The sequence below is a fragment of the Polyodon spathula genome, chromosome 4, assembly GCF_017654505.1.
Source record: "Polyodon spathula isolate WHYD16114869_AA chromosome 4, ASM1765450v1, whole genome shotgun sequence".
Lineage (NCBI taxonomy): Eukaryota > Metazoa > Chordata > Actinopteri > Acipenseriformes > Polyodontidae > Polyodon > Polyodon spathula.
In genome coordinates, this window is record NC_054537.1 from 84,190,344 (window position 1) to 84,334,522 (window position 144,179).

Below are 144,179 nucleotides of genomic sequence, written 5' to 3' on the forward strand. Positions count from 1 at the left end.
ATTATAAAAAAATTTCACAACTCAATTATTAAAACTTCATGTGTGTTTCTTTATTGATGATTTTTATTTAGCACTAATTATTTGATCACGTTTTTTTTAAAAGATCCCCATGTAGAATGCGCTGGAGTTTGACTTGCTTGTTAACTACAAACCGGGACTGAATGAGAAATTAAGAATATCTTGGGTTATAAAAAGGTAGTTTAAGCAAATGGAAAGGAGAGCTTGAATGAAATGCTGTGAGTGTGGAATGTAATGCAGTAAGCTGTTGGGTGATTGGGATATGCTTTGCACACAAGTAGTGTATACCTATTTTTGGTTTTAATTCCAGTAAAATTGGTTACCACTGTTTTTTTACATTATATATATATATATATATATATATATATATATATATATATATATATATATATATATATATAGTAGTACCAGTCAAAAGTTTGAGTACACCTGCTCGAAACCAGGTTTTTCATGATCAGCTATGCTTTTAACTGTATAAACTTGTCCAAAAACACTTAATATTTCATTATATGATACGTGTACTTGTATAAGCTGATAATCATAAGTGAATTGCATTCAAAAATTGTATTTAAATCTTGTCAATTTCAATGAAATGGTCACCCAAAGCAAGGGGATTTCAGTCTGAAGCACAAGTCAGTTAAAAGTCTGAAAAGTGTATAACACGGTGTTAGAACACTGGCCTAAGTATAAAAGTGTATTTGTTAGATCTTCTCTGAGTTAACTAGCATGTTACCTAATTAACCTTTTGTCACCAGTTTATGTTAACAGGTGAGAGTCCATGATTACTATAAATATAGGTAGCATAGGCACAAGTTTGTCATTCCTGAATGTAAGGGAGCAGAAAATGGCAAAATACACTCAGTTTGAAATGAAGGTCAATCTTTAAGACAAATCGAAAGAACTTTGCAAGTGTCTGTAACTGCTGTGGCCACGGCTATCAAACAATTTGAAGAAACCGGCACTCATGAGGACCGAACAAGGTCAGGCAGGCCAAGGGTGACCTCAGAATCAGAGAACAAGTTTATTCGAGTCACAAGTCTGCGAAACTGGCAATTAACTGCCCCTGAAATACAAGCTCAGCTAAATCCTACTAGAAGTACAGATGTTTCAACATCAACTGTTCAGAGGAGATTGCATGAAGCTGGTCTAACTGGAAGAATTGCTGCAAAGAAACTATTGTTAAGATTGCAGAATAAGAGGAAGAGACTTGCCTGGGCCAAAAAACACAGAAAGTGGACGTTTGAGGAGTGGAAGTCGGTCTTATGGACAGATGAGTCAAAATTTGAAATATTTGGGTCCAACCGTCGAGTATTTGTAAGATGCAGAGAGGGTGAACACATGAGTTCTGCATGTGTGGTTCCCACTGTCAAGCATGGAGGAGGCAGTGTCATGGTCTGGGGTTGCTTTGCTGGTGACAGAGTTGGTGATCTTTACCAAGTCCATGGCACGCTCAGCCAGCATGGCTATCATAGCATACTTCAGAGGCATGCCAATCCATCAGGATTACAGCTAGTTGGGCAGTCCTTCATTCCTCAGCAAGATAATAACCCGAAACACACCTCAAAGTTGTGCAAGAACTATCTGGCGAAGAAGGAACGTGAAGGACAACTCAATCTAATGACCTGGCCTGCCCAGTCTCCAGACCTCAATCCCATAGAACTTGTATGGGACGAACTGGACAGAAGAGTCAAAGCAAAGCTACCCACAAGTGCCCTACATCTCTGGAAATTGCTGCAGAAGAGCTGGGAAGAGCTGTCGGGTGATTTCCTGCTGAAACTTGTTAACTGAATGCCTCGTGTTTGTGAGGTTGTTATTAAGGCAAAGGGTGGATATTTTCAGGAATCCAAGATTTAGAGACAATTCTCAATTGTCTTGAACATTGCTTTGATACTCCTTATGTTTTGTTTTGTACATTGTAACGTGTTTTTATTTTCAAGTATTTACAGAGACATATACGACGTAAAACATTGTCAATTATGAAAAAAACCTAGTTTCCAGCAAGTGTACTCAAACTTTTGACTGGTAACACACTGTATGTTTATAAGGGAAGTTTCATTGATTTTTAAACCCTGTGCGGCGACGCAACTTCTTGTGCGACCAAACAGTTGTTGTCCTGCATCAGAAGGTCAATAACATGCCTCAGTTCTGCTATTCTCGTTTGGGATCCCAAGATCTCACAGCACAGGAGGCACATCTGTTGGTGACGTGTGGCTGCTGTCTCTGCAGTTCTGCACCAGCAACCCTTCCAATCCTGCCTGTACTAGCCCTGGCCCGCTCCTAGATAGGGAATACAAGTACTGGATACAGGTAAAGAAAAAGACAGACAGCAACATACAGTAGTATTTTATAGAGTTTAGCATTGAAGAATATTGAGAATGTTAATAGATTTTATTGAGAACAGTATGAGATTATAAATTCAGAGCCCTTGCTAAAACTAGATGAAGTTCTTCAATAAAAACTCCTGATTATCTACTACAACTAATCATACAATATTTAAAAACAGATCTATCAAAAGGCATATTTGTACTGAAGACATGTTTTGCTGTTTTTAAACACAAAATAATGCACTTCATCCGTTTTATCAGAAACAACTTGCTGAGGTTATGTTGTAATATGTGAACTGTTTTTGTAATTTTAATTTTTAGCTAGTGTTCTGTTTTCTTTGACGTATAAATGATATTTTAAGTTAACAGTCTTGTTTTCTCCATGACATTTTTATGTCTGTCAATTGCGGGCGATGTTCTTCGGAGCTAAGATCCTTCAAGGATGGCTGTGAATCCAAATCTCAACCCGTGACAGAGAGCAAATGAATCCTGGTCAACAATTTCCCTCCCAACCTGTGAGGGCACGGTATAACAGGAACAGTGTGCCCCGGACTGGATGGTTTGACAGTTCATTCCAGTGTCAGTTGGAAGTCGGTCATCTAGAAAGGGGGCGGAGCCACAATACCAGAGGTCATCGCCTTGATGCGGTAGGCGATGTGTCAGGTGTGGCTAAGGGTATTTCAGGGGATGTGGCCAAGCAATCTGTTCCTTTTGTTATGGTTACTGACGGACCTGTAAAAGGAGTACATAGATAAGAGTGCTGTATTTTGTTTGTGTTTATAACTGTTTATTTGTAATTATTAGCTGGCTAAATACCCGCAAGCTGTTGCTGTCAAGCCAGCATTAAACCTGGTTTACAACTACTGCACCAAGTCACTAATCACTGTGTATTCACCACTAGCACGGGAGCACCATGAAAGGACGCAGAGCCATGCCTGGACATTGCCTTTGTTTATTACTGTTTCGGGGCTGAAACCCAGTATTATTTTGCTGTGCAAACTACACATTGTTGTGTAGTTGCCACAGCTATTATTGAATGGTGCAAAACCGGGAAAATAATAGAACTGTTTGCACCATGAACTCTGTCTGTGTGTTATTGTTGGAGCACTGCATCATCTTTACACCTGCACATTACAAACCACTTTGCCACACAACCCTATTTAGACACATTTTAAAATGCCTGTGTTTGCCTAGTAATAATGTCCAAACAAACAAAATTCTTCCAAACTAAATGTATCAGCCTCTGTCAGACTCTGTCAGAGAAGTTTAAAAGAAGACAATGCTTAGAGGTTGAAATACTTTTTTCACATTACGGGTCAATACGTTAGTGTCAACTACAAGTTTGTAATTGCAAATATAAAACATGAGTCAATACTGTTCTTAGCTATTTCTTAAGCATCACTTCCTGCTTTACTGCACTCACTATATACAAAGGTAAACTGTAGGCTACTTTCATAAATGTACCTATAGGTACATAGCATCATTAACTTCATGATAAAACACTTCTGTGCAGCTGCCTGCAAAGAAAGTGGTATGAATCATGTTATCTTTACCCTTTGCAAGCAGGTGTACAGCTGTCTTCTATTAGCACAGATTCAGTCTTTAATCATGATGTCTGTTTGAGATTTTACAGGCAGCCGATTTGATTGAGTGGCCTACTGAATGGAACATTTTCAAAAACTGTCATCCATTACATGGGCCAGTCACCTACTAACCAACTCTCAAGTGCTGTAGGTCATTATCAAATATTCATACTGATGATCAGTACCACAGTAACAGAGTAACGTAATAAACATACTTGTAGTGACAGAAAAGGTATTTTTAGTAATAGAAAAAACATCCCAAAACTGCTGTAATCCACATCCATCATTATTAAACTTGACTTTGCTCATGTTAATCATTCTGTTGAACAGATAATGCCTGGCTTGTACCATTTAAAACCATAGTAACGCACTGCTGTTCATTTGCCTGTGAAGCGCAATATGAATATTCTCGAGAGAAAAAAAAAATCATTTAGTGCTGGTTTTTTTCTGCAGCAAATTGAGAGTGAATGAAAACTGAAAGCAAAATGAAACTACATCAACATGTCTGTCAAGGTCACTGTGTTGTTGAGTTGGCCATGTAATTAGCTTGCAATGCCAAAAGATTTGTAGTTTTTATATATCTGCATGTGGTTATGGATATGTTCCTGAATGGTTATTGTAAATGGAGAGCACAGTGCCCAAGGCCTGTTGCCATCAGGAAGGAGACTCAGAAACGGGATTGCTGAAGTTTAAGAGCCATAGCGCACCTTTATTAAACACAAATAAAGTGTTTAAACAAACAAAACAACAATACAAACAAAAAGCAACCTGCGCCCGGGCAAGGCTACCTCTGTGTGATAGTTGCGAGCACAGCCTGCTACTCTCAGCCTTTTCTCTTAAACTACCTCCTCCTAAATGGAGCGTTTGGCTCCCCTTTTATATCTGTGGCCATTCTCCAATTAGCACTAATTATCTAATCCTTTACCGGGGTAAATACACGTTTTTGAAGGGGGGGGGGGGGGGGGGGGGGGGGGGTTTAACCCCATCCCTGCCAACCTTAAATCACACACTATTTACATATAGGGCTTAAATCACCCACTATTTACAGTTATGCTCATGTTAATGAGCATAATGTAAGTCTGTTAATGGCACTAGTAAAACTGGTACTTTTATTTTTTAAAGTTTAACAAACAATATAAATGAATCCCACATTTCCAGATTAACACAGCAATTAAACTGTTGTTCATGCCTTTCTGCTTTGACAAACATTTTCCTATTTTGGAGAGACCTGCCTCCAGCTATTTCTTTGTGTATTTTCAAAGTGATATTTAAAATTACACTACCTTTTTTTTCTAAAATGAGTAGCAATGAACTATAAGTTGTATAAGTAGTACTAAAATAAGTATAAGTTCTTAGAATCATATTTTGTATAAATATTTGCAAATTATTGATTAAGAGGCAAAATCAAATATAAAAGACAATGCAGAGTTTGCACTATGCTAATAAAGCAACACTTATTACAACATTGCAGACTGGATAAAGGTGTCTGCCAAATAAACTAATAATAATAATAATAATAATAATAATAATAATAATAATAATAATAATAATAATAATATCAAAGAAATACATATTTATAAAAAATAGGAAAGTGAAATGCTGTTTTGCTCTTATTGCATATTACATAATTTACAAAAATATACTTTTAGGGTGAGAATAATAGGTGCATCTATTGACTTTTATCATTGTGCACTGGGCTAATTCCGGGACAGCAGCCAAAAATGTAAACATATCACCAATCTTCAAGATAGACTGGAGTTGCCCAAAGTACATTATAATGCTGAAAAAATACTGAAAGTCATTTCAATCCAGGAAGATAGGAAACAGCAAGCAAGGTCCAATACATCTTACAGACATTGTTATACCTTATATGGATATGATACTGGCTCTTAAAGTGAATACTAGGACGGGCCTTAATTCTGAATATGTCTGTAACTTAGATTTAAAGGATTCAGTATAATAAAAGATGGCACAATGGCTATGTTTACAATGACTTCTGGCAACCACACTGGAACGTTCTTTTTCAAGAATTTTAATGTCATACCATCATCATATTAGTTTTTTGGTTTTTGGAAATGCACATTCTAAGTGTGGAAGGCCTGGAGGAAATTAATTGATTTGAACTTAAGAATTGTACATCTCTTACCAGTTATATTTTTTATGAAGTTCATGTAAAATCTGTAAGCACCATTTTAAATGCAGTTATTGGTATGTTCTTATGATGCGTGCTGTATGAAATATTAGCAAAGCCCCTCCATAATTACTACAAAATGACACTCTGGCATGACATTTAGAAGTTTGTTGTAAACCCTTGTCAAAATAAAAACAGAGACATCTGCATAGCATGCGACCTCTATTTTTGTTGTAAGTGCTACCATTGTGTAAATCTAAGATTTTTATGTTGTCAATGTATCTTTGTTGAAAATGCTTGTTTTTTTTTTTTGTTTTTTTACATATTTATTCATCTAAGTTATTTGACCAGTTACACCGCTTGAGATCGTGTCACAGCTGGTTTTCAAGTGACCTGGAAGAAGGAAGGTTGTACATTCATAGAACACGTTTCAGTAAAAGACAACAAACAATACATGCATAGACAAATGCCATAGATAATCCAGGTAGTGTGCAAACACAAATCACAAATACATGACTGCTCACATTTCATGAGTGCTCAATCCATCCAATCAGCACATAACAATCCAAAACTCTATCCAAATAAATGGTTAACTTACTTTCAGAATGTGAAAGCTGTCTGAAAACCATAGAATTATTGTTCCATTGGGAGGGATTAATTATAGGTGACAAATTAAAATAATAAAATGTCCTAGACATTATACATTTGAACATAAATTGGACTGAGATAAATGGTTGAGCTAACGCCATCATCATCATCTGACACCTTACCCAAACAATATGGAAATCTTGATGCTTTTTAACCAGACTTCCAAAAGTTGGAAGTCTAGTTAAATTTCATTTTTATCAGATTTATAGATCTTAGAGGACACAAGTGACTTGTATAACATAATAATTACCAGTACTTACTATTCATGTTGATATGCTCATGCAACATTCTGATGCAAATCACAATTTGTAGGATATTCTATCCACTTCCTGGGTCATCAAACAGTATTATTTCAGGTCCTGAAGTCAGGTTCCAGCCCATCACTCCACCACTGCACTTTATTCTCTTGTGCTTCTATGCAGATTTTTTGTGTTATAATGTTGTAGCCCTAATAATAATAATCATAGAAATACATATTTATAAAAATAGGAAAGTGAAATTCCATTCGGCTCTTTTTACCCTTTTTTTTTTGCTGCCACAATATACAAAAATATACTTTTAGGGTGAGAATAATAGTGCATCAACTGACTTTTATCGTGGTGCACTGGGCTACTACCTGACCGGAATGAATGAAGATGCCAATTCCGGGATAGCAACCTAAAATGTAAACCAATCAATATGACCAATCTCCAGGATAGATTGGAGTTGTCAAAGCACTTTATAATGCCAAAAAGTAGTGAAAGCTATTTCAAGTGATCTTGGAAGATAGGAAATAGCACAGCAAGGTCCAATACATCTTACAGATATTGTTATAATTTATATGGACATGATACTGTCTCTTAAAGTGAATACTAAGACAGGCCTTAGTTCTGAATATGTCTAACTTAGATTTAAAGGATTCAGTAAAATAAAAGAAGACAATGGTTAAGTTTACAACAACTTCTGCCAACCACAGTGGAACGTTCTTTTTCAAGAATGTTGAGGTGATCATGCCATTATCATATTATAGTTTTCTAGATTTTGGAAATGAGCGTTCCAAGTGTAGAACATCTGTACGAGGCAGGCCAGTGCCAGTTTGGTACGATTAGTATCGTTCTATGGGTCAAAATTCATCAAATCCAAGGGACATATTGAAGAATGGTCATCTTATTGAGATAGAAATACCCCCTTGCCTCCTGTAATCCCATTGCAAATCTCATGTTAAGAAATGCATATCGCATTACATCAAAACTAATAATGCAAGGGCCAAACAAATAAATAAATAAAATAGATAAATGTCAGCCATTGACAGGGCACAGAGCTACCGTACATCAGTACTTCCCTATAATTATTAAACATACTCTACATTTTCAGAATAATGTCAAAATATGGTAATCTGTTTATACTGTACATGTTGTATAGATCTAAATTGTAAATGCAATATACAAGCTGATATACATACTTCCAGACTGTGGCTGCCAAATACCTGAAATCTCAGCACCAAGGTGAGCTCTGTGTTTAGATCACTCAATAAAGCCTTTAGCTTCCAGTCTTTAAAACCATACTATCGAATCCTGCTGTTAAACAAATAATATAACATACTTCTATTATAATAATTACAGCCTTTCTTTGAAAATTAATTGATTTGAATGTAAGAATTGTACATCTTTTACCAGCCACATTTTTTTAATGAAGTTTATGTTACAGTGTTGCAATTTTGTGTTATGAGGGACTCTTAAACACATTTAACAAATAATCACATGTAACCATCCTTGGATATATAAAGAAACAGAGATGGACTATTAGAATGCTCCAGTTATATCTAGCATGCTACCTCTATTTTCTGTTGTAAGTGCTACCATTGTGTAAATCTAAGATTTTTATGTTGTCAATGTATCTTTGTTGAAAATGCTTGTTTTTTGTTTTGTTTTTTTACATATTTATTCATCTAAGTTATTTGACCAGTTACACCTCTTGAGATCGTGTCACAGCTGGTTTTCAAGTGACCTGGAAGAAGGAAGGTTGTACATTCATAGAACACGTTTCAGTAAAAGACAACAAACAATACATGCATAGACAAATGCCATAGATAATACAGGTAGTGTGCAAACACAAATCACAAATACATGACTGTTCACATTTCATGAGTGCTCAATCCATCCAATCAACACATAACAATCCAAAACTATATCCAAATAAATGGTTAACTTACTTTCAGAATGTGAAAGCTGTCTGAAAACCATAGAAGTATCATTCCATTGGAAGGGATTGAGGAATTAAAATAATACAATGTCCTAGACATGCATGATGCTTTTTAACCAGATTATCCCAAAAACTTGAAAACTCTGATAAATTATTTTGTATTTGTTATCAGATTTGTAAATCTTAAAGGACACAAGTGACTTGTATAACATTGTCATTACCAGTACTTACTATTTTTGTTGATGTGCTTATGCAATTTTTTTTATGCAAATCCCAATTTGTAGTATATTTGTATCCACTTCCTGGGTCACTAAACATTAGTTCAGCTCCTGGAGTCAGTTTCCTGCCCAGCACTCCACCACTCCAGTTTCTTGTGCTTTTATGCAATTAAAATACTCTCTCAATCCCAACTATTGTTGAGACAGAGAAAACAGCAATGTTAGTAAAAAAAAATGTAAAAAAAGAAAGAAAAAAAACACAGAAACCCCCCAGTACCTGGTAATGAATAATGTCTCTGTATGAAATATGAACTTAATTTGTTCCTGTTAGTTAAATTGCTAAGGGAAATTAGACGTTCCTAGTTCTTTAACTCTCGTGACAAGTATCACAGCCCCTGATTAGCACTAATCTTGGACTATTTTAACTAAACTTGTTAAAAGTAACTCTTCCAGCATTGGTTGTTATCATAATTCTACCAAATTAAAGGTGTGTTGAGCAACCTTCATAAAACTGAGAAGTATTTATTTGTCCTGCGTCCACGTAATTGCAACTTTCGTGTCCATTTTAACTATTGTTTTCACTGTAGCAGACAGAATCACGTGACACACACCAGCGCTCTGATTGGATATTGCTGAAACCTGTTGCCTGTAGTAGGATTGCAGTCCACTTAAGCAATCGAGTTGCCAGGCAGTTGCCAGAACGTTGATAGTACATTGACAGGGCTGTTAAACGGGGCAATCCTCACAGGATTTGGTCGCAGGCGATAAAAGTTGTCATTAGATTAGCCAAACCATTGTCAGAGTGTTAGGAAGGGTTTCCCTTTTATTATTATTATTATTATTATTATTATTATTATTATTATTATTATTATTATTATTATATGATCACAACCTCTCAAGTTTTGCCATTTACAATACATCTCATGATGGATCACAGCTGCATTAGAGAACAACTGCTAACGGGGATATTGATGTTTTAATAGTTTTTGGACATATAATCAATTAAAAGAATTATCAATAATTACCCTATTGTTTTATTAGATTATTTTGCGACATAATGCGTATGCAATACTGCACATGACTGTCAATGACAGCTAGGTCACTCCCACATCCACAACCCTGCTTACAAACAGCGGTATTAAATATGTGTGCATTTTAAAGAGAAATTGATGCAACGTTTCTTTTGTATCTACTGTTCACAATTTGAACTGGATTGGGTTGGTATTTAATGATTATGGCAGCACTTACTGGCAAAAATTAGTCCATTAGCGAATCTGGAATTTAATTCAGTAGTTCAACTGTACATATACATATGTCAGCCTTGTGCCACACAATTACTATCAGAAAATATTGTCAAAAACGTTGTCACTTGTGGAACAAAAATATAAATGTCTCGCTTTATTGTTACTCCGACAAGATTTCCATGATGTCGACTATTTCCCTATATTAAAGGGATAATATATATATATATATATATATATATATATATATATATATATATATATATAGATATAGATATAGATATAAAGCAATTTTCACTGAGATTTAGATTCTGTACTGGTGGCACTACCTATTGAATGCATCGAAGCTAGTGGGCTGTGGCTGTGCAATCCTCGCTTTGGGAGGCGGGACTCTGAGCAGTGCTCGACAGTGTTAAATACTGCGCCCCACCACTGATCAAAGCACAGCAGTCTGAAAGAATCATCTCGAGCTCTGTCCGGCAACATCATCAAACTATAACATCATGGCTAACGCTTACCTGCAAGGTGTTGAGATCTCCGCAACACAGTTCCTGGATATCTGGCGCCATTATGACAATGATGGTAACTATTAGCTATTTTCACCAGTACTGGATTCAAATAATTCGGTTTATTAGAACTTTGTGGATGGGGTGTTTATGGAAAGGCTGACCTTCCATACGTTATTCACAACTTTGTATCTGGTCAGTGAGATGCTTAGCTCGTTGTTTATGTGTTTTGTTATTTATTTTGTGTGGTCATGTTTGTTTAAGACTGAAGTATAACAACAGTTACATTTGTGGTTTAATTTTCTATGGGGACTTACTAAAGCTGTTTTAAAGAATCGAGATGTTCTGTTGAGAACATTTTTAAAATCAAGCAACTATTTCAATGACGCATTTTGATGAACCTCACATGAAAAACTGTATTACATATTCACAGAAATACCTAATTTGCTATTGTTGGTTGTGTTTTTCTTACCCTACTAACTATGTATGTTTTCAATGTCGTAACAACGTAAAATATTTTATTTTGGTTCAACGTTTGAAATCTTAATGCATGAACTACATTATTGTTATTTTTAAATTGATGACTATTGGTGTGGTTGCTGCGCTACATCTCGAATTTGTTTTATTGGTTGATTATTTATGTATTTATTTATGTATTTGTTTTATTTTCTTGTATTGTTTCTGTTCAGGTAATGGATATATTGAAGGGAAGGAGCTGCAAAATTTTATCAAGGAACTTCAAGAAGCTCGAAAAGAAGCTGGATTAGTAAGTACAGAACTACCTTTTCCTACAACATTTTCTGAAGTTTAAAAATGTTCTCCACATAAACAGTCAGATGGAATAGTGTAATTGAATTATTGGAACCTATCGTCGTGTATGTTACGTTGTAAGAAAAAAATAGCTTTATCTTAACCTTACGATCAGTGTTTAATTATAGTTTTGTTTGAAAGGGGTAATATAGTATGAGTTGTAGATATAGGCTTAATCTACAAAGTCTTGCAAATGACTATTTGAAAATGCAGTTTATCACATTTTTACTTCTTTACATTTTTTTTAATACAATAGACTGTCGATCTGCTGCTTGGGATTTTACCTTGGCTTGAGTTTTAATGCGCAGTGCATGCCATTACTATGGCACAACGGTAGTAAGTACTCAGGTTGAATTTTTTGGCCCATACTCGGCAGGTGGCTTCCTTACAGTTTGTGTTTTCCAATAATGCATGCATGGGGCCAGCCAGTAATCAACAGATTTGCAGAAACACAGCAAATGGGCCGAAGCCTTAATTGCATACATTCCGTGTGGGGTGATAAAGAATCATCTTCTGGTTGCGCGTCTTACTAAACAAAGTTGATAAAATGTCTTAAAGAAAAACCCCAAAACACACGAAAATGTACATATTACATGTTTTTTAACGTCTGGGCTGAAGGGGAAAAGCTAATTATTATTATTATTATTATTATTATTATTATTATTATTATTATTATTATTATTGTTGTTGTTGTTGTTGTTGTTGTTGTTAATAATAATAATAATAATAATAATAATAATACATATTATTATCGATTAGCCTGTTATAAAATCCCACGCTGTAAAAAATCATGCTTAAAAATAAAACACTAGGTAAAGCATGTTTTAAACATCTAGTGTTGGAGAATGCATTTTAAACGCACAAAAACAAAACTATGAAAATGAACTTAACAGCATACACTTAAAAAACGAGTTGCTTTACATGTATGTTGAACATTTGGATGGTCCCTATATATCAGTGTAACCTACAGTGTCCTCTAATGAAGTTCACTTGGCAGAGAGTTGTATGTTTAATTGTTTTGCACAACCTTTAATGATTTTTTAAAAATTAAAATTTCAAATGAAAATAGGTGAGGTATTAGCACCAGTGATGATGGAGTTAGCTCAACCATTTAACTCCAAAACTTAACAGTAGACAGACAGTTAATTTATAGATCTGTAGCAATTATACACCAGTGAAGTTTCATATTCGCTCAGGAAACACTTTGGTTATATTACTAATTTATTGTGTTATGCAGATGATACATGCAAATTCAGGGGATTCAACTACACTGCTTGAACAATAAACAAATAAACAAAAATATGCAAATGATCATGCACATTGATTGCAATTAATGTAGAATACATTGATGCCTGTGAAACATGTGGGTTTATGTGTCTGGTATCCTTTTTGAGTACAAAATACAGTATACTGTGAAGTGCTTTAGTAAATGTACAACAATGAAAGTAAAAATGCAGAAGAAAGCCGATATGTCAGAGTTTGAGGGGTGTTATAATGGTGGCCATGTTGGCGGAAACCTCCATTATGATAATATCTGTTGACTAGGAACTGAAATAATTGTTGAAAATGTTACACACCTTCCATCTGAGGAAGGTCCGGTTGTCAGAACATTGTCAGCTGTGGCGAGAAGAAATCTGCAGTACATCTAATAGAATGGGTCCAGCACCAGTTGTCACAGAAGAGGTGAACTCTGCACTGTTAGCTATCTGGCTGTTCAATTCAATGGGATCATTTAATGGGATTTTATACCAACTGCTGCTCTCTAGAGTCCAGGTGCCAGCAGGATTTTTTCACGCTCAGGTGTAACTGGCAGGAGATCTGCCCCATCTTTGGCTGACTAAGAGGCCAGTGCATTCATAACTGATGAAGCCTGGAGTGTGGGCTCTGGTATGGTGGGGGGAGCATTCTGCTCACAGACTGATTACTGTGACTGGTCAAGGGATTTTTTATCTTGGCTTTCTTGATATTGCTTTTTTAAGATTAGTCACGGACGTGGAAGGCATGTGAAGAGCATGATAAATATTTTCTTTTGGCCACTCCTGTCTATTAATTTGAGCCAACTGTAGGTGTTACCAACTTTCCTCATGGGGTTCAAACAGCAGTAGTGTAACAGAAGAATATGTTATAGATTGTAAACACAAGGAGAACCAACGACCCCACATGCATAGTTATCAAAATGTTTATATTCTGTTCTTTGGAAGAGAGATGCATGAAGAGCTGCAATATGCTTAAGTAGCAAATGCCTATATGGATATATCATGATGATTTCCATTACATGAGAGTAGATGTTGAACTTCATGCTGATTTGAACTCGGCTCTCGCCAAGATAAGCACCAACTAAGATGTAGCTTTGCAGTAAACTAGTGTGATCCATCTGCATCTCCATCCATTTGCATTGTTTTCCATCTGATGATGTAGATATCCTTCTGTCTGTTGTTGATTGCTGAAGTGTAATGCTGGCTCCAGGGATAAGCTCATTTTGCCTCCCCAGCGCATCAGCACACACAACGGCTGAGATGCTGGCTCCGGGGATCAACCCAGTGCTGTCTCCCCAGCGCATCAGCATGACAACCATCTGGATTGAGCTAAGTAGGGTACATCTCTGGGGTCTTCAAGTGGGCACCTTCCATCCTCGGTGTTTCATTGACTAGCCCACGTCACCTCAAGAGGGCTCAACAGTGATTCTGGCGTCCCAGCATCACCCCCCTCCATCACCCACTCAGCTCAGCCCAGCTTACTTAACTGTACATCAGCATTGTTTTCTTTCTATTGTGCTTGAGATCCCCATCCAGAATCTTTCTGTCTCAACCACAGCCAGTTGCTGCTCCTTTCTGCTGCTTCTAATAAGTTCTTGACTCTGCGACGTAACTCTTGGCCACTGAACCCAACGTCTCTGAGAAACCGGGTTGTAGAGTGTGCCACAAATCCTCGACAACCCACCTCCACTGAGTAAACTCAGACTCTCCATTCTCGCTGTTCCGCTTCAACAGCTAGTTGAGCATACCGAAGTTTCTTCCTGTCATACGCCTCATCCACAGCATCTTCCCATGGCACTGTTAACCCTACCAGATGAACAAGGCATGCTGATCCAGACCACAAGACAATGTCTGGTCAAAGGTTAGTGGTGGCAATCTCAGGTGGAAAAATAAGCCGTTGACCAACATCTGCCAGCATCTTCCAGTCTCTAGCAGCTTCCAATTGTCCTGAGCGAGGCTTGATTTTAACACCTTTTCTTGGTGGTTGCTCTCCTGGACGGAGGAGTATTGTCTTTTATGTTTAATGCTTTGATGGAACTGGTGGCAACTTATTGATCAGGTTACGCTTGTCTTCCTGCTAAGGCCAAACATTGCAGCACCTGGTCATGGCGCCAAGTAAACCGTCCTTGGCTAAGACCCACCTTACATCCTGTCAAAATGTGCCTTAATGTTGCAGGTAATGAACAGAAAGGACATGAGGGATCCTCAACCACCCAGAGGTTTAGGTTCTGTGGTGATGGGAGAACATCATATGCTCATCTGATGAGTAAACTGATCCTGCTTTGTTCCATTGTCCCAAACTCTCCCATCTCATCCATTCTCCCTGCTTGGCCTGGGAAATGGCCTTTACACACCTGATCCTCTCCTCCTGCTTTTGCACCTCATTGACTACCAGCTTTCTCCATTGAGCCGGGGTTGCCTTGTGCCATGTAGGAGGAGCTGAACTGAGACCAAAACCTCCTTTTCTATGCTGAACTTGCCCCAAGATATCTCTGATTCGAAGGGCAGCCTTAGCATCTTCCACAGCTTTCTTTGTCGTCCATTTTCTTCCAGTTTTCAACACAGGTGCTGCCTACTTTACGCATTTCCAGTCAGACGTTGGCACACTTAAACACCTCAGTTAGAGCAGAGATTGGTAGCTGCAGTATTCTTTTACCATAAAGTCCCACTCTGCTGAGGCAGCGTGGAACCCAACCATTTCTTGATGTATGAACTGATTAAAGCTTCCAGCTTTTCAACTGTTGTCAATGAAACCTTGTACACAGTCAGTGGCCACAGCAGAATTGGCAGTAGACCAAACTAAAAGCACCAGAGTTTCAGTTTTCCTGGTAAAGCACTGCTGTCTATGCTCTTCAACCCTTTCACTGCTTGCTGTCTAACTTCTCCCACACAAGCTGTGTCCTTTAGATCCCCGTCGTACTATCTCCCTAGACTTTTCACTGGCTTCTCAGACACTGTTGGTATTGCTTCACCATTAATGTAGAACCTTTTATCTACTACTTTACCTTTAATTATAGAGATGCTCCTTGATTTAGTGGGCTTGATTTGCATTCGTGCCCATTCAATGTTATTGGCTAATTTGTCCAATAACTGATTAGTGCAGGCTACTGTTGTAGTCGTGGTTGTCATGTCATCCATGTATGCTCGAATTGGTGATAGTCGCATTCTAGAAGCCAAGCGCTCTCCTCCCACTACCCATTTTGATGCCCTTATAATTACTTCCATTGCCATGGTAAAAGCCAGTGGAGAAATGGTACATCCTGCCATTATTCCAACTTCTAGGCATTGCCATGTAGTGCTGAATTCTGAAGTTGAAAAACTAAATTGCAAATCTCCAAAGTAGACTTTCACTAAATTTGTTATTGTCATCGGTACGCTGAAAAAATCAAATGCTGCCCAAAGAAGTTCATGTGGCACTGAACCATATGCATTAGCCAAATCCATGAATGTCACATGGAGATCCTTCCTCTCCTTTTTTGCTGGTTGAATTTGTTGCCAGATTACACTGATGTGTTCTAAGCATCCTGAGAAACCTGGAATGCCTGGTTTTTGTACTGAAGTGTCAATGAAGCAGTTCTTTAATAGGTAGGTTGACAATCTCTGAGCAACAATGCTGAAGAAAATCTTGCCTTCTACGTTTAATAGGGAAATAGCACAAAACTGACGATGCTTGTAGAATCCTTTTCTTTTGGTATAAAGACTCCACCTGCTCGACGCCATGCTCTTGGTACAGTCTGTTTTTCCCATGCCACTTTCATCAGTTTCCACAGGATTCGAAGAACTCCAGAAGCACTCTTGTACACTCTGTACGGAACTCCATTAGGCCCTGGAGATAATGAAGCCCTTGCTTTTTTCACAGCTTGCTCTACTTCTTTCCACTTAGGTGCACAGTCCTCCATTTGATATTCGGGTGGATTGATAGGTGGGATATCTGAAGGAATTGACATAGGCTCCTGCCTTTTTGAATCTGTATGTGTTTCCTCCAAATATCTTTCCAGCTCAAACTTAGATGATTTTAGTGTGCCATTTTTCTTGCTGGTGAATATCTTCTTTACAAATTTGAGTGGATCTTTATAAAATTTATTTCTTGCATGCTCTTTCTTTTTGTAGCGTTTCCGTAGGCGCTCAGCCTGCGCAATGTTGCAAGCTTATCTTTTATGACCCTATGATCATAGTTAAATTTGTATTTATATCAGTAGAACTGTTTGACCAATTGAGATTATTCTTAGTAAAACAATTCCATTGCAATATTCTCGCAGGTGTCAGAATCTAGGTCATAGTGACCTTCTTAGAATGTGTTTGACCTTTGATTGCTTGTGCTAATGTAGGTGTCATAGTGACTTTTTTATAGTATGGACACCTGATTGACTGAGCTATTAAGAGCTATCTATTGAGAATGCTTCTCCAAATCTTATTAAACTTTGCAAGCAACATTTTAAGTTAATCCCCATCTGGGATTCTGGAGAAGCACTAAACCTGGTTTTGATGGCAGGGGGCATTTGTTATGAGATGCTCGTCTATGTTCTGTGTCCAGGTCATGTTATAGTTAGCAGTGTTATATATTCTTGGTGGGGGTTATGTACAGTGTGTTACTTACTGTTTAACAGGATATTGTACATATTTTCTAATACATTTTAGTACCCAAAATATGTATAACAGAAAAAAATACAATAGAAGTTGTAATTATGTTAATAGTTTATACATTGCATATTGAGGCACTTTTATAGCAGTTATCAAAGAGCAGCAACCCAGACAGCAACCACACAAAAACAACACAGTAAAAGCACTGTTGATAATTATACACAAGTATAGTTCAAGGATGCAATTCATCTTTTAATTGTGGGCCAGAATTACAATCAAAACAGGATACGTCAAAATGATTCCCCATGATGTTATTATATACTGTTAGATAGTGTCAGGATCCACTATGTTCAGCAACATATGAGCAACTGCATGAGGAATTATCTTAACCAAAAGAGAGATCTACTTTAAATACAGTTGTAATGGAACTAATATGTTAAATGTCTTCTATTGTTAAACTGCTTCACGTACCATCAGCTTTTTATCTTGGAGACTTCCGATTGAAAAACTAAAAAGGTATATAAGCATAAAAAAAAGGAAACAGCGGTTTTGAAAGCATGGATATAGAAAGGAAGTCATTATGTTATTTTGTGTGGCTGTAGCGGTTTAAGATTTAACTGTAGCCTGAAAATGACTGTTGAGCTAATTATGGAATTTCTATTTGAATCTCTCTATTATTAAAATGTACTATAAATCACATTTTATAGACTTCAGTATACCTTGCACTTCCCAAATTAAAACTGCAGCATTGGCCCATTCAGACGGAAATGTTCTGGTTGGTTCTCATCATGTCCTGAGAATGGAAATGATTCACTTTTGGGAGCTGTTAGGTTCAGAGGGCTACTTCACTAGTACTTCATGCCTTTTACCTCTGGAGGCCTGGGTTCAAATCTGTCTCAGGTCACAATAAAAATGGATATGTTGGTTTGTACAGCCTAATGTAAACAAACCAGTCTTGTTTCTTTAGTTTTAAGATGGAGTACTTACTTGCTAGAATAAATTAGACGGGATAAAGGTTTATTGTGATATAAAAAACTTTTTTTTTTTAAGTACATAATTTAGGTACAAAAATTACCCATTTAATTTTAGAAACAATCACTAACAAACAATCTACTTATTCAATTGACAATCCGCTTACAGTATTCAATTGACTTATTCAGTTCAGTTAAACGTACACAGTAATATATATGCTCTGAGCTATACTTTCTTTAAATTTACTTATACATCATTTTTAAAAAATGGAATCCAAATCAATACAAAGCAAGTACTGGTATTTGTAACCCACTGAAGCAAGTACTGGTATTTGTAACTCATTGAAGCAAATACTAGTTTCTGCCTAATGAAGAACACAGTGCTTTTTGTCCAAGTATTGATATTTGTCCTAATCCGTGTCTTGTCATTGATTCCATTTGTTGTGATCTGCTAAAGGTTCTGCCAGGATTTTTTATTGAAGGAGTGTCTTGGTGATATGACATTTTAAATGGGAATCATTCACTTGTTCAGAAAATTATGGTTCTTCATTTGAACACTTTGCATTGAAGGAAAATAGCTACACTGGTCCCACCAACAAACTTGAGGTCAAATTCTATATACCTCGAAGTTCCCGCTAAAGCTACATCCACACTCGATGCGAGTGAATAATTTAGAAGTCACTGCAATCAAATTGGAGTATCCACACCAGCAGCGAGCGACGCGAGTGATGTCGCTTTGAGAACATTTTGCATCACTAAAATAGAACCTGTTTCTATTTTTTTTTTCCGTCGTGCAACTAGAATGAAACTGACCAATCAGGAGCAAGGTTCCACCCTTGACACACGTCAAACACACGCCTCAAAGCACATCATGCCTCAAAACAATTTAGTCACGACAAAAAGTTCATTTATGAGTTGCAGCAGTATCCATTATTATATGATTGCAAATTGTATGACTACAAAGACATCAAGAAGCAAGACAATGCCTGGGTGGCTTGCAGGTGGTGAATTTAGCAGCCCCGAGACAATTTCTTTCAGGTCATGCAAGTTGTATAAAATAGATTTATTAATAAGCAAAAGTAAACCGGAGCATACATGCAGTCTACATATCCAGCATTTAAATGATAAAACATTCTCTTTTGCTGGCTTTTAAAAGTGACACAAAAAAGATCCTGCATTCACACAACTTGAACACATGACCTCATTTTAAGCTGGCTTTAAAAAAAAAAAAATTGGGTTTGTTTGCTTGTTTTTATTCTAATGTTTGTCACTAAATTGCTCTGTGGCACAAATCTGTGACAAGAAGGTCTTTACATAGGCCTAAAGCAAAGTTTTGTGGAGATTCACCAAACAAACTCAAATATTATTGAGGTCAGCAATACTTTAAATTCTGTGTGGCACATCCCAACATTATCAAGCTCATACATAGTTTTGAAGGTTATGATCCATATTTATAAAGCATTTATCTGTCAAGTTCACTGGACTGTTTTAAAAAGAAAAACTAAATACATGTAAATAATAATACAAGGTAAGTGGTGACCTGTGCATAATAACAAATATGTTTATAATAATAATAATAATAATAATAAAGATGGTCGCCACGAGAAGCGGAATGATAATGGATGGATGGATGAAGATGGTGATTATGTAGTGCTTAACAACATAATAATATAATAATAATAATAATAATAATAATAATAATAATAATAATAATAATAATAATAATGCACTTTAAAATACTTAAAACAGTTAATAAACAAAAAAAAGATCAAAGAAATAATTTGTAAGAGATTCATTAAATTGTATAAATGTCTAACAATAAAATAATTTTGTTGAAAATATCAGTTCAACTGTGCTACTGTTGTCCAGCAGTCTTCTCACATGAAAATATGTCATTACAGATTTCCTAAATTCTGAATAGGTTTACAGAGATATTCATGCACTGCATAATCTTTTACATTATTTTGATGTATGTATGTATGTTAATATTAATGCCTACCTGACCAACTGCAGCTCAACTAATCTGATTAATAATATTAGTAGGCTTGTACAGCCACTACTGTGTTTAAAAAACCTTAGTTTTTTTTACTGTGTTCTTTCATCTGGGACTACTGACATTAATATTGCACTAATTCTGACATTAAAACTCGATATGTCATAGTGAGACGAATCCTTCTTTTTAAAATAATATATGTGTTTATTTTTTATATTAAATTGTTCCTCTTTTGAATCCACTCTGTTACAATTTCCAAAATATATTTCAACACATTTTAAAGAGCAAAACAACAAAACAAACAAAAAAATAAAACCTTAGCTGTGATCTTTTAAAGCTGTGTGTTTCTGGCTTGAAAATGCTGTTTCGGGACCAGAGGGGGTGTTTGAAACCATGACTGCTTCACCTCCCTGTGACGATCACGGTCATATTTTAGTTGTGTGTACATGGTTGGTATTCCTTGGGCTACATCTTTTTCGGAACACGATTCTGATAATTTGTCTGTAGAATTTTTGTTTAAAATATGTCAAGAGTTTTTCCATTTGGATGTTTTAAAAAAAAAAAAAGTTTTACAAGCAGCGCCATACGCTGACTGTTTCAAGCTAAAGGGGTTTCATTGAGCGAAATCAAATCAAACAAAATAGTCTGTATTGATTCATCTACCAGCACACGTTGAAAGGAATCGGGCTGGCAGTCGTACACAGGTACATTTTTCAAAGCCTTTGCCACCGTGTGAACTTGGTGAAAAATAGTTGAGCCACAAGGGAAAACGTTACCTAATTAACTGGCTGTCTTTCTTCTTATCAGTATTTCCCCATGATGAGTAGTATGGGATCCTGTGTATATGCAATTTTAAGATTTAATTTAACTGTTTCAAGTAAGAAACTTGTGTTTGTTGGATTTGGTTCAGAGGGCATAGGGGATTTAAAGTAGATGACAGGTGTTATAGAATAGACTTATAAAATGATTACAGTATCGGTGATCGTCTGTCTGTTTAACTTTATGAATTCGTAGTTGCTACATGAATATAGAAATCTCTCCTAACCGAATCATTTTCAGCACAGCAATTTCCTTAAAGTCTGTCTACTTGGCAAAAAATACAAGGATAGTGTTTATGCCCTCTATTAAAAGCAGTATTGAATAGATGTTGCTAAATGAATACACCATTGAAAAGCTGCAGAAGGCTTTTCAAGACGATTCATTTTAAAATATTTAAGAAGTAACGCTGTTGTTTTCAATAACTGTTGCCAGGAATTAACAGAGGCAATGAAGGGTTTTGTGGAGACGTATGGACAGAATGCAGATGCCAAGATAGGTATAGTTGAGGTAAGAAACTGAATTCAAGTATTACTTTAACGTATTGCTTGCCACTTTTAGTAAGTAGTAAATAGCTTCAAATGTCTTTTTCATTGTTTTTTATTTATTTTTAACCACCTGGTACATGGTGATTGCAGTGATTCTCAATGGTTCTGGGTTCTGTTGCCCTACACAATTCAGTTCTCATTTTCTCTAAATATGCCTTTACGTGGATTGGAGCTTGCTTTGAGCTTGTCTGTAGAATCCTAAGTGGCAGGACTCAACATTCTTTCCCATTCCAATCAAATTATTTGACAATATGACCTTTCAACTCTTTCAACCCATGGTCATAGTGCTACATTTTCTTAATTGACAGAAGGCGGCTCAAAATCTGGTAAGTTAGATTTAGGGAAAAATATTTGGAGCAACAGACCCCAGAACCATTCACATTGATTTCAAACACCATAAAATACTAAGAGAATTGTAAATAACTAAAAATAAAAATAAAAAAGCAATTCAAATTTGAACCTACTTACTCTTTATAATAATAGCCTATTTGAGAGGATTGCTGTACCCTTCTTACCTGACATTCAAATATTATGTAACATCTAGATACCCAAAACTTTCCAAGCATATATCACATTATTTCATCAAGTGAATTTTGTTTTTCATGTTTTTACTGTTTACTGTACGATATCTGATTCATAAATAAAGAGAACTCACACCATTTTGAGCATTATACCAAAAATGTCTTCTTAACATAAAGGTAAAAATGTGGCACAGGTGAATCTACATGTATCATGGAAAACAAAGCATGAAAATAAAGCTGTTCAATAAAGCTGTTCAGGAACGGAATTGACAGGTCATGCTAACCCTGCTATGGACAGAGTTGAGTTATTATAGCTGTATGTTATTTGTGCGGATCAGTCTTCATACTTAACTAGAATGGCTATATTAACATCCCTGCTGCTGTAGCTCTAGTATGCTGTCTATAAATGTTGCCAGTGTAGCTACACTTCCAGCCACATCATTTTACAACAGTGTTGCTAGTTTGGGACTTGTGGGGTACTTGGAATAAGGCCAGATACAAAGGCTTTATTTCACTGCTATATTTTTAAAGGAGAACACACACATTTAATTGTATAACCCCATCCTGAGTTCCAGGGCAGAGATCTGTTAACGCTGTCCAAACGTTCTAATTTGCACAACAAATGTCCTAATTTACACCATAAATGATACAGTACAATTGTCAGGTATAAAGAAGAGCTGAGAAAATGAAAAATACAAATAAGGAATGGAAGATTTCTAACAGTGTATGACATTTTTGTGTTTTTCACATAGCATGTAGTCTGTTGAGTTAAAGTTTGAACTTCATCCAAATACAATATAGAAAGTGATATACAATAAACTTCTTACTTGAAAATACTACTACTAATAATAATAATAATAATAGTAATAATAATAATAATAATTTCCTTTCTTGTTGTACAATCATTTACTGCAACTCAACCAATGCTGTAAATAAGGAAAGGGTGCATTCGTCTACATATTAAGGGTCACAATAAACAACAATTGAGCCTTATTTTGTAAATACTATGACATTTTAAATATTTATCTAAATTAGTTTGGTACACTGCTTCTTTCTCTATTTTGAAAAGCACAGCCAGTTGAAAGCCTAAATCTCCATCATTTTTAGGTTATTTAATTGATCACAAGAAACCTTTCACCTGTTTAAATCTTTAGAAGCTTACTGTGCTCTCTATTATGGAGACAATTATTGAAACAAAAGTGAGAGACAGGACATCATGGGAGAGTGTATTTACATTGGGCTAAAGTAATTGTCCTCTGCGTAACTGATTGATTAGACAGATTGTTCACCATTGCTCAAAGTTGTGTCTATCCATAAATGCTTTTTAAAGTGCTATCGAAATCAAAATTTTATTTAAGTTCATTGTAAAGCAAGCATATGGGGATATAGTAGAGCTATAAGACAAGGATGTTTTATTTTCTTTTTTTCTCTGCAGCTTGTACAGATCTTACCCACAGATGAGAACTTCTTGTTGGTCTTTCGGCAACAGCTAAAGTCGTGTGCAGAATTCATGCAGGTGTGTGAAAAAAGAACATTGGACCTTACACTGTTACACTGGTAGGGTGTTAATAAGTGGGGAAGAGTCTACAGCAATTTCACAGCACAGAACCTGTCAAATAATACTTCAGATCTGTACATTTGAACCATACAACGGTCAGTCCCAGAATTATAAATTGTGTCTCATACTTTTAGGGAAAATGTAGTTAGATTAAATCCTTTTATAGTTTTACCAGCAAAAAGAAAACAACTTTTTTCTTGTAGCAATTCATGCAATCTTGAATATGAAAGCAGTGACCTGCTGTTTTGCCCATTGTCACCTAAGTGAAATACAACAGGGAGACTCTGCTTTTATATACAGTATTACAGAAAATGAATACAGGTCAGGGATGCAATTTGTATAAAAATGAGAAATTCGAGGCACAGTTCATTTACATGGAAGTGCTACACATTGCAGGTCTTTCTATGTTGTTGTCCAATCACTGGATTTCGGATACTTTATGGATTTTTTTAAAAAAATCAAGATTTCAGCTTGTAACACAACAAACTGTGAAAAAGTCCAAGGGGGGTGAATACTTACTATAGGCACTGTATATAGTAACACTACAGTACTTAATCATATCAGTTGTACCTTATTTCCTTTACTGTCTTCCACAATGAAATCCTTATGGTCACAGGCATGTTCTTTGTTTTTTTTTGTGTGTGTTTAGGCTTTTTTTCTTTACATTTCGACACAATTTGCAATTCTGTTTTAAATTCCAAGAACGTTTAAATACTCCCTATGGAACTGTAATATATCTTTAAATCTGGCGAGCAAGAACTCGTTCCTAATTGTAATCTTGTTTTAAATCTCGCAAGTGTGTTACAATCCTCCAATGGATATGCAGGATTCTTTTTACATCGAAAGCGGACATGTGCTTTTCCACTGTTTATTGGATGTATTTTATTTTGTATCAGGGGTGTTTTATCGGTTTTTATCGGTTAAAGCCGAAAATCAGAAGCCCTATTTATACTTTGTGCTTCTGTGACTGCTGTCAAAATATATGCTGTGCCCCTGTGATGATGGAGTCTCAAGAACAGCTGAAATGTATTTAGCAAAGTAACAGATACATGCAGTAATTCCCATGTATCCCATCTGCAGGCCTGGCGAAGATATGATGCTGATCATAGTGGCTACATCGAGGCAGATGAACTGAAGGTGATTGTCTATTAAGAGAGTGGACATATGGGAAGATTGCTAGTGCAATTAACAACTAGTGGTGGGAATACATTCTATAAAATGGCTTGAAAATGTCCTCCATCCTGATATTCCAATGAAATGTGGTTTAAGGAATACAGCAACCAATGATTCAGATATAATTTCATTCTAGCCATGCCAATCACAGTTTCAAAATAACAGTGGGCCATTTTATAAGCGCAGTAACACACTTGAAAGCATCTTGTGTGTTATTGCTTATGTGTAGGGCATTGTCTAAGTCTTAGTTTCTAAGAGTTGTCAGCTTAGTGGTTCTAGCTGCTCATATTGTGCAATTATGACAATTATGACACTCAATATGACATTTCCTATAACAAGAGGCCCCCGTCACACACAGTATTAACTCATCATGAACGTCAAAAGATTGTATTTAGAAACTGATATTGACATCAAAGTTTTTTTTTTTTCATGTTATTTAAAGTTTTACTATAAAGTTGTTCTTTAAATCTGTAACTGTGATTGATTATACATAACATATTAGCCAGTATGTATTAATTACACAATACATATGATTTTTATGGCTCTCGCTCAATACATAATCATGGTGTTCCTTGATCCCTTTCCAACATGTTAATACAGGAGGCGGACAATTTATTAGGACGCCTTCTATCTAAATAAAACTCTATTTACACACTGTTCAAATCAATACTGTTCTCTACCTGCATTCAGTGTTAAAACTACTGTGCATTCTGATTGACTTAGTAGAAACAATTGGGGCAACCTTGGACCCCATTGGTTTTACAGTTGTGCCTATTTGCTTTGTGCTGGGCAAGGTTGCTCTAATGGTTTCTTGAAACTTGACTTCACTAATATACAATTGAACAAGAACGGTTCAGCATTTATTTTCATTTCATACAGTATTAAATGACAGTGTTTATATCTGATAGTGAAAAGTAAGTAAATAAATAAATATCAAGATAGATAAAGAAATAAATAAGTGTCTATGTATTGATTCATTTATTCATATATCAAGGTTTTTATTCCTCTTAGGAGTATGTCCTTACATAAACCACTCGACCCTAACAGGGCTTGTGATTTACTGGGACACCCTCCTGCAGTGAATAAAAGCCATATAGCATATATATATATTGTTTCCAAAACAGAATTTTCTGAGAGATCTACTACAGAAGGCCAAAAAATCGTATGATGAGAAGAAATTAGAAGAGTATACACAAACAACGGTAAGTCTGTAAGTCTGTCTTGATTTAGGTTCCTATTTTTAGTCAGGGTTGGGCAAAATACTCTAGAAATGTATTTTCAATACAGAATACTCAGAAAACAATGTATCACAATACAAAATACAAATTACTTTGGAATCACAGTGCTTTTGGATGGTTGTTAGGTTGTTATAAGTGTAACCCTTCAAAGTTGCTCTTTAGGAAATATGTGGGGTTTTTAGCATTTTGATAAAGGACTGTTCAGAGACAATTACTGTTCCAAGCACCTTTTTTTTTTTTTTTTTTTTTTTTTTTTTTTGCTGTCAAGGTGCAGTTTTAAAATAAATAACAATTTTCAACACCAGAAAGTTTTAGAACATTTTTTGGGGGGTGTTTGAGTAATTATGTAGCAAGCAAAAACCTTTGCATATTCAAACAGTATTTATTTAATGTCTAATATTAGTGTAGTTTTCAGTACACATTGATGTACTAGACTGATGTGTGGCACTGTATAGTTCTCAATCAGTTTTCCTTCAGCAAAACAAGTTTCTGGAAGAGGTCACCCGACAACCGATTTCTTTTGGGGCTGAAAATCAAGCCAGCAAAAGAGAACAGACGCTCAACAGGAGCAGAGGAAGGAAGAAGAGTATTAACGTATATAAACAGCTTCTTTGAAAGGGTGTTGCTCTAAAGATGCCACATCCTTCCTTAAGGGTCTTCAAAAAAATGAAGGATCTCCGGCTCAGCTTAGTTGCTTGTTGTCAAGAGAGTACTTATCTGGGAAACATCTTTGCTATCCATAAAAACAAAGAAGTCATCTTCTTCCTCTTCAAGGGGTCTCCCACTATAATATTCTGATACAAGACCCAGCTCTTTAGCAGCCTGAAGCACTAGTTTATGGAATCTTCTGGTGTCTCCAGAAAGACAGTGTGGCAGCCAGCGCATTATTGTTGATTTAAAGTTACCCCCAAGATGAACTGGCGCATGCGTGTGCATTTTTTTATTTATTTATGTATTTATTTTATCGATTATGTGATCACTATAATTAAATTTTATACAATGTATTTTGGAGTACTTTGAAATTACAAAATACTCAGGAAATGTATTTTCGATACAAAATACTTCTAAATTGGCATTTGCATTACAAATTACAAAATACAAAAGTAATGAAAATACGTATTTTAATTACATGTATTTTCGATACTGCCCAATTATGTTTTCAGTCAGCATTCATATTTAGAAGAAGCATGAACTTCCATCCATAGTGGCTTATATATAAAAGGCTCCCTGTGAGTTTTCAGTCTTGGCTGGGGACCCATAGGGAGTGCTGCATAGCCTTTGGTATCCTGTTGGCGAGGGAGGAAAACACCTGATTGGTTCACCTCACTGCACCACAGAACCCCCTACTGATCAGGAGGAACTCTGCCTCATTATGTATGAACTGAACATTACAGAAGTTTATCCTTTAAATAGTACCACTAACATAATTAGAAATGGCCTTTACACCCCTGTGAAACAGAGAACTGACCCCCATATAGTATTTCATTCCATAAGCCTCCTTGCCCAGATAGTCCATATTTAATGTTTAAGAATATGGATCATATTTTATGTTGATTTTATACTGAAAAGTTTCTCTGTTTCAGCTGAAAATGTTTGATTCCAACAACGACGGGAAGCTTTGCTTGGCAGAAATGGCAAGGTTTGTTGTTCAAAAATTTTATTGAATAAAGGTGTCTGCCGAATAAATAAATAATAACAACAGCTGTTTTTTTCTTTTAGTATAGTTTTCTGTACAAGTTAAATGGTTGCTATAATGAACTTAAACAAAATGTCCTTCTAACAGATTACTACCTGACCAGGAAAACTTTTTACTCAAATTTCAGGTAAGTGCAAAATTACATAATAATACTAAAACTAAATAATACTATTTTGGTCATTTATGTTTTATTCTCTGTCCTCTGATGAGTGTCAGTTAAATTAAAGCTCTTATATTTTTCTTCATAGAATGTGAAAATGCCAGCCAAAGAATTCAATACAATTTTTGAATTATATGACCAGGTAAGCCTTTAATTTTAATTGAACCAGGCATTCTGTGTATTAGTTGGACCACCCTGACCCCAGGTTTGAAATGATGGTGACAGTGGATCTGCCATATGGACTACATGTCAAAACATTAGTTAATACAGACATTCATTATACAGTCATAACATTTAAAGACATTCTTGTTAAAAAGTTTGTCTAATTTTTACTGAAATGTTTGTTGTATTTTTTCACAAGTTCTGTCTCTGATGGGTTTGACAAATGGAGACAATGTGACATGAACCGCACACCGAAATGTAAACACAAATATGGTCAATTGATACAAAAAGTTATTCCACATACTGTGACCATACTGAACTACTGGCTGTCACTTGATTGATTCTGTTGAACCTGTGCATGGACAATCTACTCCACCTGTTGTGGATGTAGGGAAAGGGGACAGTTTTCCATGATACTGATACCTGTCATGTCTTCTTTATGTTCTTGGCAGAGGATATGTCACTTGCCTCCCTTGCATCTGTGAAGTAAGGTTGTGGCAGATAGTACAGTATGTGATTTATACCTCTTTGTTTTATGGAAATAAGCATAGCTAAGATAATTCATTCAGTAGATATACATTCCATTACCTCAGGGATCTCCCCAGGCCTTTTCAGCCAAATGGGCCACCCGGCAAAGTGTCTGTCGCCGCCCGTTTGAAAAAACCTGATCTGTCCGTCTTGCAGATGCTACTGTGTCTTTAACAATAAGGATTGATTGAGCTTCTATCAGACGAGATCAGTTGCGCGTTGCTGGGTGGAAAAAAAAATCTTGGAACCACATGACAGCTGTGTTACATCTTGACACAACATTTAACCAATCAGAGAGTTGAAGGGGCGAGTATTCTGTGTTAAGCACTTCGAGAGGCTAAAACTTACTGACTGATTTGTGTTATTAGTTAATATTTCAAAGCAGAGTGACACTGTGAATGCAGACGTCCTCCAGTTTTATTCGCGATTGGCGCAATCCGCTGCCTAATACTATATTTGCGCCGGCCGATATATATATATATATATATATAATATATATATAGCTAATATATATATATATATATATATATACATATAATGTCATAATAGCTATACATAGGCACCCAAAAAAAAAAAAAATTGTGATATCATAACAATATGTACCCAGGTGCTTGTGAGAGATATTGGGGGTTGATATATAGAGGTTGTTCGATTTACGAAGAAAGGCATGATGCGATATCGGCTGAACACTTGTCAGCTGACATACAAATTCTTAAGAGCAGAGAGGTGCTGAATTATTACACTGCGGTTTCATGCAACAGTTATGTGTGTGAGTACTGTTGTGTTAAAAAAAAAAATTGGTTAAAATGAACAGTTGCATTCAAAAAATGTAGAACAGTGAAAAACAAAAATAGACGTGCATTAACAAAATGCCCTGAAAACAATTTAGATGAAGCAATAAGCTCAATAATTAAGCTAAAAAGGAAGTACAAGTTTACCTTTTTTTGTGAACTCCAATAACCCTACGTTATCTTTCCCCAGTCAAATCACAGACTGTCTAAATAAGCACAGTAATTTTTCAAGTTCTTTGTCATATTATATATTTAAGGTAAGACAAGTTTATTTTTCCGTTAAAGTGCTCCCGGCTGTAATGTTCTGTCGCCCGGCTGTACAGAATTCCTGGAGAGAACCCTGTACCTGCTGAGAATATCTAGAAAATAAATATGAATTTAGTGTAAAATTGTGGTAAAAAAAAAAATCAAGAATGAGTAACACAGAATAAAACATGTTTTCTTCTGTCAAGGTGCTTGTTACAAAAAGCACAACTCAGTTGAACATTGGATGACCTTTATTGAATGTGTGTCTCTTTGTCATACAACACCAGTCAAGTTCTTGGCCTCAACTCTATTGCTATGTCCCTGCCCAGGATGGATTCTGTGGCACAGCCTCGCTGATGCATATTGATTAGCAGGTTCAGGTTGCACACAAAGTCAGACAGTTGGGGCCGTGTTGATAAGCAAATACTTAAAAAAATCATTGACAGAGGAAATTGCATTTGCTCACATTTATGAAGCTGTATGATGTGTATAACACTGCAACCAACAGCAGGATGAGATCTCACAGCTTTTAATATGTTCTATAATTATATTCCACCACCACCCCACACACACTTTTTCAAAAAACAACTGAGACCCCACATGTTCTGCAGTTGGGGAAGTGCCATGACGTAGGAAATTGCATATTACTGAAAATGTAGACCCGTTTTTGAATTTGCTACACTAGCAGTCAGAGAATCAATCTTCGGAAAACAAGAACACAATAAAGAAAGCTGCCTTTACTATAAACGTTGTTCAGAAAGGTGACATCCACCAAAAGATTTGAAATGAATGATTCTTTATTGCATTTCACAGGTGGCCATGCCCATGATGACATAATATACTTTGGCCCACGGCCTTGTCCATTAGAACTCGATAGCCGCCCCATGAGCTGGCTGAACTGTGATGTAATGATGCTGCCAGGAGAAGGCAGGCAGGAGGAGGACCAAACAAAGAAATGACAAGGAGGCATAGGCGATAGGGCTAGTTATGGAACTGTTTGATCATGTATGTGATTAAAGGGAGGATCCTCATTTCAGAAAAACAACATAGTTTCCAATGAACGTGTAGGAGAAACTAGAGACTTGCATGACATTGACAATGGGGAGTTCAGGCTTCATTAGCAAACTTTGTATATTGTATAAAAAGTCATGGAATCCATACGTTAAAAAAATGAATAAATGGGGCTGGAGTGGATTACTTTATGTTAAAATTGCATTTCAGTGTTTTAGAGAATTCGAAATGAACAACTTGACATTATTTTACTGTTCATGTAGGACAAGGGGGAATCTTTACCTGCATATACGTTAAGATGAAAAGTAGGACCAAATAACCAAATAATATAAGTGATTTGTAATTGTTGTGAAAAGAGTCCTTGAGATAAATTCTGGAGTGTAGTGGTGAATCAGATTTGTACAGGCTTCAGTGCAGTATTTCACCGATGGGCTTCAATGAAGAGTGCAACAATGATATGGACTAACATAGTATTTTTTTTAGATTTGTTTTGCTTTGTTCCTGTAATAGTTAGTAAACATGGCAAATAATGATCAAAGCAGAAACTGCAATACAGAACATAATAGTATGTTACATTTAAAAATTATGAAAAGGTAGATCAGCAGATGTGTCAGCTGGCTGCAGAGCACAGCGTGTGGTTTTCACTAACTCTACTGTGTAGAATAAACAATTTGGATACTTTCTTCCTATGCATCGGGACGCGGGACATTTGCTAGGAAATCGGAACTGTCCCGACTCGACCATATAGGGACTGTGGGCATATATATATATATATATATATATATATATATATATATATATATATATATATTATATATATTGCTGTATTTATTTAAAACGATTTTAAAACATTTCTAAAAGCAATAATTAAATAAGCAAATCTAATTCTGTTACATTTGCGTGTACATGAATTGTGTTTTGTTTTTTTTCCTGAATGCAATCTTTGCATTTCAATGTTTTCAGGATGGTAATGGATACATGGATGAGAATGAACTGGATGCCTTACTTAAAGACCTTTGTGAAAAGAACCAAAAGGTAACTGTTTTTCATCATCATATCTGTAACATTACACTGTAATTCACATAGGCTTGTGGCCATTATGTTTAAGCTTGACCCATTTGGGAAACTGCATTACACTATGCAATATCCAAGTGTTGGCAAAAACCTCTTAACATTTATTTTTGCTGCTGCATCCTGTGTTCAACCTGTTTTGGAAACATTTTGTTAACACAGATATGATTATTCCACAATTCCTGTAGGTTATTTTTTCCTCCAAAGCAATTCCACTGCCCACTGCTGACTCTGTCTTTATAGAGCTTGTCCAGTATGTGTTGCTTGGGCTTGTCTGAAAATGAAATCCTCCCTTTGGCAATGTTGTCTGTTTTAACAATAGCCACTACTTTAACGGATTTGGATTGTTAATAATATTTGGATTATCTCTCAACCCTAAAATTCTAGGTGATGCAAACATTTGGTCATAGCTGTATTTATACTTATTAGAGGGTAAGACAAGCACTGGTAAGAGGCTAGCGTTTGACACAAGGTGGCTCTCAAGTGGGTTAGGCACACTATAATAGTTTTTTAAAATAGCTCATTTAATGTTGGAAATTGAAATTTTAGGCAGCATTCCCAAATAAAGACACACATGCACGTTTAACTGACTGAAATAATGATTTGTAAGTTTCTTGTTACTAACAGGTGTTAGACATCAACAACACTGCAACATACAAGAACACCATCATGGCTTTATCTGATGGAGGGAAGCTCTACAGAACGGAGCTGGCGCTTGTCCTTTGCGCTGATGAAAACTGAGAAACAGTCCTCTGAAATCTCCGCTCACTAGTGATCTCTGTAAAGATAGCTGTGTAAGGGTGTAGGGTATGTGCTATTTATTCATTTATTTATTTATGGTCTGTAAATTTAACTGACAGCTTATAGATACTGGGATCTGTGGCATATACTTTTCAATCTGTTGTTTCTATAATGTTTGTAATGTACAGCTTTTGTAATTATGAGATGAATACAATAATAAAGGATATATGCCTATATTCTGTGATACAGTAAAATATTTTTGCTTCTCTACTGCTTTAAGAAGGGGTATTGGAAAAGCTATGTGTATTGCTGAATACTATATAATCTATAATATCTGCTGTATTTAGAAGTTGTAGCTTGTTGACACCAGTAAAAATTTTCTGCCTGGGAATCTTTTAGCCAAAGCAATAATATCTTAAAAATAAAATGTAATTAACAGGGGCATCTGTGCTTAAAAAAATTATATTAAACAAGTAGCCGGGAGGTTATGTAAACTGACAATATTATGTATTTTGTAATGCACAGCCTTGACAAAGGTTAGGTTTAATCAGCAATTATTAATTAGTCACACATTCTCATAGATATCTGAAGAATTGGCTATGACATGTCACCTATGAATAGCCCAAGTATTGTCAAATCATTTACACTGTAACGAGTTACTAGCTGCACTATGTTTTACACCAGACTCACTGTAACCTGTAATTAAATATTGATCAGCATAACCTTACAAAGTCCATTGTGTTTTGTGGTGTGACTTCACTATATTATTTAAAAAAAAACAAAAAAACATGAGAGCATTGATTGCTTTAAACTTGATTCTTGTACCAGTGTGGAATGTGGTTTTTGTCTCCTCTAACAGAGATTTAAAAAGTGAAACTTCAAAGGACATCTGAGTTCTGTATTTACTTTATCTGCTGTAGCTGTGGCTCATTCATTAGCAGTTCCACTTAATGGAATTATTGAATTAGGTTATATACTAAGAACTTGGTATGACTACAGAAAACAAAATGCTTACACTTCTATTGAATTAAACATTAGTAGCCATTTGTACAGAACACAGAGCCAGCCAGTAATCACATAACTATGGTATGGTTTTGTTTTCTATAGCTGCTATCAGCATGCATTTCATAACCAAAGCATGGTTCGGATAATACAGAAATTCAATTTGGTTTACTGTGCTTCAGATTAGCGCAAGTCTAATAATCCTCATTCTGTAGCATGAATATGCCTGTTCATATGCATTGATCCCCCTTATCATTATTCAACACTAATAAACAATTACTTAAAGAATGTCAGATCTATTTATGATTACTGCGTTTGAACCAGGGTTTGTGTGAATGAGTTCTTACACAGGACCCCTAGACACACACGTAACAGGATGTAATGGGCTTATTAACAGACACAGAAAGACTTTTTTTTTTCATGGAAAGAAAAAATAAACTGTTTCAGTACAATGCAAAGAAAGAAATTAGGCACACTACTGAAAACTTAAGATTTTGAGTTGCTTTTTACTATTTCTGTTTTATTTTTCGTTCCAAAAAATAGTGAAATATCTCTTTGTAGATAATACCTTGATGATACCTCAATGTGCAACCCAGCTTGTGTTGAACTTCAGAACAATGACCCTTGATAAGCAAAAGAACCCTAGCCAAAAGCAGTATAATTGTGAGCTCTGCCAAATGCCATGATTATATAACCCAACTAATAGTATTGCAGCTTTTTATGGGGGGCACAAGTGCTAAAACTACAATTATGGGTTACAAAAGAGCAAGATGATGAAATATACACCGACCCTGCATTTCACTGGTCCAGCTTCTCTTTGTTGTGAACATGTAATAAAGTACTAATAAAAGGACTGAGAATAGCACACATTTTTGTTTGTGTTGCCTGTTTTTATAGTTACTATATGCCTAATAAATGTAACCATAAAACAAGCAAGTAACACCAAACAATTATTTTTTTAATTTATTTAGGACCTCCACCACGTTTCTCCAGCATGATTTGTAAAAGAGAAGTATTGTGTGTATGACTTGCTAAATCCTTATGGTGCTTACTCTCTCAAACATGAACTTTAATACAATGAGAAATAACTATGTCAGTCAGAACTCCTGTGATTTTAAAAACATTTTATTTTAAAAATCCATGGTACGAAGATATTTTAGTATGTAATATTTCAGTATGCAATTGATAAGACCAGAACGATCAAAAACCTTGAACAGCTGTTTAATATCGCCAACTTTTATCACATGATATATCACTATTTAATAGATTTAATCCCATGGCTGTTCTTCTTTCAAAGCTAATTTAATATCATGTCACAAACATCTAGACAGTAGAGCAGAGGCAGTTCCTTCTGTTTCAATAGGTAGAGCTACAGTGCCTATAGAAAGTCTACACCCCCTTTCAAAATTTTCACATTGTGTTGCCTTATAGCCTGGAATTAAAATGCATTATTTTCATTTATCTACACATCCTACCCCAAAGTTGTTGAAAGTCACAGATTGGGATGGGTATAAAAAAATATTAAAGGCCTTGAATATCCCTTGGAGCACAGTCAAGACGATTATTAAGAAGTGGAAGGTGTATGGCACCACCAAGACCCTGCCTAGATCAGTGCCGTTCCTCCAAACTGGATGACCAAGCAAGAAGGAGATTGATCAGAGGCTACCAAAAGGCCAATGGCAACTTTGCAAGAGCTACAGGCTTTTGTGGCCAAGACTGGTCAAAGTGTGCATGTGACAACAATATCCCAAGCACTCCGCAAATCTGGCCTGTATGGTAGGGTGGGAAAAAGGAAGCCATTACTGAAGAAAGCCCACCTGGAATCCTGTTTGAAGTATGCAAAAAAAAACAACTCGGGAGATTCTGTAGTCACGTGGCAAAAAGTTTTGTGGTCTGACGAAACTAAAATTGAACTTTTTCTAAATGCACAGCGCATCACCCAAAAAACACCATCCCTACTGTGAAGCATGGTGGTGGCAGCATCATGTTATGGGGATGTTTCTCATCGGCAGGGACTGGGACACTTGTCAGGATAGAAGGGAAAATGAATGGAGCAAAGTACAGAGATGTCCTTGAGGAAAACCTGCTGCCCTCTGCAAGAAAGCTGAAACTGGAACGGAAGTTCAACTTTCAGCATGACAACGATCCAAAGCACACAGCCAAAGCTACACTGGAGTGGCTAAAGAACAACAAGGTAAATGTCCTTGTGTGGCCCAGTCAGAGCCCCAACCTAAATCCAATCGAAAATTTGTGGCATGACTTGAAGATTGCTGTCCATCAACGCTCCCCAAGGAACTTGACAGCTTGGAACAGTTTTGTAAAGAAGAATTTAGTCAAACATTGCCAAATCTAGGTGTGCAAAGTTGGACGAGACCTCACAGCTGTAATTGCTGCCAAAGGTGCTTCCACCAAGTATTAACAGGGGGGTGGAGCCTTACCCAATTATGATCTTTCAGTTTTGTATTTTTAATATATAACTTTTTCCCCTTAACAGTGTGGAGTACGGTGCATAGATAAGTGGAAAAAATCCTTATTTAAATGCATGAAACTCTGAGGAACTGACAACAAAATGTGAAAAAAAAGTTCAAGGGGGAGTAGACTTTCTACAGGCACTGTATATAGTAGGCCAACCAGCGCTTTAAGCTTAACGGCTCAAGTACTGATCTTCAAGTAGAATAAACATGATAGTATGAAACCCAAAATCACAAATTGTGAATGCAGCGTGATGAATGAAGTGAAATACAACCCAATTTATTACTTGTTTACATTTGTTTGGAGCCCCCAAAGCATGATTGCTGATAGTGAAATAAGGGGGGGTCAAGTAAGTTCTGAGAATTTTCTGGTGAGTGGTTTGTTGATTATTGTGAGACTCAGTGTTGACACTGCGAGTAGTACACCACAGTTTAGGCCATTAGGCAGGCCTGATAAAAACAGCTTCAAGCTCAGCCCACATTATATAACTTAATGAGGCCTGATGACACTCATGGCAATTGAGCTGTGCCAGAGATACTGCATCTTAGTTGATCTAACCCACATGAACATCTTTTAATGATCACTTCATAAACCATGGCTCTGCCAAATAGGTACGAAATGGTAAAATTCTACAAGCAATTTTTTTTCATGTTATATTTTATACACAGCAACCAATTGTTCACTGGTTAGTTTAAAAAAACAAAACAAAAAACAAAAACATGTGAAATGATAAAGGCTTCAAGAAATGTTAGAAAGTAATTAACAGATTACAAAGTGTTTCCCAGTTAGGGTTATGCATTATATTCTTAAAATAATAACAATGAGTAGTTTAAGACAACTTCCAGATAAAAGTTAGTGGTTGACATGTTAAATGTAATTCAATGCTTACTTTCACACAAAAAATAAAAGGAGCAATTCTCAAGTATTTAACAAATATGAATAAGAATTAAATAACAATGAGGTTGTTATTTTAAAAAAAAATGTTTTAAAGCTTTGGGCTTGATTAGAATACATAAACAAAACTAAATCATCAAAAAGTGATGATTTAGATTAAAAAGACATTGTTCTTATGAGCCCTTGGTTTTTCTGATCGTTTGCTCCAACACAGCCCACTGTTCAGGCGTTAAAAAAAAAAAAAAAAAAATATATTATATTATATATATATATACATATATATATATATATATATATATATATATATACACACACACACACACACACACACACACACACACACACACACACACACACACACACACAATATGGTTAAAGTCTCATTACGTCTGAATTGAAATTTAAGTCATTTGTGTCTATAGCACAAACAGAAACTCCATTACCTTTCTAAGTTCATTGAATTCACCAGCCATGGAAACATATTCTCCACCATCCATTCTAATCACCTATAAAACACATTAGAAGTCAATGGTAAGCCATTTCCTAGAAGCATATAGAACAGCTGTCACTAAAAAAAAATGCTTAAGACGAGTGTCAAGCAATGCTGTCAAGTCATATAAATATCTGAACTGGAAAGAACTATTTTAGAATACACCTTATTCGATTTATTTTTAATAGCTAACCAAAATGATCAAATATTTCACAAGGAAAAACAATGGGAACTTACTGCTCCAGACACCCAGCTGGCATAGTCACTGCAGAGGTATGTAGCCAGGTTTGCCATTTCTCCAGGAGTACCCAAGCGCCCTGTTGGTATCCTGTCTATCATTGTCTTCTCAAACATTCCAGTTGGGTCAAGACGACTAAAGGCACCCTTCCAAACAAACAGACAATCTGTAATAAGTATTATTATTATTATTATTATTATTATTATTAAACTTTTAGAATACAATTCTTTCTTTTGTTCTCAATGACACTGAGAAAGACTTCATGTCAAAATATCTTTTGAACAATTGTATAAGTTTCTTTTAGTATTGCTTTATACACAAAAACAAAACATCATTGCGTTTTGTTTGTTTTTTATAGTTCTGGATAATTTTTTAAGTTTAAACACTAAAATGTAATGAACTGAAATTTGACCAAAATAACCTAAAGAAATACTATATTAATGTAATAATTAATTAGTATATAGTATAGAGTAATATATACTGTTTTTGTGCCATAAAAATATATATCTGTATCCGTATATTTCATTTGTAAAATATTTTAAAAATATAATAACAATAAATTGTTCACTATGGCTGTCACTAGGCCAGCAGTATGTTACAGTCTTTGTAACTGAACGAGTTGGTACTGGACCCTGTTGTCTTACTGATCTGTTCAAACTATCTAGCAAAATTACTTAATTCCATAGAGTGATGCAAAACTTTGGGCCACAGCTGTACCTACTAACAATATGATCAGCTTAAAATGTGCATAAGAACTCTTAAACATACCTTGGTTCGGATTGGTCCAGGCTGTATCACATTAAACCTCATACCATACCGCCCCCATTCTGCAGCAAGTGATCTGCAACAAAAATACAAAAACATTCCGTTTTCAAACTTTTTCCCACAAAGTACTTATTATTGCACTTGCCAGCAGAGGCAAATAAAGACTGATAAAAGGGTCACCTTTTCAAAGAGTAAACCTCATGTCTTTAATGAACTTTTTCTTTTTTAAAAAAAATATGACCCACACTGTCTAAAGATTTTAACTTTAAAATGTACATAATATATTGGCTGCAGCCCAGGATGGAAATCCAAAACTTCAGTTTTAAAAAAAGTACTGTTAAATCCACTTGTAATGTGGATTTGTGATGAATGACTGGATTATTGATCATTGGGATTTCTCAGCGCAGCCTTAGTCCCTCTCAACTAACCTACCAATTGACCTATGTCAGAATGCTATATATTGCTATAGCAAGGTGATCAATAAGTCTGTCAACTTAGAAAGAGAGAGCACAAGAGACTAAGAAAGGAAGATTATAGGAGGCTGTGTGGTCCAGTGGTTAAAGAAACAGGCTTTTAACTAGCAGTACTAGTGGGAGGAGATTCGGTGAACACAAGCAAACATTGAGAGTAGAAACTTCCCAGACTAACATTAAGGCAGGTCTAAACTGCTACGAAAAAGATTTTATTATAAGACCACGTTTTTGTACAGCAGTTTAAAGTAACATGACAGTTAATGTAAGGTTGTAGTTAATGCATACCCCATAAGTTAGAATTAAAGTATGTACAGTATTTATTGAAAGTACTCATGACTTCAAGGTTGTATTTTTACTCTCCCAAAATACATTTTACTCGCACTGTGTCTAAATTGTAGAGTAAATTACCCAATGACCCAAAACCTTATCTGGAGCTCTGGTTGTGATACAATGTTATATGAACTTTTTCAAACTCAACATGTTTAAGATTTATAGAAAAATAGCTGTATCCTAGGTTTTTTTTTTTTTTTTTTGAGGCGCAGGCAAATTCCCAATTTATGGGGACAAATTTACCTTAGAACCCCAAAACGCCTAAATGTAACCTTTTCCACCTTTATGCAGCAGAAATCTGTTACCATCTGATCAGGTGTGGTAGATATGAGAAAAGTTGAAAGTGTGTTTTATGCTCTGATATTTTTTTTCCCTCTCAAAATGTAAAGTAAATATCAAGCACGTCTACAAAGAACCAAAACATCAAAGATTACCTATTTCTTTCAGAACCGAGGATGAAAAGGAAAGAATCTGTTAACTTAAAAGAACCCAGTCCTTACTTCTGTCAGGCTAAATTTATCTCACTCACTGATTGCCCCTATCCAAATTTAGCATACAAGGTAAACTAATTACCAAATGAAAGTTTAAAACCTTAGCTAGCTAATGACTGTAAATGTAACATGAAGTGGACTTCAAATCTTTGGTTCTATGAATAATCAGTACCTATTTTATGAAGCAGATTTACTCAAATTTTAGACATGAAGGACAAAGAGAAGCAATGGTATACATGTTATTAATAAGGCTCTTATTGTATGAAAAGTTAACACACCCCTCCTAGAATTTACTCACATCATAAGTTGTATGTCTTTCTTCTTATTTAAATAACACAGAACATATGGTGTCAAAGTAAGAATGAAAAAGAGATTAAAGTAAAGCTATTAAAATATTAGTGCTTATTTGTTCAATACATACTTGCACAGACTTTCAATTCCTGCTTTTGCTGAAGCACTTGGTACCACAAAACCGGAGCCACTCTCTGCATAGATCGTTGTTATTGCCAAGAAAGCTGCACCTACAAATCATTAAAAAAAAAAGAAAAATCAACAGATGTACACTTTTCCCAATGAAAAAAAAAACCTCAATACATTTGGAACAATTTATTATAACCTTGCGCTGTAGCTCGAGTACATTGATTGATATGTTTATTTTAAATAATTCATACAACAAACAGCAAATAGCTGGCTTACTTTAATTCCCCCCCCCCCCCCCCCCCCCCCCAGCAAAATACAGTAGCTTTGAATTGCAACCCCCTGGACAGTAATTGTACCTAATAAATAAAACAAAGATTATCTCATACAGCATGAAATGAGTGCTGAAGAAACTTGTAGAGTGTGATGTTGTTCCAGAGGGCAGAAGCCAAAATCCATGGCATATGAATACCTCTTTTTTTCATCTGTAATCAAATTAATTCCATCTTAACCCCATATTAAATCTGTGTTCAAATAAAATCGAACTGCTTAAATGGAACTGGCGTGCGTGTGATGCATATGTCAGAGCACCATAGCAGTTTTTATTACTTGCATGTTGATGCATATAATAAGCTTTATTGCCTATTGTCACAATCATGCTGAAAAGTTAAATTCAGGGCAAAGGCTGAAATTCACGTTTGGAAAAAATCCAGCAGATGGAAATATAACCCCAAGTTCAATTCAGGATCATGAATGGCTTGTGGAAAAAGGCTTAAAAGGGTCAGCAGATGATCCAATCTCAGGAAAGACAACAGAATACAGCAAAGAAATAAAATCATGCAGAGCTAGACTCTCAGCTATTATTTATCTGGGCTCTCCTGTAGGAGCCCAGGCCAATACCTTTGAGACACTAGTGTTTAATCATGGTTTAAAAAAAAATATTAAAATCCCTGAAATTGAAGATCGGGTACTGCTAAACAAAGGTAGCCAGGTATTCTTATATGGCCATACTGAAACATTAGTTACTGCTGTTATATCAATAAATATTTTACTGTCCCAACTCTATGAACCTTTTCATATGCAAAGAGAGAAAATGCCATTCAACTTAGTCTACAGATGGCAATGTGATCATCCTAAAAGTTTAGGTATCACTATACACACAGACACTGGACTGAAATCCAACAGTCGCTGCTACAGTACAAGCTTTCACCTTTAAAATAATACTAAAAATTCAAACTCTACTGACCTCTGGTTGTATAAGAAATTACCAGAGTATTACTGTACAGCAATTTAATCCACCACATAGATAAAGGAATGCAATGAATGACACACGAGCATTCCATTTATTTATTTATTTCATTTAAATTATCAGGACCAAAGAGTTTAAGCAAACATTCCGCTTTTAAATAAATAGTGCTTCCCTATAGCTGCATTTAAAACCCCTAAAAGTAACCCTGTAGACTCAAGTAATACGTACTTATTCACATACCCAAAAATAGGGAGTTCTAGAGCCCAGTTGTCGGTGCATGACTGGTGTGAGTTTCTAACCCCAGTACAGTATATGCTATGATGTATGTTACAAATAAATCAGTGAAAAATATAACAAAATATTTTTTTGGCTTTGTATCCATGGGCTTTATATCCATCTGACCAATTATACATTTATTCCATTTCAGCTTTATTCCATGCATAAATCTGGAAAGAAAAGTGTCCATCCCCTTCCCACTACCAAAAACTTTGAAAAAAAAAAAAAAGTATTATACGCCTTGAAGAACAGGTTTTGAGTCCTGCCAAACATTTTGTTTGATGTTGATAGCCTACAACCTTTTAAGGCTGTTCGGAAGGTCATCATAAACTTTCAAAGCAACCTATTTTTCAAAGCTATTTATGATCACTGAATTGTTGTTGCGTTTTATAAATGAAAACCATGAAAGCTAAACAGTTCTAATTTATTAATTAATCTGCTGTATTCGGAAATGTACAGTATGCACACCACTGGTCAACAAGCATTGGGGAGGGTGACTGCATTGGGTTGAGCATGTGTTGCCCATTTCTCCCCCCATTTAGACCGATTTTATACTCCACGTGTTGGTATGAAGACAGCAGTCTGAAACATGCAAATTATTTTAATAAGCAAGCTGTCTTCCAAGTGCAGTGGTACCTCCAAAAATGTGCTGAAGGTATGCAAAACACCTGGGGGTGGGGGAATGTATCAATCTTGCCATTTCTACCCACTCTGACCCAGAACTTAAAATGTGGTTCTAGTTTTGGAAGTCATTTCAGAAGCACATTTGTCACTGTCTGCAGTCTCAGGCTCTATTTCTCGCAAATGCAGATGAATAAATCAAACCAAAAAAGTCCACTTTCAAAAAGTTAACACAGCATACATAAATCTAGACAAAGTGATGATACACCTCTATAATACTGATGAATGGAAACTGGAAATTTGTATTCCTCTCTCCAATGCAAGAGGTTGTCAATGTCATGATGCTTTCTCAGACTTTTTGTAATTTTTTTTAAAATAGAAACTGGCAAATGACACTGTTAAAAATGCATTTTCATACAAAGCTGATGAAGAGTATAATCACTATTCTAATGGTCCCTAGAGAGAGCAAGACGTTCATAACTTCTAACACTTAATCACAATCTGAAATTCACATTTGGCTTATTGTCTTTTTGAATTTGCAGACATTCTTTTAACATGCAGTACACTCTGAAGAGGTCTACGAAAAATAACTTGGTTATGGTAGGGCAGTATTTTTGGTCAACAATGAATGCACACAAGCGTAAATTAAATTATGCAGAAATGTTTAATACATCATTTAGAAATTGGTTTGTTACAATTACTGGAGATAACCCTTATAAGGACATGTCGGAAAACTGACTTTCCTGGTAACCTGGGGTCCAACCAGACTCCAGCAATAAAACAACAGATAATTAACAACTGGAGTAAATGAATGAATGAAAATGTATATATGAACACTATTTTGCCTTTCCTTTACTTCTAGCCATTGTTTGGTATAATCTGTTATTTATGCTATGCAAAATGAATAACGCCCAATGTGCACAGGTGTCTCTTAGCAAGTGAAGGCACCACTGTATTCTGGACGCTGTAGTTTATTCTAGGAACATGTCCTCCGGGCACGTGAGATATCATTGGAAATTACTGGGTTCCCAACTCAATTTTTGAGTTACAGGCATGTGAACACACCTACTGATTTGCTGTGCGTCACAGCACTGGAGCACTGAATGAAGGACCCAAGTTATCTTATTATTTGGAAAATGTGTCAAATTTGGAGATTTATGCAAAGTTCATTTTTACTGGTCACGCTTTAAACAAATAACATTATGGGTTGCATGGCTGCAGGGTATTACAAAAATGTAGTTTAGCAATAATTAACTAAAATATTTTCTAAAAATCTGTTTTTAATGAATTTAACAAAGCTTGTCAACCAAAGTCTAGACTTTCATGAATTTCTAACTTCATTTAATCCATCAAAACAGACATACATGCTGTAAATCTATAAACTACATCAATGTAATCCTTGTGAAATACAACTAAACGAACAGCCACATTTTTACAACAAATTGGGAGTTATGTGTCAGGAACTCATGTACAACCAAACTGTTACAAAAGATTGCCAGGTCCCTACTGCATGATACTGGTTTATAATGTAATCCAGCTACAGTATCATTCTACTGCAAAACAAAATACAGATTTAGTGACTAATGATCTGCACACATGAAACACATTATAAATCTATCACTGTCTTCCCCAGTAAAAATGTTTAAAACTATTACTGCTTTCATTCTTACAGAATTTAAGCTAGCACTATAGCCCACAATCCTGTGGAATTGAATATTGGTTTAGAACATTTTTCACAGGATATTTGCTTTCATATCACTGATCAAATCCCTTGAATTTACCTTTTTTAGCTTTAATCAACTCCTTTCCTATCCCAAGTGTTACGTAAGCAGTGCCATTAAGAACAATATCTGTGATGGTTCTCCAGGCATTTGGGGAGAGTCCTTCGGATGGGGAGATGAAATTGCCAGCAGCATTATTTATCACCACCTAATAAAACGAGGTATAAGAATTTAAAAACTCAAATTGAATGCATACAATCCTTATAAGAAACACATCATAATCTAATGACCAACAAAAAGTCTAGTTTATAATCTGATGGAAGCAGAACAATACAGTATACTGGGATGTACTGCATCAGTCTAAATTGGGATATGGGATCAATACTTTGGATGTGAAAAATAAAACACCACAAACACCAGTATTTTTGGACACGTTGATTAAGTTGATTAAAGCTAATGAAAACTGACACACACAATGCAAACCCTGACAATTTCAATCTACTTCAGGCTGAGAAACTGTTGCCAGTACTAAAATGCATGACTTAATCTAACAGAGTTGTAAACAACAAGCATATTCTCACTTGAAACAACTACTGCTAACTAAGGATTGCTAACTAATACTTTTAAATTAATTCTCTTATGTACCCCCTTGTATGGTAATTAGGGTTTCCAGTTTTCGCGTTTGTTTTTTTTAACATTTTAGTGTTTGGGTTTGCCCAATTTCAGTCATAGCAAAATTCGGGCTTTATTGGTTATATATAGTATTTTTATTTTTTAGCAAAACGAGTAGTTTTTACAGAAAAAAAAAATTGAAATGTATTTTCCGTGTTAATTTGAATAGTTATATCCTGTACAGCATCTCTTTTTACAGCTTAGATATGTTTTGTGAGGGGGGAGTAATCATATTTTTAAGTGAGTATTTTAGTTGTATGTTCCATGATGCAGCGGCTGTCGGGGAATTCACGGGTTAATCTTCTGCCGTTTTAGTTTTCAGAGGCATTTTACAATATTTAATTCAGTTTTCACTACATGTTAACTGTACAGTTGGCTGCAATCTGCATTACAGTGGTGGGAGAAACTCTGCAAACCAATGAGCAAGACAAGGTCACAACCATTTAGAGCCTGGGGGGGATATAATCAACACCAAATATGAAGAAACAAACTATGTATGCAAATAATTAAAAAAAAAAAATGCAGATTATAACTAAATTAAATATTTAAATTGTAGGCACTCATAATATTGGTAAAAAAACACATCTTAAACATTATGGTTGGTTCTATCAGTGTAGTGACTACACAAATGTAAACGTCACACACTCCAATTTTTATACTGCTTAGAATTTCTTGTGTGAGTAATTCATTTGATGATGCACACCGATTTTTTATTTTTTTTAAATTGTCAACAAACTCTGGTTTTAAGATCAAACTAAGCCTTTGTGGTGTTTTACCAATGTTTACAACGTAAAGCCTGATTCATTATTTTTGGTGCCTGCGATGTTTTATCGAGTTTTACAGGTTAAAACTGAAAACCGGGAACCCTAATTGTAATTAGAAATGTTCCTGTGTAGTACAAAGCTATAGATAAACTACTGCAACATGGTCTGATTGCAGCTGATTAGGTACCTGGAAGTTTTGATCTACAGCCTTCTTTTATATACTGTATCTGCACATTTTAAATTAAAGTACACAAGGCTAGCAACATACCAGACGATCTTATGGTAGTTCAATAGCTAAGAAATTGATTTGAAATCTATTATCTTTCACATGGATAACAAACATGCAGAATAATTATTATTACTCTTATAAGATATAATTGCGGTTAAATCTACTCTAAACGGAAATCTGTTTTAATGGCAGTTAATGGGTTCCATTAGTTCAATTAGGCCTTTATATGTGGATCAACACCTTAACATAAAATGGCATGATCTGCATTCATTAATACAAGGGCAACAAAACAATTTAATGTATACATTTTAACAAACTCCATTAACTTTTAAATAAAGGGGGAATAAAATTAAAGTGAAAAGATGAGAGTGGGGGAGGAGGGGATCATAGATAGTGTGAGATCTTATGTGTTAAATATTTTCTGATACAACCTGTTTATAGACAAACAGTGATTTCAGCAGTCTTAGGTATTAAAAGCAAGACTGTGACATGCTAAAACACATCAATACATACATCAGGAAGTCCTGCAACCTTAGTGAGTTCAGCTATAGCAGCTTGTACAGAATCTGGTTCTCGCACATCACATTGAACTGCATGAACCTAAAATCAAATAAAATCCACAAATATATAAAACAGGTAAAAAAACAAAATACTATAATAAGCACTCTCCCTATACCAACCACAAAAATGCCAATGTGGTGGTTAAAATTATTACTATGTGCAGGGGTAGCATATACTATACATTTATTACATCATACATATTTTTGTTTGGATGTTTGTTTCTATTCATTTCATCTTACGTCAACAAGGTGTCCTGAACACAGATTTACCCTGGAATGAGAATTAAAAAATGAATAAATAAAAATACAGCAATGGGATTTTTACTTTGTGTTCAGAGCCACCTAGTGGCTGAATATTATAAATGTACTATTTTTAAAAGCTACATACATCTTTGGTTAACAATCTAGTTATTTATTAGCAAGTGAAGCCACATTTGTGTCTGGGGGAAGTTCAAAATTTTCTTAAGAAAGTTCCCTTTTTGAACTTTGTATATTAGTTTTTTATATGCATAATGTATATAAAAAGTTTGGTCTTTTATATTATTTGAATTACTTTGTTTCCCGTCTGCTTGGAAATTTCCTCAGCTGTCTGCTTCAAGACATCCAGTTTTCTAGAGGAGGAATAAAATGTTTTATGCTTTTGACATAACTATTACAATCATGTAGATATCCAAAATACATGAACTACAGCCTCAAATAAAACTGAAACTGTAACTATAAACTTGAAAGTCAAATCAAGCTACTGCCACTGATAAAGGTTTAATTTTTGCTGAATTTTCATGATAAATTTCATTTTCCTTTTTTAGATGTGAGAAAAAAAATCGATATTAATTCTCGAGTCTAGCCTATATATTTCTATGTGAAATTTAATAAGCAAATTATTAGAACTTAACATAAGGCTCTATCTCAATTTAAACGAACTATTTTTTTTTTTAGCCCCCCTCAAATGGTTCATTAACACTGAAAAACCCTTACAAGATGGTGAACTAGCAAGAAAGAAAGAAATACAGCGGGGTCCACAAGAGCTCTCGCCTCAGTGCAGTAAAAGCGACATTTTATTCACCTGCTGGCAATCACACACTCTGCACCCAGACTGGAGAACGCTGTTGTCATTGCCTTCCCCAGCCCTGTGCCTCCGCCTGTGATGAAGGCTACTTTGTTCTTGAAAGCCTGAGCCGGCAACATAACTCCATCCGCTGGTGGAAAGAAACTAGCTTGGGGTCGGTCATTACTTTGGCATACAACCTTTGTTCCACTGCTAAAATACTAAGGGAAAAAAATTAACAACAACTGAAAACGCTTGTAAAAAAAAAAAAAAAAAAAAAAAAAAAAAAAAGCTTTTGCTAGTCAAAATGTGTGATACAGTAGTACAAGTACATATCTGTGTTGGGCCGAAGCAAAATCAACATGAATGAGTGGAATCATCGGCAGGCATTTCCTTACGCAGACAAAGTAAAACAGTTTCGTACCTAACTACTGACTATAGTAGTATACAGAAAAGTTTGTCGATGTTAGATATAAATTCTACTTTGATCTGGAGGTTTCCCACAATCTTTATATGACCTAGACCTTAGCTTGTCATAGAGCATAAGGACACCAGGGAAGTACTTAATAAAATACAGGGGGGTAATATTATTATTATTATTATTATTATTATTATTATTATTATTATTATTATTAACAGACTTAAAAACTTAGTATAAAACAGTAGGGTGCAGGGAGACATTGGGCAGCACTGACTTGACTTTGAACTTAATCTTGGCACAGCCTACGACCCCACAGTAAAACGTTTAAAAAGTGTTAGAAACCTTTAGTTTTCTTTTTTTGTGGAGACGTAATACTTAAAACGTACCTTTTTGTTAAGGACGATTCTTAATCCTGCCGTTAAATTTAGATTTAATGAACAGCTCGAAATCCTTCCAAATAACATCGCTGCCATGTTTTGAAACTGTCGTTGGTGACTTTTCCCAGAACCCTTTAAATTTGTAAAGCTTTATTAGCAACACTGATGAAACAAGAAAACAGTTCAGAAATAGTATGCTTTGCACACCTGTAGCATTATTTGTTACGCGAAAAATAAATATGCATATCTAATGGAAATTAGGTTGCCATTTTCAGCTACGTTTAAGTTATGTTTCCTGTGGAAATGAACAAACTCAATTGTTGAGTTAATATCAGCAAGTGGTGGAAACCTTAGTGCAGTGGCATAGCCCCGTTTATTGAGCATTGTATTGGCATAACAATTTGCACAACAGTGTAGTACTATAACCACATGGAACCTTTATTGTTTAAAAAAAGTGTTTGCAAATTGTTTGTGAGCGAGTGCTTTTTGAAATACCGTATAATAAACTTACCTTGGGAACATTGCATTGTATTGCTCTTTCCTGGACATTTATAATTTTTCTTCCAGCAAGCGGCGCTGTCGAATTATTACGGTCAATAGAGTCCACAGGAAGGAGGAAGCCAGGCGCCTAGCGGATAGAATTAAAAAAAATAAAAATAAAAACTCGTGGCAAAATTACTGCCGCTCGCAACATATTACTAAATTTAGTATTATTAAATTAAAATATCGGTGAAGGAGCAATTAGTTTAGCAGAGCAAAATATAGACATATAAAACTATGTGGGTTATATGAGTATATTTAATTTGGCAAATCTGACTGACTTCCTGTGCAAGAAATGTGGAAATTGATTCCTTTGGCCGCTGATGGAGGTACTAGTATGAGAAAATATTAACCGGCTGATTAATCTTGGCCTCGTCTCTTATTGCAGGTGTACCTGTGTGTAACTTAAACAGCATGCATTAACCATTCAAAAAAGCATTGAGGTTATTTCATATCTGATAACACAGATTGTCAAGTCTGCAGTGTTATGTTGTTCTTTAGAGGTTTTGTAGATCTGTTTGTTTATTATCAGCCAAGAACAGGCACCTGCAGATACAACAGTGGCTATGATGTTTACAAGTGCAGAGGTGGTTTTCTTAGCAATTCCAGGAGCACTGATGCGATTTCGATTGACATGTTTAGCAATGCAACCACTGCAGTGAGGGAAAAGTAATTTGCAAAGACACATCATGCCCCTTATGAAGTTAATGAGATCCTTCTGTTATTAATATCATTGTTGTTGCTGAATAGTTGCACAGGCTGTCTTGTGTAAGCCAAGTGGATCACATGACATAAAGGGGGCTCATAAAGTCTACAAAAAGACTTCCACATGTTCTGGATATCCAATCACTATCATATGGGGAGAAAAAAAACTAGGGCTGTGTTCACTAAAATTTAAGGAGTGTTTTAAAAAACAAAAGGGGTAAGGTGTCCCCCCGTATTATATATATATATATATATATATATATATATATATATATATATACACACACACACACACACACATATATATATATATATGTGTGTATGTATATATGTGTGTGTGTATATATATATATATATATATATATATATATATATATTAAACACACCCCTAAATCCTTAAAACACTCCTTAAATTTTAGTGAACACAGCCCTAGTTTTTTTTCTCCCCATATGATAGTGTGTGATATATGTGTGTATGTATATATGTATATATATATATATATATATATATATATATATATATATAATATATATATATATTTATATATATATATATAATATATACAATCTCAATTGTTTTTTTGTAGTGTTTTATTAAAAAAGTAAATGCTTTGAAAAATTGGATCAAACTAATAAATTTTTTTTCAAAGCAGTAAACTTTCTTAAAACAGACTTTACAATGTTGTGAATCTATACTCGTCAATATCGCTTTCATCCAGATGCCTTGTCAAGTTATTCATTATGCATTTTATTCTTCTAAGCAAATATTTTTACTATAAGTTTAACTGCTCTTAGCCCAATTCGCTCTTAAGTGTAATTATTTACTGTATCCTTTGTTTTGCTGTTATTAGAAGTTGATCTTACTGTCGACTGATTTTTAGTACTTTAACTGCTCATGTCTGTCATGTGATATTGTGTAATGTGAGATTTTGCAATGTGATACATTGTATTGTGATATTTTGTAACAACTGTAAGTCATCCTGGAAAAGGGCATATACTAATAAAATAAATAATAATAATAATAATATATGAATACATCTAAAATCTGTTTTTCACTCTGTTTTGTTGTTTGTTTTCCTTACAGGCGAGCCCTATTATTTAAAAGTGGGGGTGGACTATGTGGTTGGCCGTAAAAATTGTCCAATCCTACTTCAGAGTGACCAGTCCATTAGTCGAGTGCATGCTCATCTGACAGTTAACACCCCTGCTGCTGTCCAGGTGAATACTGAATTGTGTACTCCTTAATAACAATATTCATTTCATAATTGGTGTGTTTCAGCACTTATCTGTCGGTGTAATAACTTGTATAATGCTGTGATAAGTACTAGGGTATATAATATTCTGTGTTTATACCACTCATGTAACTACATTTCCACGAGTTATTTTTATGTTATGTTATCTCATCTCATGAATAGTAAGTTGTTGATTAAAAAAATACTCATGCTTTGGTTAGATGCATATAATCACAGATTTATTTTGAAACCAAATCAGTTGTTACAGCTAATGTAAATCAAATCCATTAATACAATTCAGTGAATTCTTGAGCTATTGTATTGTTTCATTAATATGTCGAACATTTGGGCTACTCAGATCAGCCGTCTCAGGATTCTTAACATATTGCAATTTTGGTGTGTGGAGATTATTTTATATATGTATACACAATTGTTTCTAATACAGTTCATTATTTTGTGAATTAGATTTTTTTTTTCTTACCCAGTAAAATACCCTATTTCTGAATGCAATAATATAGTAATAATAATGACAATTAAACTACATCTACCCACATCAAAAATACCCTCTTTTTAAGTACATGTTTACGAATATTATTTATTTGTGAAAAAAATTAAATAATATTACAGGCTGCTGTGAGTCTTGCCATGGATGAGAGAGATTTTATTTTTGTTTGTTTTACAAAATATTAGAAATATGTGTGCGATTAGATATGGGGTACATTTTGTTAAAAATATTTACTGTAACACAGCACACTAAAAACTAATTGAAGGGGGCGGGATTTGATCAAAATGTGTTTGCGCTCAACGACGACTCAAAGTTTGTCAAATTTAGCCATACTGACAAATGACAGCAAAGTTGCCAATAATTTTAAATACTCAGATTTGACAAAGGACTTTGCTGCTGCTAAAGTTAGGAAAATATCTTTGTAATGTATGTTCTTTTGTAATTAAGAAAATATATATCAATATATGGCAGTGGCATGGTACACAGAAAGTCAAGTGTCAAAGAAGGATTTTGTTCTTGTTATTATTATTATTTGTTTGTTTAATTAATTATTTATTTCTGCCTGGTTATTCTCACTTCTGACCTGTCAGTCTGGGCATTAAAGTATTTTTCAATAAGCCCATTAGGACATGGTCATTTTAGAAAAAGTTAATACATAGTATGTTTGAAGTGGACTGGAAGTATTCATTAACATTTTAATATCATTAATATTATTTACTGTATCTTAAATAAACGGTGCATATGATTATGTGATATGCTAACTATATAACCTATATGCTAACTATATAACCTATATGCTAACTTTAAGGTACGGTTGCTACTGTAGCATTCACTTGATGTTCTGGACCTCACACTTGATCTTCACCGCTTAGGGCCCGCACAGCCTAAGGCTGGCGCTGCCAGTCCTGGATTACAAGTTGTAGATATATATGGAGGCAATACCAGGGAAATGCTGCTCAATGAAAAAGTAAAGTGGGTTCAACAGAGTCATTAATTTTAATATTTTATCTGCCAGTATTGTCATCAAATATTAGCTAGTCAATATTTTTTTCACACTGTTTTTTGGATGTAAAAATTTGTTTTAACGTTACTAGGATATATATATATATATATATATATATATATATATATATATATATATATATTTTATTTATTTTTTCGCTTAAGAGCGAAGTTGTCAACACGTACCTGTGATTAACACTAAAGGACACTTCGATACCTTGGAGCACTTTCTCCTCGAGGAGCGCTTATTGTAACACTCCAAGGTTATTGTCGGCCCTGGAGACAGGTAAACCTTTGGAGTCTTCCATAGCAAATTTCGGTGAGTCCATACATGCTGTCTGTCTGTCTGTCTGGTTGTGTGTGTGTGTGTGTGTGTGTGTGTGTGTGTATATATATATATATAATATATGATAGATATTATATCTATATGATATATTATATAATTAATGTTACAAGTTAGATCTGGTAGATTGTTGGATACTTTTGAGTTATTACGCAAATAATCCCCCCCTCCCCAAACCCCAAACACTAGTCATTTCTCATTCCTATTAAAGTATAAAAGTATAATATGTTTTCCTCCCTGCAGAGTAGAATACGAGTCTCTGATTGTCTGTTCGTCCTGCCTGGATGGTCAGGGGAAGATCACACTCAACCAATCAGTCCAGCAGCTTGGGGGTTGTGTTGTTAACAACTGGACACAGGACTGTACTCACTTAGTCATGCCATCAATGAAAGTTACAATTAAGGTAAGTGAAACTAAATCTGAATTTGTTTTTGGCACACTTTCTTTACTACTGCAAAAAATATGTTGCCATGAGTTTACTTATCTGCAACAAATTTGTTTGCTGTAGTTTAAGTGAAGTGTAAAATTCCAGGGAGTTGCAGTTGGAGCTGTGTACAAATTTGTGAATGTCCTAAAATATTTTGCTCTTGAAATGAAAACAAAAATTCACTCGTGTACAAAGTTTGGGACAAAGCTTCGGTTACAGGATTTATCCAAGATCATTTTTTACTTTTCATTTTGCAGGTATTTAGTTTTGTATTGTTTTTAATAGGTGCACAGCCTTGTGAAAGGGGAGCTCATATGTTTTAATATTTATAATTTCATTATGAAACTTCCTTGGGCAAAATATGTGTTCTGGCTGCCATATTGTGGTCATGTGACTTTTTGGTTTCCAGGTGCTAAAGAACTAACGGTTATCGACATAAGCTTCGTAATCGGTACTCAACTGTTTGTGACTGTAATTTTACAAAGCTGACACCACCACCTAATTTCTGTTCAAACTGTCAAATCTATGTTTTGAATAATCTGTAGTTTTCCAGCCCACAATTTATCATGGAGACCGTGTGCTCATGAACTTTTATGTGACGCCCTTCAATTAGGAAAGCTTTAAAAACTTCCAATAGAAATGCACAAAAAATTATAGCAATTCCTTGATGTACTCTCTTCCCATCTCTGATGCATGCTGCTTAACGTCTGGTAGACTATAGACTGAAACGGTAAGAAATACTGTCCCAGGGAGTTGCATTTAATTTCTAAAGCAAACAATCTTTAGCATAAATATACAGGCATCAGTGATAATTTGTAAGAAAATTAATTTTAGGGCTTAAAATAAGGAGAATAATGCAGGTAGTTGAACAGTTGTTTTTTTTTTGTATGTGGGTTAAAACAGTATTTTTCCTTGTTTCAGTCCATCTGTGCCTTGATTTGCTGCCGGCCAATTGTGAAGCCTGAATATTTTACTGAACTCCTAAAAGCTGTGCAGTTAAGACAGCGCTCACCAAAGACTGATGGGTACTATTTTATGTTCAGTTATTGTTATAGAAATTGAAATTCCATACTTTGCTTTAAAAGCGGCATGTAAACCCTTTAAATGTGAGTTACATACATTGTTGTGTGGATTTGTTTTTTTTTTTTTTAATATCCAAATCCTGATAAAATGTAATATGCCGTAATACAGAAATATCCTGAATGGGTCATTGTTTTCGTACTGTATTTTACTTGAGTTCAGTGGTACTCAACTCTGGCCCTCAAGATCCATTCCAGTCCTGGTCTTTATTCCAAGTAGAGATGACACAATAGTGCATTTCCACAACATGAACAGTTGTGAGCCCACTCTTTCATGATACAATGATTATTACTGTTATTTTTCAGTTACTTTTTTTAACTGAATAAAAAGAAAAAAAATAACAAGTTATGTCTTTTTTTCTCTGTGGGATATGGTCTGCAACACAAGGAAGCTCCAGACTTTAAAAAAGAGCAAGATTCTAGCAAGAATGAAACAAATTACCAGCACACAGGTGGCAGAAAAATAATTTTAATAAAATTGCACTTATATTACCATTATTAATACAGTAGATGCTGGTTACTAGTAACCCTGATAAAGACAACTTTCAGTTATTAACAACATTTTCACGGTAACCAGTGGCATCCCATAGACTTTAATGTTAATGGATTTCGGATATTAGCAACTCTGCCGCTTAATGACAACTTTTTTTTACAATTTCAGTGGCTACGGCACGCACATAAATACATCAGGCGCACACATTGCAGTGTCTATTACGTATATGTTTTCATACCGCAGCTGTACATTTATTGAGTCTGATTGTCATCTGTCATCATGGCTTCAAAACGTGTAGACCTTTCTGTAGCCGATAAAGTTCTGATTTTGGAGGCACTACGTGAACCCGGTGCTAAACATGTATGGATAGCAGAAAAGTTTGGCATTGCAAAATCTGTTGTATCCTGCATTTTGAAATCGGCTACGAAGCTGCATGTAAAACTGAAAGTGATTTACAGCTGGAGGTGGCGAATCATAAAAAAACAAACAACATTGGACAACTACTTCTTTTAAGGTGATACTTCTGTATTGCATATAAGTCCTGTATACCAAGAGTGCTTACTGTTTTTAAAGATATTGATAGTACATTGTTGTAGTACTATGTGTACAATACAGTACGTTGTATACTTTTTGTTTTACACATCCTTGTAGTATTAGTAAACGGTTTGTTCTGATATTTGGTGATTTTCGTGTTTATTTTTTAACACTGTAATGAACCAAGATGTGTATTTTAGTGCACTGTTTCTACAACTATAGTATACATCGTTTTTCCATATACATGCACTTGAAAATATGGCTTTTCACTTAATAACAGCATTCGGTTAATAACAACTTCTTGCTGGGAACCGAGAGGTTGCTAATAAGCGGCATCAGTCAAAATGGGACTGCAAGCTTTTTTCCTCCTTATGCTTTATTTACACCTTTTATTTATTTAAATCTACTTAGAAACAGTACATAATTACAAAATATATGAAGCATCTGTATTTCTTTCAATACATCTAAAGTACTTGCTTTCTGTAAGGCACACACATATACTGCTAAGTATTCTCAGTTCTTTTTCAAATAGTCTGCAAAATAAATACATAATTTTGTACTATACAACCTGTAAGTGTGGAATAGAGCAGTATGGGCATGATGGTCTTTATGCGTATTCCTTTTTTTTCTCAATCTTATTTCGTTTAAGAAATTTAAGAAAAAAAAAAATTAAGAAAACACATTTCAATACCATTATCAACTTTACCTGAGGTAGCCTGTTTTTCTGGTGGCATAATAGCCTATAACGTCTACATTTTAATGGACGTATTGAAATTATATACTGATAATTGAAGGTGGAACGGAGGACAGTATAGGGAGGGTGCCACACTGGGGCGGAAAAAAAGTATGTTATTAAAGTTACCTTGTTGACTGCTGACGTCGTTTTAACTCCATTGGGTGGTAAGTACGGAAGGGCGTGTTTTGAAGTTGTTCCTGTTTTTGTTGTGTTTTTGGTACATTCTGTGGATTGGATGTACATCATGTGGTATTTCCCAGCTATATATATTTTTGTAGTCAAAGTACACACTAATGATTTTACCCTTATTTGGAGAGAAAAGCATCTGTTCTGCTTTCAGCCACGTCTAGTGAGTATGTGACTATCGTTTGCTACGATTATTAATTAAAAAATGTTCATAAGACGATTATCACGAATATTCCTTATCACAATATATCATACTATCGAAAAATTGTTTAATCCCTAATTTCAAGCAGGTCATAAATTAGTTAATTGCCTCTTAGCAGCTTCAGTTAACTATATTAGAACCTGCTTGGAGTAAAAAAGCTGGACTGGACTGGATCTTGAGAACCACTGCTCTAGGGAATACTTTGAAAAACAAAGTATTATTATTATTATTATTATTATTATTATTATTATTATTATTATTATTATTATTATTATTATTATTATTATTGTTTCATAAATAACTATTGCAAATGACGATCAGTGTTATTATGTGTTGATTCTTGCCCTGCAATAAAATTAAGGCAAGAGCTATGACATACAGTAACAAGGCTTTGTCTGTCACAGTTTTCACCCTCCAGTTGATGAGCCCAGTATAAGTTCAGGAGACCTAGATCTAAATGCAAGGCCAGTCCGTAGAACTGTGTTTAGAGGGAAGACCTTCTTTTTCTTAAATGCCAAACAGGTACACATTTTTTTTGTTGTTGTTGTTGTTTTTTAAACCAATTAGGACATAATCTCACAAACCATTTATTGCCTTGTCTGCTCTTCCAAATAAAGCAAATTATATATCCAAATTATATATATATAATTTTTTTAAATTTTTTTTATTGTATTTATTTATTTTATTGTAGCATAAATAGTCCTGTCACCCTGAAGCGGTAGTGCATGTGGTGGCTTCTTACACTGTTTTATGATTTTATTCATATTTTATTTACCTGCCATCTGTCCAAGTTTGCAAAATGGGAACATTTGCTTCCCAACAGGTATCCATTTTGCCAAAGAGAGCATATTACTTATTAAAAACTATTTTCAGATGTGTCTGGATGTCCTGCAGTATTACTTTAGGAAAAACTAAACAATTAAACATACAGAAACACTCCCAAAGCAATTAGGTTGGTGGTAGTCCTGTTTTAGTTTTTACTGTAACTTTTTTTTTTACATTAAGAGAACATCATTGATTTCCATTACATGATAGTAAATGTTGAACTTCATGCTGATTTGAAGTCGGCTCTCGCCAAAACAAGCACCAACTAAGATGTAGCTTTACAGTAAACTAATGTGATCCATCTGCATCTCCGTCCATTTGTGTTGCTTTCCATCTGATGATGTAGATATTCTTCTGTCTGGTGTTGATGGCTGAAGTGTAATGCTGGATCCAGGGATCAGCTTAGTTTGCCTCCCCAGTGCATCAGCACACATAAAGGCTGTGATGCTGGCTCCAGGGATCAACCCAGTGTGGTCTCCCCAGCGCATCAGCATGACAACCGTCTGGATTGAGCTAAGTAGGGTACATCTCTGGGGTCTTCAAGTGGGCACCTTCCATCCTCGGTGTTTCATTGACTAGCCCACGACACCTCAAGAGGGCTCAACAGTGATTCTGGCATCCCAGCATCACCCCCCCCCCCCCACCCCCCACTCAGCCCAGCCGAGCCCAGCTTACTTACCTGTACATCAGCGTTGCTTTATTTCTGTTGTGCTTGAGATCCCCATCCAGAATCTTTCCGTCTCAACCACAGCCAGTTGCTGCTCCTTTCTGCTGCTTCAGATAAGTTCTTTACTGTGCGACGCAACTCTTGGCCACTGAACCCGGGTTGTAGAGTATGCTACAAATCCTCGACAACCCGTCTCCACTGAGTAAACTTGGACTCTCCATCCTCGCTGTTCCGCTTCAGCAGCTAGTTGAGCATACCAAAGTTTCTTTCTCTCATAAGCCTCATTTACAGCATCCTCCCATGGCACTGTTAACCAGACCACAAGACAATGTCTGGTTGAAGGTTAGTGGTGGCAATCTCAGGTGGAAAAATAAGCCGTTGACCAACATCTGCCAGCATCTTCCAGTCTCTAGCAGCTTCCAGTTGTCCTGGGCGAGGCTTGGTTTTAACACCTTTTCTTGGTGGTTGCTCTCCTGGATGGAGGAATATTGTCTTTTGTGTTTAATGCTTTGATAGAACTGGTGGCAACTTATTGGTTACGCTTGTCTTCCAATGCTAAGGCCAAACATCGCAGTATCTGGTCGTGGCGCCAAGTAAACTGTCCTTGGCTAAGACCCACCTTACTTCCTGTCAAAATGTGACTTAATGTTACAGGTGATGAACACAAAAGACATGAGGCATCCTCACCCACCCAGAGGTTTAGGTTCTGTGGTGATGGGAGAACGTGATATGTTGATCTGATAAGGAAACTAGTCCTGCTCTGTTCCATTGTCCACAGGTCTTGCCAGCCGATCTTGCGTTGTTCCACACTCTCCCATCTCATCCATTCTCCCTGCTCGGCCTGGGAAACAGCCTTTACACATCTGATCCTCTCCTCCTGCTTTTGTACCTCATTGACTACCAGCTTCCTCCTTTGAACTGGGGTTGCCTTGTGCCATGTAAGAGGAGCAGAACTGAGACCAAGACCTCCTTTTCCATGCTGAACTTGCCCCATAATATCTCTGATTCAAAGGGCAGCCTATATACTTCAATATGAAGATATTTCTAAGACAGTGCTGTAGATGAAGTTGCTGTATCTTCTTTGTACTTTGTGTGTTGTTCTTCAAACTCACTTCAGTTGTCTAGCTGCAATCTCTCTGTGTCACCTACAGCAAAGGCACAAGGATGCAGCAGTTTATCCATCGCATTGCATTTGAAGGATTTTCATAAACTAAACTATATAACTTTTTTTGTATAATGCCATTTGATGATGCAGTATTTCAGTATTAGAGAAGCTTCTGAAATGCACCACCCTGATCTGTCCAATTTGTTTCCAGCACAAAAGACTGAGTTCAGCAGTGGTTCTGGGGGGAGGAGAGGCCAAACTTCTTGATGAGGGCATTTTGAATACATCTTTACTGGAGTCAGCAGGAAGCTGTGTTATTGATGTGGGAATGGCAAACTCTCAGATGCTTGTCTCTACGTCATTAAAGAAGTGGATTGATTCTGTAACACAGATTGTACAGAGGTACAGTAGTATGCTTAGATAGCAACATTACAGTGCAATTCTATTTCAATGGTTTTCATAACTAATGTATACTTAAACTAGGAGTTTACTGTTTTCTTGGACTTGGATTTATTTCTCAGGGACAGTGATGAAATCACATCATTATTACAATCGCAGACAAACGTATTGTCACCCTACGCTTATTATACCATAATTCAAGGTAACAGATTGTGAGTGTAATGCTGATTGCTTATGTGATATGGCCTGCATTTGTCTCCCAACCTCCTTGTTGTAGTATACAGTTCAGCTATGTACCTTGAGTAAAGGTTGTTGACCTTATTAGGTATGTTCCTGGTCTGACGTAAACTGTGAGAAAGACTGGTAGATTGACCCAATATTCTCTTTAATTTAGAGTGACAGGTGACTCGTTACTGTGTTTTACAGCAGGAACAGTTGAATTGAGAATAACGGTGGGGAAAAAATGGGAATAAATTCATTGCATTTATTTCTTTATTTGTTTGTTTATTTATTTATTTAAGTGTTATACATTAGGACAGAAGCAACACACAATGTTGTCTCTGTTTGGCCCCTCAACTTTCAGTTAAACTGTAGAATGAGTTTGCCATCAAGTACTGCAGCTAATTTATTTACTTGTGTTTCAAACAGAAAAGGTCTAAGGCTCATATCGGAAGCAGAAATTGGGCTAGCGGTCATTTACATGTCAACAGATACATACTGCAATCCACTCTGTCAAACGGATACAGGTTGGAATATTTCTAAATTGGCTGTTCAAATGTGTTTGTGTTTAGAAGTATTGCATTTCTTTGCATACCATAAGCTAGTGATTGAGTAATAATATTGCAATAATTGTTCATTATTTTATTTTATAGAAACATCCAAAACAGCCATTCCTGGTGCAACACTTTCCCAGAGCATAGCAGTAGATGAAACTATAATGCCTGCAGCGATGTTAAACATCACAGCTTATGCACCATGTACAGAAGTGTTGCACATGGTCCAGTGGTCTCAGAGTCTTGACGTACATATATAGTTATAATATATATATATATAATATATATATATATATATATATAAATACATATTTCATGCATAAACAAAGGCCATCATGCACACTTTAAAAGGGAAAAATGTGATTTGTTAATTAAGATTAATAGAATTAGGGCAACACCTTGCAAATCTGAAATTCATGTTTTGCTGTGCATTCATTATTCATTTGTTTTCATAATTTAGGGGACTCAAAACCATTGAAAACATCTTGCAACAGCTCAAAACAGCAGCCATTGTTCCCATTTTATTATATTAATTGATGTATTTTAAGGAATTTATGTATATGTATTTTTTTATTATTTTTTTTATTTTATTTTTTTACCTTCTGCAAGTCACTATTTTAGCTGTGATGCCCATTGATTTATGGTAGTATAGGTATCTTTATGGACCACTAAAACATTTCAATACAATTTAAACACTGTTGATAATTGAGCATGGTGACGATGAGACTCCTGTTCAGACTTCATGCTTTTCTTTGTCTATAGAATGGAAACCATTGGTGTTAGGCAAGTAAATGAAACGCCAGAAAAAGACTTAAGAGGCCGCGGACAATCCCGGGTGAAGGAGACATTTACTGGCACGTGCATAGTGGCAGAGACAGCAGCAACATTGTTCAGCACTGTGGACGAGAGAGAGAAGACAAGACCTTCAACTAAACTGGGCAATAAGAATAAGTCATCTCCAAGCAACACCACTGTGACCAGCGGAAATAAAAAATCTCCTTCACAGCAACAGTCAAATTCCCTGGCAAATTACTTTCAGCCACTGAGTAAAAAAAGGTGAGCGAGAAAGAAGACAGTAGGCTCTCACCAATATGAACAAGTTGGGAACAGACCGGTGGGATCAGATCAGTGATTTGTTCGGAATACTGATCATAATTTGTATCAAACTAAAAATGCCTCCTCTAGCCTTTTTATGTAAAATAGGAACTGATTGTTATCTGAGTGTTATGCTACTTCTGTGTATTGCATTGGAACCCAGATTCATCAGTCCTGACGGTTTATAAATTATGCAGAAGTAAGTCCAAAAAAATGTGGCAATTTATCAAATTATGCATACACATATTACACTATTGTATATATTGGTATTGATTTCCATTTTGTTGCAGGGAAAGAGAAGAAAATGAAACAGTTGACTTGTGTCAGGCCAAACAAGCAAGAACAGACGAAAACCAAAACAAAGTACCAACATGCCCAATGCCTCAAAAAAGCCAGACCAGGCCAACAGCTGAGAAAAGACAGTCGCAGATCCAGTTTCCTGTGGAAACCTCTCTAACAAAAAGCATCACAGTGGGAGAACACTCTGGGATGGTCAGTACCAGAAAGACAGAGCTGACCCGTGGCTCTGGGGATTCCAGCCCGAGGGCAGCACCCAGGAAGAGAAAGGACTTGGATGAGTTGTTTGCCGAGACAGTAGCAGGGATTGAGGACCTTGAAGACATCATGTCTCAGCCCATGGAGCAGGACCAGGAAGAACCACAGAACGTCAGCAAGAAGAAACGGATAGAACCTGCTGCTGAAGCAGTGCAAGATGTAACTGTAAGTGAATATGAAAACAAGCCAGCAGTAAGCACATCTCGTGTCTGCTGATACATGAGAATTCTCTTATTAGTTTAATCATCTCCTCAATGTGAATAAAAACAATGGGACAGACTATAAAGTCTTGATTCTCAAATAAACTGAATAACACTGTGTCGTAATAAAAGTTGTATTTTATTGTACAACCAGACATTACCTTCTGTGAAATCAGCTGTTGTTGTGGCAGCCCATCATAGCAACAGGATTACACGTGATTATTTTGCAGTTGGTACTGCTTGAATATTGTACATAAAAGGCCAAGTTTCTGCACAACTTTATTTTTATGTTTTCTGTAGATCATTAAAATGATTTAACATCTTTCTTGCTTTTTACACTGTATGTATTTATTGACGATATTTGTATTCTGTTTCCACAAAGGATTTTATGAGAGAAACCGCTGTTCAAATACGACAAAAGGAATTTGAAGCCAAAGAGAAAATCCCATTGTCTCAAAAGAAAGAGAGTCATGTGTGTTATGTTTTTTATAAATTTTATTTTGGCTTTGTGTAACATTGTGCTGTGTGTGACTTTGTTGAAATATAACGATTCCAGTTTGGTCTGTTCCAGCCTTCAGGATTACTCCTTAAAAGTGATGACAAAGATGACATCCCACGCAACCTCATAGTGACAGAGTTCAAGTCCTTGGTTGTTAGCGTTCCTGCGCGGCCAGCTGCAAGGTCATACCAAGCAAATGTAAAGAACTTTAAAAAGTTCAGAAAGGTAAGACCTGGTTGTCTCACAGTAGGTAGGTGTCTATCATGTTGTATGATTGATTCACGATTTTACTCACAAATAGTTTCTAATAATATGATCATGCCCTGTACAATGACATTCTAAATGAACAACATTCAGACATTTCTCTGGTATTTTGAAGTATGTTAAGGGTTAACAATAGATAAATGCAATGTAATTATGTAACACAACTGAATCATATTACTTTTGCTATCTATAAATATCAGTAGAATTGCTGTATTACTACTGTAAGAATTAATAACTTTTGTATAAAAGCAACAGCAATATTGGTGTTGGTGCTGGTATTGTGGGCTTCATAAAATCAAAGTAGCAGGATTTATTATTCTGCTGTTCATAAATAAATACAAATAAAATAAAAAAGGTCCCATGGTAATAATTAATCAAACCAGTGTAAAAATTACAACATCATAATTCATATTTACAGTGATGCTTTTGCATTGCAGATCCCTTTTCCTGGAGCAGCGGGTCTCCCCAACATCATTGGAGGCTCAGACTTGGTGGCACACCAGGCAAAAAAGAACTCTGAACTGGAAGAGTGGCTGAGGCAGGAAGCTGAGGTGTGTGCTGTGCATGGCGTCAGGGAAAGAAAAATACAATTCAAGCTTTTTCCCAGTTGCCTATTATACCTTGCATGCAGCAGGGTTCCAGTGTTAAAAGAATTATGTAAAATCTCAATATTATTGCTCTGAAAATAGTCTATTCCAGTGATAAAGTAAAAAAAATAAAAAAAAAGAGTCTGGCACGTAAACATAAAACATACTGTAAATAAATGTATACTGTTTTCTTTGCAGGAGCAGAGCCAGTGTGCTAGAGAGGAGTCCATTGCAGATGATTTGTTCAGGTATGGTTTTCAGTAACCTATGTAAAAACTCAGACCTTCTGTTTCATGTCTTCTGTCATTTGTGTCACAAAACCCTTCAAGCCAGAAAGTTGTAAGATACATTTTAACCTGTTTTAGATTAATACATTCTGAAAACATGAGGAAAGCAAGTAGAGATGGTAACTCATCTGTATGTGTACTAAAATAGTAGAAACTTGATGATTTATTAACTGGTTCAAAACAGTTATTCCAGTTATTCAAATGACAGGTGCGTAGATAATTTTGCACCCCAAAATCACAAGGGAACAAGTGGTTCTCTGTGTCAGTGGTTTTCAACCTGTGGTACACGTACCTTTACTGGTACGCACCGACAGTTCTTTTATGACGATACGATTCCTTGCAGCAGTTGTGACCAAACACGTGTGAGTACTGTTGTGTATTAAAAGTAGCTTAAAATGAACAGTTGCATTTAAGAAACTTAGAACAGGAACAACAACAAATGCAAATACACTTAAGGTCTGTGTACTGCACATGTGACATTAACAGAATGCAGTGGAAACTTAAAATAAAGAAAATAATTAATGAAGGGCTGTAATGCAGCAAAAAGTGCAAGAATTAAACAAACAAGGAAGTGAAAAGGTTACCGTACCAAGCTGAAAAAGATAATCTTACGAACTCCAGTAAGCCTATTATCTTTCACCAGTCTAACTGTAGAATGCATAAATAAAGTTTTGAGTCAACACGTCTGTTGCGTCTTGCATTCCAGATATAAGACTTAGTTACATTGTTTCCGTCAGCAGTTTAAGTATGATTTAATTGCACAAGATTCCAGATGAGCTGATAATATCTCTTCAGCCAAAGAAACAAACACGGTAATTTATGAGCACCGTTACCATTATGTAAAACAGTATAAAAAAAATGTATATCGGAGATTTGTTAGATTGCATTTAATTACACCTGCTTGCCATGGGAAGGTGCATTAATAGGATTACAAAATGGAGCACCACTGCAATCCGCATCTCAACACTACAAACACAAGCCGGAAACTTTGTAAGCTACAGTGTACACACAGAGGTTTGTAGGGCTCAATTAGGACAGTATTTCCATTGTACAAAGTTATTTCCCAAGGTATTTTTTAAGCTGTCTTTCCCATTTTACGTGCTACTTGTCGCTAGACGCATATGGTGGAGCGACAGCGTGGACAAAAGAATTGGGGCAGACAGTCTGGTTTATCCATCCCTCACTTGATCACAGATCGCAGTTATCGGGGCATATAATCAAACCGGGTACTGGGACATGCAGCTATGGACTGCGTTTCAGTTCATCTTTAATCACTTGTGGCAGCTCTTGTAGGGAAGCTGACTGTCATGTAGCAGATATTTGAAGAGTTTTCAGTCACCTCTTCCTCCAGAGGGGAAGTATGTTAATTTTTTTTTTTTTTTACATTAAAAAAAAAATGTAAACCTCAACATGATTTTGTAGTAAAGCTTGTATGATTGACTAGGCAATTTGGCAGAATCAAAACCCCAGAATTCATATCCCTGAGTGTCTCTGAAGTGGTGTGCTGGGTGAGTGCAGATCTGTGTCAAGGCTGTGGCAAGTTTCTGATCTTGGCTGTGGATCCCATGGGACTCTCCACATATGCCTGACACTCACAGAGGTTGGGAGGGAAAAGCAGCAGGGATCCTCACGGTGATCCATCAACCCCATGCTAACCAGTTGTGCGGTGAACTTGAGCGGACACTTGCATAGCTGGCCTTTGTCCTTCAGGGTCCAGAAGCTCCCTACCATCTGCTGTTGAGCTCTTGGGGGTAAGGAGGTAATTGGCATGGCGGGGATTGGAGGACAGACACTAACTTTCAGTTTTCCTGTGCCCCTGTGAAGAGTAGGAGCAGTAAGGAATTATAACTGGGCATTCTAATTTGAAAAGATGCAGTTGGATGCAGAAAAACTTGCATGGCGTTTGGAAATACAGTATAAAACCGTTGATAAAGGTGCCATGTTATGCACACTGTTAAAATATATATATATATATATATATATATATATATATATATATATCAGAAATAACATCCTAGTCATTGTAGTATTCTGAAACTCATATACATTTGACCCGCATCAAATTATTTCACTTGTTCAAATTGAAGTACAACACAGGAGTTGTAACTAAAAATCAATTCAGTATATCAGTATACATATATAATGATAATATTTTTCCAAGGCAGTAAAAAATAGAGAGTACAAATTTGCTGCAACATTCAATTTCATTCATAAATAAAAGTGTAAGTAAGCGTCAGCCCTGAAATATTGCTAAAGAATATTTATTCTGTTTTAAGCAATCAAAACCTAGGTCATTTCAGAAAATGGCTAATGCAGTAATTGTTGCTTTTTATGTTGCAGACATGTACACTGCACTGATTTATTTGTACTCTTATCCTCTACTACTAATATATTTAAGCACATGCTGGGAAATTTCTAGCTGTGTACATGTGATCTGTTCTATAGGGGATAAGTGAGAGTTGCTTGGATACAGTGTTAGCTTACAATTGGAGTTCCAGTTAGACGGTGATGTAATTTGGCTCAAAGGCTGTGACGTTTTCCTGCCAAAAACGTCTGGTGAATGGCATCTGATTTTAGTGAAGCAAAAATGTTTGATTATCGAGTCATGGTTCCCAGCCATTCATGCATGAAGAAAGCATAACACTGGAGTTTCAAAGAAAAACAACATATTGTGTTTTTGTTTTTGCAAAGAGTAAAAACATTTGACACTACTGCATTTGGAGGGAAGACCTTTCCTCCTAAACCATCAGCTGTTTAAAAACAAAAGGTGTTTTAATCAATAATTTTGCCTCTAAAATAACAAAAACATTTTGACCAGTAAACCTTTTTTTAATAACTGGAATATTATGCATTTATTTTCATGTCAGATTTACAATAAACTAACTGAAATAGACCAGCAATTCAACTTGTGTTGCCTTCAGGATAATGATGCTTTTATTTTAAATTTAAATATCTTATTATAACCCCTTTTGTTATATACAGGTACAACCCCAAATCAACAAAACGAAGAACATAAAGACAAAATGGACCAGCACTTCCATAAAAGATATATATATATATATATTTTTTTTTTTTTTTTAATGGAAAATAATGAATGTACTGTCACAATTGTATACACACAAGGGCTGAAAAAAAGTGTTACACATTATTGTCTTCATTTTCCAGCTAGATAAGCCCCAGCATGTGTTAATATATCCCCATCAGACTTTATCCTAGCCTTGTATGTAGATGATAGTCATAATGGGCAAAACAGACACACTTGACTGACAGGAGGTGTTTGTTTTGGTAGATGCCTCTGTACCTCAGAGAGTAGACTTTTCTGCATAGTTCGATACCAGCTTCCTTGAGTAATTATTGAGTAATAGTTAGTATCACACCAGAAAAGTGTAAACCTTTTGACAAAAAAGTGCTCTCCTAGACAATGCTGGCAGGTGTTTCAAACACTAAAATCAAATATACACAAAGTTGTAATTGAAAAATGCGTTCATGTTGCATGTAGAGATTGCGATAAAAGGCTTTTAGCTAGACTGGTCCCGCGATGACCACAATGTGGGTCTAATTAATTGTGTACAAGAAGTATGTTAGAATTGACTTTTTTGTTTAAGATTTTATTTGTTCATCATAACAATTAAAAACATATATACAAAACAAATATTTGCTGCTTCTTTTAGCGTGTTGTAGTAACATTAAAAATGAAAAATGTATGACAGTTTCATTTTTGTCAAAAAGACTTTTTGCATTAAAAAAATAACTTGTTACAAAGCAATCTTGGTAAACTCTTAGCTTCTTAAATTATTTTACATGCTTCCTAAAATGAGAATTAAGCTTTTCACTAATAAACTGAATTTATGCAAACTTGCAGTTTTACTGTCTTTGCTAGATTTATGTATAATTTTTACCTTGGTAAGCATTAACTTCAGAGCTAATGTTTCCAAACATTCACATGGACAACGACACACTCCTACAAGTAAGACCTCTGTTTGTTTGTAGATTTTTTTTCCTTAAAATAATGTTGGAACAAACTACTTTTCACACTAAATCAACCAAAATGCTATGAATGTATGAAAATAGACATTGTACATGTATATTAAACTTAATTATGTTATTTTACAAATACAAATAAATAAGTCTACATAACAATAATAATAATAATAATAATAATAATAATAATAATAATAATAATAATAATAAGTTGAAGTCTCTATTGTGTATTGTACCTATTTCAGCTTACAATTAACTATTGCAGACAATAAACAGATATATTATTTTTCAAATTGCAGTATGTGTAGTTCAAATATAAATATGGGATGTATTCCCCATTTAAGAAATCCATGTTAATATGATATTTCTTGTTTATAAATATACATTTTTTTTCAATAGGTTTTGATTTAGTAATTATTTGAAGCACTACAACTGTCCATTTTGAATGAGTAAAGTGAAACATACAAAATACATTGGAGCACTTTTCAAGTGTTAAGATATCAAAACACCATCATGACATATTGGTTTTATGTTGTAATGACACTAGTCATGTTTGATAGACTTTTGTTAAGCATGCAAATCAGTCCCCCCCCCCAAATAGTTCATGTTTGGCACCCTATCTTTTCAGTTGTTTTTTGTTACAATTTAGATACTAAGCTGTTCAGTAACATGTTAAACAAATATACATTTTTAATTAATATACTGTAGAAATTACATTATGGTTTGGTTCCTATAACCCTTTGGTCTGATCAAATAAATGTATTTGAAAATGGAACTTTTTATGTAATTTTTTAAATAACAGCTGAAGATGAAGAACCTGTTTTAGTGCATATTTGTCCCCATTATTTTAAGTCGGTGAACAATTACTAAAAAATGTAAGTCTTGTAAAAAATACAGTATAGCTTGTGTAGCTGAGTGCAAGAACATTATGTTACTGCAGTTGACTACGATCAAGTATGCCTCTTGAATAGGCAAGAGTGCAATAGCCCTTAGGCTATTCCACCCCCACCTCTCCCATCTGCAGTCAACTTCCCCTTCTTCTTAAGCCTTTTTACCAAACAACTTGTGATGCCCAGTGCACCTCCTTTAAGAAAGCGTACAAAATTATCTCCAATCAGTGGGCCCATAGAGAAAAGATTTGCCTCTTTTGTGCATTCAAATGTGTAAGGATGAATGTCTAAGGGATTATGTTTACAAGAGATTGCCTTGTTGGGGTCGAGGCCCAGGTATTTCCCTTGATCTTTCATGAAAAACAGGTTGGGATGGGTGCCGATCAGCACCAAGGCCATGGAGATCTTGAAAACCTGAAAACTACTGGCACTTTGAAGGACACACTTCATGTCAGGTTGAAATGAGACCACACAGTGTTCAGGGAAACTGCTGTAGTCTGGATATAAGATGGAAGTGGCAGCAGGAGACTGCGTGCACATCATGTGGTAGACCTTGTGGTACTCTGGATAGAGCATCTTTGGAAGCTGCTTGAAGATCAAGCTGGGGTCATCCACCCGTTTTCTAAAGACATGAAGGACAGAGATGTTATTTTTGTAGGCACATAATACTGCATCTGCTGCACTGAGTCCTGCCCCAACAATCAACAGTGGATCAGAAGACTGGCTTAGGCTTCTTTTGCTAATGGCAGCTCCCAAGTCAGTGATGCAGTGGGTTACAAAAGGTAAGTCTTCCCCTTCGACATCCAGCCTGGCAGGAGAATCGGATGCCCCTGTTGCAAGGACCACATTCTCAGCACAAAAGCAGAAAGGCACGTGTGAACCATCTTGAACTCTCTGATAGCCTCTCACTTCCCAGACAGCCTGAGCGAACTCTGTTGGGCCATTCTCTTTCTCTGCCAGTTGCGGTTTGGACTCGACTGCTTCTCTCCCTTCGTTATCAATTTCTTCCTCCTGACCTCGATGAGGTTTCAGGATAGACGTGACATAGGTGTTGTTCACAAAGTTCTTCTGGAGACCCATCAGCTTGATGTAGTTCTTGTAGTAAGATGAGATTTCCTCAGGAGTTGCTCTGTCATTGTTTACATTTCTACAAAATGAAACAAACAAGGATTAGCCTTTAAATAAATACACGTATTTATCATGTTTCCTACCAAAATTCCACTGGTTTTACAAAGAGTGTTGATTTGCTAATAAACAAATAAGGCAATGATTTTTAAGTCTCCATGTCTGGCAAAATATATTACTTGCTATCTGCATTAATAGAGTGCAGCGATGATTTAGGCCCTGTCCATATTATGCCTTTAAACCGTATTAGTTGCCTTTAAACCTGCTTAAAAGTGCTAAATACGGTTACTGTCTAGACTACACAGCATTTAATACAGTACTTGAGAGCTGGCCTCAAGACCACCTCAGGGGAGCTTTTGTGTATCCTCCAATATCCCCAAATGCTTTCTGATATGTTTGACTAAATACTCAGAACATGAGCCTGAAGGACTTGCTGTCAGTGTACCCTCTGCAATATGTATTCATTTGTATACTTAAAAATAAAATTGTGACATCTCTGTTAAACTAGTGGGGAAAATAACAAAAGCACAACAATAAATTGGATGACTGCAAAAATTAAATGCGAGTTAAAAATGAATAATTCACGTCATTTGTCAGCGTTGTTTGAAATAAAATGAAGGGAAACAGAATTAAGCTCAGGTGAGATATGAAGGAAAAAATGATTGTTTTGCAATTAACCTCTTTTTTCTGAGTGTAATTGTGAAACAGAATCAGCTAAATTTGTTTAAGGGGCGTCATCTGATTAAAAATAAAACCTGAAAACCACAAGCCCTACTTTTGTGTGTGTGTTCACATTACTTTTTCCCCAAATACTTGTTTTATTTCTTTTTAGCAACATGGACCCCTGTTAATATGGGGCATAACACATTTAAAATAAAATACAGTGCATGATGGGATACTGTCGTATTAATTTCCAGTTCATTGCGCTGCTAGGAACAGTAACAAACTATTTTTATAGTGTGTGGACGCATTAAGCCTGACTAAACATGAAACGGTACTTCAGTGTGGACGCTTTGAGCTGGATTAATTAAAACAGTTTCGAGTACAGCTCTCGAGATCGGTTATGTAGTGTGGACAGGGCCTTAGATGCAGCCTACACGTGGTATTGAAAGACATGTGACATTAAATTAGTTATGAACATAATATAAAACTTGCTTACATCATGGATTGATATAAGACTTCTATTGCATAGCAGTTTCCCCCATTCCAGGTTTTAATGTGAGCTTGGTTAGCCCGTGTATGGGTAACAAGCTCAGGTGTGTCTTCTTAAACTCACAGTAAAACCATCCCTGTTACACTGTTTCTTTGTGGAGTATGCAACTAACATATTTGTTCCTACACATTGTGTGTGTTTGTGTGAAGTTTAATTATTGATATGCTTTTTTTTTTTTTTTTATCAATCGGATCTATTTTTTCTATTGCTCGAAGAGAATGGCTTCATGACAAAATATGTAATTTTGATTTTGGTTTTCGACCTGCAGGCAAAAAGGTTATACAGTTGGTATAGCCAACTTACATACATGTTTCATGTTTTTCTATTAGTTCAAGTCTCTGTTGAATGAATGTATATATATATATAGAGAGAGAGAGACATTGACATTCTTATATGTGGTATTCATAAAACCTACGGTGGTATAAAATGTGAGTGGGTAAGTAAAATCATCAACTTTTAACAGACCCGTAACCTACTTGACATTGCAATTCTGTTTCAAATAATAAACTGTGTATTGTATCTGTGAATTGCTGAAACAGTTACAACTAAGTCATTTGAATTTGCTCAACATATAATCTTTTTTAAGAACCTTGCTGCCTTTGACCTTTATAATGCCTTTGTTGAGAGGTCTCTTCATTTCACTCTGTTTTGTGACAGTGAGGGCTCGATTTAGAAAAAGCTAAAAAAAAAAAAAAATTCCATGTCTTTAAAAATACACTGCTGTTTTGTGGTCACATGGGCTCTCGTTTTGATGTCCAGTTTAAAGTTGAAATCTCACAACAGTTTGAGTTAAGGCAGGTTTAAAATGTAAATGCAGATGGAAACGCAATGCTACATCTGGGGATGTATTTTTAGCAGATCGCATCAGACTGATAACTGTGCAAATGTACGAAACTCACTGTTTCTGAAACTCAAGATCAGAACATGCACAGGTGCGGTGTGAAAAACTCTTCTTCAGCTACTGTTTCTGAAATCCAAAATGTGTATTTTATCACAGTAGTGTTTTCTCATAGATTTTAACAATTCTAGTTTGATATTATATGCATGTAACATACTTTAACAGTGATTTTAATAAAGACTAAAAAAGAAATGCAATTTGTACCGTGGCACAGCAGGCACCACCAACACTACAGTCCATTACAGTCAAAAAGTTAAAAGCTCATGAAGGGTTGTAACTGTGTAACAGCTGCTGTACCTTCGTTTTCCTTGTGTCAGGTCTCTGTAGTTGAAGCCAGGGAGCTCCATCCAGATACCCAGACTAATGGTCAACATGGAACCTTCCATTGCCTGCCAAAGGAGTTGTTACATTACAGCTGTAACAAATGCAATTCTGATGATTTTCACCAACTAATGGGGTTGGATTAAAATCAAAAGTCTTGTTTTATGATTTCCATTTCTCTGTTCGCAGTGAGAAATTGTGGACATTGCTTCAAAAGTTTCAGTTTTAGGGCTGGAACTACACTAGGGCCTACATGCTGGTTGCTTCAGTGCAGTTCTATGAAAAGGTTTTAGTTTTTCTGTCTACTTAAAACAAGGTTGTGTCTAGTTCTAATAAGGAAAAAATATTGATTGTTTACTGATACTATTTATTGAGAATAACATGGGCAGCATGTAACTTCACAATAATGCATTGCAAAGCAGCCAGCCCGAAAACTATAAAGACTTCATACCCCCAGTCTGGGACATTCTCTAATCACTATTCATTGAACACCAAGTCAGAGCACTCACGTGCCAGGCTCCTCCGGGAGTACGTTTCCCCAGCACCAGGTGAGGGATGTGCTGCTGTTTCTCCAGTCTCCACTGCAGGACTGACGGATACTCATATCCGAAGTCAGCGTTTGGGTGCAGGAGTGTGTCAAAGAGTACAGCCACGGGATTGGACGACCGGCCCTCCAAGCCTTCACTGAGGTATTCTAAATCCTGAATCAGCACTGCTTGTTAGGAGATCAACTTTATATATACATAGCAGAGATGTTAAAAGATTTGTTGATTGATTTAATCAAATTTGATTTTTTAAATACCACTGCCTAAAAACTGGGGGAGTGCTGGCTGACTCGCCAGATAATGGTTTTGATCATCCCTCTGGTCTGTATCACTCTATCTGTCCATCCCTTAAAGATATGTTTGTTGTAATAGTGAATTCATTAATAAATACTTGTACAGGTGAGTTGGTGTATAACGTTAAATTCAACAAAATGTTTTAACAAATGAAACATTACATACAGCTGTTTTCACAGGCCCTGATTGGCAGGCTTTCAACACTGGTGCTTTCTGGGGGTATTGAAACCAGCAGGTTGTATTCTAAATCTATTTCAAAAATTAAGAAACAGTCTGAGCGCTTGAAATTCTGTTGAACAGAGGTAATGGATAGGGTGGGTTGGAAATGGAAGTGTTGAATTGAGGATGGTCATCACAATAAACAGCATAAACAATATTGGCTGCATTGGTTAGTATTGATCCCTATTCTGGAATAATTTCACTCATTTGATTTTTCTATTTCAGGCTTGCCAGGAGCAGGTTGCCAGTTGAGCCCTCTGTCCTTTGTATCACTACAGGAGTTGTCACTGAAGACAGTGTATTTTGTATTTCGTGCTGTGATACTGTTTGAGTCATTATTCTCATATTGTCATGTTTCTTTGCAGTTTCTTTCTGAATATACCCTTTTGACCTTTACTGTGACAGGATTAGAGGCTGTTGTCAGTATACCAGCATAGTGATGTGTATTGTGTCATTTTATTTATATCTATTATTTTCGTTGGCTCTGGACATCCCAGTGAAGCAAGTACTTTCATGAGAGGGGGAGGCAGGGTACTACCCAGCCACATGAATAGCTTCCTTACATGTATGGTACATACTGTGCATGAGAAGAAAATCTTGTCGTAAACACCCAGCCAGTTAAGCAAACTTTCTTTTCCAGTATTGTTAAAATAGTATTTTTTTTTTTATTCAGTAAAAACTGAAAACTTTAATGTGTCCAATACAGACAACAACTCTAGGGGTAATTGATGGTAAAGGGAACCATGTTTACATTTATGATAACCTTACCACATAGTTATTAATTATTTGTTCTGAAATATATATATATATTGCCATTGCCATGCAGTCTACTTACCGGTAAGTGAAGCAGTTAGTTGTTGTTATTCATTATTATGTTATAGTGAAAGGTAGAACGTAAAGTTTTACTGTAATTTTATTTTTTGTTATAAATATATTTATATCTTACCTGATCAATGATAGAAAGATGTTTAGCTTCTTCAAGTTTACTCAAGAGAATAGGGTTTGGATGCACAGCTTCTGCAGCTAAATAGGGCCGGTACCCAGAGAGCAAGTAAGACAAGCCTATTCCTGATGGACCATTGCCTTGAGAAGAAGAAAATATGTATGTTAATTGTATGCATCAGCTTATGTTGTTTTACCTGACGCACCTTAAATAGACTTTAGAGGAGTTCCTAGAAACAATAAAATGAAAGAAATGGAGATGCTGTACTGTTTACAGGTTGCGAGTCTCGTCTGGCAAGCATGTTAGCAGCTGTTATTAATAACTACAGGCTCAGAGGCATGAGGTCACAGTGTGCAGGTAAAGTAATACTTGATGTTGTAAAACACAAATGCAAGCCCCAGGGAGCCTGTTTATATTTCAGATGAAACAACAACACCTCCACACTCACCAATAATGACAACGGGCAGAGTCAGGGGAAGGTCCCTGGGTAGAGAGTTTTCTTCCAGGAGAGGCATTGCGGCAGCCAGAGCTGGAACTGAACTACTGATCCAAGAAGCTCCTGTGCTTCTCTGTCTTTGGACTTAGACACTGTGTGCACAAGAATACAAGCTCAGTTAGCGATATATTGTTTATCTCTTTAATCCTTAACCGGTAAAATGACACAACCACTCTTCTGCAGTAGTTGAGATGGATTTATGTATTTCTGTAAAAAGTCAAAATCCTAAAATCCCACAAATCAGGCCCAGATAAAGGTAATGTTTGGAGCGCCTGGTGACATTCAGTCACCATTTCAAAAACACATTTTTTGGGATAAAAAATTAAGAACAAAAGTTCCACGCAATCATTCTGTATTGGTAGTAAATAGATAATATTTGGGTATCACTGCACTGTTGTATGTATCAAATGATGAGACCATTATATACTCAGGAACATTAAGGTATTTAGTAAGAAAGTGTAAGAAATGTACAGTATCATATTTCCCCAGTGTATGTATCTGTAAAATTGTGTGAGAGCAAAAATGTAACAAAGTGGTCCTTAGATATGTGGAGGTACTGCCCCTAACACAGTTGACAAATTGACAATTGACAAATGAAAATCGCTTTCTAATAAAGATGCCAGAGAAACTGTTACATGAAAGCATTTTTTTAAATTCCAGATCGAGGTAGTAGTGCTGATGCTGAGATACTGGTATGCTGAAATGTCTGAAAAGTGGGTCTTTATTTGTGGAGCAGACAGACTTGACTTTATATAACTTAACCCAGTCAGCTAGCGGAGAGAGTTCATTAAATACCCACCGGCCCCCACACACTTTAACAAACCTGTCCAGAAGCAAACTTCGCTTTTACCCATGTCCCATGTTACACGGTAGATTATGATCATACCATAGTGTGCCATGGGTCTGATTTGAGGGTAGCTGTGTACATGACCTCTACAGCTAAGATGACAAAATATAACATGTCTGCTTATAACGGCTCCTCAGGACAGCATAACACTTTTGTGCAGTGATTAAATCGCTCGCTTGGAAAGTTTAGGGTTACTGGTTCGCTGCCAGTTCCCTCTGATGCAACAGTTGTATTGTATACAAACCAACCCTCTGGTCTGAGCACTCCATTATACCGAAAGAGCCAGGCTCCATTTCTGGAACAGATAAACCTGACTTTATATTACTAAACTAGCTAAACACTCATTACACTAAAACACTTCCCTGGTCCCTGGTGTTGTTTTCAATAGTTGCTGACCTGTGGCAGTGATTGAATTACTTGGTCCACTGTCCATGACCACTAAAGCATTGTCCTTAACTGAGGCGTCACTCTTTAACAAAGGCGGATCTATCAAGGCTCAAATCTTTTAAACTCATGATTTGTCTCATTGTGCCATGACAGAAACAAATCCCTGTGCTCACAAACTGCTTTGCTGAATAATCCTTCCAGTGGTATTTGTTTATTTTTTTTATTTTTGCTGTACGGTGGAAGTTTGCACAAACCCAATGACAAGTGTTCTTCTTTGCCCAGTTTACCCTGTTCCATTCAAAGGGGGCGGCTACTATACGTGTAAAAATGCTTGGGACTGCATTATCGATAGTCATCTGTAAAATGATCATCCCCAGATTTAAATGAGAATAATGTGTTATTTAATAAAACTATGTGCATGTGATATATGCAGTACATCAGTTTCTAGAAACTGGACAAAAAAAATCATAACTGGAATAATCTAACTCCAACCAATAATACAGTCAAAAATTACAATGAACATTTAAACCCTTCAAGATCAGTTTCAATTTGTATAGTGTTTTTCACTATTTAACATGTAATTGATTTTAGAACCTCCTATTTTGGGACATTGTCTTAAATGTGCAATATTAGGAAAACACATGGTGGTGCCTTTACCTTTCTGTCGCTGTTCTGTAGTGTCTATGCTGTGAATGAAGTTTGTTGGGGGTAAGAAAAGTCTAGTTGTTAATCAGTAAGGTGGGTCTGCAAACTCGTCAAAACAATCCTTATATGGTAACTATAAGCAATGTCAACAAGAGTAAACAATAAATAAATAATAAATAAATAAATGCCAGATGAACCTAGTCATTTATTAATTGGGTTCATCTTAATTTCAACACCTCCCAGGCTCTTTTGCATGCAAGTTTTTAAAATTATTTTATGCAATAAAGTATTGAAATTATTTGGATTTGTTTTTTAGTACAGCAAACTAGTACGCACAAACTAATAATAATAATAATAATAATAATAATAATAATAATAATAATAATAATAATAATTCAAAAATACTCCAGTGCTAATTTGTCGTCCAACTGCATTTAAAAGAAACACAGAAACAGGCAAAACAAAATGTATCACTTAAATATTTTAAAATAAACGTGTGACTGTGATTCAATTATCATTTTAAAAAATCGATTGCCGACATTAGTCACCATTTCTACACGATTCAATTTAGGTCACGTTCACGGTCACCCTCTGCTATGATTTCCAGTCGAGTAACAAAATAAAATTGATGCTCTCAGTCTTATCCACTTACCTTGTTAGTATTTATTTCCTTGCAAAATCCAGGTATCCTCTCAAACTAAGCCTCTCATTACAAATTCTAAGCTGTATAAATAGGCATAGTCATTAGTGGGTGGACCTAGTATTAGAAGTCATGAGATGACAGCTCATCTTAGAAGAGATTGTTGTTACCGCGGTGTGCAGCACAGTGACTTACAAATTCTTCACCTACATACAATGTTGAACAGAGACAGGGGTTCAGCGATCCAAGCGCATCAAAGAAGGACTGGGCCCCGAATGTTCTTATTTACGAATATAGAACAATTAAAACTGGGATAGGGTACTTTAAATGCAGTTGGCGTTTCACCAGCAGGCAACAAGCATGAGCACAGATTCACAGAGCTCTGTTGCGGTACTGCAGACATCAGTGCATCAGTATTTGACAGCTAATTTGTTTTTTTTACCGATCTTGGAGACTTCGAATTCTCGCTATTAATTTGATTCTGCACATTTGTCTAAATCCTGTTGTAAAAAGCTGAACTATCACATCCCGGGGTTATGATTGAGTTTAACACACATAAGCGTTTAAACAAAAAATAACTGAAAGCCTTTTAAGTCGTTCAGGAAAACGTCAGCGTGATCTGTTGCAAATTCTGTTATCTAGAGAAATATCCACTAGTTATACCGTTCTTCCTTTAATAATAGAAGTCTGGGGCGTGGAAGCACCTGCCAAGCGAGTCCCTCCATCAAACCCCGCCAGTTCGCCTTGTTCTTGTCCATTGTTGCCGATATGTGTGTGTTCATGCCTTCAAGCACAATAAAATGGTTAAACTGTTTTTGACTAAATGGCAATGAATGAGAATAGGAACAATCTCACTAATGTCCATTAGATGGCAGCATTAAACTTCTTCAGACCCTCGGGTCTCCACATGGCCAAAAGTTTCATATCACATATTTAGGATTGAGACTTTTTTTTTTTTTTTTTAACTATAAGAATACATTTGTGGTCATTTTATAATCTGTGGTGAGTATTTTATTCCTGCCAAGGTTAAAAAGTTCTGTGTTGCTTGTAGTGGAATTGTGGAATCCTTTGTTTGACAGCTCAAGCAGGGGTCGCGCTCTGTTGCAGTTGTTAATGAGTGCACCAAGACCCGACAGGGCGGGTTGTATTGGAGCGCCCAAGTGTGTAATGAGGCCCGACGCCTAGAAGGTCCGATATTTACCAATACCGCTCACCCTGGAGTGTCTATTGTTTTGAGAAAAATGTGTAGCTGCTAAGAAAAAAGATAGAAACAAGTTTTGTGGTTTAAAACTTGAACATTAGTTCGCGCAAGGATAACTGTCCAGATGAAAATGCACTTATGCTGGTACTTTTTTATTTCCTGGTTTATTATCTACTGAAAGTTAATGTACCCCTGCCAAGGAAATTAATGTACCCCTGCCTGGAAATTAAAAGCCCATTTCGAACATTTTTGAATGAATGGAAATAAGGTTGTGATGTTGAGAACTTTAACGACCATGTTTTTGTATGAAATTGCTGTTATATAGTAAAGCATGCGTTTTATTTGTTTGTTTGTTTTTTAAACTTGCTCGGCAGTATGTTATTGTTAATTTAGGGGAAGAGGGAGTTTTTATTTTTACAAAACGTTTTCCCTATATAAGCCAAAGATAGTAAAAATCATAGGACAATCAATCCCATGGTTCAATCGTGCTATCCCATTAACCAATGCGTTACTCACTACGCGGGCCTTATAGGAACCCACTTAGTGGAGGGTCGAAGCCACAGTGTGCGTTCCCGGAGTTCATTCTGCGCAGATCCTGTGCAGAATGTGACCAGTTTAGCCAATGATCTTCTAAGAATGATCTCCGTAAACGCACCTATAGAGAAGGATTAGCTAGGACATGACGTCATTTTGACGTGCTTTTAGATCTTATCTAGGGTATCCGTAGTGTTTCAAAGTCACGACGCATCTTCAGGTATGGTCTCGTTTTTCAAGTGTGTTTTTCTAATAAAATCAGTTTGAAATACTGTACTTAATGTATTTACTAAATACTCAATTTTTGAGATTTATCGGGAAACTTACTTAAAATAACTATTAAACTTGTGTCCACAAGTTATGTAATTAAAATTGATTTTTAAAGCATTTTAACTAACTTTTAACACAATAATGATACAACTACATTGTAGCTATAGCTTGCCTTGGTAAGTTTTATGACCCCTTACAATCAGATAGCATTTTGGTAACAGTTTGTGTCCTGTGCTTTATCTACAACCTCTGTAGTATATCTGTACTATTCTGGAATCGGTGTTAACAACCCAACCCCCACAGTATCTTACACAGACAACATCTGTGAAATGCTTATATTAAAATGAATTTAACCATGAATTTCCTTGACATCAAAGTGTGCATGTGACAACAATATCCCAAGCACTCCACAAATCTGGCCTGAATGGTAGGGTGGCAAGAAGGAACCCATTACTCAAGAAAGCCCGCCTTGAATACTGATTGAAGTATGCCAAAAAACACTCAGGAGATTCTGTAGCCATGTGACAGAAAGTTTTGTGGTCTGACATAACTAAAATTTAACTTTTTGGCCTAAATGCAAAGCGTTATGTTTGGCTCAAACCCAACACAGCGCATCACAAAGAACACCATCCCTACTGTGAAGCATGGTGGTGGCAGCATCATGTTATTGGGATGTTTCTCATTGGCAGGGACTGGGGTACTTGTCAGGATAGATGGGAAAATGAATGGAGCAAAGTACACAGAAGTCCTTGAGGAAAACCTGCCCTCTGCAAGAAAGCTGAAACCGGGACGGAAGCTCACTATTCAGCATGGCAACGACCCAAAGTACACAGCCAAAGCTACACTGGAGTGGCTAAGGAACAAAAAGGTAAATGTCCTTGAGTGGCCCAGTCAGAGCCCTGACCTAAATCCAATCGAAAATTTGTGGTAGGACTTGAAGAGTGCTGTCCATCAATGCTCGCCGAGTAACTTGACAGAGCTTGAACAGTTTTGTAAAGAAGAATGGTCAAATATTGTCAAATCTAGGTGTGCAAAGTTGGTAGAGACCTATCCCAACAGACTCACAGCTGTAATTGCTGCCAAATGTGCTTCCACCAAGTATTAACTCAGGGGGGTGGAGACTTATCCAACTGTGAGTTTTGTATATTTAATATATAATTTTTTTTCTCAGTAAACACTGTTTGGAGTATGGTGTGTAGATAAGTGGAAAAAATCCTCATTTAAATGCATGAAACTCTGAGGGGGTGTAGACTTTTTATAGGCACTGTGTGTGTGTGTGATATATATATATATATATATATATATATATATATATATATATATATATATATATATACTTTGTACTTAATGCATCTACCAAATAGCTAAATAATAATATGTTCCATTTCCTATGTCTCTTACTATTACATTATTACATTTCTATTAAAATCTACTATAATTTAAAATGATACATGATTACATTTCTTTCTCTATTTCCTTACATAAAATCTCTATTTGTAACAGATGGGAACATTTAAAAGTTATGTCACTTATTATTAAGCTCAGCTGACAAGGTCGCCCAATGTGAAGTGGTAGGTAAAACACAGCCTAAGATGAGGATGATGATGATAATGAGGAGGAGAAGGAAGATTTTAATGAGGATTACCAATGGGACGGCTAATGTATTTCCTCCCTATAGCGTAAAGACACTTCTTATTAAAATTATAATGTATGTTTTATCAATGTTATGTTTAATGTTTGTCGGCTTTTGCTTTTTTTATTATTAATCTGCGCGATACCTCATTTAACCTGTATATGTTTGTTATAGTTTATGTAAAGTTCCTCCCTAACGTGAAATTTTACATCAGGACAAATACTCGACTTGTGGATTTTAATGTTATGTTCTTTCATCAGAAAACAAGTTGTGGGACTAAAGGTGTCAAGGTTAATCCCTAGTTAGCCGCTTTGGATAAAAGCGTCAGTCAAATTAATTTATTAGTATTATTATTATAAGGTAATATAACGTCTTTTTTTAAGAAAAAAACGCTGTATTAGTAGTTATCATAAATATAAAACCTATAGCTATGGTCTATATACTTCATTTCAAATTACTATTGGTTTTCATGCCCATTAAAAATCACGAGGGTAGCGTTGAAATAATCAGATGTATATATGTACAGTAGGTATTTATTTTATTTATTAATATGACTATATTAGCTGTCTGGCCTCTATATATTAACACCCTGAATTCTGGGTTTTTATTTAACGATCAAAAAACAAGCCAGTTTTGCAAATCAATATTTTCACAGCATATGTGTGATTTTATGTATTCCCTGAACAACTCAAAGTTTAAACAACAAAGTCTAAACACCTCTTCTCTATCTCCGCTACTCTGTTGCTGCGGCTTGGAGTTTCCACGAGCGTGTCCAATCTAATCATTCTATCTCTATGGTCAAACATTTGACTGACGGCAGGAGAAAATGACTTTTCAACAATTTCTAAGATAATTTAAGAAACAAACTGAAAGTAATTGATGTGTAAATTAGCTACACCTTTGCTGAGATTATTCCTATGGCGGAATTGCAGTGCGCACAGTCACACTGACCAGCAGCTTCCCATCAGATCTATAATGATTAGCTATTGGATGAATAGGAGAAACGAGATGATGCTTCGCTTGGGAGAGTATTGATTATTACTGGCGATTGAATATCGAGAAACAGAAAATAAATAGCAAATAAATGGCTGCAAAAAATAAATACATAATAATAATACAAATACATAATCATTTAATTAATTCTTATTGTAATTATACAATTATTTGATGCACATGGTAATTAAGCACCATTATTCATTTTAGCAAAGGTGTTAATTTACACAATAATTGCTTTCAGTTTAGCGACAAGTTTGAAATCCCGTTCTGTCTCAAAGTGTTCGTTAAATCTGGAGCCTGGTGACCACCCTACTTATATTTGAGCATCAAAAGAAATGTATCCCTTATATTTGAGCATCAAAAGAAACGAATCCCTTATATTTGAGCATCAAAAGTAACGCAGCACTTATATTTGCGTAAAATTAACCAGATATGATCAAAAAATGACAAACACTGTTTTAGAGCAGGTGCAGTGACTTTTTATTGTGCTGATTAACAACTGACATCACGAAGATGCTGCAAATTGATCTGTCGACCTTGGGCAGGTGTTGTGACTCCTGGCCTCCCAGTTCGTGGCCTGTCATTGATAGAGTTATACCGTCTCACCAGGTTTGAAATTGCTGGTTGTGAGCACCCAAGACTGCCAGCCTCCAACATGCCGATTGCACGAAGGCACTGCTCTCTTGACAGACATGGCATATTGTTTGTTTGTTTGTTTTTTTTTTTTTTTCTGTGATTTTCTTTATTGCTTTCATCCAAGCTTGCAATTCAACATCTGAAATCACTCCATGTCCAGTGCCCAAATCAACTGCCTCACTAATTGGGTTATTAAATAAGTGCATATGCTTCAGTCGCTCAAGTGTGGCATGCAGTGGGGGAGCAATACCAGGTGCAGCTGCACTCGGACCCGGAGGGGTTCGGAAGTTTTTGTTTATTTGTTTTTTTAACAACGATAATCCAATGATAATCCTTCGCATTTATGTTTGCAGATGTTACACATTTGTATAACTGTAGCTGCCGGTGTGCGGTGCCAGTAATTCAGATTGTGTCCGCCTTCATTTCAACAGGTACCGCTATTGTCTTAATTATTATCGTAACTTTTTTTCCCCAGGAGGCTGGTAGGAGGCACGTCTTCATGGAAGGTTTTGGGGTACTATTCAGCACAGACATTTGCAGTTATATTCTGTGTGCACGATTCATCCTGTAGTTTAAACGGAAGCTGGCGGGTGCTGCTGCAGGCACCAAAATAAACTACAGCAAATCAACATGCCTGTATTTCTGATGTTAATAATAATAATAATAATAATAATAATAATAATAATAATAATAAATAAACGGTTTCATGTGTGAGTCAATTTCTGCAAATATCTGTGCAGAATTGTGAATTCTGTATATAATTCCTGTGATCGCAGAATGGGGGACTCCTGGTAGGATTGGTGATTAAACCTGTTCGTTTATGATTAAAACTTAGTGTAGTGTTGCATGTAAAGGTGTACGACAAATAAAAGATAGGCGAGTAGAACACGTTCTTATTACCTGTAGTTTCATGCATGCTAACATTCTGACAATTAAATACAGTTCAATATTGAACACTTGATTTGGTGTGTTTGATGTTTATAAAGAAGGGTTAAATTAACGTTTGGGGAGGGGGCCCATCTTCCTCTTCCTCTGCCACTGGTGTCATGGTCAAGGATAAATGATCGCGTGATTAAAAAGAAACCAAAAACATTTCATCAATGTCATTCTTTTACATACCTTACCTATTTTTCGAAAGTAAATGTGTTATAATAGTGACAAGTATATATATTAGATATCTGTATATTCCATTATTTCCATTACATGAGAGTAGATGTTGAACTTTATGCTGATTTAAACTCGGCTCTCACCAAGATAAGCACCAACTAAGACGTAGCTTTGCAGTAAACTAATGTGATCCGTCTGCATCTCCATCCATTTGTGTTGTTTTCCATCTGATGATGTAGATATCCTTCTGCCTGGTGTTGATTGCTGAAGTGTAATGCTGGCTCCAGGGATCAGCTCATTTTGCCTTCCCAGCACATCAGCACACATAATGGCTGTGATGCTGGCTCCAGGGATCAACCCAGTGCGGTCTCCCCAGCGCATCAGCATGATAACCGTCTGGATTGAGCTAAGTAGGGTACATCCCTGGGGTCTTCAATTGGGCATCTTCCATCCTCTGTGTTTCGTTGACTAGCCGATGACACCTCGAGAGGGCTCAACAGTGATTCTGGTGTCCCAGCATCACCCCCCCCCCCCCCCCCATCCATCCCACGCCAACTCAACCCAGCTTACTTACCTGTACATCAGCATTGCTTTCTTTCTATTGTGCTTGAGATCCCCATCCAGAATCTTTCTATCTCAACCACAGCCAGTTGCTGTTCCTTTCTGCTGCGTCAGATAAGTTCTTCACTGTGCGACGCAACTCTTGGCCACTGATCCCGACGTCTCTGAGAAACCGGGTTGTAGTGTGCCACAAATCCTCGACAGCCCACCTCCACTGGATAAATTCAGACTCTCCATCCTTGCTGTTCCGCTTCAGCAGCTAGTTGAGCATACCGAAGTATGTATATTAGATATCTTTATATATACAGTACTGTGCAAATGTTTTAGGCAGCTGTGAAAAAATGCTGTAAAGTAAGAACGTTTTCAAAAATAGACATGTTAATAGTTTATACTTATCAATTAACAAAATGCAAAGTGAGTGAACAGAAGAAAAATCTACATCAAATCCATATTTGGTTTGACCACCCTTTGCCTTCAAAACAGCATCAATTCTTCTAGGTACACTTGCACAAAGTCAGGGATTTTGTAGGCATATAGTCAGGTGTATGATTAAACAATTATGCCAAACAGGTGCTAATGATCATCAATTCAATATGTAGGTTGAAACACAATCATTAACTGAAACAGAAACAGCTGTGTAGGAGGAATAAAACTGGGTGAGGAACAGCCAAAAGCTAACAAGTAAGGTTGCTGAAGACAGTTTACTGTCAAAAGTCATACACCATGGCAAGACTGAGCACAGCAACAATACACAAGGTAGTTATATTGCATCAGCAAGGTCTCTCCCAGGCAGAAATTTCAAGGCAGACAGGGGTTTCCAGATGTGCTGTCCAAGCTCTTTTGAAGAAGCACAAATAAACGTGCAACGTTGAGGACTGTAGACGCAGTGGTCGGCCAAGGAAACCTACTGCAGCAGATGAAAGACACATCATGCTTCCTTTCGCAATTGGAAGATGTCCAGCAATGCCATCAGCTGAGAATTGGCAGAAAACAGTGGGCCCCTGGTACACCCATCTACTGTCCGGAGAAGTCTGATTAGAAGTGGCCTTCATGGAAGACTTGCTGCCAAAAAGCCATACCTCTGTCGTGGAAACAAGGCCAAGCGACTCAACTATGCACGAAAACACAGGAACTGGGGTGCAGAAAAATGGCAGCAGGTGCTCAGGACTGATGAGTCAAAATTTGAAATATTTGGCTGTAGCAGAAGGCAGTTTGTTCGCCTAAGGGCTGGAGAGCGGTACATAAATGAGTGCAGGCAACAGTGAAGCATGGTGGAGGTTCCTTGCAAGTTTGGGGCTGCATTTCTGCAAATGGAGTTGGGGATTTGGTCAGAATTAATGGTCTCCACAATGCTGAGAAGTACAGGCAGATACTTATCCATCATGCAATACCATCAGGGAGGCATCTGATTGGCCCCAAATTTATTCTGCAGCATGACAACGACCCCAAACATACAGCAAAAGTCATTAAGAACTATCATCAGCATAAAGAAGAACAAGGAGTCCTGGAAGTGATGGTATGGCCCCCACAAAGCCCTGATCTCAACATCATCGAGTCTGTCTGGGATTACATGAAGAGAGAGAAGCAACTGATGCTGCCTAAATCCACAGAAGAACTGTGGTTAGTTCTCCAAGATGTTTGGGCCAACCTACCTGCCGAGTTCCTTCAAAAACTGTGTGCAAGTGTACCTAGAAGAATTGATGCTGTTTTGAAGGCAAAGGGTGGTCACACCAAATATTGATTTGATGTAGATTTTTCTTCTGTTCACTCACTTTGCATTTTGTTAATAATACATTATATTTAGATAAATCTAGTAATCTTATATATATATATATATATATATATATATATATATATATATATATATATATATAAGATATCTTTATAATAAACCTCAAAGTTATGCTTGCAATAATGCTATAATCACAGTTGTCTGTATCTGTGAAGAATTACAACTTTTTTATGTAGTGTATTTGTATTATTTGTATTTTTTGAAAGTTCACTTTGTATACTTTTATGTTTTTGTATAAATATGTCTAACTGGGGTCCATTTATTGGAGTTGTTATTTATCTGTAATTGTATGTGTTTGTGTTTATACTTTGATGCCTTGATGAAGGTGTGAATTTTTATTTATTTATTTCTTAGCAGACGCCCTTATCCTGGGAGATTTACAGTTGTTACAAAGTATCACTGTACTGAAACGTCTGTTTTTTTTTTGTTTGTTTTTTAAATACCTTTATGTAAAAAACAATAAAATTATAACACTTGAACTAAGTTTGGAGTTCTGTACAATGTTTCTGTATATGTAAAATATTTGGGTGTGAGGCATACATTGTTCTTTGTTTTGAAATGTTTCAAAAGCTTTAAAAATAATAATAAAATAAATGGTTGTCATGTGTTTAATTGTTCATGCTCCTCCGAAGAGTGAATATTTCAATTCTGATTTATTTAATGAATATAATGACTGTGACAATAAACTAATAAAATACTGAAGGAATAAGCAGATTTTTTAACACCTCTGGCCAGTTTAGCCCCGCTATTTAATGATATCATGGCCCTATCCTCCTTTTTAGTATCCTTGGCTGTGAGCCATCGTACGTAATAAGGTATCCCAGGAGCCTTCTCTCCATAGCAACGTCAAGCCGCTTGTTTTGGCAACAAAGAAAGGAAAAGCAAAACGCTCTCAAATTTAAGTTTTACGCTGTCAATTAGCAAATACTGCTGATTTTGTCCACCGGTTTTTAACGCCTGCTTAACATAAGAGGAGATGTATGTCTAACTGATTGTATCTGTTCCACTGGCAAAAGTTTTGGCTTACATTAGAATAGATCAGTTTACTTTGCGTTTGAGTGGTCTTTGCTGGTGACACGATGTTACATACTGGTGCCTCCTTCATCGCTGGAACTAAAGTGGAAAGTAGAAAGCAAGTTGCTCCAGTCATAAAACACATCATCACGGACAGTGATTTAGGAATACGTGAAGTAAGTGCTATTATTATTATTATTATTATTATTATTATTATTATTATTATTATTATTATTATTATCGCCTTTGTCTTTGTAGCTGTTATGAGTAGTTTGTGAATTCTGTCTCCTAGATATAACATCTCAATATAAAGGTAGTGTGAATGTGTTTGTATAATAAATAAAGTGCTTATTTTGCATCCTGTTATTTTAAGGTACGGTTACATTTTCCTATAGATAACAAATGGTTAATATTTCCAAGTGGCCTATTACTGTGTTGATTATTTCATACAAATTGACTTGAACAGGTAGTTTTGTTGTTTGTACCTCCCTATCTTTTTGCATGTGAAAACTTCTCAAAGTACTGCAATACTACATGAAAGCCTGACATGACAAAAACAAAATTTAGGTATGTGATTCAAAACTGATTGTACTTTCATTTAAAACAGGGGGTTCCTCTTAAAGCTTTGGACCTCAGCTATGTGACAAGGCTAATAGAAGATCCTTGCTCTGTAAGTATAAATGTGCATATGTGGTATCCCAAGATAAGAGTTAAAAAGGAAAATATTGCAAATGTGAAAAACACAAATATAATCATTTTGTACACAGACAGTTTACGTTGTATTAAATTCCTTTTTTTTAGTGCAATTTGAAGGAAAGACATCTTAATGTGCTCAAGAAAGTAGTAAAAAGGTATCAAAATGGCATTGTATCCTTTAAAGAAAATATTTTTATATGAGAGCAGCTTTACCTCCTTTCTGAGTATTTTTAATGAAGAGATTTAGATTTAGATGTACAGTATGGCTATGTTATACCTACTTCCACTAGTGCTACTACTACTACCACTACAACTAATAATAAAACATATATAAATAACTGATTTAAACTTTAGCAAAATGTCAGAAGATTGGTGTGTATAAGGTGATAAAGTATGAAGGAATATGCCATCTGGTTCCATGTTTTTGACAACATAAAATAGATTGAAGAAAACCATGGAAAATTATCCACCACCTTTATAATTATGAAGTGACAAATCATATGACTGGGGAAAATATATGCCACTAGTGAATTTGGTGACCCACTTGATTAAGATCTTTTGTTTGCTTCATTCAGAGTTACGTTGATTCAGTGGGGATGCATTAATGATAAAGTGCTTCTTATTTTTGAATAACCTGGTTGACATTATATGTTTCTATACAGAATGTCAAGGAGAATACTTTCTTATAAGAAATAACAAGTATAAGGTTCAAAATAATTTTAGTTTCCAATGATTTTGTTCCAATGAAGTGTTATATGAAAAATAACATTGTTTACATTTTTAGTGCTTTTTCTTCATAATTGTGAGTATGTTTCTGGGAACTAAAAATCATTTAAAGTGGGGTCAACTTTAGGGTTATTTAGTTCGAACAAACAGGTAAGAAACGGTTTGATGTAAGGTAAGTGTTTTAGCTATAAACTGTAATTACAGTTTATGGTAAATAAACTATGTTATATTTCGGATACATATATAAATAAAGATGTTATATTTTGGATACATATTTAATCATACAGCTGCTCAACTTAAGTATTATTTCCCTTAACATATTTTCAAAGCCTCTTAAAGATTTGGTAGAATTCTTTAAAATTCTGAATCTCTGTGCAGAAAAAGTCAAGGAGCACCCTGACTACATTTTCCCTCTTTGTGAATTACTTAAATTGTGTGGGTAAGTAGCCATGCCAGTTCCTTATATCAATATTCAATTTGTCCACGTGGGGCACTGGGAGCATGCAAAAGTAATTGAAAAAAAATCCATGTAATGTCCATTATATATATATATATAATATATATATATTATATATATACATATATATAATAATATATATATATATATATATACATTTTAAATACTATACATATGTACGTCTTAATAATGTTTTATTAGTACGAAAATCCACGTGTTAACTTGTACTTTATAAATATCTATATATATATATATACATATATATATATATATATATATATATATAGATATATATATATATGAAACTTTGACAACTTAAAATATTTTATGAATTTTATAAAATTTCTAAAGGTAAAGATTTCCTTTCCAGGAGAGGAGACTAACTTTGTCCAAATTGTGACCGAATCAATTTCACAAATGGGTATGATTTAAATCATTATGACAGGCTCTTTATATATTAAAAAAAAAAATTTTATTTGACAGAATAAAAGAAAACGTTTATTGTATTGGGTAAACATTTGGGGTAAGCAAAGAAAAGCAAAACAGGTACATAATAAAATGTTATCTTTTTGCAGGTTTCTTAATGAGAGTGCCAAGTAACCAAGTGAGAATCCAGATCTGTAATTCCATTATTAGTTTTTATAAGCCAAAGACTTCGAAACAGCATGTTGAAGGTAAACAACACCAACCTGCATACCATCTTTGCTTATTGAGTGATAATCAAGAGTATATTTTACACCTATGGCAATTGTCTTCATATGATCAACAGGTACTTGATGTTGCATTGTTGTACCTGTGACTAATCTGTATAAACAATATTAAATAAATGCAACCTTCCATAAATATCATTGATAGGGGACATCTTTAACCCTTATCAGTGTTAAAATCAAGATTTCTTGACAATTACAAGAAATCTAAATTACATTAAAAAAAAGATAAAAATTACATAAAACATGATAGCAATAAAATCAGTAACACAAAAAATGTTCACTGTACTTTTACTCTAGTTACATTATATTAATACATTATTTTTATGTTTTCTTCATCATTTCATAATTGCATGTTATAAATTTCTGATTAGCTGAAAGCAGACATTCCTACTGTAAAGTGTCACCTATGCTGTATAAATTAATATAGTTAATACAGGGTAGGATTGATAAAAATCTTAAGCAAATAAACCACCTACTGTAAACAGAAACATGGCTTTAGTGCTGCTCATGTGTGACTCACTGTGATTTATGTAATTTGATTTATAATATGTCTCTCACTACATGTGTTACAGCATATACTTTTCTTTTTTTCCTGTCCACTGTTTCATCTTTTGTATTTTCTTTGTTGCTTTCTTTACAATGTTATGTTAGGTTGAAAATAAAAAAAAAAAAAAAAAAAAAAACGTGTATTTTAAGCTTATTTGTGTACAGTATGTTGTCAATTTTGTTGTGTTTATTTTTGAAGGTTTCCTTCCTACCAGTCCAAGTTATAAGGTACACATGGCTGAGCAGAGCGGTTTGGCAGAGACCCTGGTGTTGTCTCTGGCCTTGCTGGAAAATCAGTTTGAGGTGAAACTCAGAGTACTTCAGGCATTGCAGATGCTTTCTGGCTCTTCTGGTTGGTAATCTTTATCGTAGTCTGATTTCAAATTAATTATTCTTGTATTATTTCTAACCCAGTTAGGTTTTCACATGTCGTCCAAGTTTGATTCTGGCAAACATTGAAATGTAATGATCTGTATGTACAGTACTTTTCATATAGAATTGTTTACTGGTATTTTAGATATTTTTTGTTTTTGTCCTGTAGGAATTTTGAATAAATATTTTGTTTTTGTTTTTCAGAGATCAGCTGCAGCTTAATGCTGAAAGTAGAAGCTGCAAGTAAGCTTTGTTCTCGACTGAATGATCATGATCCTTCAGGAGAACTTCTGTTTCTTTCTTCTGAAATATTGTGGAACTTACTGGAAAAAGGTTGCAAAGAAGAAGTAACTTCCCAGCTTTGCAATCTTGACTGCATTAAGTATGTATTTTTTAAAGTAACTTTATTGAATTTTGTTTACAGTGTCTAGAACACATATTATTTTAATATTCCTTCAAGATTTCACTGAACAATCAATTCTAGTGCAGAGATACCCCAAATATTGTTATTTACTACCAATACAGAGCACCAGAAAAGATCCTGGTGCTTGGTTAAAACACATTTCTGAAAAAAATGGCTACATCCAGACATCCTTGAAGGGACCAGTCAGATACAAACCAGACTGTAGCTGGTAAAACTTAATCTAGAAGATAATATTCAAATTTAAGATATGCTAAATCAGAGTTTATTTTTTTAACCACTAGAGGGTGCCATTAACTTACTAGGGATATAAAGCTGGGAGGTACAGTATGCTAAAGTCCTTGGCTTATTTGACTTTAAAGAAAGAAAGAAATTGATTATGGTGTATGAGCTGTTTTTGATGGATACATTGTAATGATAACAATCTGATATCCTTGACTATTTCCATTGTAATGATAACAATCTGATATCCTTGACTATTTCGATGACTTATTTTACAGCAGTGTTTTTTTTTTTTTTTTTTTTTTTTTTTCATATTGCCGTACTTGAGAACCATTCTTTTAATTTTGATGAATGTTGTGTAGGCATACCTTAGCACTATGAAGGTTGCAATGATAGTTATACCACATACTGAGAATAAACCTTGCATTTTTATAGTACTGATATTTGTTTGGTACTTGAAAACTATATCTTCAGAATTACCTCTCTGGTTTTAATAAACTAGGACATTATGATATTATATTGTATATGCATTTTATTTAGGTCATGGGGACTGACTCCGACTTCTGACAACTTACATTTTTCTCTCTTTTAGTGCTTTGAAAGAGGTATTTCTCAAACAGCTTTTAAATGGCTTCCGGCATTATGACCTACAACTTAGAAATGACCTGCTTGTGATAGCAACAGTAATTGCTGAAAACCCCAAAGCACCAATGATTGTAAGTTAATTGAGAAATGAATGGTGTGTTAAAGAACACACTGCAGTGTTTACAAGAATCATATTATTTTACCTCTGCTGTATCCTGTTCTTCATAGCAGTATATTTTTAAACAATAAGTCACACAAGGAACACATTTCTGAACTTCAAGTCACAAACGTTCACCAGGAGAAAGAACATTTCAGTGCGCCCAAATAATTCTACGTCCTGCAGCAATGCTGGCATATTGTGGGAACAGGAAATGAGCATCGTACATGATCTATATACTAGCGATGGACAAGGAAAGCACGTAATGAATTGTTGCATTCTATTTAGAACCCATCATGTGTGAATAAAATATATATAAAAAAAAAAAATAGGATTTTTTTGAACAACAAATACAGCAAGGGTAAAGTAGTGCATTTCTGGTTAACACTGTATGCTGTTCTGTAGCATTTGTCTTTCTGTTCTGGTATAATTTAAAAAGATTAAAATTCAAATGCATTTGATTAAAAACATATTTAATGATTCATGCATTTACAGTATACAAATGAGATGGCAATTTCTATTGCATGGTGTTGCTAATTTCTTTTCTAATGAAACAGATTTTTTTTTTTTTTTTTTGATGCCAGGAAAGTGGATTTGCAAAACAGCTCATCTTGTTTGCAACATTCCCTGAAGGTAAATATATGTATAAAATATGTAACTATAATGATTATTCTGAATGTGAATTACTGACTTTTATGTTTAGTAATAGTGATGGATTATTTCATGTGGCGTATGAGTGAGCACTGATAACAAAATACTCTGGAGTGTTTTCATATTTCAGTAAGCTGTAGCACAATCATATTAATTACAAATCATAAGTTGCCATTATGCAACTTTAAAGATTATTTTTAATCAATTACTGTATATTTTATGCTAGTTAAAAGCCACAACCCACTGGTCCGCAGCCTGAAACTTTCCTTTAAAAATGAAGACTTTGAGATGAAGAAGCTGCTGTTTAACCTAATTGTTGTCATGTCCAAGGATCTGTCTGCTATACAGGTAAGTGGTAACAGAAATTATTATACAGTTCTTGTCTTTATTACTGTACAGACAGGAAAATCTGTACTAATGGCTAATAATAGTTTTTATATGTTTTTTTCGTCATTATATTCAGGATTACACCACAGTGGAACTGGCCCCACTTTTTTGATACTGTAACAAAGTGCCCGCCCCTGTGTATATTATCTGTTATGTGTTGCGTGTGGTGTGTTTAAATGTTGGTGTATAGACATTGGTACATGGGATATAAACGGGTCTGTGTAACACGAGTTTTTAAAAATGTATATGTGTATTTAGGCACGAGGATTGCACAGCACTTCACGTGCAAGTAAAATGTAGTAATATGTGAGCACGGGGAATTGCACTTTATTAATTCACGTGCTGGGATTCAAGTGAATAATTAATAGGTAATTGAATCCCAGCACAATAGTATATATAGATGCACGTTGTCACATACTGGGGTTGGGTGTTCGGTGAGCGGAGAACGGGATTGGAGACGGAGGAAATAAGTAAAGTAGTAATAATAATAATAATAACAAAGTATCTGCTCACCGTGTTTGTCAGTGTCTGTCCGTGCACCGTTTTGTTAAGTTTAGTCTGTTTTTTTGTTTGTCTATTTATTTTGGCGTAGAGTGCCGGGTCCTGTGTTTTCGTGTTTGTTTAAACCTTTTATTTTGTAATAAACCGGCGCCAACAGGAGTCTTCATCATTTCATTTCATCCGTCCTGTGTTTTGTGTATTTCATTCCTTTTCCTGGTTCTAACGCCGCCCACTTGGCCGTCTTTGTGACAGATACATAGAACAAAATCATACATTATGCTGCAATAAAGGATTACACAGCTAACTTACTGACTTTATTTTAGATAATACCTTTCCAAAATGACAAAATTTTGTTGAAATACACTTTGTTTCAGTTTGATTTCACTGGTCACCTGTACCTTTTTTAAAATTTAAACCCAAAGCTTTTTACATCCAGAAGATTATACTGTGGAATGGTGCTAATGCAAATTACATTAAAAATTTTTTACAGGTATTTTACAAGCACTTGTCGCATAATCACTATAACTTTAGAGCTGGTTGTGTGTAAATCAGTAAAATTGTCTCTAGTACTATTTATACAGCAATCAATGAGGTCTTGACATTTATCCACTTGGGTTTCAATTCATTTCCTAACACACTCAACCAGCCTTAAAGTTATCACTTAAACAACTATCATTCTCTTAATCAGGGACATTGTTGGTGGTGCACATATTTTATTTAACTTTAGTTTGTTATATTGCTCTCTTTCCTGCATTGGCTCCCACCAAGTGCTGTGCATGACTTCCACCAGAACATTTTAATTTATAAATGTCTTGGAGAAGTAGCCTCCTGTGGACAAGATGCACAAAAAAATACTAAGAAGGTTGCTCCTACCGTAATAAACATGGATTTAGAACTGACTGGGTGCTTGCCACGTTTTGTGTTTATGACTCGGCTGTGTTGCAAGCTAAAATAAATGATAGACCTAAAACTATATTTATATTTACATATAACAGTTTTAGACGAAAGGTTAAAGTTATTCTGCTTCTAAAACCTTACTGGATTTGAAAGATTGTGAATATTTAACCTTTACTGTTGATGTGCTTTGTTGCATTTTTATTTAAACTTTCTCTTCCTACTACTATAATTCTGTGTGTTTTTTTTTTTTTTTTTTTTTTTTTTTGCAGTTGTTCAATGAGGGTAAAGTCCTTTTGTCACTGTTTCATTATGTTAAACCAAATGATAAACCTGGACCCCGAGACTGGTCTGCAGCCCAGTATGAGGAACTGCAGCTTCATGCATTGGCTACACTGGCCACAGTTGCTCCTTTGTTGATTGATGACTATATGACCTGCCAAGGAAATACTCGTCTGCTTCTGTTACTTGAATGGTGTGTAAGTCAAGGTAAAAAAATGTTTTACACTTACTTATTAAGTAATGACCATTAACAATGACCCATTAACTGAAAACAAACACAAACTCTGGCTTGAAAAGATTAAAAATAAAAATACATTTTAAAACATTTATGTCAAACAGATGCCTTCTTTGGTCAGGGCAATAGCTTCCATGGTACTGGTGGCCGGGGGAACAAGAAATCACAGATGCGCTATTGTCTTAGACTCCTGAGGTCTGTGGTGTCTCTGAGTGATGAGACAGTAAACCATGATCTCTGTGATCAAGGAGCATTGGACCAGTTGCTGGGTAAGAAACATAACTGTGTACATTGTTATTTTATGCTTGTATTATTGTTATAGAAAGTGCATTATTAGTGCTTTTTTAAAAATCTAAATAAAAAAAATGCTTTGTTTAAAGGAAATGGTTGGCAATAGTAATTATTTAAAACAAAGATACAGCAGTAGGTAAAATATCAGGATTGTGAAGCTGTGTAGCATAGAGGACATCTACCACTACTCAGAACATACATAAATAATATTCATTTGTATACATTTATTTTACTAGGAATCCTAAAGAAAACAGTAGGGGACTCTCAAGAGGAAGATACCATTTCACTAGAAATTAAGACTGACATTTTACTGATTGCATCAACACTTTGTGAAAATGATCTTCATAGAAAGGTGGGTTCAGATGTTCTTTTCAAATCTTTCAGAGTAGAAGGTAATCAAGTCATGAAAGGCTGTATACAGCAATTTACATTAAAAAAAGATACCAGTTATAGGTTATAGAAACAGATATTTTTTAGCTAAGCTGGAATAACTAAAATGTTGTACTATAAGTAGAAACTGTTTATTAAGGTCTACACAGGCACTTGGTACCTGACTGTGGCTTTAGTTAAGCTCCCCAAGTCAAAATTAAGAAACAAAATGTTTCTTAAATGTGTGGGTTTTTTTTACATGGATTGTACAGATGGTGCAATTTTATTGGCTGCCTATTGGGTACCCAAAGTGGGTTAATTGCAATTTGCTTTACACTGGTTGATAATATTATTATGTATTCAATAATACAGATATTTAATTTAACATTAAAACAAACACACACACACGTTACATTACTGTTGTATTTAAAATGTTGTGTACGGTTCTGAACAATAGGTTCTTTCCACGGCTTTCAGTTAAACAGTTCATAGTAGCCTGTAGCCCAAAGAATGTTTCAAGAACATTCAGTTTACAAAGAGAAGCACAAATTAATTAAACATAACACAAATCTGACTGAGCTTGTGTTAATGAATAATTATACTCTGAGCACACTCTTAAACCCAGGGGAGACAGAGATGTTAAAAACTCCTGTAAGTGGTTTTGTTCATACACATGGTGTACTATATGTCCAGACAACTTTTTAATAAACAAGAAAATCACACAGACTCATTTAGTTTGAAGTTTTAATGAATCAGAGTAGTAGTAATGCCCTTTCGGTTTATTAAATGCTTTAAAAATTTGGATTGGTTGGTTGCGCAGACCACCATATATCCCAAGTAATAAGCAGGCTGGGCGATCCAGTGCCTTTACAGGTTTAATAGCATTAGTACTTCAATAAAGTAATACATATATGGCTAATTATATGCTTAGCCCTTAGGCCAGGCATGGAAAATGCTAAAACACCCACCACTAAATTCTAGAGCATCCAATACTGTATATCACTCTTTTAAAACTAATACACAATTTCTATACCTTACAGCAATGCATCCAATATAAGAGATATTAAATTCAAATATATGCTTGTCTTCCAATATGTGGAAGTGTAGTGTAGGATGTATGGAAAATAAGAACGGTCTTCAAAAGGCAGAAACTTCTAAATACAATCAAACAACAATCAATTTTTCAGAAACAATCAGAGCATGAACCACACCAGCTTGTAAGATCAAGTTCAATGGTATTGAGTGTGGTCTTGCTGTGGGCTTATATAGGATTTCCCTCCCTTGAATACATCAGGAGTCCTGATTAAACTTGGCCTTGACAGTTCAATCTTTGAGTTAATGATACATTCTAGAAGGATTCGGGCAACTCCTTTTTTAAAACTAATTGAATATAAATTCCTGCCAAAAAAATATTGGAACATGATTTCATAGCTCTCTTTTTCCAACTCCTTTTTCTAAAAAGTCAGGTGAACCAAAGTTCACAGAATACAATACAAGTTTTATATGTGTAGTAAAAGAGATGTTGTTTTACATATAACATCATCTTTCTGTGTGATTATATTAATCTGGGTCTACAATATATTCCCTCCGAGCAGCATATCTCATCAACTTTTCAGATTTGTTCACTTTCATATACAAGTTTGTTAACAAAGTATGGGACAAAGATGTAGCAGTTTATCACAAGCCTTTGAATAAGCATACAGTGGTCAGTTCAGTTATTTCATTTAAATTTAAGCTATAATAAATATGTTAAATAGCCTTATATTAACTTGTACCATGCTTGGACTATGCCTGACTTCTCTCTATTTCTAAAAGTTGCCTGCACAAGCAGGTTTCAGACACTCTGTTTATTGCCAAGACTATTGTTTTGATTAATATGAAACACCACTGTAAAATTCACCGCTCCAAATTCACTTCTCCAAATTCACTGCATGAAGTTGGTTTTGGCTCTTAAACATCCTCCCAAAGAAAGTTGCTACTTATTTGATAAGAACTGATACTGGAGACAACTTTTCAATTTTATGAAATGCTTGCTTCGGCTGTCAGGTTTTCTTATTATAGAAAAGCCTTGGATTCAATAATAATAATCTTATTCTGACTGAACTAAGTCTGACCCATTTTTTTCTTTTCATACAAAATCCAGTTAAAGGAGGTGTTAAGACTAATTTGGCCAATTTTTGGTGTTGATTAATATGAGACACTACCGTAAGCATTTTCTAAAAAATTTTATTTTAATATAAACTCCTACCTTTTGTTATCCAAAAGTAATGATAGTAAAAAAACAAAAAGAAATTGGCATCTTTTCTCATAAAACTGGAGTGCGCTAACAAGGTTATCTTCTGATAAGAGCCTGCCAAGTGTGACTCCTTCCAGCAGGCTCCTTCACAGTCTGCTCACAACAGCTATCCAATATTTTCTACTTGTTTTATATTCTTTAAAACACATTACAGTCATTACAATACATGTTGCAGTTTCACAGATGTTCAGTTTGTATCCCAAAGATCGTCCTACTTCCAGTAGCGGTGACAGTCTTGGGTCAGTTTCTGCTGTCAGTGAGTCTGTCAAAACCACCACAGGTGTGGATGAGTCTTTAAAAGCCTGATACCTGCAAAAACTTAAATTTTGTTAGTTGGGCTCCCAATATACATTCTCATTCCCACCATCACTGGGAAATCCTCAAATAAATTAAGCTGTTTCTATCAAAGAGCCAGACATCTCTGCCGCATACACTTTTCACTTTAAGAAAGGTGCTCGCACCTTGTACACGAGAAGACAGGTGTAGGGTCACTCCATGACAGAGTACAAAGATCTGTTATTACAGGATACGTATTTTAACACAAATCTATTATTATAGGATACATCTTTTAACAGTAGGTAAGAACAAACTAAATTGAGGTCTCCCATGAATGATTCACATTTTTTTTTTAATTTAAGGAACTGTTTGGTTCTGGTGGAGTAGAAATAATAATTGCACTTTTAAAGATGGACCCAGCAAAGTTCTACAGTGGCCTTGGCCACAACAAGCTCATTCTTTCAACAGTGGATTGCATCTGGTAAGTTTCTTGTGTTAAGAACTCTGATACTGGATGATGTATCACACTGTGCAGCATGAATTTGTAATAACCAGTTCTTGTTTAGGATTAGAAATACAGTGTACTCTTTTTATATTCATATCCATCAATGATTTGTTGGTCTTTCCGAATCAGTGGTATTTGATAGTTTTTTAAAGGTGATGTGTATAATACGTGCTAGACATGTATGTATAATGCCACAATTTTTTACTTGCATGTCAACTTTGTATACTGGATGCTGATGTTACAGTGAATAGTGACTTGTGTTAACTGTAGCTAAATACAGTGGTTACATTTTACCTATAGTGATCCATTAAAGAGAAAGGCTAAATTGTCTAAACTAGAATTCTGCAACTACATTATGTATTGCCTTAGAATTTCTCTCAAATAATTGTAATTATTTGTAGTAAAAAGACTGTGGCAACAAACAACGTCAGGACTAACCAAAATGAGTGCATTTGGTAATTTATAGGTCCTGTATTGTTGGGTGTTATACCACTGAAGACCTTTTTTTGGAAAAAGGGGGTGTTTTTCTTCTCCTGGATTTACTTGCTGTAAGTATTTTTTTTTTTCTATTTAGTTTGTACAGTTGGGGACATTATTGTAAAATATAGGTGAAAAGTATCAATTATAGGCTTTGTGTATCCACTCATTATAATATACTTATATTATCCTTTATGTGGGGTGGGATGGGTAGTGGAGTTCTACATCTCGAACTGCTTATCCATTTGATATTAAACTTATATTTACTTATTTCCTTTAATTTATTTTCACTCAATGAAGTCATGTCCGAAAACCATGCACAATGTGATTCTTGGGACATTGCTTGAGTTTTGTGATAATCCCAAGATTATTTCACACATCAACACATGGAGGGGGAAGAAGGACATGACAGCAGCTGTCCTCCTGGTGCATCTCTGGAGGGAAGAGGAGAATGAGCTGGGAGTCAGACGAGATGAACATGGGAGAATCGTAGGCAAGTAAACTACATTGTGTACTATACATAACTACAACTAAAAACAAAGTGTTCCTGTATGGTTGTTTACACCCAAAAGGTTGTGTAGATTTAAAATGACAGTATAGTACAATTAGAAAGTATATATTTATTGTGTTTAGTGATGTGATAAATCATCCATGGGACAAAACACCAGCCATGGTTAAGATAAATAAATGAGTCTCTATACTATCATAAAGCGTCAAGCGTCAATTCAGTTATATGGACCGTAATATCTTTTTTTGCCAATTATTTTTTATTACTTTCCACATATTATAAATAAAACACATACATAACAGCAAATATATAAATATTATAGTAATTAGATCAATAATTGCTCTGAGTAAAAATCTTCAAATATCTAACCCCTCTCTTCTTCCATATAAAATAAACCTATTCCTAAGTGCTTGTGGCTTCTTCCAGTTGTCCCCAAATGGTGCCAGAAGAACTAGATAAAGATATCCTCAAATGTATATGTATTTCCTCCCATACCCACATAATCTGTTGCAATATCGGATTATCAGTAACTTTAACTATATATAGGACAACAATATCTTAAGAACACATAGAAAATAATTTGTTTCAGCACAAGTTCAAGCCCAGACTAACTTGTATATAAACAATGGAAATTCATGCAACTGTCTCTCACAGACCCATTTCCCTGAAATACAGACTAAAACATACTTAACAACACAAAATAGAAAAAAAGAGGAACAATTCTGTTTTTATTTTTATAATTGGGATCATGTTGAGTATAAGTTGTTGATTCTTTTTTGATAAAAAAATGAGAGGTTGTTTTAGTGAAACAGTGTATGGTTTAATAGCGTACCTCAATATGTGGTACCATCAATCAGAAAACCCCTCTGCACAAGATACGTGTATCAAAATAAATGTTTTATTTAATAGAAAATCTACTTAACATACCCATTTTAAATTATGATTAACATGAAATTATTTTAGAAGCCTTAGTTACCAGGGAAATGATGAATTTGATATCTTCAGAATTAAATGTACTTGTTTATTCCTATAAGTAGTTGCTCATTTTATACTTCCCTTTGATGTGCAGTAGACAACAACATGTTGCTTAGACATTTTGCCTGCAGTTTCAGGAAGCTACCAGCACAAGATGATAAGAGCTTTCAAATGATAGGTTGTTTTTAAGTGTTTTGCAGCAAAAGTGCGTAATTGATGTCGCCACTGGTTTTTGAATAGTTCAAAGAGGAGTTTTATATGATAATAAGACCCTGTGACAATATGGAGTGTTAATAATATCCTACCTGACCACGTCGCAAAAAATTGTCTTGTGTGAATGCAGATGAGATTATATTTTCAAATTTTTTTGGAGGTGTAAAAATCATGATCATATGCTTTTACAGTGTGTTGTAGATTTTATAAAGCTTTGTAATTTGTTCTAAACATGTTCCATTAAAACATAGATGCCAAGAAACCTTTACTCTGCTCTTACCAAGAAGAGGAAAAAGTGGTGTCTTTACCAGCCAACAGTGCAAGTGCAGCAGTGATGGATGTATCTGAAAACATGAGGGCAAAGATTTATTCTGTTTTTTGTAAACTGGGTAAGAGTTCAAAATAAAGAATAACCAATCAATTTCCAATTTCAGTATTATCAACAAATTTAATGAAGGACGAATGATTGACAGGTATTCAATTTCTCGCAGTTCCATATACTTATTTCTATGTCTTTATTCTTGTATAGATGCTTTTGTCCTTATAAAAGTTGAATGTGGTACACCATGATAAAAGTGTATAAAGCATAGTCAGATTACAGATTAATATTGCATAGTTAAAGTATTGTAAAAATGTAGCATGGGAAAAGAATGGTACACTGCAGATTCAGCAGAACGTGTGCGTGTATCAACCCTACTGTCATTATATTAGCACTCATATTACATCCTTGTTTGCCCTATCTATGTTTAATCTCAAGAACCAAATAGCCATGAGTAAACTCCAATAGAAATCCATGATCTAGAGCACTGTGCAGTGCCCTGAGAGCATCACATAAAGTTTACGAACTGACACAAAAATACAGCTGTAACTAACCCCAGTGGGTATACAGTAGGATGATCAAATCTGTCCCTTAGTAAGCTATAGTTTTACAATTGAATTAATAAGTTAAATAATCATATCATTGTGTGAGTAAACAAAGTATGCATTGTTTTTGTTTTAACTGAACAAACCCATTATGCTTATCTAAGGATAACACTGCACCATAGTAACTACTGTATTTTTTGTCCGACTGTTGACTTAAAATTGTTTTCAGGGTTTGAAAACCTGGCTGGTTTATCAACAGAAGATTATGTCACACTTGCTATCATAAGCAGATATCTGGATTTTAAGGTAATATAGATGTTATGTCATTGTGTCAAGTTAAAGTATGATTACATATACCAGCATAATATAATTCTCAATTGAATTAAATTTCAATTTGAATTATTTCTTACACACCAAGTAAAGTCGTGTCCCATGCTGATCAATATGTATACATGCTTCAGATCTCTCTAAACGATTATTATTGTTGTGAAAATGTATTGTTCAATCATTAATATATTTTAAATGTATTATTTTCCAATGGAGAAAATTCAGAATATATCATAAGGAAGGGACAAATATTAATATACTATGATGTTTTAAGTACAGTAAATATTTTTTTGTAACAGCTTGGAGAGGTGTGGAATGAGATTTCTAGAGAGCTTGAAGAAGAAGGTGTTAGACCTGTCACCCCTGATGCGGAAGCATTGGAAAGCATTGCGAAGGCTGCAGAAGATGTGGGCAGGAAAGTTGCTACCCTGCAGGCTGACATGCTAGAAAACCAGCAACAGCAGGACCTCCAGGATGAACAGAGAATATATACAGAGGTAATAAGAGACAACAAGGGGATATTTCAGTTGGCTTTAACTGTGTGCTCTGAATATTTAGTTTATTAAAATTATGGTTATCCACATTTAAGTATTATTGTTGTAAAAATGTTCTGGTCTTCATAATTCTAGGAAAATTATATTTTATTAAAAGTTAATTTTAGTCCGCTAAGGTGCACAGACCTCAATCAAAGGGGTATCTTGTTGAGAATAAAATAAGTGGTTTCTACAAATGACTTTCATATTTTATTATTCTTCTACAGATACAGATGAACCACCAACAGTACGAACTGACTAATAAATCATGGGACGAGTATGTAGCAAGAACATCAAACTATGAAATATTGAAGGTAAGATTTTATTATTTAAGCACTACGTGGTTCCCAGGGATAAATTAAAACCAAAGCAGTATTTATTTATTTATCTTTTAAATCAAGCTAATATGAAATAAAAACTAGGACTATTATGTATTGATTATTTTACTATGAATATAGTTTAGTCTATTGTTTTCTATTATTTAACATTGTTATGTTCACTCTCAAGCCTTTATAGTTGTTATGACTATATAACTGATCTAAAGCAACAGCTCCGAACCAATGGGGCACACCACTTTTGGAAGCTGTGGCCACTTTCTAGTGGGACGCAGTGAGCGTTCTAATAATACAGTAGTTATAGTAATAATGACAATTTTAAAAATAAAAATGTACACAAGTCTAATTGTGAATTTTACAAACAGTTTTGATAAAAAAAATAAAATGGAAAACTGTGCTTAATAAAGTGGAGACCCAATCGCAGGCATTTTTTTGTTTAAGAATAGGTGACAGTACTGTTCCCGCCATTGCACATAAAATGGATCAGATTGTGGTAAATAAAAAAAATAAATGCAAATATGAACAAAGTTGCTTTGTTGGCACTGCAGACGAACTATGGTGCTGTACTGGCTAATGGCAGATTAATTATTAAAAACAGAAGTAAAGACAGAGAAGCATGTGTTTTTAAAAGTTTGTAGGAATTCCGGTAATGTTTTCTTTGAGAAAATTATTGTCAAGTTCAAGAAAAAATGTTAATAGGGTGAGCCATTTAAAAAAGATACCAGGTATGTGTGTTTTTGTTTTGTTCTAATTGCTAATGTGGGGCGTAATTCAAAAAAGTTGAGTTCCCTTGATCTAAAGACAGTTATCATGTCATAAATCTCACTTCAATTTAGAGTACATAGGTGATGAACAGACAAAAAAAAGTAAATCGTACCCGTCAGTGGTATAGCCAGGATTTTGTTTTGGGGGTGTGGGGGTGGAATGGAGATTTTTACAGATGGGTAATAATTTATAAAAATATTTCTGTAAGTAAAAATGAACTACACTCCAAACTTGCAATGAACTCGAAATCGCCCTTTTAAGAACCATGATGTTTCACCTCACAATTACATTTAGAACCACTACTATGGTTATCAAACATACAAAATAAATAACAGAAAGAATAACCTATCTTACCTGATGTTTAGATCCCCAAGTCCATCCTCCTGTTTTTCATTGCAAACTTGTTGAGTATTTTTAGGTCTCGATTTTACTACAGCCGCTTAAAGCATGATTCGCACAGGACTAAAAACCAGGTGTCCTCAGAGTTGATCAAAAGCAGAGGACATCTAGCAACCTCCCAGACGTGGATTAATTTTTATCATCAAAAGTCGTTAAATTCAAAATTGAATGTGATATTCTGGCCTGAGAAGGCACTTTGTGTATGATTTGTAAACAGTGAACTATTAGAAAGTGGTACATCATCAGAATGTGATATGCATACCAAACCTTGACACATGCAATGTCAGAAAGTGGTACACTGTCACATTTCGGTACAGGTACAATCAATTGCGATCTGATGGGTGTTTTGTTCTACTGTCAAACAGAGGTACATTTACCATTAATTATTATACATTATTTTTTTGCAAACTGAAATTGGAAACAAAGAATAAATTTATCTAAAAAGAAAAAACAATTAACGATGAACAAGACAAAATCAGAAGTCCACCTCAAAATTGCAGAAGTAAAAAAAATGTACAAGACTCAGTGTATTGCACATTTGATACATACACCCACTCCTCGTTATATCGGCCCTCGCTATACAGCAGATTCGAATATGTCGTGGTCCTGGAGTTGGCTCCCCATTTTTACAGTCTAACTGCGCATGCCTTAGCTGCAATATACATAGACAGTTTCACTTAGAATTACTGTTCGTTTTATTTTGTACTGCACATCACAAACTAAAATATACAGAATAAAAAAAACAAAAACAAAAACATAGCATTAATATTGTACTGTTGTCATATCCACACGCATTGCACAATAACATAAAGCAAATTAAATATCTACTGAAATGGTTTTTTAAGCATTGCACTAGCAAAAGTCACAGGGCGGAGACGTCAGCTCCCTAGCAACAAGCCTCCTGTGTTGGGAATGGATTTTTCAATGCAACGGTTTAGGTATTTGAGAAAGGAGAGGAAGATTCATGAAATTAGTTGGGTTGCATAGAGGATTGATATTGGACCCTGACGCCCTCGATAAAACGAGAGAGTGGTTGTACAGTATTTGTTAGCCTATTTGTTTTTCTATGGGTCTCTCGCTATATCACGGCCCTCGATATATAGTGGATTTGTATTGGACCCCGACACCCACGATATATCAAGTGAGTGGTGTATTTGCATACTGTTTTCATAATGGTGGAAAAATGTGATAAATTCAATTTAAAAAAGATGTAAAAGACCGAGAACAACATAATGTACCAGATTTGAATGGGCGCTTCCCTGCTTTCTTAGCAGAAGTTGTTTAAGAATGTTCGAATAAGCGCAGTGCACTACGTACCACTTTTTACCGCTTACCTGAAAATAACACTACACAGTGTTTAAATAACTAATTTAATTGTACCTTCTTTTCCAAAGGCTACAGTAACCATTTTATCTTTTGAGTGATATGTAAAAATGACAGGACTCTGCCCAATCACAAGTGATTCTTTTTAGGCGGTAGTGAAGCAAACAGTCAAAGCTTACATTGGTTGGGATGGGGGTTTACAGTGTCACGAGTGGCTGAATTTTTTTCTCTCTCACATTATTGAATAATAAATGTATTTATTTATTTATTTTGGGGGGGGGGGGGGTGTCAAACCCCTAAAACCAACCCCCTAGTTACGTCACTGATGCCTATGTAAAAAAACACTTTTTTCATGTATTTTTCGTGGAATTTTAGAATGCTAAAAGTCTTCAGGTGAAAGCCATAGAATCATCCAAACCCAAGATGAGACAGCAAGATGCAGTTTTTCACCCGATTCAGGATACAGGTCTACCTACAGTAAGTAAATCATATTGTGCCTCAATACAATCCTGTGCAGAAAATAATCTTTTTTTCTTTTCTGACAAGTGGCATTTACAACCAGATGAGTAGGAATATATTTTGATTCGTCATATTGCTGAATTGCCAATACTTTTCAACTCCCAATAGCATTGGAAATGTACAGTATATCTATGTTAGCGAACCTGGCAGGTAAAAGACGAGGTGTCTAAATCTTGGTCAAGATAATATAAATTCAGTTTTCTAGCCAAAGTAACACTAAATTTTATGTTGCTTTCATGTTACATTTAGGTTTTATGTAATTGTCACAATTTCTTTCTCCCATCAATGTATTTTTTTTCTTTTATCAGATTAAAGAGTTAAGGTCTACACACACCAGGTGCGATGCGATTTGTCCAGCGATAAAATTGTATTTTCGCTGCGACAGTACCTTTCAAATTAGGTTTGGGTTTTTCAATATAATATTACAAATAATAACTGAGTTACCTGTATTTGTATACATGCACACATATGGTTAAATACGGTTTCTCATTGGTCAGTTCACTAGCTGCCGTGCGACAGAATTGCAAACTTTGACATTTTTTTTTCCTATTTTTTTCCATTGCTTTTGTGTTTCTTCAGTATCACCGCATCACATTGCAGGCAGTGTGAATGTCTCGTATCAGAAATACATGTAATATTTTGCTTGTCGTGGTGCAGTGTATGGTATGACACATACTCTTGTTGCATCGTATCCAGTGTGGAGACCTTGACGTAGCTTAAATTATTTTTTAAAACATGATACAGTGCCACATAATGTGAAATAGCACCATCTGGTGTACAGCCAGGTTTCATTGTAAAGTTTGCAAAACAAACACATCACCTTTTGGTTCTTCAGGATATTTTTCACAAATGTAGTTGACACATGATTAAACAAAAATAGTTTCTGCAGCACCTGAGCGATTAAGCCGCTGTATCAGGTACAGCGCCCACTGCTGTACTGGGAACATTTTCCATAGAACAAACCATTGCACACTGAAATTAGTTTGAGAGTATATTTGAGAAACAAACAATAGCTTGTTGTTAAAAAATTAAAAACCAAGAACATTTCTGTAAGTGAATTTGATTGCTTTGCCTTTTAGAACTTCTGTGGCCGTCTGGTGACGGTGGACAGCACGCCAGCCCAGCTGACAGGAGGACCTTTGGCAAACACAGACCTTGCACTGGAGCAGGTCTCCATCAGAGGAGGGGCTCTGCAGAAAACTAAAGTATCTAAAGAGTTGGAGCAATACCAGATGGGTTCGATAGCTGTCAAATAAATGCTGTCAAGAATTCTTAGTATTGTATATCTTATAAGTACTGTATTTTGTTGTCTCAGTTGACACTTGTGTATAATGAATCTTTGTTTAGTTGTATAATTGTTTTGTTGTTAGTTCAATTAATAATGAAGAAATTACTCAGTTTTGTGATTCAACACTTATACTTTATCTGAATATTAAACCGTGTTAGCTTTTTGCGTCTGGGTAGATTCTGTTTCTGAGTGATCAGCCCAAGGTTATTTATCCGTCAATTCTGGATGTATCTTTTTTCATTCATTCAACAGCTGTTAAATAAGCTGGCATAAATGATAGTTGTAAAAATATTAATATTGTTTTCCACATAATATGCTTTTTCCCGTTGTATAAACATTTTGGGGAAAGTAAGCTTTAGATAATCCTTGAATATAGTAATACATTAATAAGCAATAACCATGAATTCTATCAGACACCTCTCCATGGTTATTTGGTGGTTTACGCAGTTCAGGTAAACAAAAATAACTGACAAACTTAATGCAATTTAATTCCCATTTCCCAGTATTTAATTTAATAAAAACAGCTGGTTTCTTCTATCAGAAGTCTTTGGAGCCGTTTGTGGGTGCACATTTATTCTGCGGCAGTGGGATATCATTCTTGCTTGATGAGTTTAAGTAATGTAGGGTTGCACGCTACACATTCTCAAGGATCCTTTCAGGTCATTGGCAGGTTTTTTAGCTGTTACCTCTCTGATAATGAGATTTGCTTTATAATGTAACTAGTATTATCCTTTAACCAGTTCTAGCCTAGTTTCAATGTTTCAAATTGTAAAAGCTCCTATGCAGCATGGATGGTTTGGTGTTAGCCTTGCTATTGTATAATATGCAGTTTGAAGATATCCACTACAATGATAAATCACTGTGATTTTGTAGTTTACCATATTTTCCCCATACCTATGCAATGTATTTACCCAAGTTTATCATAGTTCTGTTATTTACTGTGCATACCTTGTTACTTAATATGCCCTGCTCTGCATTTCCCATCGTAAACCACAGTAATCTTTTGCACAGGATTAAATGTGCAGAACAAATGAATGAACACTAAATCTGATAGATAATGGGTAATATCACATTGTAAAGTAGTACATTAATTGTTCCAGTTTCTAATCAGATGTTTTTAATATTCCTGGCAAATGTGAAGATACACTTATTAACTTGTGTGATAATTTAAATAGCTTTTGTCTTGCATAGAAAAATGAATGTTATTAATAAAATTAAAAAGTAGCATTTACATGGTACTGTCTTTGAAAACATAAAAACTGATTGATGAAAATGCTTACCCCATTAACAAAATATACATTTTTACTTTTAATTGTGAAATACATCTATACAAAATATGTTGGATTGCATTACAATGATCGAATTACAGTATAATTGTCTGCAAAATAATACTGCTGGAATAGTCTAGTTTCAACTTTGGCAGGTTTCCTGAGAAATTATGTCTGCCTCAAAATATACAAAATATATATATATTTTGTTCAATAAATCCAAACTTACAAAGGGCATAGTAAGTTTGCATTTTTGTATTATTGATGTGCTAATTAAATAATAAATATGTTTAATTCTGGTATTCACTGTTTCCTTGATATTAATTGTATGCAGGACTACTTTAACAAAAAGGTAAGGAGTCTAGTCTACAGTCCCCTATGTATGAAGCAGACAGTCATCCTTAAAGAAAATATATTTTTACTCATTTATTTCATATGTGTTTTTTTCAGTATTCAGACCATATGTTTCCCAGTAAAACTTTTCAAATCTGAAAAGAGAAAAGGAACAAACAGGCAGTTAGGTCCAGTAACATGTTTACTTTTAAACAATTGCTAATGTTGTATCTTTTTCAAGTGGTTTATCTCAGTCTCTTACATCAACCATATTTAAATTAGCTGAAGCAAATTTGATTTTTAAACCATGAACAGTTAATTAACTAAACATGTTTGCTTTAAGATAATAAACACAACAGTAAGTCTATTCAATAGTAATTTAAGTAGTGGGTTAAACTGTGCCACTGTTTAAATTTAGTTGAAATAGGGCCCCTGTGTGCAGTGTGTGAACCGCAAATATATGTGTTCTTTGAGTGTATTTCAGAACAAGATACGGTAAGAGCTATGCACCTCTTGATTTAATTGAAAGCGGTATATTGATCTTCCATCATTTAAAACAATTGGTTAGACCCCAGATTGTTTAAAGAAAGTGTAATTAGTGATAAATATACAGTAATAAATCAGTATACCCTTGTTTTATTATTGTGATGTTCATGGCCACGTTTTTTCTTTAATACAGATTTTAAATTTAAAGTATTAGCTGCCAATATTGTTTTGGTCAGGAAAGTTGGAACTTAAAGAGAAGCAGAATTTCATTATAAAACTAGTGCACCCACATACAGGAGTCCTATAATTGCAGACTACATTAATCTATCTACAGTAGACTGAACAGTTCAAAAAGTATTACATCAACAGTTTACCCAAATGCCATACAAAATTTCTATAGGTTAGGATTCTCAGATTAAAAAAATGTTCACCATTTAAAGTGTTACAGATAGACAGACATACACAATCCGTGCATACTACTGGTCTACATTTAAAATGGGGCCCTAACAAGTTAGGTAAATACTGAAGAAAGGGAAAACAGAAAACAAAACACATACTTTCTGTAAAATTCTGTGTATATTTTGTGTATTTCTTTGACATAATGTATCGCCTGCCAATTCCATGGGACCGTGATAGAACACAATCCACATAGATATCCCAGAAGAGCTGGGCCAGGTCATTGAAGAGGGCATTATGCTTCGGATACTCAGACAACTTCAGGAAGATCATGAAGTCCCAAAGACCATTGACAGAATCTGCTACTCTGAGTTTCTTCACTTCAACAAGGGCAAGAGATGAGGAATCCCAACACTGTGGATCGATCTCACCCAAGATTCCTGGGTCATTGCTTCCTCCTGCTTGGTTACTTTTTAAAAACCCTGGCTTGGCTCGTGCCGCAGCAAAGATCAGCATGCAGACAAGCTGAAGGTACCATCTGCAACTCAGAGATTCCATATTGTCGACAGGTAACCCTAAAGACAGAAAGAGCAGGACACAGATTATAGATGATCTGGATACAGGTCTTCTCAATTCTGGGGGGTGAATTATCCAAATTAAGTAAAAAAACATTTTTAAAAAATAGGCCATTTGACACTTAAAAACATAAGAAAGTTTACAAAAGAGAGGAGGCCACGATGAATGTGATTCATAATTTGGTGCTACTGAAGGGGATATGCCTGCCACACGACTACAATTATGTCATACGATTTCATATTTAAAGTTATAACATCAAAAGACGATATTATCATATATTATATATATATATATATATATATATATATATATATATATATATATATTATCATATTTCAAAATTTCATTTTTAACACACTTGAGGGTTTAGGGTATACCATTTTACCTTTTAGAGAATGAATATGACCCTAATCTGTAACAAATTCCTCCTAGAGGTATACATTTATAAAGTAATTTGCACATACCCCATGCCATCAATCCTAAGGTGTAGTTTTAGTTTCTCCCTTCAAATTAATTAATTAACTATTTTTTAATTTGATTTTACCAATTTATAATTCATTCTTCCAGGCTGACTAATCTCTGCAGAACAGATTCCGTAACATAAAAATAATCAGAAGATTATCCTCAAGGCTTTATTTGCTATGACTGTGATAATTGGCTAACTCATGTTTTTTAAGTGGAGGACGGTACTAAGTAAGCCCACAAAAGTATAATGGATAGCACTTTTCAAATAAATAAATAAATAAATAAATAAAGCTTTTAAATAGCTTTAGTAACTCTTTATTTGTATATAAAAAAATACCAGTATCATAAAGAATATAATAAATAAATATTTAATCAATTTCCTTGATAAGTTTTGAAAATACATTACGCATTATTTAAACTTCATGCAAATTAATTTGCAGAATAATGATTTTCATATTTGTAATTCTGTACCTTGAGAGTGTTAACTTTTTTTTTTTTAAATGACACCTAACTTTACTTATTTATAGTCACAGGTAAGAGGGAATTGATCACACAAATTCAAGTGTGATTTTCAACTTGTTACTTATTTGTGCTCAAGTATTAAAACCCCAATCTGATGCAAATTCCATACTGTAAATCATTTTTTGCCATTTACAGATATCCCTTTTTATTTCAGTACCGAAATTCTGTATAATAAAATTTGTATTTCAATCTATATCCCTATCCAGCCCGATAATATGCACTGATTAAAGCATCAAGTATACCTGTAAAACAAATATTATGTTTCTGCTTTGACTATAAAAACAAAACGATTGTTTCAAGCACCTTGTCAAATTATGGTGAAACATGAGTAAAAAGTTTTTACTTACTGTAAAGAGTCCGTGTCTCCTCTATGTGGTAAACAGCACCAATAGCAGGAAACTAGCGTTGCATGAAAGTCTGTGAAAATCCCCAGTAACTCCACCCGGACTTTAAAACCTTGCTAGTGAAAATATGTGTCATTCTAACTGGCCGTGTGTCTTTATACTAGTGGCTCACGCCCACACTCCCACCCACCGTCACAGCAGGATCAACGGGTGGCGGTTTATTAAACAACAATCGGTAGAAATAAAGTCTAGTTGATAAAAAAAATAAATTAATTAAAAAATATATATATATAGGAAAAAAAAAAAAAAAAAAAAAACTGAACCGCAGAAATCTCTGATAAATCAGCTATGTTACTGAACTAGCGCTATTTCATGTACTGCTATGAGTCTAATAGGATCGAAAAGAATCATTAAAAAGGCATTTATAATCCATATTAATTAAAACGCAATTACTTGGCAAAGTCAATGATGCAAGATCATAGTATTGGTCGAAGTGTTTTGTGCTTTTGTAATTAAAAAAAAAAAAAAGAATGTATCTGTATGTAGCCAACAGTGGGTGAATAGAAATCGATAATAATGTGGGTAGAAGGGGTCATACTAAAAGGAAGATAGTGATGATTGGGTGACTGGGATGTTTGCCTGCAATTACTCTGACAGACACTAGAGGACACTACAATAATGTCTACTCTTTATTTACTTTTTTCCTGTGTTTTGGAAGACACCTCTTTTAATCAATCTGTAATTGGGAAATATGCAGTTGAATATACATTTTCAGGAGAAATAGTGTTATTAATACAGTCTGCAGTGGCAAAAAACACAAAAGACTATTTTCTGCCAATTCTTACTAATATGATGGGTATTAAAATATATTTGAATATGACAAACATTGTGTAGTTACACAAATCACTGTTTTCTATCTATTTTACTGGGAAGATGGCTAGTGTAGATGTTTTATTCGGGAGGATTGCCAAGAAACACTGTCTAAGTTACTCATATCACTGATTTCTAGCTGTTTTTATTGGGAAGTGTTTGAAAGTGGCTTGCAGTGTGCAAGTGTAGAGGTGATGTGATTATGAAACTGAAGACAGACAACAAAGTTCACGATCCAAAGTTCCTGCTCTCTCTCTCTCTGCTGTTTTCTGTAGCCCCTGCTCTCTCCTTTCTCTCTGTTAGCACCTTTGAGCTTCACACTGTTGAACTCACCCCTTGTCGATTCTGAATCTGTATGACACATTGATGCAATTAGTGGAGCAGGTGTACAGCAGGTGCAGTGCTGGTGCAGTAATCCTAAGAACAAATAGACAACAAAGTACGAGTGAAATGGTTTGTTTAATGGTTATTAATCCATTGGTCTGATGACCAGCCAGCAAATAATAATGAGCTTGCAATACACAACAATGTGTATTGCACAGTAGTGAAAAGGGTTGCAGTCCCGTAAACAATAAGCACAGTACTAAACACACACAATTAGACACACACACGATCACAAGTCCAAAGTGAGTGCTCTCAGTGCTTGTGGTGAAGTGCAATATAATATGTGCTATATTTGTGAACAAGTGGTGATGTTGTTAACCATAGCTGTAACCGTTACTGTAGTGCCGTGTTGATCCAGTTTTGTGCTGGCCCGTGGTGACAGCTCCCGATTTGTGTTTAGCCATCTGGTGATTTAACAAACAAGACAATTACTAACAACACGAAAAACAAACAAACACTCATAAATACTTTTACAACCCTCCACTGGCTCCCTATCGCTGCTTGCATCCAAAATTCTTGTACCACTGTCTCGACTATTCTGCTCCATCCTATCTCCAGACTATTATTTCTCCCTACTCCTCGTCTTGCCCCCTGCGCTCTTCTGCCACCGGCAGATTAGCTGTACCCCCTCCACTCCCCCGCTTCTAGAGCCTGCTCCTTCACCTCCCTTGCCCCTCAGTGGTGGAACGATGTACACATGGATATCAGGACTGCTCAGTCACTGACCACCTTTCGGTGCCTCCTCAAGACACATCTATAAACCTCACAACTCTTGACTATACTGGACTATATGGCATCCTATTGTACCAGTGCTTGCATCAGCTTGTACTCGTACTGAACTGCTCCATACCTTGCCGTCTTCTACTACTGCTCTTAATTATAACTACTCATTGTATCTTGTGCTTGATTTTACTATTATCGATATCCATAGTCAAGTTTTTGGTACCTGCTCTTATTTGAAATTGTTCTTATCAACTTATCATACTTACTACATGCTCTTAATAGACTTCACTCGCATAAGCAAATATTTTTTATATAATTTAACTGCTCTTAGTCAAACTCATTCTTAAATGTAATTATTTACTGTGTTCTTTATTTTGCTCTTATTTGAATTTGATCCCCCAGGGCTCTGTCATCAGACCCCTGCTATTCTCTATGTACACATCACTCCTTGAAGTTCTTATTTCCTCAATTAGCTTCCCCCCATCATTTCTTTCCTGATGACACCCAGACTTTCTTTTCATTTCACTCCTTTACCCCTGACCTTGCCACCTGTATATCAGCTTGTTTGGTTGCTATCCAATCTCAGATGGTGCTCCGATACCTCCTCATCAACCCATCAAAAACTATAATCCTTTTCTTCCCTTCCCCCTCAATCCCCCCCCCCTGCCCCACTATCTCATTCCCTCCCTTGTCTCTCATTCCCTCCCTCTCTGCTCGTAACCTCAGCATCATCTTTGACTCTGTCGTCTCCCTTTCTGACCATATCTCGGCCATAACACACATCTGCCATTTCCACCCAATCAACATCCGCAAAATACCCCTCCATTATATATCATGATACAGGTGCAGTGATGTCCGGGTTGGTGCTGCCCTCTGGCGACAGCTCCGGAGCGTGTTAGCCATCTACTAATAACAACAAGGGAGATTTACCACCAGGAATCATTCTGTCTCTGTCACATATCCCACCACTCATAGTGGAGACGAAGGAACACCAGGCTGAATCTACCTTTCCCATTACTCCCCCCTCCCGGGAAAAATAATCTGCATTTTGGTGGTCTTTCCCTGCATGGTGTACCATGTGGTATATGAAGGGCTGCCACATCGTAAAGAGGTAGTATCGTAAAGAGTGAGTAGCCCATTTAATGGCCAAACACTACTTTTCAACCACTCAGTCTTCTACTCTGTCTACCTTTTGGCACAAGACCGCACCCAAACCAACATCCGACACATTGGTGTGGAGGATGAATCCCTTGGGAAAATCTGATGTGATGAGAATAGGGGCCCTGACATTCTACTGACCAAATTTGGTACACTCTTTTTAGTGAGGTCGACAAAGGGGTTAACCACTGTGGCATACTCAGGGAGTTGCTCTGCTATATGTCCACAGAGACATGTCCAAGGAGGAAGTGTTACAGCAGTGGCTGCACCAGTCCCAGCTGTTTCAGCACCAGTCCTACCAGTCCCAGCAGTGTCAGCACATGTTCCAGCAGTAGCAGCACCAGCCTTACCAGTTCTAGTTGTAACATCAGTGTCACCAGTCTCAACATTAACTTTGGTAGCTGTGAACCAAACACATGTCTCAATGAAGGTATAAACCCATCTACTTAGTCATAATTATAAGTTCTATTCTTCCTGTCCTTTTAATATCACATATTTCTAACAGTGTGAATAAAGTACTTTTAGGTTGGTGTTGTTTTTTGGTGGTAGTGTTCTTTTAAAAAATATGTGTCATGAAATTTCAAACATCCTCAAATGTGGGTCACTGGGTAAAAAGAGTTAGCGACTTATATTGCTTTACAGTTTGCATTTTTTGTTTTTTGTTTTTTTAAACAGAAATTCGATTTTTGCCTCAGTAAAAATCAACTTTGAAATAAGTGGCCCAAAGCGATTTAACCCCTGAAATACCTCAGTTATCAAGTCAATGTGCGTTATTGGCCAACTTGCAATCTGTGCCATGTTTGCACATTGTTTTTGTGTCAAAATCCGTTTTGGGTCGAGATAAATACATTATGGGTTCCCCCACACAGAATGTTGTGGGAGAATGTTGTGAACAACTGTACCTATTGCACGCAGTGTAAAATTTACATGACTGTAGCATTAAAATGCGAGTTCTGCTCAGCCTACGCAACTTGTCAGCTGAACATGCGGTTGGTGCGTTTACGCGGGATTGACATCCCTGCTATCCAATAGAATTAAGCTGAAAGTGGGCACTTTCTGTTTTTGAATCTTTTCGTGTCACGCGGTTACATTTGGATATACCATATTTAGAAAAAGCATATTTTCAAAGATCGTTATTAATTAGTTTCCTTCAACTGATAGAATACTGCGTTAATTACATTGACACGAAGACCTGTTCTGTTTTGCAATTGCATACAGCATGGTTTGGTGCAGTAGAGTTTTACACAGGAAGGTTTCCTGTGTTTCCACTGCACTTTCAGCTCACGAATATCACAGAAACCGTGTGAGAAACAAATGTGTTGTTGGTGATGATAATATTGACCTCATACATAACAGATTACATATTTAAGTTTGTTGTGTTGACATTTAGTTTATATATTGGCTTTACAGTTCATAGATGGTTATTCTGATGATTCTGTCGAACTTCACACTGGGGATGTAGGTCATTGTAACCATCGCTACGATATGAAGATCACACTACATGTAACTTTTGAAACTCGTTAGGAATTGTATGAATTATTTTGAAATTTTGCATTCTTACCTGGGAAAATAAAATCAGTAAATCAAATTACATATTTTTCCATTTTCAGAATGCTTAGAAAACAAACAGTTGTGACAGGGATGCAAAGACCAGTGCGTAGTGGAAAATTAGCGTTTTGCTTTTGCAAATACAGATTAGCATGAATAACATCGTTTTGTAATAGAAATACCAGCCCTGCTTAATGCAAAAGCGCAATCAGTGTTTAAATCCCAGTGCTTTGGGGTTGAAGTAGGTAACCTTATTGAGAGGGTAGTAAAAGTGTAGCCCTGGGGAGCCTGCAGGAGGTAACTTATTATCCAACAGTAAGAGTAATCTTTTAAAGCCCAGGGTGGTTTACACTGGTGATTTTTTTTCTATTTATTTTCCAATTTACTTTTAATTCCACCCTAGCAAAGCAATTACCACAGAGATTGATTTTTTTTTTAATGCTAAAAACAATAGCTATTCAGTGCCCTGTACAGTATGGTTAGTAAACAACCCTCAGCAGTTACTACCTTTGGCGATGAGCATTTGCGCAAAGCCTACAAAATAATGTGAGTAATGCTGTAGAGCACTGCTTGCTTTCCAGCAATGTGGCAGACTACTAAATAAATATATATTTCTAATTTTAAAAAATAACAAAAAAAAAACCATAAATATTAACAAGAAAATATAGTGACTACTTGCTGTTATTTTTCCCCAGAAATATGTTTAGTTGGGAGAATAAAGATAATCAGGTTCACTCACCTCCTCCTCAGACTTCTCATAGTCAAAGGGACTGACCATAAATTTGTCACAGGCCAGTACCAGTCCTTGGTCCGACCATTGAGAATCACTGTTGTACTGTAGCTGCCTGTTTTCTCTCTCTTGCAGTATGGAAACTTTGTGGATAATCTGAGGCTGTATGTCAGAGGTGGCAGTGGTGGCATGGGGCTGCCACGATTGGGTGGACAAGGTGGTAAAGGAGGAGATGTCTGGGTTGTTGCCAAAGATGGTATTTCCTTGAAGAAAATCAAGGATAAATATCCACAGAAGAGGTTTGTAGCTGGTGTTGGAACAAATAGTGGGTAAGTAGGCAATGTTTTTAACATGGTGGGGCCTCTTCACAAAGTTTTAACTCAGGAGTCTGTTTTTGATTAGTAAAATACAGTTTGATATTCATCAAAGTGTTACAGGTTGTTCTAGCCTTCTTTAAAGAGCCAGTGACAAGTCCAGATAACTTGTAACAAGATGTGTTGGACCTTGCTGTGCTGTTTCCTAAAATACTTACAAACACACATTTTGAATTATCAGAGTTTGACAAAACTGCAATTACTGGCCACTTCAACTCGAGCAGACGTTCATACATATAATATGTTGTGTTCCACCTTGTTCGCACATCCTGGGTTAACTTTAGTGCTGCCTTGTCTGTGTGCAGAATTTCTGGTTGTTTTGTATTTTAAGCACTCTTTGTCAGCTCCCTTTTTAAAAAAATGTGCAACCTGTCTTCTTGCTGATGTCACTAATGAGTGTACTGATTGAACATCCTCCAAACTGTTCTGAATGGACAGGTTTATATTATGCCCTGCTCAGCTGTCACTTGCCACACCATCAAATGGTGCCACAGTACGATCCCATTGCTCTGCAAATATTTGCAGCATTGTCGTGGACACATGCTATTAGTTTCCAAATTCTGTGTTGATTCGATCAATCGCGTCTGCTAAATTCACAGTGGTGTGCTTGTCATTTAATTTTCTTGTTGCTAGTGCTTATGATTTGAGTTCCCAGTCTCGTGTTATGTAATGGCGGGTTACTGTTAAAAAGGCTTCTTGTGCCATGCTTGTCCATACATCTGTAGTGGTGGACAGTGAACCACACTCCTCAGATAAATGTTTTTTAACATGTTTTTAAGACAATATAGTTACTAGTTATTTTAGAAAACGTTAATCAGAATGTCATTCTGCTCCACTGGCAAGGTGGCAGTATTTAAATGATAAGTTACTTCTATTGCAGTGAATCCTGTGGGGGGCTTAGGTCCTCAGCTCACCGCTCACCAGAGACCCCTGTAGTCTGGCCTTGCGCCTACGGGCTTGCCTGTACGCTGCCCAGAGCTGCGTTGTCATCCGACGCTGTAGGTGGCTGCATGGTGGGCCTGCAATGTGAAAAAGAAGCGGTTGGTTGACGGCACATGCTTTGGAGGACAGCATGAATTCGTCTTCACCGTTCCCGAGTCAGCTCGGGGGTGGTAGCGTTGAGCTGAGCCTAAAAATAATTGGCCATTCCAAATTGGGAGAAATAAAATTATAAAAACAATTGGCAACTACTAAATTAAAATAAATAAATAAATGAATGCTTTGAATGATGTGTTTGAAGGTATGTCTGGAAATAGATGTCAGACGAGGGATGAAATAGTTATTGTAGCCTTTGGAAAAGAAGGTACAATGAAACGAAAAGGCAGTCCGTGAATACACTTTGTTCTTCTTATTTACATCTGATTAATTTACAAATCTTGTACAAAAGCACCTTCTCTGGCCACAACATTGCATTTGATTTTTAATTAGGTTCTCCCTGATGACAGCCAATCCACATCTGGGAAGTTACTAGACGTTCTGTACTTTTGACCAACTCTGAGGACACCTGATTTTTAGTCCTGTGTGAATCATACTGGAAAATTAAATGAAAATCGCACTGAATTCAATTAACAAAACAGACTTTATGTCCCAATTACAACCTGTGCCAACCTCCTTTTAGACTTTTATCACCCACGATTTCAAAAATCTTAACGTGTCACACATCATTTCCAATGGGCTTCTTAACAAATTCCATGTGAGTAGTAGTTTAAATAGTTTAAATAACTAAATAATTAAAGCTAATTGGCTAAACAATCCCATAATGGTGTGAGTTTTGACTCTCAGGAGGATTAAATGATGTTGGGAGCACATATAAAATGACATTTTATTGTTAGTTTTATACAGCTGGTTTCACAGACCCTAATTGCCTGAGTAACCACTTGATAATGTCTTTTATTATTTACAATCTGTCTTGTTAAAATGTTAATGCTATCTTGACATTAAGGTTCACTCATACATTAATTCTAAAGTAGGCCACAGAAGGTAGATCAGTGTCTGTTCTTGTCACTTGAATAAAGGCATTCTCGGTGAGCAAAACAAAGTACTTCAGGCTGTGCATTTTTGGTCACGTAAAATGTGTTTTTCTGATGGTTGGTGTACAGTGAAAGCACTGTTTCTTAGAAATGTATGGTGTTTTGTTAATGTGGTATTACTTCAGGTCTCGCAAAATTTTGGTAATGGTACTTGTCCTTCGGGCAGACCGTTGTAGACATTTGGTTGTCCAAAAAAATGTCAAGTTGCCCATAATTGACCAATGGACTGTGATTTGTACAAAGTACACTGTAGTCAATATAGGTGCAGTATCTCAGGGTTCATATACTTTTTCAACATCAAAATTCCATACTTCTTCCAGACTTCCATTTTTTTTTCCCAGACTTGTGTTTTAGTTAGTTTCTACTAGTTTTTTGATAGTTATCCACGTAGGCGGGCAGCCGCAGAGCATTATAACTTTTTGATCCAAAGCAGAAGTTGCTCCTGGTTTTATAAAAGTATTTGTCAGAATCTGGAGGTGCATATCTAGCAAGGGACAATGCAGGTATGCAAAAGAGAAATAAGATACAGTCTAAGAAATGCCAAATATTTGAGAACTATGTTGCATTATTTACAAAAGGAATATACAAAGTTGTATACTGCAAGTATGCTTGTGCAAAAATAGGATAGTATAATGATACCAATAGTATACTAGAACCAGACAATTCTGGCACAAGTATACTTGCAGTATGTTACTTTTTTGTAGGGGATGATATTGGATTCTGATCCAAACTTCTTCATACCCTCTGTTAAATGTTGAACACTATGGGAGGTGAAAAATAACAAAAATGAAATAACAAATATGCATCCGTTATATATTCAAATGTGCAAGTGTAGTATATTAAGCATATAAGTCAAATACTTAATACAGTACAACTTCGCAATAACAGCTCTGTTTGGGTCCAAAGCCTTTTACTCGCTATAGTAAAAGAACAACCCAAAACGAACAATATAAGCTGCAGTAAGTTAAGGAGGTCACCTTGGATAAAGGCATTAGCTAAATTATTAATAATAATATTAATACTGTTTTATTCTTTGATTTTTTCATTATTATAGTATTTGTCACTACTAGCACTAATAATAATAATAATAATAATAATAATAATAATATATAATAATAATAATAATAATAATATAATGAGATTGTGAATTAAAGTAGAATTACAAATACAGTACCCTATTTGTGGCTGCATCCAGTATTCTGGCTAAAAAGCGCATCAATAAAGTTTGAGTTTTGTTTCAAATGCAAATGTTAATTAAAATCTTGGTTACTTATTTAAAAAAATAGATAAAATAAAAAATAAATGTTGCTTTGCTGTGCCGGTTGCATAGAGCTGTACGAGCCATCAGCAGCAGTTTGATTTTGATTTAGTTTTTTTTAATCAGTGTTTAGTCGTATAGTTATAGCGAGGATGTAAATAGTATAGCTACACTCGGCTGACGGTTTGGACCCGAGACTATTGCTGCACTCAGTACAGTAAGTTACAAGCAAACACCATACATTTAAAATAGTTACCAGTACATTTTATTAATCATATTAAAAAAATGAAAAAACAATGTTAACATGCTACGTGCTGAATCTGAGTCAGTGATAATAACTATCGTATTCAAATTTTATTTTTTATTTTTTTCCCCCTGGGTTGGGAAATAACGTTAACGATTTAATAAAGTTAACAACAAGATAACAAAACGTGAAGTTGTCAGGGGTGTTACACGGGGCAATCCTCGCGGGATTTAGTCACAAGCAATGTGTACGTCACCCCGGAAATCACTCAAGCATTACCAATGAAAAACACTGATCCCCCTAAACGTGTTTTACGGGGGATGAAGTGTGAGTGGAATCTCGATTGAGAAACTGCTGTTTGATTAAAGAACAGAACGTTATCTTGTTATAGGAGTAAAAATATCGGATTGCCCGTCAGGCAAGCAGCCAAAAAAACCCACATTGTCTGACAGATTTTTTTGGTTGTCCTGGAACGTCGGGCTAACGATTTTGCGAGCCCTGGTAACTTATTATTCTCTAAGTTATAGCAGCTATGTTGTGTTCTGATCTTGTGTACCCTGCCCAGTAACCTCCCATGTATTTAATTTTGCTTAATTTAACTCACTCTTATATTTGCATTACTACACTCTGGACAACTTTACTTCTTTACCATCTTTTGTGGAGTTTTCTCATGACTGGCCAACATGTGATGACAATTGACCTATTCACAACTCCAAACTCCAATATTGCTTATTGAATTTCTTTTTAACAGGGCCATTAATGGATCTTTTGAAATGTTGACTTTCCCAACAAAACTCCTCAGTCGGTTGTGTAATGTCACGGCAGCAGTTTTGAATGACATTTCCATAATAAATGTTTTCATCTGTTATCTACAGCAACAGCAACTGTTCAGTTAATAAAACATGCCCAGTACATATTTAGTAGCTGTAAACAATACACTGTGGGGTGTCATGTTATTGTGAGATACTAGAATGCCTGAGGGGATGGAACGCTGCTCACTTGCTCAGACGGCACTGTATTGAGTAACATGTAGTACTGAAAACAACACTACCAGGAGCGTATTAGTACTTAATGGTGTGCTGAAGGATGTTAGATTGCATGTTGAATATCCAGTAAAACAGCTATATTTCTACAATGTAATAAAGGAAAACAAACCTTATAATAATATTTACCTCTGACTTTTTACTAGGTTTAACCACTTATTTCCTCTGTGCCGAAATTGACAGTAGCCAAAAGTTTACTAATCTAAGTCATTCAAGTAAAATATTTTTTACATTTTGGAGATTGCTGTTTTGATGAAAGTTGATTAGGACATCTTGTAGTTTCAGAATCTGGAGCTAACTGACCCAATTGAGAACTGAACCAGTTGTGATTAATACTTGGTTACCCCATTATTTGCCATATTGTATAGGGTATAAGAATGTTGGGATATATGTCTGTCCACCCGTCTGTATTATTACATGTACGTAAAGTGATCACGGTGATATTTTTCATGATAATGATGTCATTTTATATTTACAGCTACAGCAGGGGATGAATGTTACTAACGTGCTTGTTTTGTAATTTTTTTTTTTAAAGCACTTTTTCTGTTTCTCGTTTCAGTATCCGAGCTCTGAAGGGAGATAAAGGACAGGACTGTGAGGTCTATGCTCCAGCTGGCATTTCAGTCACAACCGATGATGGAATGGTCATAGGTAGGTACTATAGTAGTATAATATATACTTGGTTAAATTTCACGAGATACGACAGTTATTATGGAACCGCACATACATTTAGAAATGCTAAGGTTTTAAAATCTTTTTACATGCCTGTTATCAGCACTATCAATATTATCCCTCCTCTCTTTTGTTTCATTATTGGTATCTTATGCAGATGAAAAGTTGCTGCTACTTTCTGGTACCTAACCACTGCTACAACAAAGGTACCAGGATGCAGCATATTCGATATTAACATGAAAAAAGTGAAGGATCCAGATATTTTCGGCATGTAAAAGGGGGAACGTTATACTGTTAAAAAAGTAAGAGCACGTATTGTAAAATGTTGCCTAGCTCTCATTTCAAATACTGAATAATGTTTTCAGGTGAACTGAACCAAGGTGGTGAGCGAGTACTTGTAGGACAAGGTGGCTGTGGTGGATCTTTTGCCACTGGCTTCCTGCCCAAAAAAGGTCAAGCAAGACATGTACGATTAGACTTGAAACTCATAGCAGATGTGGGCTTAGTGGGGTAAATGAGTTCTGTTTATAAATAAATGAAAACATATATAAAATAAATACAAACTAATAAAAATACTTGGTTTAAAATTAAGTGTTGTTTCCTTTTTTTATTTTTTATTTAGGTTTCCAAATGCTGGCAAATCATCTCTATTGAGTTTACTTTCACATGCCAGACCTCAGATTGCAAGCTATCCTTGTAAGTACAAAGTGCATACAGATCCAGTGTTAACTGCAAATTCACTGCAGATTCTAAGCCCCACCTTCCCTGATGAAATTAGATGCTGTAATCATTGAAGAAATATAATTTCCAGATGTTCCAGAACAACCTCAACACATTGCAGATCTGTTATGTAGAATAAGCACTGAACATGGTTGTTCTAAAGTGGGTTTGATTTACTGTGTTGTGGTATGTGATACAGCTTACTGCTGTCAGAAACTAGACATACAGCTGACACTGTATTATGTTATGTTCAGTAAGGTAAAAAAAAATAAAAATAAAAAAGCCTGCATTATTAATAAATGTGATGTTTTTTTTACAGTCACAACCTTGAGGCCAGAAATAGGAAAAAATAATGTTTGAAGATTACAAACAGGTTGGTATTGTACAGTGATTATAGTAAAGTGTGGACCCAAGACAGACAGACACCAATATCTTGAGGCCCTTCCTTCTAGCTAACACGTCTAAAAATCATTATTACCACCCAATATGCAGTAAAACAATAATAACTTTAGAAATTTAATTTAGATTATGTGCGTAGTGAAGTACTATACACCAACAAGAAGCAATTTACAACATATGTTAGTAAGTACTACTGCGAGGAGGACAGAGGGATATCCCATCAACCATTGTAAGAAGTGGAGTCTGAAAGCACCATCATTTATTTATTGTTGTTTGAGTTTTCACGTCCCTTAGAATGTATTTACTACCATTACCTAGTGTATTAGAGAATACAGCTTTAAATATTTACAAGAATATTATTATTATTATTATTATTATTATCATTATTATTATTATTATTATTATAAATATAGTTGTGAAGTTGAATATATTTCCCTTGAGCAACAGCCTATTAAGTTGGGTCATGTGACACACTCCCAAGATTTACTAGTTGACAAAAAAGGAAGAGCTCTGATGTTCATTTATCAAGAGTATGGGCTATTAACCCCTCTGGACATGTGTACAGTACCCCCTCGCTATAAGACCCTTCATTGTAATGGACCACAAAAAAAAAAAAAAAAAAAAAAAAAAAGAGATAATATAAACACACAGTGTCCACATCCCGGTCTGTACGCGTGGGGTGCCAAAAATATTGAGGATCTGATTAACTTTTTCATGTCAGGTTGATTTGGGATTGTTGCATGTTGGATTGAGATTTGGTGCACTTTGAAATGACTCCTGTCAGATTGACTTTGAATAAAAGTTCAGCTTCAGTTTGGAGTTTTTTGCTTTTTTGTACTGCGTTTTAATTCTTCAACGAATCAGATAAAGCAAAGGCAGAATACTGCATACATGAGACAAACAGGTACATGTAATTCTACTTTTATTCACAATATCATCTCGACAGCTTATCGTTCATTTAGATTGTCCTTTCGCTATAACGAACCCCTTGATATAGCTAATAAAAGGCTTGGATTACAACAGGTTCGTTATAGCCAGGGTGTACTGTATATCAACAGAAACAGAGCATTTGTAGCTGCTATTTTAGAAACTGCCATGATAAAACATGTTTGAGGGTATATATTAAGAAATACTAAAAATTGGCATTGTAGTGTTGTGTATAAACCCCAGCAGATAACGTTTGTACTTCCCTCATTGCATTCCTTTCCAAGTTATGTCTCATCTGTCTCACAACTTCATTCGTAGTTTGGAAACAAGCACGTTCATTAAACTATAATAAAATATACAATACATTTAAAGCTAATGTGGAAGTAAGCCTTTATTCCAATGTAAAGCTCATTCATGCTCGTATTTACAATGTGTTCTTCCTCAGATATCTGTAGCTGATTTACCAGGTTTGATTGAAGGCGCCCACATAAACAGAGGAATGGGTCACAGATTTCTCAAACATGTTGAGCGAACAAAGCAATTGCTCTTTGTGGTGAGTAGAAGCTGCTATTGATTCTTATTTTGTCTGAAATTAATATAATGACTCATCATCTATGTCACTTGAATTTGAGAATTACATTTTTTCCCCCATTTTTCTATGATTCTTTATGTCAATATTCTTTATGTTTCTGCACGATGGATACAGCACGCTGTCAGATAGTCTTTCCACTGCCAAAGTAACCTCTGGTCATATCAATGACAGACCATTTCACATTAAAATCTTGTCTGTGTCCTTTCTAGTGAAGCATCCTTATAAGTTTTATGTATATGTATGTATATATATATATATATATATATATATATATATATATATATATATATATATATATATATATATATAGACACACAATAACACCCATGTTAAAAGTATGCGTGTGTTCCAAGCACTTGTCTCCAGTAGTATTCTCTTGTGTGCCGGTGCATTGTGACATTTAATGTAAGCTGCAAAAATAAGGTCATGTTGCCTCTAAGGTTCAATTTGTAGAAACCTAAGATTGGACAGGATGAACATAATAAAAAAGGGTGAAGGGTTAATTCACTGCTAAATCATGGTTCAGTATTGAAAAATTGGGGTTACTTTGAAGGCCACTGTGCCATTGACCTCCAGGTTCATAAAACAAAATTACAATAATGCAGGGCTGTCTTGTTGATTCTAGAAATAAACTTGACCAGTGACCCTTTCTATCCAGGAATTATTACTACAAGTCAAGTCAAAGTTGTAAATAGAAAGCAGAGCTGATTAATTAAAGTGGGCTTTATCATGTCTGTATTTCAGGTTGATGTAAGTGGATTCCAGCTTTCTTACAAAACACCATTTAGAACAGTCTTTGAAGCTGTACAGCTCCTAATGAAGGTAAGATTGATGTATATTTTAGGGCTGTCAAGTGATTACAATTTTTTAATCTCAGTTAATCTTGGTTTTAATCGCATATTTAATTGATACAATTACTGCATCCATCTCATTTAAGTTTGTTTTATTACTGATGCTATTATTATTATTATTATTATTATTATTATTATTATTATTATCCAAAAAAAACAACCCAGCATAAAACCTTTCATTGCTGCTGTGCTGGGAAACCCTAAGCGATACAGTTGTTGATTTACAGCATATTTAATGAACTCTGTTTGCTCCAGGCGCATATGCGCATATATGGAATATTGTATTGATTTTCACACATTTTTTATAGGATTCACAGTGGAAGCAAAGCTTGTATATATTCACAACTGTCCAGCTCTACATTAAAGTTGTTTTGGAAAGCCTAGGTGATGCAGTTTCAAATATTAAACGAATATTGAACATCAAACCAACTTTACCATGGTTTTGGAAAGAGGCTTCTGTTACAGTATTTTTTTCACTGGTTTGGTTAAAAAAAAAAAAAAAAGACTGCTGTTTCTGCAAAAGTCTGTTTTGGTTCACTTACTTTTTTGGCTCAGAGATTGCTTCCTGCAGGAAATGTGATTTGTTTAAAATCTTTATGTACTGTTGTGTAGTGCCTCTCAACATTGATATTTTTTTCCAACTGCAACGCCCGCACCACAAATCAGGCAGACACTTACCATTCACTGTTGTAAACAAAAACTCATTTTCCCACTCTCTAGGTGACTTTTTTTTTTTTTTTTTTAAATACATAAAGTAATAACTGCGCATGCGTTACAACTTGGTAACTAATCATAAGATTCCAAAACTGCTATGGTAGGGTTGTATTGTTTACTATGAATTAACACAAGCACACACACATAATGTTTGTACTTGTCAGGAGCTACTTTTAAACCACTGGTGAGCTACCAGCAGCTTGCGATCAACGTGTTGGCAACCCCTGATTTAGAATGTAGTAAATGACACCAAAGCAATGAACGAGGAACAGGAACAGGCAAATAGTACATCTCTGAGGGACAATACACGTAACAATCACAGTGAGGCAGAGCAACTAGAGAATTTGGGTCTGGATGAGCAAATCCATCACTTCGTATGGACATGTTACTTCCTCAACCACGAAATACTGCAGTTCAACTAAGCTTGAAAAAGACGCCATTCAGAAAACCACCTCCCCCAGGAAACAAAGAACCAATGAAATGAAAGTTCAATCAGTCACACAACCAATCGTAAGACTGAGTAAGATCACAGCAGGCTGGGGAAGGACACATCATAGTCCCAAATTAAACTAAAGAAATAACGAAAAGAAAGGAAATAAGAAAATGGTAAATAGGTAACGCACCTCAGTAGAAGCCTTGTATACATCTAGCAGGTCATGGCCCGAGTATGTATATCAGATTTATTTGTACTCTTTAGCCTGACCTCTTCGACCTCACCTCTCTCCATTTGAATGAAAACATACAATTAGTGTAATTCTTTTTTTCATTTTATTTACGGTTTGCCTTGACCTCTTTCTTTGTCATGTGTGTAATTTCTGGTGCCTGCTCTGTAAATTACTGTGTTTTACTCTAGTCTGGGACAGGAACAGAATACTATTCTTTGGATGCCTATTTAAAATAAGCATCCAGAGACTACTTCATTTTTAATTGTTACATGAAGAAAGAACATTTTCTTTTCAAAATTGCATAAAGAAGTGCAAAACCTAAATGATGACTTGCAATGAGTATTGGATTGGAAAATGGAATTGCACACAATAAAGAACATTATGTTTCAAAGAAAACTGCAGTATATGCTTTTTAAACAGTACTTGACTTCAGTGAGCAGTGGCGTCATCACAAAGATGATTCTACATGTCCCATTTACCATGAGGCAACTTTGATGTTTGCAAAGGTGTTACTCTGTGAAAGTGTGCCGCAAGAGCAGAGATGCATAGGGACATGTTCTGGCAAATAATTGAATTTTAGCTATAATGCAAACACATCTTTTAAGAAAGGTTAAACATCTCTAGTAGTGAGCTGCATTATCCTGTAGAAGTAGTTCTGGGTTCTTGATGATTTCATGGCCAGCATTAATTATGATGCCAAGCAAGACCAAGGTTTAGCAATCTACCAGCTGGTTGTTATCATGAGTCCGTAAGGACAAGGGAAATTCATGTGGTAAGATAAAACATGTTATTTTTCTTCATAGCACACATAACCCTAAACATTTAACGACTTCTAATAAAAAATAATTCAATGTTTTATTTTAGTTATGGTTAAAAATATTGTATATTTTAAATGTGTGTGTGTGTGTGTGTGTATCATTGTGTACATCATAAAAGCTTTATACCTGTTCACCTTCTGTTTCACTAAAGCACTGAAGGATTTTATGTCATGAATAGATTATGCTCCTAAATGCATTTTGGGTCACTTGCTTATTCCAGCGATGTTAAAGCTGTGTAATATGCTGATTTAGTAGTGGCTTCGTGCCCGCTTATGAAGCAAGCTAAGCACTGTACTGCAGTGTTCATCTTAGTAAAAGCAAAATGCATTGTTTGTAAAGAAAATAAAACGCCTTTTACCACACTGAGATGTTCCTTTTCAGAAATGGGACGCCTGCTTTTAAAATTCCAATTAAAACGAAGTGTCCTTTTGTGTGTCCAGGGGCTGGAGTTATACAAAGAAGAGCTGATGTCAAAGCCAGCCCTCCTTGCTGTGAACAAAATGGATTTTCCAGATGCAGAAGATAAGCTAAAGGAACTTGTAGAACAACTACAACATCCTCAAGGTATGGTAGTAAACACTCCTTTTGTGCAGCTACATGCAAACTATCAGATCAACATTAACCCCTTTGCAGCCTCAGTCGACAGTGCAACTGTGTTTGTTTTGTATCAAGGTTTTTTTGTTTTCATGAGTAGTAGTGTCCAAATTCTAAAACGGGTTATGATTTAATACCGTATATTTTACAACACAGTCAAACCTGCTCATACATCCTAAATTCAAAGGAATATGGTAACCATTTTAGCAGTCTTTCATCCGTAAGCAATAAAACAACAGCGCTCTCTTGTAAAGGAAGAGAGAAAATGTGGAGAAACAAAAGGTCCTCCCTAGACGATAGGGTTAAAGTTATTAAACTTGTAAAGAAAGTAAGTGCCAGAAAAATTGCTGAATTATTCAGCACTAGAAAGACAGCATTTTGAAATGGAAAGAACAAGGGCTTGAAGTTTTAGGGTTTTTTTTTTTTTTTTTGGTAACATGACCGTGTTTTGGGCCGATTCAATATCTTAATTAAACTGTTAATTACTAAACAAAGTTGCTTCTTTTTACCTTGAAGTACTGATTGACTTCATTATTCGAACACAAGAGCAAGCAATGACATCAATCACTTCCCTCAGATGCTACTTTAACTTGTATTTCGTTCTCGCACTTGCCTGGGAACTAGGAATCTTCCATTGTGTCAGTTTCGTGTTGTGTTTTTTCCCCCCGCTAATTTACAGAATGTTCTCATAATTAGGATATAGCAGCTTAAAACTTAAAGCCAAAGGAAAATAAACACCGAAAAATTCAAGCCTTGCTTCTAAGAGTATGTAAACATGTGCGCGGTAATCGAAAAAAATCCTATGCTTATGCTGGCGTTGGTTTCAGGATGCAAAGAATCAACACGTACCTGAAAGGCAGGCACAGGCATTGAAATTTGCAAAGGATTTAAAACAGTTTGTGTGAAATGAGACAGGCAACCATTCATTATTTTCAGAAAATAATTAGTTTTGTAAATGCATTATCGAAATGAATGTTATTAAATTACTTAATTATTTTTGTTCATATTACATATTTTGGCTTTTACAGTGTATGCAACACATACATAATTACAGGAAAGCATGTCAGAGACAAATAGAAAATTCATAAGATATGGGCCCTCTTTTAAGAGACCACCTGCGTTAAGAGGTCACTATTAGACTGTCCCTTGAGTGTTCTCTTAATACAGGCTTGACTGTAATTTGAATATCTTGGGTAGGTATTTGACACTTCAGTAAATATTGGAGTTTAAGCCTCACCCAGCCTGAACAGACAACCCGAAAGCTGTGGTTATTTGAATTGCTTTTTTTATTTGATTGGTTTCTTCTAGATTTTGCACACTTGTTTCCTGAAGGTGCGGTTCCAAGGCGCACAGTGCACTTTAAACATATCATCCCAGTCTCAGCATCCAGTGGATGTGGCATTCAAGAGCTAAAGAAGTGCATCAGAAACTCACTTGATGAGCAGGTAACTTCACAAAATGAAGAGGACCACAGAGAAAAGCTGCAGGAACTTCATGCGCTTTCAAAGCTGTGAGATGAATGGCATGAATGAATGTAGAAATGTACAAATCAGAGCCCCAGAAGAACACTTGATTCAGTAGAAGCAACTCTTTGTTAGTTACTAGATCAGGTGTGAGCGATGCACCTGGTGGGAACATGAATCTGAGAATCTCTGTAAATTATGAAGGCTGATATTTTTTTCTTCAGATTATTTTACTTCACTGCTGGGGAACAGTGTCAAATTTTAAAGGACAAGAAGAAAGCAAAGCTTATTTCTGTACAGTACATTCCAGACACTGTACACTGTATGCATTAGTCTGGTTTGTTAAATAAGGCATTTTTAGATACTCTAAAGATATGAAAACATCTGGTGGTCTTGATTTAAGACTTTTAGTCACAAAGTTTTTCATAGATTTTTTTTTTTCTGTATTTGTAACTCTTTTAGGCCCACATTTTAAGATGGCAAGTTATTAGAACTACCCACAAAAATTCCCAAATTAGGAATATATCTACTTTGCGAATCCCAGAGTGGAGTGTGATTGATATTTAAATAACCCCAAATGTCAAAACTAAGGGAAATAAAACAAAAGATCAAAAAATGTCAGCCTAATGGTTATATGGAGACGTCTGATAATGGAAACACCCTCTAAGGAAGTTATTTTATTACATAGATTCCCTGTGAGTCGTATCAATATGTGAATGTCCATAGTTTAAATTAGTTCACTGAATTAAGTATTCAGACCACAGTTTCAGGGGAAATTAAGCTTAATGCTGAACAGACACAAAAGTTGTATTTGGGCTGCACAGCAGCCTAATGCTACTCCCACCCACCTCACTACATTATAAGTATGGGGGGTTGAGGTAATTATATTTCTAATGCCACTCGTACCCATCACGTTCTGTTGTGTCCATCTAAAGATAGAATTAACCAATCATATTCCTAATGCTTGCCATAAACACATTTACTTTCCTTTTTACCTGACAAAGAAAACTGACTTGCCTCTTAACTGCCTGTTTGCTTCAAGTTACATTGTCATATTTTAAAGTCCTCTTACTTTTTTGTGATGTTTACTCCGCTGCTGTGCTGTCTGAGCTTCTCTCTTGTGGGTAGCACAGGCTAGATAATCGTTTATTTCTTTATGTAAATCCTAGCGCTGAATATTATTTTACTGCTCTTTGGTAATATTTATACTGTTTGTTGGTCTCAAAGACTTCTATGGGAAAGTCCTATTTCAGGGTTAAGCAGCTGGCCCTAGTGGGCCTTTCCAGGCTTAGTAGGTGTAATAAAAAGATTAAGTCCTGTACTTTTGGGACTGGTCAGGGGTATAATTGGTTCAGTTCTATAATTAAGTACATGGATGTAACAAATTACCTATTTGAATCCTGAAATTATAGTTTAAGTAGAGTGAATGGGGTGAAAGGAACAGCCACCTTCTACAATGTAAACTAAAAAGACAAATTGTATTGCTATTATTAAAAACAATATTAAAAATATATATTTCAGTAATAAATATATGTATATAACATGTAACATGTAACATATGTATGTAACACCTATGCATTGTATTAAATTACCAGGTTTTATATTTGTTTATCAGGATCTATAAACAAATATACAGCAGTGGTGTTTAATTGAAAGTGAGAAAAGGACAATAACTTTGATTTATGGGAGCTCAAATTTCCATGTGCAGTAGCTGAATAACTTTCTGGGTAAGGATTTTTCTTTTTTTATTAAAAGATATTTCTCAGTCGTACTGCATTAGGGTTGCAAATAAAAGACACAAGAGCCAGGGTGTCACTGAAAGGTACGGTTTTATTAAATATATTACAAGATTGAGCAGTATTAATATTTTCAGAAGAAAAAAAAATGGTAACCATTGATTTACAGTTTTGCTCTATTTACAATAAAGAAAAAAAAGACTGCAAAAACATGGTTTACAGTTACAAATCATGTGCACCTAAACAAAATGTAAAAAATGCAGGTCAGCAGATATTAACAAGTTAAAGATGCAGGTGTTATACCAGTCACTTTGGTGAGAACACACTTTTTAAGGTCTAGTAACATGAGTAATACATTCAAGCTTGATGGTTCCATGAGTTTTTTTTTTTTTTCCTAACAATTTATGTGAACTCACTCACTTGCATGGTAATCAGCAGGTATGAAAAAATACCCACATTTCCTCTAAAAAACAAGTACAGCTGTATTCTTGTTTCTAATACTGAAAAACAAAGTATTTGTAACTTACTGTCAAACAGAACAGAAACATATTTATAGTCCCTTACAGTATACTTGTAAAGCACCACTCAGTCATTCAGCTATTGTTTCATGTTTATACATTTATGGTTAAAAAATGTTATGTTTAGAGTAATAATAATGCGGCCTACAAGTATACACAAATCCACATTGTTGTGGAACTGTGCTATAAAGCATCTGCTATTACATATAGGATGTACTTAAGTTCCCTTGCCATGTTACAAAAAATTACTTAATTTGTAACAAAGCAGGTCCTATTAACATAGGATACCTACATATGTTGTGCGCTAAATATTTCAAATGCTCTACTTAAAAGGTTGTGCAGTAAAACGACTATGTGAAAGTGCATTCTCTATCTGACATTGCAAGATGTTTAGCTAACCCAGGCAATAGCATCAAGAAATAGGCAATCTAATTATTTTTCTTATTTCTTATAAACAAGATAATGCTGACTGTGTTACCAAATGTGTATCTGTTGTCACATCATGTTAAAAGTTTAACCTTTCAAGCCAGTGTTGGAGATGTAACTATCTAACATGATTCATTATTCATTTCCATTAAATATCAGTGATTTAGTAGTAGACTGCATTGTTCTTCAGATCTTGTTGCACACTTTCTATCTGAAATCCCTGTTTCTTACAGTACTGTGATATATGTTTAGATTCCCCCCAAGTTACATTTAGTTACGTGCATGAGAAGGGGAAAGCATAAAGCAACAAGCAGTAATAGTATACAAGCTTAGTAATACTGTTCTATCCAGCTTTTAGACAAATCCCCTAAAGTTAATATTGCCGAATGTTGTTAGCAAAGTAAGACACTTCTGAAAGTAGTCATAAAAAAAAAAAACTTTAACGAATTAAAGAATCCGTCTGATGATTGTTTCAGAGCTGTACATATTTACAATTCATTACTGATAGCAAAAAAAAAAAAATAACACAAGAATAAAACAGAACTGGGCTCATACCTTGCCTATAACCGCTGAAATGAGAAAGACTGTGTTGAGCATCAAAGAAGCGAAAATACGAATTGGGTTTAAAATCCTACATCATATCCATCTCCCACATGCTACCCTCTAATGCGTTTTGTTCTTTAAAACACTACAGAAATTGATAAACCGGTTTCATGCATACAGTGTTTTATTTCTACAGTGATCTCGTGCTTCAATATATTAAATAAATCCTCACAGTTCTGTTTTAATTGCATTCGATGCAACACCAATCAAAAGAGAACCCCTCTTTTTTGGACAGGGGGCTTGCGGTCAGAAATATTCCCTTCCAAAACATTTAGTGCCATGCTGATTGTTTTTTATAATGTATTTATATTTATATATAGAATGTATATGTTCTGTTTCCTTCAGAATGTAGTCTGAAGCTGAGAATGTGTGCTCAAAGGGGAGGCACAACATGTTAACGGCATCCTCTTAAAAGGTTCGTTGTAATGAGCAGGTCATTCTTGGACGTCCACAGAGTGATTCTGTTTTTTTTTTCTATAAAAGTGGAAGCATTGAGTCTAGTAGTTCCGAAGTAAAGAGGAAGAAGCGCTCTATATTGACGTCTCCCATAGCTGTGTGGGGAAAACAAAAATACCATTAAAGAAGTCAACACTTCTTGAGGAATTTGGCATTCGAAAGTGCAGGCTCTGTACCTGACACTGGCTATTCAGTGTGGTAATAATTTAACTTTAACATAACAAAAGAGAGCCAATTATGAAATTGCTGAAATTACATGAAGTGCTTTAAAACAGCAGATCATAATTATATTTTTTACTTTAGGGCAACAGCTAGAATCAGCCCTTTAACACGAGCTTATCATGTGTTTTACTAGAATCGGGCCTTTGACAAGAGCATAGCCTGTATTTTACTTTTTGTCAACTACCAGCTTATTATTATTAAAAAAACCAAAAAACAGAACCAAGCACTTTTTAAAAACATGTATTAATATTTTTCCTGGATTTATCTAAGCAAAAAAAAAAAAAACCTAAAGGCTTTACCTAATCGTGGTTGGCTGCATTGGGAATGTATAAGCCTGTTGCAAGGGTTTTCTCGCGATACAACACCAGTAGACAGCGCCAATACACTTAATCTTAAACATATATACAGTGCCTATAGAAAGTCTACACCCCCTTGAACTTTTATTTCACATTTTGTTGTGTCAGTGCCTTAGTTTTATGCATTTAAATGAGGATTTATTTCCACTTACCTACACACCATACTCCACACTGTTAACGGAAAAACACTTTTTATTGAGAAAAAAAATTATATATTAAAAATACAAAAAAGATTATAATCGGATAAGTCTCCACCCCCCTGAGTTAATACTTGGTGGAAGCACCTTTGGCAGCAATTACAGCTGTGAGTCTGTTGGGATAGGTCTCTACAAACTTTGCACACCTACATTTGGCAATATTTGACAAAACTGTTCAAGCTCCGTCAAGTTCCTTGGGGAGCATTGATGGACAGCAATCTTCAAGTCCTGCCACAAATTTTCGATTGGATTTAGGTTGGGGCTCTGACTGGGCCACGCAAGGACATTTACCTTGTTGTTCTTTAGCCACTCCAGTGTAGCTTTGGCTGTGTACTTTAGGTCGTTGTCATGCTGAAAGTTGAACTTCCGTCCCAGTTTCAGCTGTCTTGCAGAGGTTAGCAGGTTTTCCTCAAGGACTTCTCTGTACTTTGCTCCATTCATTTTCCCTTCTATCCTGACAAGTGCCCCAGTCCCTGCTGATGAGAAACATCCCCATAACATGATGTTGCCACTGCCATGCTTCACAGTAGGGATGGTGTTCTTTGGGCGCTGTGTTGGGTTTGCGCCAAACATAACGCTTTGCATTTAGGCCAAAAAGTTCAATTTTAGTTTCGTCAGACCACAAAACTTTTTGCCACATGGCTATAGAATCTCTTGAGTGTTTTGTTTACTTCAAACGGGATTCAAGGTGGGCTTTCTTGAGTAATGGCTTCCTTTTTGCCACCCTACCGTACAGGCCAGATTTGTGGAGTGCTTGGAATATTGTTGTCACATGCACACTTTGACCAGTCTAGGCCATAAAAGCCTGTAGCTCTTGCAAAGTTGCCATTGGCCTCTTGGTAGCCTCTCTGATCAGCCTCCTTCTTGCTCAGTCATCCAGTTTGGAGGGACGGCCTGATCTAGGCTGGTGGTGCCATACACCTTCTATTTCTTAATAATTGTCTTGACCGTGCTCCAAGGGATATTCAAGGCCTTTGATGTTTTTTTTATACCCATCCCCTGATCTGTGCCTTTAAACAACTTTGTCCCGGAGTTCTTTTGAAAGCGCCTTGGTGCTCATGGTTGAATCTTTGCTTTGAAATGCACTCCCCAGCAGAGGGAACCTACAGGAACTGTTGAATTTATCCTGAAATCATGTGAATCACTACAATTTAACACAGGTGGAGGCCACTTAACTTGGTGTATGATTTTGAAGGCGGTTGGTTACATCTGAGCTAATTTAGGATTGCGGTTACAAGGGGGGGAGACACTTATCCAATCAAGCTATTTTCTACAAATTTCTAGAATATTTTTTTCGCTTGGAAGTTGTGGGGTAGGATGAGTAGATCAAATTAAAAAAATATATATTTTAATGCATTTTAATTCATACTTTTTATAGGCACTGTATCTCTCTTTGCAATGTTTTGCTTTCCTTCCGTTTAAACACATTCTATCTGAATGTGGTAGTGTGGAATTTAGGAGTGTAGCTTCACAATTTAGGAGTTCTGAGGTTTGTACATACAGACTATAAAATATTCTTACCCGGGCACTTTGCCTTTTAGTCTTCCTCTCCTCGTCTGGAAGGGGTGGCATGGGGTATGGATACTTCCTACTAGATGCAATGGAGCCAGTCGATGAAGTAGGGGATTTGGCTGGAGATAATGTCCTAGAAGAGATAAAAAAAAAAAAAAAAACAGTGTCACTAAGCACCATTGTAGATACCAAGTACATCATAGCCACAGCACTGGTCTGCTACATGAAAGCATTACTCAATGTGTTAGGTTAGGAGCTATATGAAACGGAGCAGTCTGCAATGATTAATGTTCCCCCTGAAAAGATGGTAATATTATAAGATAACTACATACATATTAGAAATCTTTGCAAGCCTGCATCTGAAGTTTTTATTTCAAATAAACACATGCATCAAGCACGGCTGTGTATGACAAATGCAAACTTCTACACAAAAAAAAAAACAAACCTAGCTCCCTCACAATGTATCTAATTCAGCACATGACATTTGATAAACATGTAAACCTAATTATCTTCCTCCCACGTCAGGGGACAGTGTCATTAAGTCTCAGCCCTAAGCCTGCTCGTGCTGTAGCTGTAGATAACCAGAAGTCTTCCACCTACTAAGAAAACAATGTCATTCTATACAACCATTATTTCAATGTATTTATGTCAATGCGGACACTAGTATTTACCAGCTGTAAACAAGCAGAATGAGGCTTTTAATATATTAACTTGCAGCTGAAATGTACATTTATAAACAAACCCATATGTCACATCTTTGTTGTTTCTATTTTGTTTGTTTTTTATTAGAAATACTTTTAAAATCAAATCCCATTGAGTTTTTTTTTTCTTGCACATTTCTCAACATTCAATGAGTGTGGAAGGGTGGTGGGTAATTCACTTACACAGGAGACAGACAGGTGAATTTGGCAACACCGCACAGGTGCCCAGTTTTATTTCAGGGTGCTGGTTTTTCTTTAGTCCCGCAGATGGCGCTGTGGGTCTGTGGTCTGACTTACCAACGATGGTAAACAGAACCACGGGCATACCAAGCGATGGTACACAATACCGGCGCCCTTGCAGGTGCTTCGAAACAATAATTCAAAACAGAAGGCACAAAGAAACAGGGAAAATAAAACAGTAACAAAAACTACAAAGAAAAGGTACTGCACTTTGCAATGATATCCCGGTCGCCGCTGCCCGTGCGACCCGGATCACCATCCTACACTGCCGGCTCACTAGCCTGCTCTGATATACTCATCAGGGGTCTGCCCAAGGGTTCCCCGCCCTCAATATCTCGCTCTGAACCTCAGTTTCTTTCTCTCCCACTGGTTCTCGGTCGTTGACCAGCGCTTCCGCACTCTTGGCGCGTTTAACAGGGCAGATCTGAGGAAACAGAGCGTTAATTTATAGGGCTAACAATCTCCCAAGATGCGCCTCTCAGCCATTCAGAGAGGGGGAAAGTCCACTTTCCCACTTTCCCACCTCCCCGTGTCACTGCCATGACTCACAGGCGGTTGTTGGACGACTGCCGCCCTCTTCCTGCAGCCCGTGAACACGCCAGCAGTCAGCACAGATCTCTCCCTGTTACAATGAGATAAGCACCTCTCTAGATCTCCGTTCCCAAACGCCCACAAAACATCAGCTGAAATGGCAGGTCCAATTTTAAAAGCTGCTTTGTTTGTAGCGGGGAGTCCATCATGATGCTTTACATAAGATCCATTGAAGTTTATCCATTAACATCCTAGGTGATAAAGGATAAGGCATTGTTCTTTATGCACTGTAAGTCTAATGAGTGGCGAAGTAGGTGAGACTCATTAGTTACACACCTCTAATGTACCACGAACACCCATGAAGGGTCCTTTTTAACACACGATTTTATCACAACTTTAGTTTTCCTTTTTTAAACACGATACTCATTTGCGAACATGTACCGTAGCTCCAGAGAAGCTTTTTTTTTTATTTGTATTTTTTTTTTATATAAAAGACATTTTCCATTTTTCAATGAAAATGTCAATACTGCAGGATTAAAAGCACTGTCTTATACATTAGAAGTATTATAATAGTCTTATACTTCAACTAAGCGGCTGAAATTAGTATTAATTTGAGTAGAAAATGTAATATGCTAATAGACAGTAGGGATATAACTTGACACTGTAGATATACTGAAAATACATAGGTATTGCAATATGCAGATAAACAAAAACATTAACAAGCATGAAAGCAATAAAACCTGGTACTTTCCACGTTAGAAATGTGGGGTTTTCAGTGTTATTTAAATATTAAAGATTAAGGCACATTAGTGTTGTCACCTTCAAAATTGATCATTTTTCTATGTAGTTATTGTACAACAAAGGTTCCTAAATATTTAAAGACATCTTAAAGAAATCATGCAGCTCTATGCAGTGTGTTGAAGCATTTACCGGAAGCGATCAAGCTGGCTGCTAGGTTCCTAAATAGTGTGTCAATAAGGAAAATGTTTTCTGTATTTATTTTAAAGTGCAAAAAATATGTGGGGATTTTCATGGGGAACTGCATATTACACTGCAATGGATCCATGTCATGGAAATCGTGATATCTGTGATGACCGAGAAAAAACACAGCCTTATGAACGAGCCACTGTCAGGTTATGGTACAGCCTTTGATAGCTGAACTGCAAATCATCTCCGCTAAACGGGCACTAACAGCCTCACCACAATCCACATGAACATGAACAGTAAACGCAATATAGCTTGTACTAAATATTAATTCAAAGTGTCGTCGTATTCAGAGAAGCAGTTCCCAAAATACAAATCCCAAACGGTCAAACCCCACAAATGGTCCACATTTCCTTTGGTAACCCTTACTTATAGTTTACTCCGTGTGTAATATAATATAATTACTTACATTTATAAATACTTATATATATATATATATATATATATATATATATATATATATATATATATATATATATATATATATATATATATATATATATATATATATATATACACACACACACACACACACACACAGTGCCTTGCAAAAGTATTCAGACCCCTGACCAATTCTCTCATATTACTGAATTACAAATGGTACACTGAAATTTTGTTCTGTTCGATATTTTATTTTAGAACACTTAAACTCAAAATCAATTATTGTAAGGTGACATTGGTTTTATGTTGGGAAATATTTTTAAGAAAAATAAAAAACTGAAATATCTTGCTTGCATAAGTATTCAACCCCCACACATTAATATTTGGTAGAGCCACCTTTCGCTGCAATAACAGCTTTAAGACTTTTGGGGTAAGTATGTACCAGCTTTGCACACAGTGTCAGAGTGATTTTGGCCCATTCTTCTTGGCAGATTTGCTCCAGGTTGTTCAGGTTGGTTGGACGACGCTTGTGGACCGCAATTTTCAAATATTGCCACAGATTCTCAATGGGATTGAGGTCAGGACTTTGACTGGGCCACTGTAGGACATTCACCTTTTTGTTCTTGAGCCACTCCAGTGTTGCTTTGGCCTTGTGCTTGGGATCATTGTCCTGCTGAAAGGTGAATTTCCTCCCAAGCTTCAGTTTTTTAGCGGACTGAAGCAGATTCTCTTGCAGTATTTTCCTGTATTTTGCTCCATCCATTCTTCCTTCAATTGTAACAAGATGCCCAGTCCCTGCTGATGAGAAGCATCCCCAAAGCATGACGCTGCCACCACCATACTTCACTGTAGGGATGGTGTGTCTTGAGGCATGGGCAGTGTTAGGTTTGCTCCACACATAGCGCTTTGAGTTTTGGCAAATAAGCTCTATCTTGGTCTCATCTGACCACAAAACCTTTTCCCACATCGCAGCTGGGTCACTCTCATGCTTTCTGGCAAACTCCAGGTGTGCTTTCAGATGGTACTTTTTGAGTAACGGCTTCTTTCTTGCCACCCTCCAATACAGGCCAGTGTTATGCAGAGCTCTTGATATGGTTGACTGGTGCACCATTACTCCACTCCCAGCCACTGAACTCTATAGCTCCTTCAAAGTGATAGTTGGCCTCTCAGTGGCTTCTCTCACAAGTCTCCTCCTTGTTTGAGCGCTGAGTTTTGAGGGACAGTCTTTTGTTGGCAGTGCCTGGGTGGTGTGATGCAGCTTCCACTTCCTGATTATTGATCCAACTGTGCTCACTGGGATATCCAAACACTTGGATATTATTTTGTACCCTTTCCCTAATCTATGCATTTGTATTACTTTATCTCTAACTTCTGTAGAATGCTCTTTGGTCTTCATTTTCCTTCAGATTCACAGCCTTACCAATGATCCTTCAACAGTGGGGTTTTTATCCAGAAAATGTGACAGCAACTTTAATGGTTCACAGGTGGAGGCCAATGGTAAGGTAATTGTGTCCTCGTTATGGCAATTTCTTTCATCGGTGCAAACCAGGAGCTTCCACAGCACAGGGGTTGAATACTTATGCAAGCAAGATATTTCAGTTTTTAATTTTTCTTAAAAATATTTCCCACGTTTCAGTGTTTAAAAATAAAACATCAAACAGAACAAAATTTCAATGTACCATTTGTAATTCGGTAATATGAGAGAATTGGTCAAATGAATTGGTCAGGGGTCTGAATACTTTTGCAAGGCACTGTGTATATATATATATATATATATATATATATATATATATATATATATATATATATATAAACAACTCCATTCAGCTCTTTTGAAAATCCACAAAAAAAGTACAGTCTTAATGCTTCTCCTGTAGTATCACTGAAACACAATAGTTTCAAGATCGTCCATAGACTAGCAATGTGGGTAAGGCTCTTTAGTTACAGAGCACTGGTACAACAAAGTGTTCTCTGTGAAACACATTGTCCCAGAGAGCATAAGGAGTTCTCACACAGCAACTGCTGCCTTGCTGTAACACCGGAAGCCAAGCCTGCAGTCAACCTAAATGCAGCCCTTTTATTTGTAATTACATTGATCAAATAGATAACTCCAGGATCACATAGTTGTCCATTAGAACACAGAACATAATCAACAGCTAATGTGTATTACCTGCAAGCACTGTCAATTTCCATAGAGCAAATAACTATTAGAAAGAGAACATTTCAAACCATTCATTCACAAATTCAAAACTTAGAATAGTAGCCTAACCTTTCTGTCTTCGCTTTTTAAAATCAAGAGTGTTCAGCCACACTTACTTTGAGACTTACAGGTGTGAATATTAATAACAATAGCTCTCAAAATTGATGTTGATTGAATTCCTTCATCATAAGCATACTTTTTCAACAGAGAAGCACACAATAATAGTTTAATATAATTTGACACTTATACACCGTTTTTTATGGTAATGAAAACGAAAACACAGAATGATGTTTGCTGATTGATTAATGGATTTTTAACTCCAATTTCCATGCAGCCTGATATGTGTAAAATTTAGCTCATCAAATGAATGGGACAAACATGTATACTGAACAGACCAGGCATGTGAACACTTGCACTTGTTGACTTCCAAAGGTGTTTCTAAGTGCTGACATGCCTAAAACACCTTTAAAGTGTGACTGACACACAAACACATGGAAAGTGAACTGAACAGATAGAGGCAGCCCAGGTAAGCCGCAGTGGTGTATGGATTTAACCGGCAATGATAGCATGAATGAAAGCAATTCAATAAACCACACACACACTTGATAAGAGCTTATACAACATGAGCTACAGCAACCACAGCACATGGTAATCAAACTAAACAGTAGCATTTTTTTTTTAAATAGGAGACATACACAGTACAGGGATGAAGAAGTGGCTAAATCAAACAAATCACATCCATATATCTAGGTCACTACACTTTCTAAAAAGTAAATGCAACTGTTTTCACTAATTTACAATTTACAGGAATGTACAATAGAAAATAAGTCATCGCTCTGCTATCTATTTATTCAAAAGTTTTAGAAATATGTGATCAGCATTTGTCAATTTTTAATGGCAATTTAATCACCAGCATGGAAAATTACAGCTGCAGGTTAATATTAACATTTTGTTTAATGAGATTTGACTCACCCAGCCAATTTACCAAATAAACTGTTTCAACCTGATTGGCTTGTTGGTCAGAATATTAATACAGGGCATGCAAGCTGAAACTAAAAGCTGCATTAAAAAAGTCCCTACTAAAGCTTCAAAATGCAACTCCTCACCCAAACAGAAGAGTTCAAACTCTAAGTGAAATCATTTTATCATTTGAAAAAACGGGTTACAGAGAGTGAAAGCGTGTGCTATATCGTATCGCATAGACACTTTATTCCTTTATGCTGAATGGCTGGCAGCAAAGCTCTTTCACATGGTATTAAATCCCGGTATTAAGGTAAACTGACAAAAATACAAATAATTAGATGTATAGTTTGCATATTTTTGTATTTGTAAATTATATTGTTCTACAAACGAAATGAAAAATAACCAATTTGCTGCATGTGTTGTAGGCTAGAGTAAGTGCAAACTGAAACACTTAAAAAAGTTAAAATACATTAACATAAAATACAGATTTATTATTTTAAATAGGCTTTTGTTTAGAAGTAGATGTGCTGCAGAAGGCCCTTACATGACTGAAGGAATGTTTAGCCATCTCTCGGTTAATAATCTCAATGGTTTTGTGCATGCCCACCTGATGGCTAAGGGTTTAGATTGCACTTAACCACTATGGCTCTGCTTACAGTAGGCAAATAATTACGTCAGGGTAAGCAACATCGCCCAGCCATGCTTTATGGGAATATTTGGTTAATATATTCTGAGGAGAGATGCTTAAAATAATTTGAAGGCTAAAACTGCATAGGAAATTAATCAAGTAATACAAATATTAAACAAAAGAAAGTTAAGCTCTGTTTTGTTAAACTTCCACGCCTATAAACTCACTTTAAATACTCTATTTTACGAAGAGAACCCCATTCACATGTAAGCATTTTGTTAAGTTCTAGGATCATTTCACAGTAGACTCTGGTTATCTGGCAAGCACAGTATTTCCATGGACTCCATCCCAGTGCTTGATCTAGGCTATATGTATTTATTTAGCTTCAAATACTTTAATCGATCTCCATCCCAACTTTCGCATCCCCTTCCTGCCACTACTGTGTTCTGCCGATCCCCTTTGCTGGCATTTGTTTCAAACCTTCACTTCACAGTAGGAAATCACTGAAATCACCACTTTCTTGATATGTGTTTTTCATTCTTAATGTTAGACCCAATAACTGCAATAAGTCATTTCTGTGGTATTCCAGGATTACTTCTGACTTTTCTAAATAAAACCAATGCTTTGAACTGCATTTATTTATTTATTTAAATCTATACCCAGTCGTGTTTTTCTTTTGAAACATCTGGGCAGTTCATCACCGGTCAGACCGAAAAACTTTTAGCTGCTACATTAATTAGGGTAACAGTTACAACTCGCTTACACATACCATCTACTGGTAATTAGAAATATGATTTGCATTCTGGTCTGAGGCTTACCTTTTCAAACAATGCTAATGCATAAAATAATAATACAAAGTTTCCCCAATGTTTCCCCAAACATCTCAATAAAAAGCATTGGACAAACTCTTATGAAGAACAGTAATTAGCTCATTTTTTTTGGGTGATCCATTTCAAATAACTGTTTAGCTGCATATCTTAGATACATGTGAAAATACAAGTACATTAATTGCATGTAGCTCCACGATGATTAAAGTGCATGCTTTTTTTTATTGCAAAATTCTAACATTGTGAGTATATTATTATTACATTTATGAATGCATGTACTTTCAGTACCAATTAAATAATTGAGTGCAAAGTACATGTAGTAAATATTAGAAAATGGTAACTACAGAGTAGCTACTTGTAGTTAAACAATAGTCTGATTTTAGAGATAAAATAGGTAAAAATCCTGAATTCTAATACATGTTAGAATTTGGAATGCTTGCCTTCGATTTCCACTGTACTTAAAAACAAACATTTGCTATTATGCACTTTTACTTTACTGACAAACACTGACTTAAAACATGTTCTGTTTACTTTGTTTTTCTTTTATTCTTGGATACTTTAATAAATCTGGACACCTTTACTCTCTTCCGCGGTGTCCTCCACACTTGCTACAGTGATGCAATGTTTTTTTCAGCTAAATTAGTTAAATTTCATACACTATGGGAATTAAAAGCTGAAATGTATCACACATATCCTACAGCAGTCAATGGTGTATAATTACTGATAAATCTACCACTAAAGTGTTAAACCAAAAAAAAAAATGTTTACCT

General features: G+C 35.7%; 8 protein-coding genes across 12 annotated transcripts in view; 4 read left to right on the forward strand and 4 right to left on the reverse strand.

Moving 5' to 3' along the window:
- The first annotated feature begins 10,804 nt into the window (after positions 1 to 10,804).
- On the forward strand, positions 10,805 to 33,434 carry LOC121313878 (calbindin-like). The gene is made up of 11 exons (XM_041246659.1): positions 10,805 to 10,926; positions 11,540 to 11,616; positions 21,713 to 21,787; positions 23,782 to 23,862; positions 24,985 to 25,041; positions 26,202 to 26,279; positions 27,899 to 27,954; positions 28,099 to 28,138; positions 28,260 to 28,313; positions 31,873 to 31,944; positions 32,608 to 33,434. The coding sequence occupies exons 1-11, from the start codon at positions 10,848 to 10,850 to the stop codon at positions 32,719 to 32,721; spliced, it is 783 nt and encodes a 260-aa protein (XP_041102593.1). The 5' UTR covers positions 10,805 to 10,847; the 3' UTR covers positions 32,722 to 33,434.
- Positions 33,435 to 36,494: 3,060 nt separating this feature from the next.
- decr1 (2,4-dienoyl CoA reductase 1, mitochondrial) lies at positions 36,495 to 48,372 on the reverse strand. Of its 2 annotated transcripts, XM_041248817.1 has the most exons (10): positions 48,238 to 48,371; positions 47,449 to 47,651; positions 46,939 to 46,996; positions 46,339 to 46,425; positions 44,221 to 44,368; positions 40,298 to 40,397; positions 38,586 to 38,658; positions 37,817 to 37,963; positions 37,532 to 37,595; positions 36,495 to 37,321 (listed from the first exon to the last, which is right to left on the reverse strand). In XM_041248817.1, exons 1-10 carry the CDS (start codon positions 48,322 to 48,324, stop codon positions 37,263 to 37,265), a joined length of 1,026 nt encoding a protein of 341 aa, XP_041104751.1. In that variant the 5' UTR covers positions 48,325 to 48,371; the 3' UTR covers positions 36,495 to 37,262. The 2 variants fall into 2 exon arrangements, with proteins under 2 accessions (XP_041104751.1, XP_041104752.1); XM_041248818.1 differs by lacking the exons at positions 36,495 to 37,321; positions 37,532 to 37,595 and having other exon boundaries at positions 37,826 to 37,983; positions 48,238 to 48,372.
- Positions 48,373 to 48,827: 455 nt separating this feature from the next.
- Positions 48,828 to 67,323, forward strand: LOC121313991 (nibrin-like). The gene is given in 16 exon segments (XM_041246759.1): positions 48,828 to 49,097; positions 50,558 to 50,691; positions 52,476 to 52,531; positions 52,799 to 52,958; positions 53,904 to 54,007; positions 56,617 to 56,734; positions 59,021 to 59,211; positions 59,857 to 59,954; positions 60,081 to 60,210; positions 60,744 to 61,037; positions 61,367 to 61,796; positions 62,214 to 62,303; positions 62,403 to 62,555; positions 63,032 to 63,145; positions 63,380 to 63,429; positions 66,451 to 67,323. Coding segments are annotated over 16 exon segments (2,190 nt in total). The 5' UTR covers positions 48,828 to 49,063; the 3' UTR covers positions 66,485 to 67,323.
- A 367-nt stretch (positions 67,324 to 67,690) lies between these two features.
- LOC121313879 (oxidative stress-induced growth inhibitor 2-like) lies at positions 67,691 to 77,215 on the reverse strand. Its single transcript, XM_041246660.1, has 6 exons — positions 76,925 to 77,215; positions 74,346 to 74,485; positions 73,901 to 74,037; positions 72,406 to 72,597; positions 71,873 to 71,964; positions 67,691 to 69,486 (listed from the first exon to the last, which is right to left on the reverse strand). Exons 2-6 carry the CDS (start codon positions 74,410 to 74,412, stop codon positions 68,439 to 68,441), a joined length of 1,536 nt encoding a protein of 511 aa, XP_041102594.1. The 5' UTR covers positions 74,413 to 74,485; positions 76,925 to 77,215; the 3' UTR covers positions 67,691 to 68,438.
- A 9,308-nt stretch (positions 77,216 to 86,523) lies between these two features.
- On the forward strand, positions 86,524 to 108,315 carry LOC121314995 (cilia- and flagella-associated protein 69-like). The gene is made up of 23 exons (XM_041248819.1): positions 86,524 to 86,832; positions 87,264 to 87,326; positions 87,458 to 87,523; positions 88,408 to 88,519; positions 88,873 to 88,956; positions 89,111 to 89,209; positions 89,991 to 90,147; positions 90,375 to 90,545; positions 91,399 to 91,522; positions 92,133 to 92,181; positions 92,426 to 92,547; positions 94,254 to 94,470; positions 94,603 to 94,767; positions 95,026 to 95,141; positions 98,093 to 98,211; positions 98,702 to 98,783; positions 99,013 to 99,205; positions 100,660 to 100,797; positions 101,502 to 101,578; positions 101,899 to 102,096; positions 102,360 to 102,446; positions 105,330 to 105,431; positions 106,553 to 108,315. The coding sequence occupies exons 1-23, from the start codon at positions 86,722 to 86,724 to the stop codon at positions 106,727 to 106,729; spliced, it is 2,829 nt and encodes a 942-aa protein (XP_041104753.1). The 5' UTR covers positions 86,524 to 86,721; the 3' UTR covers positions 106,730 to 108,315.
- A 743-nt stretch (positions 108,316 to 109,058) lies between these two features.
- LOC121313992 (protein FAM237A-like) lies at positions 109,059 to 109,802 on the reverse strand. The gene is made up of 2 exons (XM_041246760.1): positions 109,447 to 109,802; positions 109,059 to 109,095 (listed from the first exon to the last, which is right to left on the reverse strand). Exons 1-2 carry the CDS (start codon positions 109,800 to 109,802, stop codon positions 109,059 to 109,061), a joined length of 393 nt encoding a protein of 130 aa, XP_041102694.1.
- A 5,703-nt stretch (positions 109,803 to 115,505) lies between these two features.
- On the forward strand, positions 115,506 to 130,012 carry LOC121313880 (GTP-binding protein 10-like). Its single transcript, XM_041246661.1, is given in 11 exon segments — positions 115,506 to 115,538; positions 116,700 to 116,893; positions 122,073 to 122,164; positions 122,551 to 122,695; positions 122,808 to 122,881; positions 123,225 to 123,250; positions 123,252 to 123,278; positions 124,677 to 124,784; positions 125,568 to 125,645; positions 128,312 to 128,435; positions 129,774 to 130,012. Coding segments are annotated over 11 exon segments (1,107 nt in total). The 3' UTR covers positions 129,980 to 130,012.
- A 1,934-nt stretch (positions 130,013 to 131,946) lies between these two features.
- Positions 131,947 to 144,179, reverse strand: part of LOC121314996 (disintegrin and metalloproteinase domain-containing protein 22-like) — a 102,779-nt gene continuing 90,546 nt past the window's right edge. For all 4 annotated transcript variants that reach the window (XM_041248823.1, XM_041248822.1, XM_041248821.1 and 1 more), the window contains 2 exons: positions 135,964 to 136,087; positions 131,947 to 133,762 (listed from right to left, as the gene is read on the reverse strand). In XM_041248823.1, the coding sequence (XP_041104757.1) occupies positions 133,742 to 133,762; positions 135,964 to 136,087 (145 nt within the window). In that variant the 3' untranslated portion in view covers positions 131,947 to 133,741. The remainder of the gene's footprint in view (positions 133,763 to 135,963; positions 136,088 to 144,179) is intronic.

Bases quoted from the DNA above. Each gene is read 5' to 3' on its own strand.
- LOC121313878 (XM_041246659.1), top strand. From the start codon at position 10,848: ATGGCTAACGCTTACCTGCAAGGTGTTGAGATCTCCGCAACACAGTTC. The intron at 10,927-11,539 runs GTAACTATTAGC...GTTTCTGTTCAG, and splicing joins GCGCCATTATGACAATGATG to GTAATGGATATATTGAAGGG. The intron at 21,788-23,781 runs GTAAGAAACTGA...TTTTCTCTGCAG, and splicing joins CCAAGATAGGTATAGTTGAG to CTTGTACAGATCTTACCCAC.
- decr1 (XM_041248817.1), bottom strand. From the start codon at position 48,324: ATGGCAGCGATGTTATTTGGAAGGATTTCGAGCTGTTCATTAAATCTA. The intron at 44,369-46,338 runs GTATGTATTGAT...TCGTTTTATTAG, and splicing joins AGGTTGCAGGACTTCCTGAT to GTGGTGATAAATAATGCTGC. The intron at 37,596-37,816 runs GTAAGTTCCCAT...TGTGTTTTATAG, and splicing joins CCAGCTGGGTGTCTGGAGCA to GTGATTAGAATGGATGGTGG.
- LOC121313879 (XM_041246660.1), bottom strand. From the start codon at position 74,412: ATGCCTCTCCTGGAAGAAAACTCTCTACCCAGGGACCTTCCCCTGACT. The intron at 71,965-72,405 runs GTGAGTGCTCTG...CTCCTTTGGCAG, and splicing joins CTCCCGGAGGAGCCTGGCAC to GCAATGGAAGGTTCCATGTT. The intron at 69,487-71,872 runs GTACAGCAGCTG...TTCATTTTGTAG, and splicing joins CTGACACAAGGAAAACGAAG to AAATGTAAACAATGACAGAG.
- LOC121314995 (XM_041248819.1), top strand. From the start codon at position 86,722: ATGTTACATACTGGTGCCTCCTTCATCGCTGGAACTAAAGTGGAAAGT. The intron at 94,471-94,602 runs GTAAAAAAATGT...TATGTCAAACAG, and splicing joins TGAATGGTGTGTAAGTCAAG to ATGCCTTCTTTGGTCAGGGC. The intron at 101,579-101,898 runs GTAATATAGATG...TTTTTGTAACAG, and splicing joins GCAGATATCTGGATTTTAAG to CTTGGAGAGGTGTGGAATGA.
- LOC121313992 (XM_041246760.1), bottom strand. From the start codon at position 109,802: ATGGAATCTCTGAGTTGCAGATGGTACCTTCAGCTTGTCTGCATGCTG. The intron at 109,096-109,446 runs GTCAAAGAAATA...CTTCTCTTTAAG, and splicing joins ATTGGCAGGCGATACATTAT to TTCCAACTTTCCTGACCAAA.